This window comes from Enoplosus armatus, assembly GCF_043641665.1.
Source record: "Enoplosus armatus isolate fEnoArm2 chromosome 16 unlocalized genomic scaffold, fEnoArm2.hap1 SUPER_16_unloc_1, whole genome shotgun sequence".
Classification (NCBI taxonomy): Eukaryota; Metazoa; Chordata; class Actinopteri; order Centrarchiformes; family Enoplosidae; genus Enoplosus; species Enoplosus armatus.
In genome coordinates this window covers 1-135,000 of record NW_027261190.1, presented here as the reverse complement: position 1 = coordinate 135,000, position 135,000 = coordinate 1, and the positions used below count along the sequence as shown (strand labels likewise).

At 42.2% G+C, this 135,000-nt stretch overlaps 6 protein-coding genes across 6 annotated transcripts; all 6 read right to left on the bottom strand.

Moving 5' to 3' along the window:
* Window positions 1-584: 584 nt before the first annotated feature.
* On the bottom strand, window positions 585-15,304 carry LOC139307133 (interleukin-17 receptor D-like). The gene is made up of 11 exons (XM_070931016.1): window positions 15,064-15,304; window positions 8,613-8,771; window positions 7,983-8,101; window positions 5,470-5,593; window positions 5,154-5,192; window positions 4,273-4,418; window positions 4,082-4,156; window positions 3,523-3,589; window positions 2,949-3,092; window positions 2,587-2,759; window positions 585-1,130 (listed from the first exon to the last, which is right to left on the bottom strand). Exons 1-11 carry the CDS (start codon window positions 15,302-15,304, stop codon window positions 585-587), a joined length of 1,833 nt encoding a protein of 610 aa, XP_070787117.1.
* Window positions 15,305-22,383: 7,079 nt separating this feature from the next.
* On the bottom strand, window positions 22,384-37,116 carry LOC139307132 (interleukin-17 receptor D-like). The gene is made up of 11 exons (XM_070931015.1): window positions 36,876-37,116; window positions 30,412-30,570; window positions 29,782-29,900; window positions 27,269-27,392; window positions 26,953-26,991; window positions 26,072-26,217; window positions 25,881-25,955; window positions 25,322-25,388; window positions 24,748-24,891; window positions 24,386-24,558; window positions 22,384-22,929 (listed from the first exon to the last, which is right to left on the bottom strand). Exons 1-11 carry the CDS (start codon window positions 37,114-37,116, stop codon window positions 22,384-22,386), a joined length of 1,833 nt encoding a protein of 610 aa, XP_070787116.1.
* A 7,079-nt stretch (window positions 37,117-44,195) lies between these two features.
* On the bottom strand, window positions 44,196-58,924 carry LOC139307131 (interleukin-17 receptor D-like). The gene is made up of 11 exons (XM_070931014.1): window positions 58,684-58,924; window positions 52,234-52,392; window positions 51,594-51,712; window positions 49,081-49,204; window positions 48,765-48,803; window positions 47,884-48,029; window positions 47,693-47,767; window positions 47,134-47,200; window positions 46,560-46,703; window positions 46,198-46,370; window positions 44,196-44,741 (listed from the first exon to the last, which is right to left on the bottom strand). Exons 1-11 carry the CDS (start codon window positions 58,922-58,924, stop codon window positions 44,196-44,198), a joined length of 1,833 nt encoding a protein of 610 aa, XP_070787115.1.
* Window positions 58,925-66,012: 7,088 nt separating this feature from the next.
* LOC139307129 (interleukin-17 receptor D-like) lies at window positions 66,013-80,718 on the bottom strand. The gene is made up of 11 exons (XM_070931013.1): window positions 80,478-80,718; window positions 74,051-74,209; window positions 73,411-73,529; window positions 70,898-71,021; window positions 70,582-70,620; window positions 69,701-69,846; window positions 69,510-69,584; window positions 68,951-69,017; window positions 68,377-68,520; window positions 68,015-68,187; window positions 66,013-66,558 (listed from the first exon to the last, which is right to left on the bottom strand). Exons 1-11 carry the CDS (start codon window positions 80,716-80,718, stop codon window positions 66,013-66,015), a joined length of 1,833 nt encoding a protein of 610 aa, XP_070787114.1.
* A 6,752-nt stretch (window positions 80,719-87,470) lies between these two features.
* Window positions 87,471-102,510, bottom strand: LOC139307128 (interleukin-17 receptor D-like). Its single transcript, XM_070931012.1, has 11 exons — window positions 102,270-102,510; window positions 95,843-96,001; window positions 95,203-95,321; window positions 92,690-92,813; window positions 92,372-92,410; window positions 91,491-91,636; window positions 91,300-91,374; window positions 90,741-90,807; window positions 90,167-90,313; window positions 89,805-89,977; window positions 87,471-88,352 (listed from the first exon to the last, which is right to left on the bottom strand). Exons 1-11 carry the CDS (start codon window positions 102,508-102,510, stop codon window positions 87,807-87,809), a joined length of 1,836 nt encoding a protein of 611 aa, XP_070787113.1. The 3' UTR covers window positions 87,471-87,806.
* Window positions 102,511-108,685: 6,175 nt separating this feature from the next.
* On the bottom strand, window positions 108,686-124,315 carry LOC139307127 (interleukin-17 receptor D-like). The gene is made up of 11 exons (XM_070931011.1): window positions 124,075-124,315; window positions 117,648-117,806; window positions 117,008-117,126; window positions 114,495-114,618; window positions 114,177-114,215; window positions 113,296-113,441; window positions 113,105-113,179; window positions 112,546-112,612; window positions 111,972-112,118; window positions 111,610-111,782; window positions 108,686-110,153 (listed from the first exon to the last, which is right to left on the bottom strand). The coding sequence occupies exons 1-11, from the start codon at window positions 124,313-124,315 to the stop codon at window positions 109,608-109,610; spliced, it is 1,836 nt and encodes a 611-aa protein (XP_070787112.1). The 3' UTR covers window positions 108,686-109,607.
* Window positions 124,316-135,000: the final 10,685 nt, after the last annotated feature.

Here is a 135,000-nt window from a genome sequence, read left to right as displayed (position 1 = left end):
CTTCACATGACACTGCAAGAAAACAAACAGAAAATGTCTTTTGTAAGACTAAGATAGCTTTTTTGACCATTACACACATTACTGGACGTTCTTTTAACAAATCCTTCCTGTACACACACACACACACACACATATACCATGTTAACACATTTTAGAGGTCAAAGTGCACTGCTGCTGCCATTGCAGCACAACTGAGGCAGAGGTGATTAGTTGGTCAATTATTTAAGGGAACCGTTAAGTTTGTGGCCATCATCAGTGTCTATCTTCAGGTAGTCTGACTCACCGGATGTAGGCTGTTGGGATAAGACTGCCATTGGCCAACTATTTCAGTCTGCGTGTTACCGTTTTGCAAGGGCACAGTCACTGCATCCTGGGCTTAGCGCTGTCCAAGACGATTGTGATTGGTTTAAAGAAATACAAACAAGCCAGAGCGTTTTTTTCTCCTGTCCCAGAATGATAATGGGTTGAGCTAGACCTTTCTCCGAAGTGTGGAGATAGGTCTGGCTATGTAAGCCAACTATTCTCCTATACTGGGCTGAGGACCACCATTAAGTTAGGGCGTATCGGATTGCTTTTTTTAGTGTTTAGTTCCCTCCCTCCACAGAGTGATACCTTTTTGCCCTCATTGCCATCCCAGCCTCGTAGATTGCTAACTGCAGAGCTGCTCCGGCTGGTGACTTAGAAAAGCCCTCCTCTGAGATGTAGTTTATCTTCAGGTAACCCCCCGGCCTATGCAGAGCCACTCCATGGAGGTGGGAGAAGAGCAGCGGTAAGTCACTTGTCAGCGTGTAGTGAGATACCAGCCTCAGCTCAGTGGGAATGTCTGTTTCCTCAGAGTACTCAAAAATGGCCGCCATGTATTTGGACATGTCCTGGCCCCTGGCTTTGGCTCGTCCCACCTCCTCTCCGACAAGTCTGATGGCTACATCAGAGCTGAAGGCGTTGGACCCAAAGTCCAGCCCTCTGTCTGCCTCATCTTTGTTGTCACCCTCTGGCTCTGGCTTAGGTCTGCGATTGAAGCCCCAAGAACAGATCACCAAGATAAAGTCGCTCTCCCGGATCTGACGGCAGTGCCAGGCCATACTGCCCTCCTCAGCCACGCTCAGAGAGTCCCACAGGTCCAAGCACACCTGGGAAGAACAAAGGAGAACACTGTCACGACAAAGTGTTCTAATAACACATTTTACACACCCCTATTTCATATTAAAGAAAAGATTGAAACACAGAAATTGTCAATATAATAATTAGCTTTGTAAGATGACAGTTATCCTTTTTTGTATTTCCGTCCTAGCCTTGTGGACAGTGGACCCTTGGGGGCTTACTGGGGTGGGGGGTGGGGTTTCCCATCCAGTCTACATGTGTTTTGTGGACTTGGAGAAGGCTTATGACCGTGTCCCCGGGGGGTCCTGTGAGGGGTACTGTGGGAGTATGGGGTCATCGGGGCCGTTGCTACAAGCCACCTGGTCCTTATATGTATATGTGTATATATATATATATATATATATACTGTATATATATATATATATAGTGCAAGCTGTATCTGTATATTCTGCACAAAAGTCAAATACGTTTTCGATGGGTGTCCCTTGTCACAGATTCTGTTTGTGATATTCATGGACAGGATCTCAAGGCACAGCCGGGAGAGGAGAGTGTTTGGTTTGGGGACTTCAGAATTGCTTCTCTGCTCTCTGCAGATGATGTGGCTCTGTTGGCTTCATCAGATTGTGACCCACAGCATGCACTGGGGCGGTTTGCAGCCGAGTGCAAAGTGGTCGTGATGAGAGTCAGCATCTCCAAGTCCGAGGACATGGTTCTCTCCTGGAAAAAGGTGGATTGCTCCCTGCCTGAGCAATCTGAGTTACTGCCTCAAGCAGGGAGTTCAAGTATCTCGGGGTCTTGTTCACGAGTGAGAGTAAAATAGAGCGTGAGATCGACCAGCGGATTGATGCGGTGTCAGCACTAATGCAGGTGTTGTATTGAACTGTTGTGGTGAAGAGGGAGCTAAGCCGGAAGGCAAAGCTTTTGATTTACCACTCGATCTACCTTCCAACCCCTAGCTATGGTCATGAGCTTTGGGTAAGGACCGAAAGAATGAGATTGGGTATACAAGCGACCGAAATGAGTTTCCTCATCAAGGTGGCTGGGGTCAGCCTTAGAGATAGGGGGAGGACCTCAAAAGGGATCCGAAGGGAGCTCGGAGTAGAGCCGCTGCTCCTTTGCATCGAAAGGAGCCAGTTGAGGTGGTTCGGGCATCTGATCAGGATGAATCCTGAGCGCCTTCCTTTGGAGGATTTCTGGACATGTCCAACTGGTAGGAGACCCCGGGTTAGACCCAGAACACGTTGGAGGGATTACATATCTCATCTGGCCTGGGAACGCCTCGAGATCTCCCTAGAAAACATTGCTAGGGAGAGGGATGTCTGGACCACCTTGGTTAGCCTGCTGCCACCGCGTGCCCGGCCCCGGATAAGCAGTAGAAAATGAATGGATGGATGTATTCATAATTTGTTTCTGCCTGTCCGATTCCACTGAATCAGCACACCTGTAGGAAAAGGCATTAGAGCCACGACATGTCATGTCCACTACCTGAGTGGCCATGTGTTGTTGTATGAAGGCCCCTAACTGCATGACAGCTTTGACATGAGCGGGCCCATCATAACTGCTGTAGCAAATCAGAAGACGAGGAGGGGTCAGCCTGTTTCTGGGCAATGCCATCACTTCCTCCTGAGTCCCGCTTTCTTGATGCTGCTTGATAACATCTGAATGGATGAAAATAAGAAATCTGGTTGTATTTCACATCATGCCAGTAATGGAAAAGACAGAACAGAGGTACAAGAAAGGTTCTCTGTCAAATGGTGTAAAATGGATTATTATCATGACTTATTTTGATTAGCTTTCATGAAATGCAAGCAGTGATTTTACATGAAGTATTTGGTTTGTCTTCGCACCTGGTTTTATGTCAAGTTTCTTCATCTGCAGCTTGGGCCTCCTCCTGGTGAGAGCAGCCAGTAAGACTACAAGTATGGCTACCACAGCCAGGCCCAGTGGAAGCATCAAAGCCCAGGAGAGAGTGACAGAGAGTTGCAAGGCACCTTCTGAGGAGTGGGGAGTTGTGATTACATGATAATTCAGTGACAGACCTTAAAGAAGTAGTTTGACATTTTGGAAAATGCGTTACTAATTACTGCCGAGAGTTAAAATGAGATGATTGATACCACTGTCATGCCTGTGTGCTAATTATGGAGCTAGAGCTGGGAGTAGATTATTTTAGTTTAGCATAAAGACTGGAAGCATAATAAGAATATTTCCCCAAATTCCAAAGTATTACTTAAAGGGATGAAAGACTGATGGGATTGATCACACATGTATTAAATATACACAGACTGTATTCATGGTCCAACAGACACTTAAATATTATATCACTTATATCTCCACAACAAAATGAAAAGAGAGGTTTGCATAGCACCTACTATGATGCATAGTGATTGTGTGGATCAGCAGCAATAAAACAACCTCCCCCACCTTTTTGAATGTGCATGACTTGAACACTGAATGTTTTCCTCACTGCATCCACTTCGTTAGCTGCAATCTGTGAAACAAGAAATGTTGAGCATGACAGTTCATTCTTGACCTTGTAGATTGACAAAATAAACTTCTTTTGGGGGCCACTTGGGGGCAGCGCAACAAGCTGTAAACAAAACACTGACACATCACCTTATAAAGTTGATATATCGACTGTGTTGGCTAACAGCCTATTTATCCAGAAGACATGGAGCAACATTAGCATTAATTTGGGGTTGTGATGATGAATGCAAGTCCAATATTCACTCTCCTTTTATCTCTGTTTTGCTCTCCACCAGCTCTTGAGGGGAAATATCTGGCTAAATGCTAAATGCCGATGGTTGAAAATTAATGCATAAAATATATAGATAGTCCATATAATACATATTTTTTGAGACTGGTATTTCAATATAATTTATTAAACACAAAGCCCCTGAGATTAGGTTGAAAACAGTTGTAGTTTTATATATTATGCAATCAGTGTTAAGGATAGAATAGTTATAATCCACTTTTATTTTACCTCACAAGTGTAATTGGTTCCTTCTTGAAGGCCATTCAGCTGATAGCTGTGATGAGTTTTGTTGTTGGTGGAATTCTAAGGAAATTAAATACAAGTATTCAGTTCACTTAATTATCAAATAGTTCCGTAATACACATAATAGAAGCAAGGCATTGGCAAAATATAAAGCTGCAGAAGTTGAAACAACTCACAGGTGTTATGTCTGTGTATTTCATTATGCCGTTTGCGTAACACAGTGAGAAGTAGCTTCTGATGCCCAGGTTCGGGGGAGCCAGGTTAAAGGTCACTATGATGGCAGTCCCTTCATGTTGGACCTCAATATATTTGGGATACCAGTCTACAACCAGACCATAAAATATTGACATGATGTCAAGCTGATCATAAGAAGAAACGGTAACGCTTCATTTTACAGGTCCGCAAATTTCATGATAAGTAGGTGATAATTACATGCATACATACATTTCAAGGAAAGTAATACGAAGTTAACTGATATCTAGATAGTTCCTACTAGCTAAACCCTGTTCCGTTGCCATCTCATCTGTCTCCGGTTCTGGTGCCCATTCCGGCGCCACTCCCCCACTGGGTCCCCCCACCCCGGACTTGAAAACCTTCTCCTCCTGCAGGGCCAAAGCTCCTGTGCTAGCTTCCAGACCCTTGTCGGTAGCACAGGGAAGACTTTGTTTTCCTCCTGGGCAGATCGACTTCAGGGCTAACCCCCTTCACTTTTACCCAACAGCTGGGAAGCAAAACGCAGGAATTTCTTGGTTATTGAAGAGCTGCAGCATTTATTCATGGATTGATAGATTTTCAGCAAGTTTAACTTTTGTGAAAAATCGAACCGCAACTGCTTATTAGGAAAGAGCACAATATAATTCTTAAATAATTTTGCAGTAATTTTGGACACATTTAGGGGTAATTTGGGGATAATTTCAAAGAAATTTCAAATACGTAACTTGCTAATTATCACCTACTTTCCATGAAATTTGTGGACCTGTAAATTGAAGCATTACCGAAGAAGGAAAACATTTATTGTTATACCAGACTTTATTTGGGAACTATGAGAAATTCTCACCTTTTTTGCACTGCTCAAGACCGTTCTTCTCTGCACATGCTGCAAAACCAGCGCATATTACTATAAATTCACCATTGTTTTGACAATAGTCTTACTGAAAGATATATGATGAAAAGGGCAAAGTTTAGAGAGCAGAGAGCTTTCTGGGGACAGAGCAGGAGATGTCATTATATGTACAGTAAATAAGCCAAGAGAAGGAGGGATTTAGATTTTGAAGGTTACCCTGAAGCAACCACAAAGTTCACTGAAACTGTGTGTGTGTGTGTGTGTGTGCTTTATGAGATAATATCTAGTCTAGAGCTTAAAGTAGTCTTACAGCGTGTGGAAAAGATCTTGCTGTGGTAGAACCTCTCCCACTCCTCAGGCACTGGCAGAGCCATGACGGTAACAGCATACTGGGACCCAAGGGAGAGGCCGGGGAAAGGGTCTGACTTGTACACCTGCAGAATTCAGTGGCAATTATGACTTCAAACACACTGCACACTTATCTGATAAGCTGAGATAAGAGTTTTTGACATATTCTTTATTAGTGGTTAAATAGAACGGCTTTCTCATACAAAGTCTCATATATATTGCTGTTATATATTATATATATTCATCCATCTATTTGCTATACCCACTTATCCTTGAGAGTCACAGGGGGGCTACAGCCAATCCCAGCTGACATATGTTTATCAACACTTTCCCCAAAGAATTGTTGAGTCGAGTTGCCATTTTATGTGATGTGACGTTGTGTGTTTTTGATTGAATTTGAACTTTTTACTTACTTTTTTGTAGGATGATTTGATTTGAGCATATGCAGATTTGGATATGAGACTTGGACTTGGTTATGGTCAGATTTGCCTCCCAGAGTACCAGAATACTAGTACAGAGTGGTCATTGCAGCCTGTAGCTCTGGTACTAACTTGTGGTTCTTTCATGAAACATTTACCATTAAATAGATATCACGTTTTTTAAAACATGATCCCTGTCTTTCATAGGCAACAATATGGTGTTTATGCATTGCAGTTCTTAAAAGTCACTTGTTGGTTTAACACTTGCTACACTTTAACAATTTCACACTTTTCTTTATTGTATGATGACGCCTCAAGGACATGTATGGATGTGTTAATGACCTTTGGTATGGTCCAGAATACTTAAATAATCTGTTGATTTCATGAGTCTGTTCTTAAAGCTGTGTTATTATTGGTTCTGTTAGTTAAATTATAAAGCTTGTATGTAAGGTGAAGCATGCTTTAGTGAAGTAATGCTAGATTAAAGCTGCATTTCATGTGTGATTTGTGCTATTTTCCAATGCTTTATGCGAATACATATTTCATATACATATTCTATAGGTGAGTTCAAATGCTCACCTATAGGACTCCATTAGAGATTGTCATTAAGTTGAGTTAAAAGGGTTAAAAAGTGGTATTTGAGTATAAATGATAGTAATGCTAATTCATTTTCAATCTAAAGCATATAATCCAAGGAAAATTGTAAAGCTATTGTGACATATTCCATCAGGATGTTAAAGTAAATGGACTCAAATGGTCTCACATATATAGTGCTTTTCAACCTTCATGGTTCCCACAGTTTTGGAGCTACAGCACTGTGTGTCATCTATAAAGGTTTTGTGAAGAGTTAGACCATCATTCAGCCAGGGATGCTATAGGACATAGTTTTTACATGTAAAACAATTAACACAATATACGTTATATTAACGTACATCACCCCTGTCCCCACTGCGTTACATTAACGCACCCACCCCCTACTGGACACTTTATCTGGACACTTTACTTTATTCTGGTCACTGCACTGTTGTTATTTATCTTATCTTATTTTTTATTTTTATTTTTATTCTTATTCTTATTTTAGCTTTTATATTCTACTTATTTGTTATCAAAACAATAGCACCTTCAGACCACAGCAAATTCCTTGTAATGTATGTTACTTGGCAATAAACAGTTTCTGATTCTGATTCTGATTCTGATTACAGAAACCGAAATGAAGCAGGTGGATAGCAACTTGTTGCCTAGTAATGGGCAAATTGCACTAATCTGTTTCTAATATGTCAGACATAAAATGCATCGTCGTGGGACATAGTGACGCAAATATCTCTTCTTTGAAACTGGCAGATTACATATAAAATTAGACAGATGAGTTGTGTACACAGGGTTGAGCAAAAATGATTTGTTTCAAAAACAAAATCAGCCCCATACAACCTATAGTTATCAAAATAAGGGTTATTAGAAACCTCACCGTTTTCATCGTTTACCAAGTCAAACACAGTAATGTGTGTTCCTTTCATTGGATTAAGTGTTAATGTGGTTTAAATGTATGCATGTGGAGTTCCCACCGTTGTGAGCATGTCCAATGGTGTATGGTGTCATAGTCCTTCAGGACATTCTCATAACAAAAGGCTAAATAACAGACTTCCTGTGACGTTGCCTCTCGTGTGATAATTACAGCTTTTGAATGATCTTGATGAGCTTGATAAAATCATAAGGGCATATTTTCAGTTTTTCTGAAGGATGATGTCACTGTTATCCCACCCAAAATATAACATAATTTCATAAACACCAGGTCATAATGTGAGAGTATGTCCAGAAGCTAAAAGATACTGGCTGCTGGTGTGTCTTCCCAGGGGAAAGTCTTTGGTCTTTGGGGTGGGAAAGATTTAAGATCCACTCCCTGATGAAATAATCTGTAATCAAAATGTAAATGTATTTATATTCAAAGTATTGCTTAGTTGTTTGTTGTTGAGAACTGCTTTTAACAAGAATTTGCGTTAAAAGTGGCATTCTAGGCAGAAAAAGAAGCACAGACCAAAGCGAGCGGGGCCCTTCCTACCCTTTGAGCATGTGAAGCCGGGATGGAGAGGTTACGGTGGAAGAGAAAGAGCTGACAGGCAACACCAGACCCTCCCAAAGCCTGGAGGGACACCTGAAAGCCTCGCAGGAAGGCGATGCCTGCAGCAAACACAAAAGGACAGCGTGAAGTCAGTGTCACGGACTCGGCAAGCCATCATCTAAGTTGCATACAAACTCCAAAGTCAAATGCATGTGTGTGCTGCTTGTGTTACACCAGTTCAGTGCATGCTCAATTAAACTTTTAACAAGAAAGTCTGTTATACTGTCACCTGTCAAAGCCTGGAATAATTCAACGAGCTGTCTCTCATAGAAGCATTCTCATAATGCAAGGCATAATTTTCGCCTTTCAAAAATAATTCACTGTATGTCACCTGAAGTAAATCTTCTTTATGTCAAACCCTGATATGACAAATTATTTGGGGGACGTAACTCCTGCCTGACATGGTATTTTAATTTCAAAACTGGCTACAGTCTTAAAAACTGACCAAACAACTGTATGACTTTCGCCCCAATTTAAAGACATGCTATGTATCCTTATCACAACCGCATACAGAAATTGGCTTTAGAATATAGGATGAGAGTATTTCGTTGTCAATCTGTATCAACATACCATAGTAACTGGGCTTCCAGGAGACAACCATTGTGTCATATTTGGGGTTTGGCTCATGTACAAACTCAATCTTCACATCATTTGGTGCTTGGACATAGTGCTGACAGATTTTAGGGTCTCCTTCTCCTAGCAACTCAAAACATGGCCATGGAATACAACCTGAGGAGAAATAACAATGACACATAGAATATCAAAGTGTTTTGCTGCAAAAGACATTCTCAGTACATGATGATTTCTTGACAGTGCACAAGTCAGCAATCAATACATTTCTGGATATCTAATATGAAAGGAAACAGGATGTTTTAGCAAGACCGGGCTACAGTCATGCTAACGGCTATGAGGTTGTACTTGTTAGCATGCATGGATAAGCGTAAATACAGTAAGATTGTTATTCACGTCGGCGGTAATGACTCCCGGTTACGCCAATCGGAGGTCACTAAAATTAACGTGGAGTCGGTGTGTTCGTTTGCAAAAACTATGTCGGACTCCGTAGTTTTCTCTGGGCCCCTTCCCAATTTGACCAGTGATGACATGTTTAGCCGCATGTCATCATTCAACCGCTGGCTGTCGAGGTGGTGTCCAGCAAACGATGTGGGCTTCGTAGATAATTGGCGGACTTTCTGGAGGAGACCTGGTCTGATGAGGAGAGACGGCATTCATCCCACTTTGGATGGAGCGGCTCTCATATCTAGAAATCTGACCGACTTTATTAGTGAACCAAAACCGTGACAACCCAGAGTCCAGACCAGGATGCAGAGTCGCAGTCCTACACGCTTCTCTGCGCTTCCATTAGAGCAGTTACCCACCCAAAACCCCATAATGACTGTGTCTCCCCCCCGACCACTTAAATTAATTCAATCAAAATTAAACAGGAGAGCAGTCATTAATAAAAACCTAATAAAAATTAAGACCACCACTGCTATAGGACAAAACAATAGGAAAATTAAATGTGGACTGTTAAATATCAGATCTCTGTCATCTAAAGCTGTATTAGTAAACAAGCTAATATCAGATAATCATTTTGATCTACTGTGCTATTATTACAGCTATTATTACAGCTGTAACTACTATCATCAGTCATATTTCCATTATTATTATAATTATAGCTGCTATTTCTACTGCTAGTCCGTCTGTCGGTCTGTCTATCTGTGTCTTTATGTCTATCTCTCTCTCTGTCTCTTTCTGTCTGTCTGTCTGTCTCTCCCCCTCTCTCTTTCTCCCTCCCTCTCTATGTCTCTCTCTCTCTCCCTCTCTCTCTCTTTCTCAAACCCAACCGGTCAAAGCAGATGACCGCCCACCTAGAGTCTGGTTCTGCTTGAGGTTTCTGCCTCTTAAAAGGAAGTTTTTCCTTGCCATTGTCGCCAAAGTGCTTGCTCATGGTGGGAACTGTTGGGTCTCTGTAATAACATTATATTATTATTATTATCAAAGTGTTTTTACTGAATTTTCTGTTCAAACAACAAACATCCCATTCAAAAAAAAAAAAATAATAAAATAAAAAAAATAAAATAAAATAAAATAAAAAAATAAATTAAAAAAAAGACAGCAGGACTCAAAACATACATCTCAAATACAGGTCTAAACCACAGACAAAACAGTAACAAGACATACCATACTAATATCAGACATCAGACATACCCATCACCCATGTGGGAAGGGAAGGGAAGGAGGGGGGGGGGTCAAAAGCTGCCATCTATGTTGGGGCTAATTAGAACTCATGTTCAAAGTAGGAAATAAAAGGCTGCCAGACCGTAGAGTACTTCTTAGTGTTGCCCTGCAAGGTGAATCTAATATGTTCTAATTTAAGGTGTGCCATCACCTCTTCTACCCATCGTTTATGGGATGGCGGTGTCGCCTTTATCCAGTTAAGTAGGATCAATCTCCTAGCCAGCAATGAAGAGAATGCTATTGTTTTCCTTTGAGAGATTGTTAGTGGCGCTTCCCTTGGTGTCACACCAAAGATGGCTGTCAGAGGGCCGGGCTCTATATCTTTGTTATAGATTGACGAGAAAGTTCTAAAAATTCTGGCCCAGAACTCTTTCAGCTTGGGACAGGACCAGAACATATGACCTATATTGGCTGGCACCTGTTTACATCTAGGGCAAGTCGGATCAGCCCCCTGATACATTCTTGCCAGTTTGTCCCTTGAGAAATGAAGTCTGTGTAAGACCTTAAACTGTATCAATCCATGTCTAACACATACAGAAGAAGAGTGTATTAGTTCCACTGCCCGTCTCCAGTCAACATCTGATATGTCCAATTCTAACTCTTCCTCCCACTTCCTTTGTAAGATATCAAGGGATGGGGAAGCCACCTTCTGGATGCTCACATAGAGCGTGGAAACCGTCCCTTTAAGAGTTGGATTCATGTCTAGCAGCCCATCTATCCATCCACTCCGCGGCAACTCAAGGGATGAGGCGAATGTCTTTTTCACAAAATCTCGAACCTGAAAATATCTTAAGTAATTCGTCTTTGAGGGGATTCCATATTCCTTCTCCAACTGAGCAGCAGACATGAAAACACCACCTTTAAAAAGATTTTTGACGCATTCCACCCCAGCTCTATACCATTCCCTAAATGCTGTTCCCCCAAGGGCCGGGGAGAATAAGTGATTGCCATAGACGGGAGCAGACAGGAGGGCGTTTCTATTTTTAAAATGTGTTCTGAATTGGACCCAGATTTTGATAGAGTCACATACAACAGGGTTGTTTGTGTAAAGGTGTTTGCTTAAGGGCAGAGGAGCGCAGACCAGGGAGCATAGGGACACCGGGCTAGATGCATATCTTTCCATATGTACCCACACTGGAGTTTCATCGTCATCCAACTTTGAGACCCAAAACAACACCTTATGTATATTAGCAGCCCAATAATAGTGCATATAATTTGGTAGGGCCAGGCCTCCCTCTTCCCTCTGTCTCTCAAGGAACTCCCTTCTTATCCGGGGGACTTTTTTTTCCCAGATAAAGGTGGATGTACATTTATTCAGTTCTTTAAAAAATGACTTAGGTATGAAAATTGGTACCGTCTGGAATAAATAGAGGAACCGTGGCATTATGTTCATTTTAACAGAATTTATCTTCCCTGCTAATGATAGGGGGAGGGATGACCACCTTTCCATATCTAATTTTGCCGTATCCAATGTTACTTTAAAATTATGATTAAATAAATCTTTATACCTCCTCGTTACATTGATACCTAAATAGGTAAACTTATCCTTATTTGTTGTAAAGGGATAGGCCTGGAATGAAAGTTTCCTCGCCTGTTTATTAATTGGGAAAAGGACACTTTTTCCCAGGTTAATTTTATAACCCGACACCCTCCCATAGTCTTCGATAATACCAAGAGCTACCGGGATGTTCGTGACAGGATTCGACAGGAAGAGGAGGAGGTCATCAGCGTATAAAGACAACTTATGAATTTGCGTGCCCCTGTGTATTCCCCCGAGCTCAGCAGCATGCCTCAGCATTATTGCGAGGGGCTCAATTGCCACATCAAAGAGCATGGGCGACAAGGGGCAACCCTGCCTTGTCCCCCGAAACAGAGGAAAAGGTTCAGATATTATATTGTTTGTTCTTACCATAGCCTGGGGGTTCGCATAAATTATCTCAATCCACGAGCGAAATTTAGGACCGAATCCGAATCTCTCGAGGGCCGTGAACAGATAGAAATACTCTATTCTATCAAAGGCTTTGTGGGCATCCAGGGAGATCACAATCTCAGGCTCAATGTTATCTTCAGCAGTGTATATCACATTAAACAAGCGACGGAGATTACTGGAAAGTTGTCTACCAGCAACAAACCCTGTCTGGTCAGGATGAATTATTTTACTTATAACAAGCTCAATCCTAGCCGCCAATATTTTGGCCAATATCTTATAATCACAGCCAAGTAGACTCACTGGGCGGTATGATTCACATTTAAGTGGGTCTTTATTTTTCTTAAGGAGTACAGAGATCAAAGCCTGTGACATTGTTTGAGGCAAAGCTTTTTTATCAAGGACCTCCCTATATACTCCACAAAGCAGGGGTATCAGTTTAGAAGCGAATGTTTTATAAAACTCACTTGGGAACCCATCAGGGCCCGGCGCTTTGCCTGTCTTCATATTCCGAATCGCATTCTCTATCTCCCTAGCCGTCATGGGTCCCTCTAATCTATCCCTATCTGCGTCATCTAGGGATGGTATTTCCAGATTTTCAAAAAAATTTTTCACTCGTTCCTTGTCATCTGTTTCTGAAGTATACAGATCCTTATAAAAAGATTTAAATTGGTCGTTAATACCCTTCTGATCTATAATTTTGTTTCCCAGGTTATCTCCTATCTGTACTATCCTGCCAGCAGCTGCTGATTGCTTCAACTGGTAGCTCAGGAGCTTACCCGCACGCTCACCATGCTCATAGAGATCCTGTCTTGACCTAAGATATAGATCCTCCTCACATTGACTTATCAAGACATCATATTCAGTTTGGAGCAAAATCCGCTTTCTATGTAGCTCCTCAGAGGGAGTCATAGAATTTGCCAGGTCAACTTCTTTTATTGCTTTTATTAATTCCGTGGTACGTTTCATCTTTCTCTTCCTTTCACCAGCACTGTATGAAATTATTTGTCCTCGTAAATAAGCTTTTAAGGATTCCCACAGAGTGCCATTACTTATATCAGGGGTATCATTAAGTTCTAAGAAAAAGACTATTTGCGAGTTTATGAATTTTGTAAAATCATCATCTGCCAATAGCCTGCTATTAAGGCGCCACATTCTCTGAGGTGGCGTATTCTCAGGAAAGTGAAGTTTCAACATGACCGGGCTGTGATCAGATATTACTATACCAGTGTATTCTACATCTGTTACTATAGAAGTCAGTTTATTATCTAATAAGAAATAGTCAATTCTAGTATATGTTTGATGTGGTGGGGAGTAAAAGGAGTACTGTCTGGAGGTTGGGTTTATGAATCTCCATGGATCAAACACACCATATGCTTTACAAAAAGAGTTAATGCATTGTGCTGATTTACTTAATACATTGGATGTTGGGCTAGAGCGGTCCAAGGTTGAGTCTAGGACACAGTTTAGGTCTCCCCCTAGAATCAGATTATGAGCGTCCAAATTAGGCAGTAATGAGAATAAGTCCTTAAAAAATTGAACATTATCCCAATTGGGTGCGTATATGTTTGCCAACACCACTGGCATATTGAATAATTTTCCAACCACAATAACATATCGACCATGTTTATCTTTTATAGTAGTTGTTTCTACGAATTGTACATTCCTGTGTATAAGGATGGCCACTCCTCGACTCTTACTATTGAAATTTGAGTGATAAATCTGATTGAATCCCCCCCTACAAAGCTTGAGGTGGTCCTTGTTCAACAAATGCGTCTCCTGTAAGTAAACTATCTCCGCTCCCTGGTCTCTCAAATGCGAAAATATCTTACTCCGTTTAGCCGGCTTATTGATCGCCCTTACGTTCCAGCTCATCAATTTTGTGTCCATTCTGCTCGCATCCATGTTTGGTGCCATGTCAGGAGTCCGCAGCCCGGAATCACCATTGCACCCCTATGATACCCACTTTCCGGATCACACCTTGAAGATTTGGCAGCAAAAACAAAAAGGTTAAAAGGAGAGGGTCTGGGGAGGGAGGGGGGGGTGTCACACACACAGACACAGCTAACACATAACACATTACATATATGAACGCTAACACAGTGCTCTTTAACGAGCTCTCTCGTGGCCAACCGGTCCATCATCCTCCTACACACCAAGCCTACCGTGTGCGGCTCCGTGTATATCACCCCCTAACCTTAAAAGTATAACATCACCCCTTTGACTTAATCACCTCATGGGAAAAACAAACAGAGGGAGCTCTCAAGAGCAAGATCCTAAATAATGTAAAATATTAAAAATAGAAATAAAAGGCAATACCATAGGCAGTAGGCAACAATAGCCAAGGGGGAAAAATCAATTCTTAAACCTTGAATAAGACAAAACAATAATATGACAGGGCAACCGTAGCTCCTAGGATGGGATGAGAATTATATATCTATATACAAAGAAAAAAAAAAAAAAAAAAAAATATATATATATATATATATATATACATACACCCAGCAATATATGTGAGTGCATGTGCATATCCCCACTTAAATACACACTGAAACAAATATTTCTTTGTCAATATTGTCAAATCTAGTCAACAAAATCCTGCTTGCAGTAGTCATCCCATTTCAACAGTGTAAGCATGTGTACATTTCTACTTAGCCAAGCTGAAACCAGTCTATATGCTTCACCCAGGGTTCAGTTTCTTCTTGATGTAATCCACGGCGTCTTTTGGGCTCTCGAAGATTTTCGTTTGCCCTCCTTCTGGCGTAATCACCAGGGTTGCCGGGTAACGCAGCCCATATCTGATCCCCGTGCAGGCCCGCAGGAGGCTTCTTGCTTCTTTGAAGGCTGCTCTCTTACTGTTTACCTCCTGGGTGTAGTCCGGGAAGATGTGAATCTGTCCGCTCCGACCCTCCGGTGTTCTCTCCATTTCTCTCGCCTTCTTCATTATCTCCTCTTTCTCTGTAAAGTAGTGACATCTCACGACGAACGCTCTCGGCGGAACTCCGTTCCCGTCTCGTCTCGCGCCGAGTGTCCGGTGTGCTCGATCAAGCGTCGGTGTTACTGCTAGTCCCAACTTGTCTTTCAGCAAGCCCGCCATAAAGTCTGACGGCTTTTTGCCCGTCTCGGCCCCTTCTCTTACCCCCACGACACGTATGTTGTTGCGTCGTGATCGTGCCTCGAGGTCTTCACTCCGTCCCCTCAGCTTCAGTACCTCCTTCTCCATTTCTTTCAGTTTTGTCTCAATGTTGGTTATGCTGTCAGACTGACCATTCAATATTTCATCCACCTCTTTTTTCCGTTCGTCCATCCTATTAGCCAAACTGCTAGTATGATCGCTAATCAGCCTCACCTCCCCACGTAGCAACTCAAACTGAGCTTTAGCATTCTCTTCCACGCTCCTAGCCCATTTTTCCATCTCGGCCTTCGTCTCTTTCCTTCCTTTCTCTACTTCTTCTTTGCACCTCACGATCTCGGTCTTTGTCTCCTCCCTGTATTTCGTATTCTCAACGTTGCCGTTTTTAATCTCGGACATCATATCCTTAGCCCACTGAGGCATGTCGTCGGCACGTGTTAGGCTAATATCACCCTTGCTAGCCGAGGAGGTCAAGTTGCTAACCACCGGCGGCTTTTCTCCGCCCGTTCGAGTCGATCTGGAGGTCATTTTCGGTCGTAAACTGCACTGAGAACGCACTCGTTCACTCCCAAAACAGAATCTTATTCGTCCAGCCCCCCCAAAATGATACAAATATGGCGATATTAATATTTTTGACTACTTTTACACGGAGCCTCCGCACACACGTCTTCACACGGCAAAGCACATCCGGAAGTCTTCCTGTAATAACATTATAAAGAGTCGGTCTAGACCTGCTCTATTTGTAAAGTGTCATGAGATGACTTTTGTTGTGATTTGGCGCTATATAAATAAAATTGAATTGAATTGAATTGAAAAGAAATATTTCATTAAGAATATCTGTCCTAAATGATGATCTGCCAGATCTCATGCTTGTTAGTGCTGCAAAGCTGTCAGATGCAATAACAGTGTTATTTATTTCCTTCTCTTCTATCCACTGCAAGGCCAATAATATTGCCAATAGCTCTGAGGTATATACTGACAAGTGGTCTGACACTCTTTTCCTAATATATGATTCAGTCACTCGGATATAAGCTGCTGCACCTGCACACCCTGTAACAGGATCTTTGGAGCCATCTGTGAATATGAACACAGAGTCTGAAAAATGCTGATCAAACTTTGCGGCATACTGAAAGTTGCTTTGACTTGTCCTTCAATTGCTGCTGTATATTGAGGTCTATACTTGGCAAGGAGAACAACCAGGGAAGAATGGAAGAAATTGAAACTGTGGGGCTGTACTGTAATTGATGGCCTTTGCATCACCAATCCACCCAAAACTTTTGTCTCATTATGTTCCCAGCATTCTGTTAAAACACTTTTGGCAGGATGTGTCATGTCTCGTCATTTACGTTAAGTTACCGTTTTTGTCTCGTTTAGTCATGTTGTCTTGTCATTTCCTGTTTTATTTTGTAGTATTGTGTGCCCTCTCGTTTCAGAACATTTTACTTCCTGCCCTCGTGTTTCCCGCCTTTGTGATTGTCAGTCCCCCTGATTGTTTCCACCTGTGTTCACTCACCTCATGTTTAAATAGTCTGCGTCTCCCTTTGTCTTGTGGCAGTTTGTCTTGTCCTCAGTGCCATGATAACCAGCGGTAATTCCATGTCAAGATTTCCTGTTAGTCCCTGTGTGAGTTGTTTCAGTGTTCTTGTTAATTTGTTCACTTTACTGTCTTGTTTTTCCTAGTTTTGTTCCTCCACTTTTTGGGAGTGATTTTCTGTTGTTAACTTTGTAGATATCTCTTGCTTTGTCAAGCTTCATATTTTGTTATAAATAAATACTCTTTATTATATATTTGTACTTTGTTTGAGTCGTGTGTGTGGGTTCATTTTTTGCCTTGCTCAGTCGTGACAAGATGCATATCAGAATCAGAAACTGTTTATTACTAAGTAACATACATTACAAGGAATTTGCCGTGGTCTGAAGGTGCTATTGTTTTGACAACAAATATGTAGAATATAAAAGGTAAAATAAAAATAAGATAAGATAAATAACAAACAGTGTAGTGACCAAAATAAAGTGTCCAGTAGGGGGTGGGTGCGTTAATGTAACGCAGGGGGGACAGGGGTGATGTACGTTAATATAACGTATAACTTGTGTTTGTGTTCGGGGGGGGGTCAATGTAAGTTCGTCAGGTTGACTGCAGAGGGGAAGAAACTGTTTTTGTGGTGGGAGGTTTTGGTCTTGATGGACCGCAGCCTCCTGCCAGAGGGGAGGGGGTCGAACAGATGGTGTCCAGGGTGGGAGGGGTCAGCAGCGATCTTCCCTGCTCTCCTCAGGGTCCTGGAGGAGTACAGGTCCTGAAGAGATGATGTTCAGCTCCCTCAGGAGCTTGACGGAGCTTGACGGACTGGTGACTGGAGGTGCAGCTGTTGGTGTACAGGGAGAAGAGTAGAGGAGAAAGAACACAGCCTTGAGGGGAGCCGATGCTGATCGTCCGCGAGTCTGAGACGTGTTTCCCCAGCTTCACGTGCTGCTTCCTGTCAGACAGGAAATCTGTGATCCACCTGCAGGTGGGGTCAGGCACGTTCAGCTGGGAGAGCTTGTCCTGAAGAAGAGCCGGGACGATCGTGTTGAAGGCAGAGCTGAAGTCCACGAACAGGATCCTGGCATAGGATCCTGCGGAGTCCAGGTGCTGGAGGATGAAGTGTAGGGCCAAGTTGACGGCGTCGTCTACAGACCTGTTGGCTCTGTAGGCGAACTGCAGGGGGTCCAGCAGAGGGTCGGTGATGGATTTGAGGTGGGACAAAACCAGGCGTTCAAATGATTTCATGACCACAGAGGTCAGGGCGACGGGTGTGTAGTCATTTAATCCTGTGGGCCCTGGTTTTTTGGGGACGGAGATGATGGTGGAGGCCTTGAAGCAGGCTGGCACGTGGCATGTCTCCAGTGAGGTGTTGAAGAGGCTCTTGGCTTGTAGTTGGTGATCTGTCTGAGCCCCCTCCACACAGAAGCAGAGTCGTTGGAGGAGAACTGGTCTTGTAGTCTCTCTGAGTACAGTCGTTTAGCTTCCCTCACCGCCTTGCTAAACTTGTACTTGGCTTCCTTAAACTCTGCTCTGTTGCCACTCTTAAACGCCTCTTCCTTTTCCAACCTCAGCTGTCGCAGTCTTTCTGTGAACCAGGGTTTGTCGTTGTTATAACTCACCCTGGTCCGAGTTGGTACGCAGCAGTCCTCACAGAAGCTGATATATGAAGTCACAACCTCTGTGTACTCATCCAGACTGTTGGTAGCAGTCCTGAAAACATCCCAGTCAGTACAGTCCAAACACGCCTTCAGGTCCTCTGCAGCTTCACTGGTCCACTTCTTCGAAGTTCTCGCAACAGACTTAGAAAGTTTTAATTTCTGCCTGTATGCAGGAATCAGGTGGACTATGTCATGGTCAGAGTGTCCCAATGCAGCGCGGGTGACGGCGTGAAAAGCGTTAATGACTGTGGTGTAACAGTGATCCAGAGTCCAAATATACAACTGAGCGCCACAGGAAATCATTCCTGCCTGTGGCCATCAAACTGTTCAACTCCTCCCTCAGAGTGTCAGACACTCAGAAGAAACAGACTGGAAATCTGGACCTGCTTCTACATATACTACCTCACTATTACTTATTCTTAAATGTCAGTGCAATACATATATGGTCAAACACAATAGTGCAATACATACAGTGCATCCGGAAAGTATTCACAGCGCTTCACTTTTTCCACATTTTGTTATGTTGCAGCCTTATACCAAAATGGATTAAATTCATTTTTTTCCTCAAAATTCTACACACAACACCCCATAATGACAACGTGAAAAAAGTTTATTTGAGATTTTTGCAAATTTATTAAAAATAAAAAACCTGAGAAATCACATGTACATAAGTATTCACAGCCTTTGCTCAATACTTTGTTGATGCACCTTTGGCAGCAATTACAGCCTCAAGTCTTTTTGAATATGATGCCACAAGCTTGGCACACCTATCTTTGGGCAGTTTCACCCATTCCTCTTTGCAGCACCTCTCAAGCTCCATCAGGTTGGATGGGAAGCGTCGGTGCACAGCCATTTTCAGATCTCTCCAGAGATGTTCAATCGGATTCAAGTCTGGGCTCTGGCTGGGCCACTCAAGGACATTCACAGAGTTGTCCTGAAGCCACTCCTTTGATATCTTGGCTGTGTGCTTAGGGTCGTTGTCCTGCTGAAAGATAAACCGTCGCCCCAGTCTGAGGTCAAGAGCGCTCTGGAGCAGGTTTTCATCCAGGATGTCTCTGTACTTTGCTGCATTCATCTTTCCCTCTATCCTGACTAGTCTCCCAGTTCCTGCCGCTGAAAAACATCCCCACAGCATGATGCTGCCACCACCATGCTTCACTGTAGGGATGGTATTGGCCTGGTGATGAGCGGTGCCTGGTTTCCTCCAAACGTGACGCCTGGCATTCACACCAAAGAGTTCAATCTTTGTCTCATCAGACCAGAGAATTTTGTTTCTCATGGTCTGAGAGTCCTTCAGGTGCCTTTTGGCAAACTCCAGGTGGGCTGCTATGTGCCTTTTACTAAGGAGTGGCTTCCGTCTGGCCACTCTACCATACAGGCCTGATTGGTGGATTGCTGCAGAGATGGTTGTCCTTCTGGAAGGTTCTCCTCTCTCCACAGAGGAACTCTGGAGCTCTGACAGAGTGACCATCAGGTTCTTGGTCACCTCCCTGACTAAGGCCCTTCTCCCCCGATTACTCAGTTTAGATGGCCGGCCAGCTCTAGGAAGAGTCCTGGTGGTTCCGAACTTCTTCCACTTACGGATGATGGAGGCCACTGTGCTCATTGGGACCTTCAAAGCAGCAGAAATTTTTCTGTAACCTTCCCCAGATTTGTGCCTCGAGACAATCCTGTCTCGGAGGTCTACAGACAATTCCTTTGACTTCATGCTTGGTTTGTGCTCTGACATGCACTGTCAACTGTGGGACCTTATATAGACAGGTGTGTGCCTTTCCAAATCATGTCCAATCAACTGAATTTACCACAGGTGGACTCCAATTAAGCTGCAGAAACATCTCAAGGATGATCAGTGGAAACAGGATGCACCTGAGCTCAATTTTGAGCTTCATGGCAAAGGCTGTGAATACTTATGTACATGTGATTTCTTAGTTTTTTATTTTTAATAAATTTGCAAAAATTTCAAAAAAACTTTTTTCACATTGTCATTATGGGGTGTTGTGTGTAGAATTTTGAGGAAAAAAATTAATTTAATCCATTTTGGAATAAGGGTGTAACATAACAAAATGTGGAAAAAGTGAAGCGCCGTGAATACTTTCCGGATGCACTGTACATATGTATATATATATATATATATATATATATATATACACATACATACATATACATTGCTATTGCTATTATTTTTCATATTTGAAAATATTGTAAATGTGTATATTTTTATTTTCTATTTCTCATTTTTATATTTTTTACATACTTTCATTTCTAATTTATGCTGCTTTCTACTCTTGAATGGGAGCACCGGTACTGTACAATTTCCCCCTGGGGATCAATAAAGTATTTCTGATTCTGAATCTGATTCTGATATCCAATGTTATCCACATTCCTTTCAGTCCATTCTCTTTTCTGCTCCACAAGTGGCAAGTCCACATTGGGATGAAAATTACCCCACACAATATTTAGCCCATAATCTAACCCATTTAAACCATATTCGACTGCTACTGTATCAATATTCCAACCAAGTCCTTTACGTTGTTGTGAATATTCCCAACAACCACACAGCACATTTGTTGCAGGTTGTTCCTCATCAGATCCCTTTAACTTAACCCAATATGCTTTAAACAGTCTATGGCTCACAACGATGCCTCCTCCAACCGGGTTGCCAGACCTTGTTGCTCAAGTCACTAAACTGTAATTACAATTTGAATTGTTAATTATATATACACGCGAAAGGTTCATAATTAACAAACCAATCCTTCACTTAAAAACTAAAATGGCATCTAATCAACTGTATTCAGACATGGTTGATTACCAAAATTATTCTAGACAGATAGAGGTTTTTCTGCAGCCTGGCAACCTACAGCATCGACAATACCTCCCATTCAGTCATACACAAATGTCATGAATAAGCCATATATGACATATTTGATGAGCCAAAGAAAACTTGTTTTAATCTTATTTTATTAGATGATTAGATGCATAAAAGAAAATCTAAATTTCACAAAAATACAACACAAAATGCAAGACAACTCACATTTATCCACGTCACCTTACATCAGCATAACATTACAAATGATGGGACCTATTAATCCATTCTTGAATATATGAGATATGCACATGTATACATAAACTATAAGCATGACTGTAAACATACATGTATACAATGTTCAGTATGTACTTCAAGGCAAACATTCTCAAACGATAACTTCAATAACTCGCGTATGAGATTAATTGTTTATTTATGTACAATGCTTGTATTACAAGTTTTTCATTTCATAATAACTTCACATGACACTGCAAGAAAACAAACAGAAAATGTCTTTTGTAAGACTAAGATAGCTTTTTTGACCATTACACACATTACTGGACGTTCTTTTAACAAATCCTTCCTGTACACACACACACACACACACATATACCATGTTAACACATTTTAGAGGTCAAAGTGCACTGCTGCTGCCATTGCAGCACAACTGAGGCAGAGGTGATTAGTTGGTCAATTATTTAAGGGAACCGTTAAGTTTGTGGCCATCATCAGTGTCTATCTTCAGGTAGTCTGACTCACCGGATGTAGGCTGTTGGGATAAGACTGCCATTGGCCAACTATTTCAGTCTGCGTGTTACCGTTTTGCAAGGGCACAGTCACTGCATCCTGGGCTTAGCGCTGTCCAAGACGATTGTGATTGGTTTAAAGAAATACAAACAAGCCAGAGCGTTTTTTTCTCCTGTCCCAGAATGATAATGGGTTGAGCTAGACCTTTCTCCGAAGTGTGGAGATAGGTCTGGCTATGTAAGCCAACTATTCTCCTATACTGGGCTGAGGACCACCATTAAGTTAGGGCGTATCGGATTGCTTTTTTTAGTGTTTAGTTCCCTCCCTCCACAGAGTGATACCTTTTTGCCCTCATTGCCATCCCAGCCTCGTAGATTGCTAACTGCAGAGCTGCTCCGGCTGGTGACTTAGAAAAGCCCTCCTCTGAGATGTAGTTTATCTTCAGGTAACCCCCCGGCCTATGCAGAGCCACTCCATGGAGGTGGGAGAAGAGCAGCGGTAAGTCACTTGTCAGCGTGTAGTGAGATACCAGCCTCAGCTCAGTGGGAATGTCTGTTTCCTCAGAGTACTCAAAAATGGCCGCCATGTATTTGGACATGTCCTGGCCCCTGGCTTTGGCTCGTCCCACCTCCTCTCCGACAAGTCTGATGGCTACATCAGAGCTGAAGGCGTTGGACCCAAAGTCCAGCCCTCTGTCTGCCTCATCTTTGTTGTCACCCTCTGGCTCTGGCTTAGGTCTGCGATTGAAGCCCCAAGAACAGATCACCAAGATAAAGTCGCTCTCCCGGATCTGACGGCAGTGCCAGGCCATACTGCCCTCCTCAGCCACGCTCAGAGAGTCCCACAGGTCCAAGCACACCTGGGAAGAACAAAGGAGAACACTGTCACGACAAAGTGTTCTAATAACACATTTTACACACCCCTATTTCATATTAAAGAAAAGATTGAAACACAGAAATTGTCAATATAATAATTAGCTTTGTAAGATGACAGTTATCCTTTTTTGTATTTCCGTCCTAGCCTTGTGGACAGTGGACCCTTGGGGGCTTACTGGGGTGGGGGGTGGGGTTTCCCATCCAGTCTACATGTGTTTTGTGGACTTGGAGAAGGCTTATGACCGTGTCCCCGGGGGGTCCTGTGAGGGGTACTGTGGGAGTATGGGGTCATCGGGGCCGTTGCTACAAGCCACCTGGTCCTTATATGTATATGTGTATATATATATATATATATATATACTGTATATATATATATATATAGTGCAAGCTGTATCTGTATATTCTGCACAAAAGTCAAATACGTTTTCGATGGGTGTCCCTTGTCACAGATTCTGTTTGTGATATTCATGGACAGGATCTCAAGGCACAGCCGGGAGAGGAGAGTGTTTGGTTTGGGGACTTCAGAATTGCTTCTCTGCTCTCTGCAGATGATGTGGCTCTGTTGGCTTCATCAGATTGTGACCCACAGCATGCACTGGGGCGGTTTGCAGCCGAGTGCAAAGTGGTCGTGATGAGAGTCAGCATCTCCAAGTCCGAGGACATGGTTCTCTCCTGGAAAAAGGTGGATTGCTCCCTGCCTGAGCAATCTGAGTTACTGCCTCAAGCAGGGAGTTCAAGTATCTCGGGGTCTTGTTCACGAGTGAGAGTAAAATAGAGCGTGAGATCGACCAGCGGATTGATGCGGTGTCAGCACTAATGCAGGTGTTGTATTGAACTGTTGTGGTGAAGAGGGAGCTAAGCCGGAAGGCAAAGCTTTTGATTTACCACTCGATCTACCTTCCAACCCCTAGCTATGGTCATGAGCTTTGGGTAAGGACCGAAAGAATGAGATTGGGTATACAAGCGACCGAAATGAGTTTCCTCATCAAGGTGGCTGGGGTCAGCCTTAGAGATAGGGGGAGGACCTCAAAAGGGATCCGAAGGGAGCTCGGAGTAGAGCCGCTGCTCCTTTGCATCGAAAGGAGCCAGTTGAGGTGGTTCGGGCATCTGATCAGGATGAATCCTGAGCGCCTTCCTTTGGAGGATTTCTGGACATGTCCAACTGGTAGGAGACCCCGGGTTAGACCCAGAACACGTTGGAGGGATTACATATCTCATCTGGCCTGGGAACGCCTCGAGATCTCCCTAGAAAACATTGCTAGGGAGAGGGATGTCTGGACCACCTTGGTTAGCCTGCTGCCACCGCGTGCCCGGCCCCGGATAAGCAGTAGAAAATGAATGGATGGATGTATTCATAATTTGTTTCTGCCTGTCCGATTCCACTGAATCAGCACACCTGTAGGAAAAGGCATTAGAGCCACGACATGTCATGTCCACTACCTGAGTGGCCATGTGTTGTTGTATGAAGGCCCCTAACTGCATGACAGCTTTGACATGAGCGGGCCCATCATAACTGCTGTAGCAAATCAGAAGACGAGGAGGGGTCAGCCTGTTTCTGGGCAATGCCATCACTTCCTCCTGAGTCCCGCTTTCTTGATGCTGCTTGATAACATCTGAATGGATGAAAATAAGAAATCTGGTTGTATTTCACATCATGCCAGTAATGGAAAAGACAGAACAGAGGTACAAGAAAGGTTCTCTGTCAAATGGTGTAAAATGGATTATTATCATGACTTATTTTGATTAGCTTTCATGAAATGCAAGCAGTGATTTTACATGAAGTATTTGGTTTGTCTTCGCACCTGGTTTTATGTCAAGTTTCTTCATCTGCAGCTTGGGCCTCCTCCTGGTGAGAGCAGCCAGTAAGACTACAAGTATGGCTACCACAGCCAGGCCCAGTGGAAGCATCAAAGCCCAGGAGAGAGTGACAGAGAGTTGCAAGGCACCTTCTGAGGAGTGGGGAGTTGTGATTACATGATAATTCAGTGACAGACCTTAAAGAAGTAGTTTGACATTTTGGAAAATGCGTTACTAATTACTGCCGAGAGTTAAAATGAGATGATTGATACCACTGTCATGCCTGTGTGCTAATTATGGAGCTAGAGCTGGGAGTAGATTATTTTAGTTTAGCATAAAGACTGGAAGCATAATAAGAATATTTCCCCAAATTCCAAAGTATTACTTAAAGGGATGAAAGACTGATGGGATTGATCACACATGTATTAAATATACACAGACTGTATTCATGGTCCAACAGACACTTAAATATTATATCACTTATATCTCCACAACAAAATGAAAAGAGAGGTTTGCATAGCACCTACTATGATGCATAGTGATTGTGTGGATCAGCAGCAATAAAACAACCTCCCCCACCTTTTTGAATGTGCATGACTTGAACACTGAATGTTTTCCTCACTGCATCCACTTCGTTAGCTGCAATCTGTGAAACAAGAAATGTTGAGCATGACAGTTCATTCTTGACCTTGTAGATTGACAAAATAAACTTCTTTTGGGGGCCACTTGGGGGCAGCGCAACAAGCTGTAAACAAAACACTGACACATCACCTTATAAAGTTGATATATCGACTGTGTTGGCTAACAGCCTATTTATCCAGAAGACATGGAGCAACATTAGCATTAATTTGGGGTTGTGATGATGAATGCAAGTCCAATATTCACTCTCCTTTTATCTCTGTTTTGCTCTCCACCAGCTCTTGAGGGGAAATATCTGGCTAAATGCTAAATGCCGATGGTTGAAAATTAATGCATAAAATATATAGATAGTCCATATAATACATATTTTTTGAGACTGGTATTTCAATATAATTTATTAAACACAAAGCCCCTGAGATTAGGTTGAAAACAGTTGTAGTTTTATATATTATGCAATCAGTGTTAAGGATAGAATAGTTATAATCCACTTTTATTTTACCTCACAAGTGTAATTGGTTCCTTCTTGAAGGCCATTCAGCTGATAGCTGTGATGAGTTTTGTTGTTGGTGGAATTCTAAGGAAATTAAATACAAGTATTCAGTTCACTTAATTATCAAATAGTTCCGTAATACACATAATAGAAGCAAGGCATTGGCAAAATATAAAGCTGCAGAAGTTGAAACAACTCACAGGTGTTATGTCTGTGTATTTCATTATGCCGTTTGCGTAACACAGTGAGAAGTAGCTTCTGATGCCCAGGTTCGGGGGAGCCAGGTTAAAGGTCACTATGATGGCAGTCCCTTCATGTTGGACCTCAATATATTTGGGATACCAGTCTACAACCAGACCATAAAATATTGACATGATGTCAAGCTGATCATAAGAAGAAACGGTAACGCTTCATTTTACAGGTCCGCAAATTTCATGATAAGTAGGTGATAATTACATGCATACATACATTTCAAGGAAAGTAATACGAAGTTAACTGATATCTAGATAGTTCCTACTAGCTAAACCCTGTTCCGTTGCCATCTCATCTGTCTCCGGTTCTGGTGCCCATTCCGGCGCCACTCCCCCACTGGGTCCCCCCACCCCGGACTTGAAAACCTTCTCCTCCTGCAGGGCCAAAGCTCCTGTGCTAGCTTCCAGACCCTTGTCGGTAGCACAGGGAAGACTTTGTTTTCCTCCTGGGCAGATCGACTTCAGGGCTAACCCCCTTCACTTTTACCCAACAGCTGGGAAGCAAAACGCAGGAATTTCTTGGTTATTGAAGAGCTGCAGCATTTATTCATGGATTGATAGATTTTCAGCAAGTTTAACTTTTGTGAAAAATCGAACCGCAACTGCTTATTAGGAAAGAGCACAATATAATTCTTAAATAATTTTGCAGTAATTTTGGACACATTTAGGGGTAATTTGGGGATAATTTCAAAGAAATTTCAAATACGTAACTTGCTAATTATCACCTACTTTCCATGAAATTTGTGGACCTGTAAATTGAAGCATTACCGAAGAAGGAAAACATTTATTGTTATACCAGACTTTATTTGGGAACTATGAGAAATTCTCACCTTTTTTGCACTGCTCAAGACCGTTCTTCTCTGCACATGCTGCAAAACCAGCGCATATTACTATAAATTCACCATTGTTTTGACAATAGTCTTACTGAAAGATATATGATGAAAAGGGCAAAGTTTAGAGAGCAGAGAGCTTTCTGGGGACAGAGCAGGAGATGTCATTATATGTACAGTAAATAAGCCAAGAGAAGGAGGGATTTAGATTTTGAAGGTTACCCTGAAGCAACCACAAAGTTCACTGAAACTGTGTGTGTGTGTGTGTGTGTGCTTTATGAGATAATATCTAGTCTAGAGCTTAAAGTAGTCTTACAGCGTGTGGAAAAGATCTTGCTGTGGTAGAACCTCTCCCACTCCTCAGGCACTGGCAGAGCCATGACGGTAACAGCATACTGGGACCCAAGGGAGAGGCCGGGGAAAGGGTCTGACTTGTACACCTGCAGAATTCAGTGGCAATTATGACTTCAAACACACTGCACACTTATCTGATAAGCTGAGATAAGAGTTTTTGACATATTCTTTATTAGTGGTTAAATAGAACGGCTTTCTCATACAAAGTCTCATATATATTGCTGTTATATATTATATATATTCATCCATCTATTTGCTATACCCACTTATCCTTGAGAGTCACAGGGGGGCTACAGCCAATCCCAGCTGACATATGTTTATCAACACTTTCCCCAAAGAATTGTTGAGTCGAGTTGCCATTTTATGTGATGTGACGTTGTGTGTTTTTGATTGAATTTGAACTTTTTACTTACTTTTTTGTAGGATGATTTGATTTGAGCATATGCAGATTTGGATATGAGACTTGGACTTGGTTATGGTCAGATTTGCCTCCCAGAGTACCAGAATACTAGTACAGAGTGGTCATTGCAGCCTGTAGCTCTGGTACTAACTTGTGGTTCTTTCATGAAACATTTACCATTAAATAGATATCACGTTTTTTAAAACATGATCCCTGTCTTTCATAGGCAACAATATGGTGTTTATGCATTGCAGTTCTTAAAAGTCACTTGTTGGTTTAACACTTGCTACACTTTAACAATTTCACACTTTTCTTTATTGTATGATGACGCCTCAAGGACATGTATGGATGTGTTAATGACCTTTGGTATGGTCCAGAATACTTAAATAATCTGTTGATTTCATGAGTCTGTTCTTAAAGCTGTGTTATTATTGGTTCTGTTAGTTAAATTATAAAGCTTGTATGTAAGGTGAAGCATGCTTTAGTGAAGTAATGCTAGATTAAAGCTGCATTTCATGTGTGATTTGTGCTATTTTCCAATGCTTTATGCGAATACATATTTCATATACATATTCTATAGGTGAGTTCAAATGCTCACCTATAGGACTCCATTAGAGATTGTCATTAAGTTGAGTTAAAAGGGTTAAAAAGTGGTATTTGAGTATAAATGATAGTAATGCTAATTCATTTTCAATCTAAAGCATATAATCCAAGGAAAATTGTAAAGCTATTGTGACATATTCCATCAGGATGTTAAAGTAAATGGACTCAAATGGTCTCACATATATAGTGCTTTTCAACCTTCATGGTTCCCACAGTTTTGGAGCTACAGCACTGTGTGTCATCTATAAAGGTTTTGTGAAGAGTTAGACCATCATTCAGCCAGGGATGCTATAGGACATAGTTTTTACATGTAAAACAATTAACACAATATACGTTATATTAACGTACATCACCCCTGTCCCCACTGCGTTACATTAACGCACCCACCCCCTACTGGACACTTTATCTGGACACTTTACTTTATTCTGGTCACTGCACTGTTGTTATTTATCTTATCTTATTTTTTATTTTTATTTTTATTCTTATTCTTATTTTAGCTTTTATATTCTACTTATTTGTTATCAAAACAATAGCACCTTCAGACCACAGCAAATTCCTTGTAATGTATGTTACTTGGCAATAAACAGTTTCTGATTCTGATTCTGATTCTGATTACAGAAACCGAAATGAAGCAGGTGGATAGCAACTTGTTGCCTAGTAATGGGCAAATTGCACTAATCTGTTTCTAATATGTCAGACATAAAATGCATCGTCGTGGGACATAGTGACGCAAATATCTCTTCTTTGAAACTGGCAGATTACATATAAAATTAGACAGATGAGTTGTGTACACAGGGTTGAGCAAAAATGATTTGTTTCAAAAACAAAATCAGCCCCATACAACCTATAGTTATCAAAATAAGGGTTATTAGAAACCTCACCGTTTTCATCGTTTACCAAGTCAAACACAGTAATGTGTGTTCCTTTCATTGGATTAAGTGTTAATGTGGTTTAAATGTATGCATGTGGAGTTCCCACCGTTGTGAGCATGTCCAATGGTGTATGGTGTCATAGTCCTTCAGGACATTCTCATAACAAAAGGCTAAATAACAGACTTCCTGTGACGTTGCCTCTCGTGTGATAATTACAGCTTTTGAATGATCTTGATGAGCTTGATAAAATCATAAGGGCATATTTTCAGTTTTTCTGAAGGATGATGTCACTGTTATCCCACCCAAAATATAACATAATTTCATAAACACCAGGTCATAATGTGAGAGTATGTCCAGAAGCTAAAAGATACTGGCTGCTGGTGTGTCTTCCCAGGGGAAAGTCTTTGGTCTTTGGGGTGGGAAAGATTTAAGATCCACTCCCTGATGAAATAATCTGTAATCAAAATGTAAATGTATTTATATTCAAAGTATTGCTTAGTTGTTTGTTGTTGAGAACTGCTTTTAACAAGAATTTGCGTTAAAAGTGGCATTCTAGGCAGAAAAAGAAGCACAGACCAAAGCGAGCGGGGCCCTTCCTACCCTTTGAGCATGTGAAGCCGGGATGGAGAGGTTACGGTGGAAGAGAAAGAGCTGACAGGCAACACCAGACCCTCCCAAAGCCTGGAGGGACACCTGAAAGCCTCGCAGGAAGGCGATGCCTGCAGCAAACACAAAAGGACAGCGTGAAGTCAGTGTCACGGACTCGGCAAGCCATCATCTAAGTTGCATACAAACTCCAAAGTCAAATGCATGTGTGTGCTGCTTGTGTTACACCAGTTCAGTGCATGCTCAATTAAACTTTTAACAAGAAAGTCTGTTATACTGTCACCTGTCAAAGCCTGGAATAATTCAACGAGCTGTCTCTCATAGAAGCATTCTCATAATGCAAGGCATAATTTTCGCCTTTCAAAAATAATTCACTGTATGTCACCTGAAGTAAATCTTCTTTATGTCAAACCCTGATATGACAAATTATTTGGGGGACGTAACTCCTGCCTGACATGGTATTTTAATTTCAAAACTGGCTACAGTCTTAAAAACTGACCAAACAACTGTATGACTTTCGCCCCAATTTAAAGACATGCTATGTATCCTTATCACAACCGCATACAGAAATTGGCTTTAGAATATAGGATGAGAGTATTTCGTTGTCAATCTGTATCAACATACCATAGTAACTGGGCTTCCAGGAGACAACCATTGTGTCATATTTGGGGTTTGGCTCATGTACAAACTCAATCTTCACATCATTTGGTGCTTGGACATAGTGCTGACAGATTTTAGGGTCTCCTTCTCCTAGCAACTCAAAACATGGCCATGGAATACAACCTGAGGAGAAATAACAATGACACATAGAATATCAAAGTGTTTTGCTGCAAAAGACATTCTCAGTACATGATGATTTCTTGACAGTGCACAAGTCAGCAATCAATACATTTCTGGATATCTAATATGAAAGGAAACAGGATGTTTTAGCAAGACCGGGCTACAGTCATGCTAACGGCTATGAGGTTGTACTTGTTAGCATGCATGGATAAGCGTAAATACAGTAAGATTGTTATTCACGTCGGCGGTAATGACTCCCGGTTACGCCAATCGGAGGTCACTAAAATTAACGTGGAGTCGGTGTGTTCGTTTGCAAAAACTATGTCGGACTCCGTAGTTTTCTCTGGGCCCCTTCCCAATTTGACCAGTGATGACATGTTTAGCCGCATGTCATCATTCAACCGCTGGCTGTCGAGGTGGTGTCCAGCAAACGATGTGGGCTTCGTAGATAATTGGCGGACTTTCTGGAGGAGACCTGGTCTGATGAGGAGAGACGGCATTCATCCCACTTTGGATGGAGCGGCTCTCATATCTAGAAATCTGACCGACTTTATTAGTGAACCAAAACCGTGACAACCCAGAGTCCAGACCAGGATGCAGAGTCGCAGTCCTACACGCTTCTCTGCGCTTCCATTAGAGCAGTTACCCACCCAAAACCCCATAATGACTGTGTCTCCCCCCCGACCACTTAAATTAATTCAATCAAAATTAAACAGGAGAGCAGTCATTAATAAAAACCTAATAAAAATTAAGACCACCACTGCTATAGGACAAAACAATAGGAAAATTAAGTGTGGACTGTTAAATATCAGATCTCTGTCATCTAAAGCTGTATTAGTAAACAAGCTAATATCAGATAATCATTTTGATCTACTGTGCTATTATTACAGCTATTATTACAGCTGTAACTACTATCATCAGTCATATTTCCATTATTATTATAATTATAGCTGCTATTTCTACTGCTAGTCCGTCTGTCGGTCTGTCTATCTGTGTCTTTATGTCTATCTCTCTCTCTGTCTCTTTCTGTCTGTCTGTCTGTCTCTCCCCCTCTCTCTTTCTCCCTCCCTCTCTATGTCTCTCTCTCTCTCCCTCTCTCTCTCTTTCTCAAACCCAACCGGTCAAAGCAGATGACCGCCCACCTAGAGTCTGGTTCTGCTTGAGGTTTCTGCCTCTTAAAAGGAAGTTTTTCCTTGCCATTGTCGCCAAAGTGCTTGCTCATGGTGGGAACTGTTGGGTCTCTGTAATAACATTATATTATTATTATTATCAAAGTGTTTTTATTGAATTTTCTGTTCAAACAACAAACATCCCATTCAAAAAAAAAAAATAAATAAAATAAAAAAAATAAAATAAAATAAAATAAAAAAATAAATTAAAAAAAAGACAGCAGGACTCAAAACATACATCTCAAATACAGGTCTAAACCACAGACAAAACAGTAACAAGACATACCATACTAATATCAGACATCAGACATACCCATCACCCATGTGGGAAGGGAAGGGAAGGAGGGGGGGGGGTCAAAAGCTGCCATCTATGTTGGGGCTAATTAGAACTCATGTTCAAAGTAGGAAATAAAAGGCTGCCAGACCGTAGAGTACTTCTTAGTGTTGCCCTGCAAGGTGAATCTAATATGTTCTAATTTAAGGTGTGCCATCACCTCTTCTACCCATCGTTTATGGGATGGCGGTGTCGCCTTTATCCAGTTAAGTAGGATCAATCTCCTAGCCAGCAATGAAGAGAATGCTATTGTTTTCCTTTGAGAGATTGTTAGTGGCGCTTCCCTTGGTGTCACACCAAAGATGGCTGTCAGAGGGCCGGGCTCTATATCTTTGTTATAGATTGACGAGAAAGTTCTAAAAATTCTGGCCCAGAACTCTTTCAGCTTGGGACAGGACCAGAACATATGACCTATATTGGCTGGCACCTGTTTACATCTAGGGCAAGTCGGATCAGCCCCCTGATACATTCTTGCCAGTTTGTCCCTTGAGAAATGAAGTCTGTGTAAGACCTTAAACTGTATCAATCCATGTCTAACACATACAGAAGAAGAGTGTATTAGTTCCACTGCCCGTCTCCAGTCAACATCTGATATGTCCAATTCTAACTCTTCCTCCCACTTCCTTTGTAAGATATCAAGGGATGGGGAAGCCACCTTCTGGATGCTCACATAGAGCGTGGAAACCGTCCCTTTAAGAGTTGGATTCATGTCTAGCAGCCCATCTATCCATCCACTCCGCGGCAACTCAAGGGATGAGGCGAATGTCTTTTTCACAAAATCTCGAACCTGAAAATATCTTAAGTAATTCGTCTTTGAGGGGATTCCATATTCCTTCTCCAACTGAGCAGCAGACATGAAAACACCACCTTTAAAAAGATTTTTGACGCATTCCACCCCAGCTCTATACCATTCCCTAAATGCTGTTCCCCCAAGGGCCGGGGAGAATAAGTGATTGCCATAGACGGGAGCAGACAGGAGGGCGTTTCTATTTTTAAAATGTGTTCTGAATTGGACCCAGATTTTGATAGAGTCACATACAACAGGGTTGTTTGTGTAAAGGTGTTTGCTTAAGGGCAGAGGAGCGCAGACCAGGGAGCATAGGGACACCGGGCTAGATGCATATCTTTCCATATGTACCCACACTGGAGTTTCATCGTCATCCAACTTTGAGACCCAAAACAACACCTTATGTATATTAGCAGCCCAATAATAGTGCATATAATTTGGTAGGGCCAGGCCTCCCTCTTCCCTCTGTCTCTCAAGGAACTCCCTTCTTATCCGGGGGACTTTTTTTTCCCAGATAAAGGTGGATGTACATTTATTCAGTTCTTTAAAAAATGACTTCGGTATGAAAATTGGTACCGTCTGGAATAAATAGAGGAACCGTGGCATTATGTTCATTTTAACAGAATTTATCTTCCCTGCTAATGATAGGGGGAGGGATGACCACCTTTCCATATCTAATTTTGCCGTATCCAATGTTACTTTAAAATTATGATTAAATAAATCTTTATACCTCCTCGTTACATTGATACCTAAATAGGTAAACTTATCCTTATTTGTTGTAAAGGGATAGGCCTGGAATGAAAGTTTCCTCGCCTGTTTATTAATTGGGAAAAGGACACTTTTTCCCAGGTTAATTTTATAACCCGACACCCTCCCATAGTCTTCGATAATACCAAGAGCTACCGGGATGTTCGTGACAGGATTCGACAGGAAGAGGAGGAGGTCATCAGCGTATAAAGACAACTTATGAATTTGCGTGCCCCCGTGTATTCCCCCGAGCTCAGCAGCATGCCTCAGCATTATTGCGAGGGGCTCAATTGCCACATCAAAGAGCATGGGCGACAAGGGGCAACCCTGCCTTGTCCCCCGAAACAGAGGAAAAGGTTCAGATATTATATTGTTTGTTCTTACCATAGCCTGGGGGTTCGCATAAATTATCTCAATCCACGAGCGAAATTTAGGACCGAATCCGAATCTCTCGAGGGCCGTGAACAGATAGAAATACTCTATTCTATCAAAGGCTTTGTGGGCATCCAGGGAGATCACAATCTCAGGCTCAATGTTATCTTCAGCAGTGTATATCACATTAAACAAGCGACGGAGATTACTGGAAAGTTGTCTACCAGCAACAAACCCTGTCTGGTCAGGATGAATTATTTTACTTATAACAAGCTCAATCCTAGCCGCCAATATTTTGGCCAATATCTTATAATCACAGCCAAGTAGACTCACTGGGCGGTATGATTCACATTTAAGTGGGTCTTTATTTTTCTTAAGGAGTACAGAGATCAAAGCCTGTGACATTGTTTGAGGCAAAGCTTTTTTATCAAGGACCTCCCTATATACTCCACAAAGCAGGGGTATCAGTTTAGAAGCGAATGTTTTATAAAACTCACTTGGGAACCCATCAGGGCCCGGCGCTTTGCCTGTCTTCATATTCCGAATCGCATTCTCTATCTCCCTAGCCGTCATGGGTCCCTCTAATCTATCCCTATCTGCGTCATCTAGGGATGGTATTTCCAGATTTTCAAAAAAATTTTTCACTCGTTCCTTGTCATCTGTTTCTGAAGTATACAGATCCTTATAAAAAGATTTAAATTGGTCGTTAATACCCTTCTGATCTATAATTTTGTTTCCCAGGTTATCTCCTATCTGTACTATCCTGCCAGCAGCTGCTGATTGCTTCAACTGGTAGCTCAGGAGCTTACCCGCACGCTCACCATGCTCATAGAGATCCTGTCTTGACCTAAGATATAGATCCTCCTCACATTGACTTATCAAGACATCATATTCAGTTTGGAGCAAAATCCGCTTTCTATGTAGCTCCTCAGAGGGAGTCATAGAATTTGCCAGGTCAACTTCTTTTATTGCTTTTATTAATTCCGTGGTACGTTTCATCTTTCTCTTCCTTTCACCAGCACTGTATGAAATTATTTGTCCTCGTAAATAAGCTTTTAAGGATTCCCACAGAGTGCCATTACTTATATCAGGGGTATCATTAAGTTCTAAGAAAAAGACTATTTGCGAGTTTATGAATTTTGTAAAATCATCATCTGCCAATAGCCTGCTATTAAGGCGCCACATTCTCTGAGGTGGCGTATTCTCAGGAAAGTGAAGTTTCAACATGACCGGGCTGTGATCAGATATTACTATACCAGTGTATTCTACATCTGTTACTATAGAAGTCAGTTTATTATCTAATAAGAAATAGTCAATTCTAGTATATGTTTGATGTGGTGGGGAGTAAAAGGAGTACTGTCTGGAGGTTGGGTTTATGAATCTCCATGGATCAAACACACCATATGCTTTACAAAAAGAGTTAATGCATTGTGCTGATTTACTTAATACATTGGATGTTGGGCTAGAGCGGTCCAAGGTTGAGTCTAGGACACAGTTTAGGTCTCCCCCTAGAATCAGATTATGAGCGTCCAAATTAGGCAGTAATGAGAATAAGTCCTTAAAAAATTGAACATTATCCCAATTGGGTGCGTATATGTTTGCCAACACCACTGGCATATTGAATAATTTTCCAACCACAATAACATATCGACCATGTTTATCTTTTATAGTAGTTGTTTCTACGAATTGTACATTCCTGTGTATAAGGATGGCCACTCCTCAACTCTTACTATTGAAATTTGAGTGATAAATCTGATTGAATCCCCCCCTACAAAGCTTGAGGTGGTCCTTGTTCAACAAATGCGTCTCCTGTAAGTAAACTATCTCCGCTCCCTGGTCTCTCAAATGCGAAAATATCTTACTCCGTTTAGCCGGCTTATTGATCGCCCTTACGTTCCAGCTCATCAATTTTGTGTCCATTCTGCTCGCATCCATGTTTGGTGCCATGTCAGGAGTCCGCAGCCCGGAATCACCATTGCACCCCTATGATACCCACTTTCCGGATCACACCTTGAAGATTTGGCAGCAAAAACAAAAAGGTTAAAAGGAGAGGGTCTGGGGAGGGAGGGGGGGGTGTCACACACACAGACACAGCTAACACATAACACATTACATATATGAACGCTAACACAGTGCTCTTTAACGAGCTCTCTCGTGGCCAACCGGTCCATCATCCTCCTACACACCAAGCCTACCGTGTGCGGCTCCGTGTATATCACCCCCTAACCTTAAAAGTATAACATCACCCCTTTGACTTAATCACCTCATGGGAAAAACAAACAGAGGGAGCTCTCAAGAGCAAGATCCTAAATAATGTAAAATATTAAAAATAGAAATAAAAGGCAATACCATAGGCAGTAGGCAACAATAGCCAAGGGGGAAAAATCAATTCTTAAACCTTGAATAAGACAAAACAATAATATGACAGGGCAACCGTAGCTCCTAGGATGGGATGAGAATTATATATCTATATACAAAGAAAAAAAAAAAAAAAAAATATATATATATATATATATATATATATATATATATATATACATACACCCAGCAATATATGTGAGTGCATGTGCATATCCCCACTTAAATACACACTGAAACAAATATTTCTTTGTCAATATTGTCAAATCTAGTCAACAAAATCCTGCTTGCAGTAGTCATCCCATTTCAACAGTGTAAGCATGTGTACATTTCTACTTAGCCAAGCTGAAACCAGTCTATATGCTTCACCCAGGGTTCAGTTTCTTCTTGATGTAATCCACGGCGTCTTTTGGGCTCTCGAAGATTTTCGTTTGCCCTCCTTCTGGCGTAATCACCAGGGTTGCCGGGTAACGCAGCCCATATCTGATCCCCGTGCAGGCCCGCAGGAGGCTTCTTGCTTCTTTGAAGGCTGCTCTCTTACTGTTTACCTCCTGGGTGTAGTCCGGGAAGATGTGAATCTGTCCGCTCCGACCCTCCGGTGTTCTCTCCATTTCTCTCGCCTTCTTCATTATCTCCTCTTTCTCTGTAAAGTAGTGACATCTCACGACGAACGCTCTCGGCGGAACTCCGTTCCCGTCTCGTCTCGCGCCGAGTGTCCGGTGTGCTCGATCAAGCGTCGGTGTTACTGCTAGTCCCAACTTGTCTTTCAGCAAGCCCGCCATAAAGTCTGACGGCTTTTTGCCCGTCTCGGCCCCTTCTCTTACCCCCACGACACGTATGTTGTTGCGTCGTGATCGTGCCTCGAGGTCTTCACTCCGTCCCCTCAGCTTCAGTACCTCCTTCTCCATTTCTTTCAGTTTTGTCTCAATGTTGGTTATGCTGTCAGACTGACCATTCAATATTTCATCCACCTCTTTTTTCCGTTCGTCCATCCTATTAGCCAAACTGCTAGTATGATCGCTAATCAGCCTCACCTCCCCACGTAGCAACTCAAACTGAGCTTTAGCATTCTCTTCCACGCTCCTAGCCCATTTTTCCATCTCGGCCTTCGTCTCTTTCCTTCCTTTCTCTACTTCTTCTTTGCACCTCACGATCTCGGTCTTTGTCTCCTCCCTGTATTTCGTATTCTCAACGTTGCCGTTTTTAATCTCGGACATCATATCCTTAGCCCACTGAGGCATGTCGTCGGCACGTGTTAGGCTAATATCACCCTTGCTAGCCGAGGAGGTCAAGTTGCTAACCACCGGCGGCTTTTCTCCGCCCGTTCGAGTCGATCTGGAGGTCATTTTCGGTCGTAAACTGCACTGAGAACGCACTCGTTCACTCCCAAAACAGAATCTTATTCGTCCAGCCCCCCCAAAATGATACAAATATGGCGATATTAATATTTTTGACTACTTTTACACGGAGCCTCCGCACACACGTCTTCACACGGCAAAGCACATCCGGAAGTCTTCCTGTAATAACATTATAAAGAGTCGGTCTAGACCTGCTCTATTTGTAAAGTGTCATGAGATGACTTTTGTTGTGATTTGGCGCTATATAAATAAAATTGAATTGAATTGAATTGAAAAGAAATATTTCATTAAGAATATCTGTCCTAAATGATGATCTGCCAGATCTCATGCTTGTTAGTGCTGCAAAGCTGTCAGATGCAATAACAGTGTTATTTATTTCCTTCTCTTCTATCCACTGCAAGGCCAATAATATTGCCAATAGCTCTGAGGTATATACTGACAAGTGGTCTGACACTCTTTTCCTAATATATGATTCAGTCACTCGGATATAAGCTGCTGCACCTGCACACCCTGTAACAGGATCTTTGGAGCCATCTGTGAATATGAACACAGAGTCTGAAAAATGCTGATCAAACTTTGCGGCATACTGAAAGTTGCTTTGACTTGTCCTTCAATTGCTGCTGTATATTGAGGTCTATACTTGGCAAGGAGAACAACCAGGGAAGAATGGAAGAAATTGAAACTGTGGGGCTGTACTGTAATTGATGGCCTTTGCATCACCAATCCACCCAAAACTTTTGTCTCATTATGTTCCCAGCATTCTGTTAAAACACTTTTGGCAGGATGTGTCATGTCTCGTCATTTACGTTAAGTTACCGTTTTTGTCTCGTTTAGTCATGTTGTCTTGTCATTTCCTGTTTTATTTTGTAGTATTGTGTGCCCTCTCGTTTCAGAACATTTTACTTCCTGCCCTCGTGTTTCCCGCCTTTGTGATTGTCAGTCCCCCTGATTGTTTCCACCTGTGTTCACTCACCTCATGTTTAAATAGTCTGCGTCTCCCTTTGTCTTGTGGCAGTTTGTCTTGTCCTCAGTGCCATGATAACCAGCGGTAATTCCATGTCAAGATTTCCTGTTAGTCCCTGTGTGAGTTGTTTCAGTGTTCTTGTTAATTTGTTCACTTTACTGTCTTGTTTTTCCTAGTTTTGTTCCTCCACTTTTTGGGAGTGATTTTCTGTTGTTAACTTTGTAGATATCTCTTGCTTTGTCAAGCTTCATATTTTGTTATAAATAAATACTCTTTATTATATATTTGTACTTTGTTTGAGTCGTGTGTGTGGGTTCATTTTTTGCCTTGCTCAGTCGTGACAAGATGCATATCAGAATCAGAAACTGTTTATTACTAAGTAACATACATTACAAGGAATTTGCCGTGGTCTGAAGGTGCTATTGTTTTGACAACAAATATGTAGAATATAAAAGGTAAAATAAAAATAAGATAAGATAAATAACAAACAGTGTAGTGACCAAAATAAAGTGTCCAGTAGGGGGTGGGTGCGTTAATGTAACGCAGGGGGGACAGGGGTGATGTACGTTAATATAACGTATAACTTGTGTTTGTGTTCGGGGGGGGGTCAATGTAAGTTCGTCAGGTTGACTGCAGAGGGGAAGAAACTGTTTTTGTGGTGGGAGGTTTTGGTCTTGATGGACCGCAGCCTCCTGCCAGAGGGGAGGGGGTCGAACAGATGGTGTCCAGGGTGGGAGGGGTCAGCAGCGATCTTCCCTGCTCTCCTCAGGGTCCTGGAGGAGTACAGGTCCTGAAGAGATGATGTTCAGCTCCCTCAGGAGCTTGACGGAGCTTGACGGACTGGTGACTGGAGGTGCAGCTGTTGGTGTACAGGGAGAAGAGTAGAGGAGAAAGAACACAGCCTTGAGGGGAGCCGATGCTGATCGTCCGCGAGTCTGAGACGTGTTTCCCCAGCTTCACGTGCTGCTTCCTGTCAGACAGGAAATCTGTGATCCACCTGCAGGTGGGGTCAGGCACGTTCAGCTGGGAGAGCTTGTCCTGAAGAAGAGCCGGGACGATCGTGTTGAAGGCAGAGCTGAAGTCCACGAACAGGATCCTGGCATAGGATCCTGCGGAGTCCAGGTGCTGGAGGATGAAGTGTAGGGCCAAGTTGACGGCGTCGTCTACAGACCTGTTGGCTCTGTAGGCGAACTGCAGGGGGTCCAGCAGAGGGTCGGTGATGGATTTGAGGTGGGACAAAACCAGGCGTTCAAATGATTTCATGACCACAGAGGTCAGGGCGACGGGTGTGTAGTCATTTAATCCTGTGGGCCCTGGTTTTTTGGGGACGGAGATGATGGTGGAGGCCTTGAAGCAGGCTGGCACGTGGCATGTCTCCAGTGAGGTGTTGAAGAGGCTCTTGGCTTGTAGTTGGTGATCTGTCTGAGCCCCCTCCACACAGAAGCAGAGTCGTTGGAGGAGAACTGGTCTTGTAGTCTCTCTGAGTACAGTCGTTTAGCTTCCCTCACCGCCTTGCTAAACTTGTACTTGGCTTCCTTAAACTCTGCTCTGTTGCCACTCTTAAACGCCTCTTCCTTTTCCAACCTCAGCTGTCGCAGTCTTTCTGTGAACCAGGGTTTGTCGTTGTTATAACTCACCCTGGTCCGAGTTGGTACGCAGCAGTCCTCACAGAAGCTGATATATGAAGTCACAACCTCTGTGTACTCATCCAGACTGTTGGTAGCAGTCCTGAAAACATCCCAGTCAGTACAGTCCAAACACGCCTTCAGGTCCTCTGCAGCTTCACTGGTCCACTTCTTCGAAGTTCTCGCAACAGACTTAGAAAGTTTTAATTTCTGCCTGTATGCAGGAATCAGGTGGACTATGTCATGGTCAGAGTGTCCCAATGCAGCGCGGGTGACGGCGTGAAAAGCGTTAATGACTGTGGTGTAACAGTGATCCAGAGTCCAAATATACAACTGAGCGCCACAGGAAATCATTCCTGCCTGTGGCCATCAAACTGTTCAACTCCTCCCTCAGAGTGTCAGACACTCAGAAGAAACAGACTGGAAATCTGGACCTGCTTCTACATATACTACCTCACTATTACTTATTCTTAAATGTCAGTGCAATACATATATGGTCAAACACAATAGTGCAATACATACAGTGCATCCGGAAAGTATTCACAGCGCTTCACTTTTTCCACATTTTGTTATGTTGCAGCCTTATACCAAAATGGATTAAATTCATTTTTTTCCTCAAAATTCTACACACAACACCCCATAATGACAACGTGAAAAAAGTTTATTTGAGATTTTTGCAAATTTATTAAAAATAAAAAACCTGAGAAATCACATGTACATAAGTATTCACAGCCTTTGCTCAATACTTTGTTGATGCACCTTTGGCAGCAATTACAGCCTCAAGTCTTTTTGAATATGATGCCACAAGCTTGGCACACCTATCTTTGGGCAGTTTCACCCATTCCTCTTTGCAGCACCTCTCAAGCTCCATCAGGTTGGATGGGAAGCGTCGGTGCACAGCCATTTTCAGATCTCTCCAGAGATGTTCAATCGGATTCAAGTCTGGGCTCTGGCTGGGCCACTCAAGGACATTCACAGAGTTGTCCTGAAGCCACTCCTTTGATATCTTGGCTGTGTGCTTAGGGTCGTTGTCCTGCTGAAAGATAAACCGTCGCCCCAGTCTGAGGTCAAGAGCGCTCTGGAGCAGGTTTTCATCCAGGATGTCTCTGTACTTTGCTGCATTCATCTTTCCCTCTATCCTGACTAGTCTCCCAGTTCCTGCCGCTGAAAAACATCCCCACAGCATGATGCTGCCACCACCATGCTTCACTGTAGGGATGGTATTGGCCTGGTGATGAGCGGTGCCTGGTTTCCTCCAAACGTGACGCCTGGCATTCACACCAAAGAGTTCAATCTTTGTCTCATCAGACCAGAGAATTTTGTTTCTCATGGTCTGAGAGTCCTTCAGGTGCCTTTTGGCAAACTCCAGGTGGGCTGCTATGTGCCTTTTACTAAGGAGTGGCTTCCGTCTGGCCACTCTACCATACAGGCCTGATTGGTGGATTGCTGCAGAGATGGTTGTCCTTCTGGAAGGTTCTCCTCTCTCCACAGAGGAACTCTGGAGCTCTGACAGAGTGACCATCAGGTTCTTGGTCACCTCCCTGACTAAGGCCCTTCTCCCCCGATTACTCAGTTTAGATGGCCGGCCAGCTCTAGGAAGAGTCCTGGTGGTTCCGAACTTCTTCCACTTACGGATGATGGAGGCCACTGTGCTCATTGGGACCTTCAAAGCAGCAGAAATTTTTCTGTAACCTTCCCCAGATTTGTGCCTCGAGACAATCCTGTCTCGGAGGTCTACAGACAATTCCTTTGACTTCATGCTTGGTTTGTGCTCTGACATGCACTGTCAACTGTGGGACCTTATATAGACAGGTGTGTGCCTTTCCAAATCATGTCCAATCAACTGAATTTACCACAGGTGGACTCCAATTAAGCTGCAGAAACATCTCAAGGATGATCAGTGGAAACAGGATGCACCTGAGCTCAATTTTGAGCTTCATGGCAAAGGCTGTGAATACTTATGTACATGTGATTTCTTAGTTTTTTATTTTTAATAAATTTGCAAAAATTTCAAAAAAACTTTTTTCACATTGTCATTATGGGGTGTTGTGTGTAGAATTTTGAGGAAAAAAATTAATTTAATCCATTTTGGAATAAGGGTGTAACATAACAAAATGTGGAAAAAGTGAAGCGCCGTGAATACTTTCCGGATGCACTGTACATATGTATATATATATATATATATATATATATATATACACATACATACATATACATTGCTATTGCTATTATTTTTCATATTTGAAAATATTGTAAATGTGTATATTTTTATTTTCTATTTCTCATTTTTATATTTTTTACATACTTTCATTTCTAATTTATGCTGCTTTCTACTCTTGAATGGGAGCACCGGTACTGTACAATTTCCCCCTGGGGATCAATAAAGTATTTCTGATTCTGAATCTGATTCTGATATCCAATGTTATCCACATTCCTTTCAGTCCATTCTCTTTTCTGCTCCACAAGTGGCAAGTCCACATTGGGATGAAAATTACCCCACACAATATTTAGCCCATAATCTAACCCATTTAAACCATATTCGACTGCTACTGTATCAATATTCCAACCAAGTCCTTTACGTTGTTGTGAATATTCCCAACAACCACACAGCACATTTGTTGCAGGTTGTTCCTCATCAGATCCCTTTAACTTAACCCAATATGCTTTAAACAGTCTATGGCTCACAACGATGCCTCCTCCAACCGGGTTGCCAGACCTTGTTGCTCAAGTCACTAAACTGTAATTACAATTTGAATTGTTAATTATATATACACGCGAAAGGTTCATAATTAACAAACCAATCCTTCACTTAAAAACTAAAATGGCATCTAATCAACTGTATTCAGACATGGTTGATTACCAAAATTATTCTAGACAGATAGAGGTTTTTCTGCAGCCTGGCAACCTACAGCATCGACAATACCTCCCATTCAGTCATACACAAATGTCATGAATAAGCCATATATGACATATTTGATGAGCCAAAGAAAACTTGTTTTAATCTTATTTTATTAGATGATTAGATGCATAAAAGAAAATCTAAATTTCACAAAAATACAACACAAAATGCAAGACAACTCACATTTATCCACGTCACCTTACATCAGCATAACATTACAAATGATGGGACCTATTAATCCATTCTTGAATATATGAGATATGCACATGTATACATAAACTATAAGCATGACTGTAAACATACATGTATACAATGTTCAGTATGTACTTCAAGGCAAACATTCTCAAACGATAACTTCAATAACTCGCGTATGAGATTAATTGTTTATTTATGTACAATGCTTGTATTACAAGTTTTTCATTTCATAATAACTTCACATGACACTGCAAGAAAACAAACAGAAAATGTCTTTTGTAAGACTAAGATAGCTTTTTTGACCATTACACACATTACTGGACGTTCTTTTAACAAATCCTTCCTGTACACACACACACACACACACATATACCATGTTAACACATTTTAGAGGTCAAAGTGCACTGCTGCTGCCATTGCAGCACAACTGAGGCAGAGGTGATTAGTTGGTCAATTATTTAAGGGAACCGTTAAGTTTGTGGCCATCATCAGTGTCTATCTTCAGGTAGTCTGACTCACCGGATGTAGGCTGTTGGGATAAGACTGCCATTGGCCAACTATTTCAGTCTGCGTGTTACCGTTTTGCAAGGGCACAGTCACTGCATCCTGGGCTTAGCGCTGTCCAAGACGATTGTGATTGGTTTAAAGAAATACAAACAAGCCAGAGCGTTTTTTTCTCCTGTCCCAGAATGATAATGGGTTGAGCTAGACCTTTCTCCGAAGTGTGGAGATAGGTCTGGCTATGTAAGCCAACTATTCTCCTATACTGGGCTGAGGACCACCATTAAGTTAGGGCGTATCGGATTGCTTTTTTTAGTGTTTAGTTCCCTCCCTCCACAGAGTGATACCTTTTTGCCCTCATTGCCATCCCAGCCTCGTAGATTGCTAACTGCAGAGCTGCTCCGGCTGGTGACTTAGAAAAGCCCTCCTCTGAGATGTAGTTTATCTTCAGGTAACCCCCCGGCCTATGCAGAGCCACTCCATGGAGGTGGGAGAAGAGCAGCGGTAAGTCACTTGTCAGCGTGTAGTGAGATACCAGCCTCAGCTCAGTGGGAATGTCTGTTTCCTCAGAGTACTCAAAAATGGCCGCCATGTATTTGGACATGTCCTGGCCCCTGGCTTTGGCTCGTCCCACCTCCTCTCCGACAAGTCTGATGGCTACATCAGAGCTGAAGGCGTTGGACCCAAAGTCCAGCCCTCTGTCTGCCTCATCTTTGTTGTCACCCTCTGGCTCTGGCTTAGGTCTGCGATTGAAGCCCCAAGAACAGATCACCAAGATAAAGTCGCTCTCCCGGATCTGACGGCAGTGCCAGGCCATACTGCCCTCCTCAGCCACGCTCAGAGAGTCCCACAGGTCCAAGCACACCTGGGAAGAACAAAGGAGAACACTGTCACGACAAAGTGTTCTAATAACACATTTTACACACCCCTATTTCATATTAAAGAAAAGATTGAAACACAGAAATTGTCAATATAATAATTAGCTTTGTAAGATGACAGTTATCCTTTTTTGTATTTCCGTCCTAGCCTTGTGGACAGTGGACCCTTGGGGGCTTACTGGGGTGGGGGGTGGGGTTTCCCATCCAGTCTACATGTGTTTTGTGGACTTGGAGAAGGCTTATGACCGTGTCCCCGGGGGGTCCTGTGAGGGGTACTGTGGGAGTATGGGGTCATCGGGGCCGTTGCTACAAGCCACCTGGTCCTTATATGTATATGTGTATATATATATATATATATATATACTGTATATATATATATATATAGTGCAAGCTGTATCTGTATATTCTGCACAAAAGTCAAATACGTTTTCGATGGGTGTCCCTTGTCACAGATTCTGTTTGTGATATTCATGGACAGGATCTCAAGGCACAGCCGGGAGAGGAGAGTGTTTGGTTTGGGGACTTCAGAATTGCTTCTCTGCTCTCTGCAGATGATGTGGCTCTGTTGGCTTCATCAGATTGTGACCCACAGCATGCACTGGGGCGGTTTGCAGCCGAGTGCAAAGTGGTCGTGATGAGAGTCAGCATCTCCAAGTCCGAGGACATGGTTCTCTCCTGGAAAAAGGTGGATTGCTCCCTGCCTGAGCAATCTGAGTTACTGCCTCAAGCAGGGAGTTCAAGTATCTCGGGGTCTTGTTCACGAGTGAGAGTAAAATAGAGCGTGAGATCGACCAGCGGATTGATGCGGTGTCAGCACTAATGCAGGTGTTGTATTGAACTGTTGTGGTGAAGAGGGAGCTAAGCCGGAAGGCAAAGCTTTTGATTTACCACTCGATCTACCTTCCAACCCCTAGCTATGGTCATGAGCTTTGGGTAAGGACCGAAAGAATGAGATTGGGTATACAAGCGACCGAAATGAGTTTCCTCATCAAGGTGGCTGGGGTCAGCCTTAGAGATAGGGGGAGGACCTCAAAAGGGATCCGAAGGGAGCTCGGAGTAGAGCCGCTGCTCCTTTGCATCGAAAGGAGCCAGTTGAGGTGGTTCGGGCATCTGATCAGGATGAATCCTGAGCGCCTTCCTTTGGAGGATTTCTGGACATGTCCAACTGGTAGGAGACCCCGGGTTAGACCCAGAACACGTTGGAGGGATTACATATCTCATCTGGCCTGGGAACGCCTCGAGATCTCCCTAGAAAACATTGCTAGGGAGAGGGATGTCTGGACCACCTTGGTTAGCCTGCTGCCACCGCGTGCCCGGCCCCGGATAAGCAGTAGAAAATGAATGGATGGATGTATTCATAATTTGTTTCTGCCTGTCCGATTCCACTGAATCAGCACACCTGTAGGAAAAGGCATTAGAGCCACGACATGTCATGTCCACTACCTGAGTGGCCATGTGTTGTTGTATGAAGGCCCCTAACTGCATGACAGCTTTGACATGAGCGGGCCCATCATAACTGCTGTAGCAAATCAGAAGACGAGGAGGGGTCAGCCTGTTTCTGGGCAATGCCATCACTTCCTCCTGAGTCCCGCTTTCTTGATGCTGCTTGATAACATCTGAATGGATGAAAATAAGAAATCTGGTTGTATTTCACATCATGCCAGTAATGGAAAAGACAGAACAGAGGTACAAGAAAGGTTCTCTGTCAAATGGTGTAAAATGGATTATTATCATGACTTATTTTGATTAGCTTTCATGAAATGCAAGCAGTGATTTTACATGAAGTATTTGGTTTGTCTTCGCACCTGGTTTTATGTCAAGTTTCTTCATCTGCAGCTTGGGCCTCCTCCTGGTGAGAGCAGCCAGTAAGACTACAAGTATGGCTACCACAGCCAGGCCCAGTGGAAGCATCAAAGCCCAGGAGAGAGTGACAGAGAGTTGCAAGGCACCTTCTGAGGAGTGGGGAGTTGTGATTACATGATAATTCAGTGACAGACCTTAAAGAAGTAGTTTGACATTTTGGAAAATGCGTTACTAATTACTGCCGAGAGTTAAAATGAGATGATTGATACCACTGTCATGCCTGTGTGCTAATTATGGAGCTAGAGCTGGGAGTAGATTATTTTAGTTTAGCATAAAGACTGGAAGCATAATAAGAATATTTCCCCAAATTCCAAAGTATTACTTAAAGGGATGAAAGACTGATGGGATTGATCACACATGTATTAAATATACACAGACTGTATTCATGGTCCAACAGACACTTAAATATTATATCACTTATATCTCCACAACAAAATGAAAAGAGAGGTTTGCATAGCACCTACTATGATGCATAGTGATTGTGTGGATCAGCAGCAATAAAACAACCTCCCCCACCTTTTTGAATGTGCATGACTTGAACACTGAATGTTTTCCTCACTGCATCCACTTCGTTAGCTGCAATCTGTGAAACAAGAAATGTTGAGCATGACAGTTCATTCTTGACCTTGTAGATTGACAAAATAAACTTCTTTTGGGGGCCACTTGGGGGCAGCGCAACAAGCTGTAAACAAAACACTGACACATCACCTTATAAAGTTGATATATCGACTGTGTTGGCTAACAGCCTATTTATCCAGAAGACATGGAGCAACATTAGCATTAATTTGGGGTTGTGATGATGAATGCAAGTCCAATATTCACTCTCCTTTTATCTCTGTTTTGCTCTCCACCAGCTCTTGAGGGGAAATATCTGGCTAAATGCTAAATGCCGATGGTTGAAAATTAATGCATAAAATATATAGATAGTCCATATAATACATATTTTTTGAGACTGGTATTTCAATATAATTTATTAAACACAAAGCCCCTGAGATTAGGTTGAAAACAGTTGTAGTTTTATATATTATGCAATCAGTGTTAAGGATAGAATAGTTATAATCCACTTTTATTTTACCTCACAAGTGTAATTGGTTCCTTCTTGAAGGCCATTCAGCTGATAGCTGTGATGAGTTTTGTTGTTGGTGGAATTCTAAGGAAATTAAATACAAGTATTCAGTTCACTTAATTATCAAATAGTTCCGTAATACACATAATAGAAGCAAGGCATTGGCAAAATATAAAGCTGCAGAAGTTGAAACAACTCACAGGTGTTATGTCTGTGTATTTCATTATGCCGTTTGCGTAACACAGTGAGAAGTAGCTTCTGATGCCCAGGTTCGGGGGAGCCAGGTTAAAGGTCACTATGATGGCAGTCCCTTCATGTTGGACCTCAATATATTTGGGATACCAGTCTACAACCAGACCATAAAATATTGACATGATGTCAAGCTGATCATAAGAAGAAACGGTAACGCTTCATTTTACAGGTCCGCAAATTTCATGATAAGTAGGTGATAATTACATGCATACATACATTTCAAGGAAAGTAATACGAAGTTAACTGATATCTAGATAGTTCCTACTAGCTAAACCCTGTTCCGTTGCCATCTCATCTGTCTCCGGTTCTGGTGCCCATTCCGGCGCCACTCCCCCACTGGGTCCCCCCACCCCGGACTTGAAAACCTTCTCCTCCTGCAGGGCCAAAGCTCCTGTGCTAGCTTCCAGACCCTTGTCGGTAGCACAGGGAAGACTTTGTTTTCCTCCTGGGCAGATCGACTTCAGGGCTAACCCCCTTCACTTTTACCCAACAGCTGGGAAGCAAAACGCAGGAATTTCTTGGTTATTGAAGAGCTGCAGCATTTATTCATGGATTGATAGATTTTCAGCAAGTTTAACTTTTGTGAAAAATCGAACCGCAACTGCTTATTAGGAAAGAGCACAATATAATTCTTAAATAATTTTGCAGTAATTTTGGACACATTTAGGGGTAATTTGGGGATAATTTCAAAGAAATTTCAAATACGTAACTTGCTAATTATCACCTACTTTCCATGAAATTTGTGGACCTGTAAATTGAAGCATTACCGAAGAAGGAAAACATTTATTGTTATACCAGACTTTATTTGGGAACTATGAGAAATTCTCACCTTTTTTGCACTGCTCAAGACCGTTCTTCTCTGCACATGCTGCAAAACCAGCGCATATTACTATAAATTCACCATTGTTTTGACAATAGTCTTACTGAAAGATATATGATGAAAAGGGCAAAGTTTAGAGAGCAGAGAGCTTTCTGGGGACAGAGCAGGAGATGTCATTATATGTACAGTAAATAAGCCAAGAGAAGGAGGGATTTAGATTTTGAAGGTTACCCTGAAGCAACCACAAAGTTCACTGAAACTGTGTGTGTGTGTGTGTGTGTGCTTTATGAGATAATATCTAGTCTAGAGCTTAAAGTAGTCTTACAGCGTGTGGAAAAGATCTTGCTGTGGTAGAACCTCTCCCACTCCTCAGGCACTGGCAGAGCCATGACGGTAACAGCATACTGGGACCCAAGGGAGAGGCCGGGGAAAGGGTCTGACTTGTACACCTGCAGAATTCAGTGGCAATTATGACTTCAAACACACTGCACACTTATCTGATAAGCTGAGATAAGAGTTTTTGACATATTCTTTATTAGTGGTTAAATAGAACGGCTTTCTCATACAAAGTCTCATATATATTGCTGTTATATATTATATATATTCATCCATCTATTTGCTATACCCACTTATCCTTGAGAGTCACAGGGGGGCTACAGCCAATCCCAGCTGACATATGTTTATCAACACTTTCCCCAAAGAATTGTTGAGTCGAGTTGCCATTTTATGTGATGTGACGTTGTGTGTTTTTGATTGAATTTGAACTTTTTACTTACTTTTTTGTAGGATGATTTGATTTGAGCATATGCAGATTTGGATATGAGACTTGGACTTGGTTATGGTCAGATTTGCCTCCCAGAGTACCAGAATACTAGTACAGAGTGGTCATTGCAGCCTGTAGCTCTGGTACTAACTTGTGGTTCTTTCATGAAACATTTACCATTAAATAGATATCACGTTTTTTAAAACATGATCCCTGTCTTTCATAGGCAACAATATGGTGTTTATGCATTGCAGTTCTTAAAAGTCACTTGTTGGTTTAACACTTGCTACACTTTAACAATTTCACACTTTTCTTTATTGTATGATGACGCCTCAAGGACATGTATGGATGTGTTAATGACCTTTGGTATGGTCCAGAATACTTAAATAATCTGTTGATTTCATGAGTCTGTTCTTAAAGCTGTGTTATTATTGGTTCTGTTAGTTAAATTATAAAGCTTGTATGTAAGGTGAAGCATGCTTTAGTGAAGTAATGCTAGATTAAAGCTGCATTTCATGTGTGATTTGTGCTATTTTCCAATGCTTTATGCGAATACATATTTCATATACATATTCTATAGGTGAGTTCAAATGCTCACCTATAGGACTCCATTAGAGATTGTCATTAAGTTGAGTTAAAAGGGTTAAAAAGTGGTATTTGAGTATAAATGATAGTAATGCTAATTCATTTTCAATCTAAAGCATATAATCCAAGGAAAATTGTAAAGCTATTGTGACATATTCCATCAGGATGTTAAAGTAAATGGACTCAAATGGTCTCACATATATAGTGCTTTTCAACCTTCATGGTTCCCACAGTTTTGGAGCTACAGCACTGTGTGTCATCTATAAAGGTTTTGTGAAGAGTTAGACCATCATTCAGCCAGGGATGCTATAGGACATAGTTTTTACATGTAAAACAATTAACACAATATACGTTATATTAACGTACATCACCCCTGTCCCCACTGCGTTACATTAACGCACCCACCCCCTACTGGACACTTTATCTGGACACTTTACTTTATTCTGGTCACTGCACTGTTGTTATTTATCTTATCTTATTTTTTATTTTTATTTTTATTCTTATTCTTATTTTAGCTTTTATATTCTACTTATTTGTTATCAAAACAATAGCACCTTCAGACCACAGCAAATTCCTTGTAATGTATGTTACTTGGCAATAAACAGTTTCTGATTCTGATTCTGATTCTGATTACAGAAACCGAAATGAAGCAGGTGGATAGCAACTTGTTGCCTAGTAATGGGCAAATTGCACTAATCTGTTTCTAATATGTCAGACATAAAATGCATCGTCGTGGGACATAGTGACGCAAATATCTCTTCTTTGAAACTGGCAGATTACATATAAAATTAGACAGATGAGTTGTGTACACAGGGTTGAGCAAAAATGATTTGTTTCAAAAACAAAATCAGCCCCATACAACCTATAGTTATCAAAATAAGGGTTATTAGAAACCTCACCGTTTTCATCGTTTACCAAGTCAAACACAGTAATGTGTGTTCCTTTCATTGGATTAAGTGTTAATGTGGTTTAAATGTATGCATGTGGAGTTCCCACCGTTGTGAGCATGTCCAATGGTGTATGGTGTCATAGTCCTTCAGGACATTCTCATAACAAAAGGCTAAATAACAGACTTCCTGTGACGTTGCCTCTCGTGTGATAATTACAGCTTTTGAATGATCTTGATGAGCTTGATAAAATCATAAGGGCATATTTTCAGTTTTTCTGAAGGATGATGTCACTGTTATCCCACCCAAAATATAACATAATTTCATAAACACCAGGTCATAATGTGAGAGTATGTCCAGAAGCTAAAAGATACTGGCTGCTGGTGTGTCTTCCCAGGGGAAAGTCTTTGGTCTTTGGGGTGGGAAAGATTTAAGATCCACTCCCTGATGAAATAATCTGTAATCAAAATGTAAATGTATTTATATTCAAAGTATTGCTTAGTTGTTTGTTGTTGAGAACTGCTTTTAACAAGAATTTGCGTTAAAAGTGGCATTCTAGGCAGAAAAAGAAGCACAGACCAAAGCGAGCGGGGCCCTTCCTACCCTTTGAGCATGTGAAGCCGGGATGGAGAGGTTACGGTGGAAGAGAAAGAGCTGACAGGCAACACCAGACCCTCCCAAAGCCTGGAGGGACACCTGAAAGCCTCGCAGGAAGGCGATGCCTGCAGCAAACACAAAAGGACAGCGTGAAGTCAGTGTCACGGACTCGGCAAGCCATCATCTAAGTTGCATACAAACTCCAAAGTCAAATGCATGTGTGTGCTGCTTGTGTTACACCAGTTCAGTGCATGCTCAATTAAACTTTTAACAAGAAAGTCTGTTATACTGTCACCTGTCAAAGCCTGGAATAATTCAACGAGCTGTCTCTCATACCTGTACTTAGAAGCATTCTCATAATGCAAGGCATAATTTTCGCCTTTCAAAAATAATTCACTGTATGTCACCTGAAGTAAATCTTCTTTATGTCAAACCCTGATATGACAAATTATTTGGGGGACGTAACTCCTGCCTGACATGGTATTTTAATTTCAAAACTGGCTACAGTCTTAAAAACTGACCAAACAACTGTATGACTTTCGCCCCAATTTAAAGACATGCTATGTATCCTTATCACAACCGCATACAGAAATTGGCTTTAGAATATAGGATGAGAGTATTTCGTTGTCAATCTGTATCAACATACCATAGTAACTGGGCTTCCAGGAGACAACCATTGTGTCATATTTGGGGTTTGGCTCATGTACAAACTCAATCTTCACATCATTTGGTGCTTGGACATAGTGCTGACAGATTTTAGGGTCTCCTTCTCCTAGCAACTCAAAACATGGCCATGGAATACAACCTGAGGAGAAATAACAATGACACATAGAATATCAAAGTGTTTTGCTGCAAAAGACATTCTCAGTACATGATGATTTCTTGACAGTGCACAAGTCAGCAATCAATACATTTCTGGATATCTAATATGAAAGGAAACAGGATGTTTTAGCAAGACCGGGCTACAGTCATGCTAACGGCTATGAGGTTGTACTTGTTAGCATGCATGGATAAGCGTAAATACAGTAAGATTGTTATTCACGTCGGCGGTAATGACTCCCGGTTACGCCAATCGGAGGTCACTAAAATTAACGTGGAGTCGGTGTGTTCGTTTGCAAAAACTATGTCGGACTCCGTAGTTTTCTCTGGGCCCCTTCCCAATTTGACCAGTGATGACATGTTTAGCCGCATGTCATCATTCAACCGCTGGCTGTCGAGGTGGTGTCCAGCAAACGATGTGGGCTTCGTAGATAATTGGCGGACTTTCTGGAGGAGACCTGGTCTGATGAGGAGAGACGGCATTCATCCCACTTTGGATGGAGCGGCTCTCATATCTAGAAATCTGACCGACTTTATTAGTGAACCAAAACCGTGACAACCCAGAGTCCAGACCAGGATGCAGAGTCGCAGTCCTACACGCTTCTCTGCGCTTCCATTAGAGCAGTTACCCACCCAAAACCCCATAATGACTGTGTCTCCCCCCCGACCACTTAAATTAATTCAATCAAAATTAAACAGGAGAGCAGTCATTAATAAAAACCTAATAAAAATTAAGACCACCACTGCTATAGGACAAAACAATAGGAAAATTAAGTGTGGACTGTTAAATATCAGATCTCTGTCATCTAAAGCTGTATTAGTAAACAAGCTAATATCAGATAATCATTTTGATCTACTGTGCTATTATTACAGCTATTATTACAGCTGTAACTACTATCATCAGTCATATTTCCATTATTATTATAATTATAGCTGCTATTTCTACTGCTAGTCCGTCTGTCGGTCTGTCTATCTGTGTCTTTATGTCTATCTCTCTCTCTGTCTCTTTCTGTCTGTCTGTCTGTCTCTCCCCCTCTCTCTTTCTCCCTCCCTCTCTATGTCTCTCTCTCTCTCCCTCTCTCTCTCTTTCTCAAACCCAACCGGTCAAAGCAGATGACCGCCCACCTAGAGTCTGGTTCTGCTTGAGGTTTCTGCCTCTTAAAAGGAAGTTTTTCCTTGCCATTGTCGCCAAAGTGCTTGCTCATGGTGGGAACTGTTGGGTCTCTGTAATAACATTATATTATTATTATTATCAAAGTGTTTTTATTGAATTTTCTGTTCAAACAACAAACATCCCATTCAAAAAAAAAAAATAAATAAAATAAAAAAAATAAAATAAAATAAAATAAAAAAATAAATTAAAAAAAAGACAGCAGGACTCAAAACATACATCTCAAATACAGGTCTAAACCACAGACAAAACAGTAACAAGACATACCATACTAATATCAGACATCAGACATACCCATCACCCATGTGGGAAGGGAAGGGAAGGAGGGGGGGGGGGTCAAAAGCTGCCATCTATGTTGGGGCTAATTAGAACTCATGTTCAAAGTAGGAAATAAAAGGCTGCCAGACCGTAGAGTACTTCTTAGTGTTGCCCTGCAAGGTGAATCTAATATGTTCTAATTTAAGGTGTGCCATCACCTCTTCTACCCATCGTTTATGGGATGGCGGTGTCGCCTTTATCCAGTTAAGTAGGATCAATCTCCTAGCCAGCAATGAAGAGAATGCTATTGTTTTCCTTTGAGAGATTGTTAGTGGCGCTTCCCTTGGTGTCACACCAAAGATGGCTGTCAGAGGGCCGGGCTCTATATCTTTGTTATAGATTGACGAGAAAGTTCTAAAAATTCTGGCCCAGAACTCTTTCAGCTTGGGACAGGACCAGAACATATGACCTATATTGGCTGGCACCTGTTTACATCTAGGGCAAGTCGGATCAGCCCCCTGATACATTCTTGCCAGTTTGTCCCTTGAGAAATGAAGTCTGTGTAAGACCTTAAACTGTATCAATCCATGTCTAACACATACAGAAGAAGAGTGTATTAGTTCCACTGCCCGTCTCCAGTCAACATCTGATATGTCCAATTCTAACTCTTCCTCCCACTTCCTTTGTAAGATATCAAGGGATGGGGAAGCCACCTTCTGGATGCTCACATAGAGCGTGGAAACCGTCCCTTTAAGAGTTGGATTCATGTCTAGCAGCCCATCTATCCATCCACTCCGCGGCAACTCAAGGGATGAGGCGAATGTCTTTTTCACAAAATCTCGAACCTGAAAATATCTTAAGTAATTCGTCTTTGAGGGGATTCCATATTCCTTCTCCAACTGAGCAGCAGACATGAAAACACCACCTTTAAAAAGATTTTTGACGCATTCCACCCCAGCTCTATACCATTCCCTAAATGCTGTTCCCCCAAGGGCCGGGGAGAATAAGTGATTGCCATAGACGGGAGCAGACAGGAGGGCGTTTCTATTTTTAAAATGTGTTCTGAATTGGACCCAGATTTTGATAGAGTCACATACAACAGGGTTGTTTGTGTAAAGGTGTTTGCTTAAGGGCAGAGGAGCGCAGACCAGGGAGCATAGGGACACCGGGCTAGATGCATATCTTTCCATATGTACCCACACTGGAGTTTCATCGTCATCCAACTTTGAGACCCAAAACAACACCTTATGTATATTAGCAGCCCAATAATAGTGCATATAATTTGGTAGGGCCAGGCCTCCCTCTTCCCTCTGTCTCTCAAGGAACTCCCTTCTTATCCGGGGGACTTTTTTTTCCCAGATAAAGGTGGATGTACATTTATTCAGTTCTTTAAAAAATGACTTCGGTATGAAAATTGGTACCGTCTGGAATAAATAGAGGAACCGTGGCATTATGTTCATTTTAACAGAATTTATCTTCCCTGCTAATGATAGGGGGAGGGATGACCACCTTTCCATATCTAATTTTGCCGTATCCAATGTTACTTTAAAATTATGATTAAATAAATCTTTATACCTCCTTGTTACATTGATACCTAAATAGGTAAACTTATCCTTATTTGTTGTAAAGGGATAGGCCTGGAATGAAAGTTTCCTCGCCTGTTTATTAATTGGGAAAAGGACACTTTTTCCCAGGTTAATTTTATAACCCGACACCCTCCCATAGTCTTCGATAATACCAAGAGCTACCGGGATGTTCGTGACAGGATTCGACAGGAAGAGGAGGAGGTCATCAGCGTATAAAGACAACTTATGAATTTGCGTGCCCCTGTGTATTCCCCCGAGCTCAGCAGCATGCCTCAGCATTATTGCGAGGGGCTCAATTGCCACATCAAAGAGCATGGGCGACAAGGGGCAACCCTGCCTTGTCCCCCGAAACAGAGGAAAAGGTTCAGATATTATATTGTTTGTTCTTACCATAGCCTGGGGGTTCGCATAAATTATCTCAATCCACGAGCGAAATTTAGGACCGAATCCGAATCTCTCGAGGGCCGTGAACAGATAGAAATACTCTATTCTATCAAAGGCTTTGTGGGCATCCAGGGAGATCACAATCTCAGGCTCAATGTTATCTTCAGCAGTGTATATCACATTAAACAAGCGACGGAGATTACTGGAAAGTTGTCTACCAGCAACAAACCCTGTCTGGTCAGGATGAATTATTTTACTTATAACAAGCTCAATCCTAGCCGCCAATATTTTGGCCAATATCTTATAATCACAGCCAAGTAGACTCACTGGGCGGTATGATTCACATTTAAGTGGGTCTTTATTTTTCTTAAGGAGTACAGAGATCAAAGCCTGTGACATTGTTTGAGGCAAAGCTTTTTTATCAAGGACCTCCCTATATACTCCACAAAGCAGGGGTATCAGTTTAGAAGCGAATGTTTTATAAAACTCACTTGGGAACCCATCAGGGCCCGGCGCTTTGCCTGTCTTCATATTCCGAATCGCATTCTCTATCTCCCTAGCCGTCATGGGTCCCTCTAATCTATCCCTATCTGCGTCATCTAGGGATGGTATTTCCAGATTTTCAAAAAAATTTTTCACTCGTTCCTTGTCATCTGTTTCTGAAGTATACAGATCCTTATAAAAAGATTTAAATTGGTCGTTAATACCCTTCTGATCTATAATTTTGTTTCCCAGGTTATCTCCTATCTGTACTATCCTGCCAGCAGCTGCTGATTGCTTCAACTGGTAGCTCAGGAGCTTACCCGCACGCTCACCATGCTCATAGAGATCCTGTCTTGACCTAAGATATAGATCCTCCTCACATTGACTTATCAAGACATCATATTCAGTTTGGAGCAAAATCCGCTTTCTATGTAGCTCCTCAGAGGGAGTCATAGAATTTGCCAGGTCAACTTCTTTTATTGCTTTTATTAATTCCGTGGTACGTTTCATCTTTCTCTTCCTTTCACCAGCACTGTATGAAATTATTTGTCCTCGTAAATAAGCTTTTAAGGATTCCCACAGAGTGCCATTACTTATATCAGGGGTATCATTAAGTTCTAAGAAAAAGACTATTTGCGAGTTTATGAATTTTGTAAAATCATCATCTGCCAATAGCCTGCTATTAAGGCGCCACATTCTCTGAGGTGGCGTATTCTCAGGAAAGTGAAGTTTCAACATGACCGGGCTGTGATCAGATATTACTATACCAGTGTATTCTACATCTGTTACTATAGAAGTCAGTTTATTATCTAATAAGAAATAGTCAATTCTAGTATATGTTTGATGTGGTGGGGAGTAAAAGGAGTACTGTCTGGAGGTTGGGTTTATGAATCTCCATGGATCAAACACACCATATGCTTTACAAAAAGAGTTAATGCATTGTGCTGATTTACTTAATACATTGGATGTTGGGCTAGAGCGGTCCAAGGTTGAGTCTAGGACACAGTTTAGGTCTCCCCCTAGAATCAGATTATGAGCGTCCAAATTAGGCAGTAATGAGAATAAGTCCTTAAAAAATTGAACATTATCCCAATTGGGTGCGTATATGTTTGCCAACACCACTGGCATATTGAATAATTTTCCAACCACAATAACATATCGACCATGTTTATCTTTTATAGTAGTTGTTTCTACGAATTGTACATTCCTGTGTATAAGGATGGCCACTCCTCGACTCTTACTATTGAAATTTGAGTGATAAATCTGATTGAATCCCCCCCTACAAAGCTTGAGGTGGTCCTTGTTCAACAAATGCGTCTCCTGTAAGTAAACTATCTCCGCTCCCTGGTCTCTCAAATGCGAAAATATCTTACTCCGTTTAGCCGGCTTATTGATCGCCCTTACGTTCCAGCTCATCAATTTTGTGTCCATTCTGCTCGCATCCATGTTTGGTGCCATGTCAGGAGTCCGCAGCCCGGAATCACCATTGCACCCCTATGATACCCACTTTCCGGATCACACCTTGAAGATTTGGCAGCAAAAACAAAAAGGTTAAAAGGAGAGGGTCTGGGGAGGGAGGGGGGGGTGTCACACACACAGACACAGCTAACACATAACACATTACATATATGAACGCTAACACAGTGCTCTTTAACGAGCTCTCTCGTGGCCAACCGGTCCATCATCCTCCTACACACCAAGCCTACCGTGTGCGGCTCCGTGTATATCACCCCCTAACCTTAAAAGTATAACATCACCCCTTTGACTTAATCACCTCATGGGAAAAACAAACAGAGGGAGCTCTCAAGAGCAAGATCCTAAATAATGTAAAATATTAAAAATAGAAATAAAAGGCAATACCATAGGCAGTAGGCAACAATAGCCAAGGGGGAAAAATCAATTCTTAAACCTTGAATAAGACAAAACAATAATATGACAGGGCAACCGTAGCTCCTAGGATGGGATGAGAATTATATATCTATATACAAAGAAAAAAAAAAAAAAATATATATATATATATATATATATATATACATACACCCAGCAATATATGTGAGTGCATGTGCATATCCCCACTTAAATACACACTGAAACAAATATTTCTTTGTCAATATTGTCAAATCTAGTCAACAAAATCCTGCTTGCAGTAGTCATCCCATTTCAACAGTGTAAGCATGTGTACATTTCTACTTAGCCAAGCTGAAACCAGTCTATATGCTTCACCCAGGGTTCAGTTTCTTCTTGATGTAATCCACGGCGTCTTTTGGGCTCTCGAAGATTTTCGTTTGCCCTCCTTCTGGCGTAATCACCAGGGTTGCCGGGTAACGCAGCCCATATCTGATCCCCGTGCAGGCCCGCAGGAGGCTTCTTGCTTCTTTGAAGGCTGCTCTCTTACTGTTTACCTCCTGGGTGTAGTCCGGGAAGATGTGAATCTGTCCGCTCCGACCCTCCGGTGTTCTCTCCATTTCTCTCGCCTTCTTCATTATCTCCTCTTTCTCTGTAAAGTAGTGACATCTCACGACGAACGCTCTCGGCGGAACTCCGTTCCCGTCTCGTCTCGCGCCGAGTGTCCGGTGTGCTCGATCAAGCGTCGGTGTTACTGCTAGTCCCAACTTGTCTTTCAGCAAGCCCGCCATAAAGTCTGACGGCTTTTTGCCCGTCTCGGCCCCTTCTCTTACCCCCACGACACGTATGTTGTTGCGTCGTGATCGTGCCTCGAGGTCTTCACTCCGTCCCCTCAGCTTCAGTACCTCCTTCTCCATTTCTTTCAGTTTTGTCTCAATGTTGGTTATGCTGTCAGACTGACCATTCAATATTTCATCCACCTCTTTTTTCCGTTCGTCCATCCTATTAGCCAAACTGCTAGTATGATCGCTAATCAGCCTCACCTCCCCACGTAGCAACTCAAACTGAGCTTTAGCATTCTCTTCCACGCTCCTAGCCCATTTTTCCATCTCGGCCTTCGTCTCTTTCCTTCCTTTCTCTACTTCTTCTTTGCACCTCACGATCTCGGTCTTTGTCTCCTCCCTGTATTTCGTATTCTCAACGTTGCCGTTTTTAATCTCGGACATCATATCCTTAGCCCACTGAGGCATGTCGTCGGCACGTGTTAGGCTAATATCACCCTTGCTAGCCGAGGAGGTCAAGTTGCTAACCACCGGCGGCTTTTCTCCGCCCGTTCGAGTCGATCTGGAGGTCATTTTCGGTCGTAAACTGCACTGAGAACGCACTCGTTCACTCCCAAAACAGAATCTTATTCGTCCAGCCCCCCCAAAATGATACAAATATGGCGATATTAATATTTTTGACTACTTTTACACGGAGCCTCCGCACACACGTCTTCACACGGCAAAGCACATCCGGAAGTCTTCCTGTAATAACATTATAAAGAGTCGGTCTAGACCTGCTCTATTTGTAAAGTGTCATGAGATGACTTTTGTTGTGATTTGGCGCTATATAAATAAAATTGAATTGAATTGAATTGAAAAGAAATATTTCATTAAGAATATCTGTCCTAAATGATGATCTGCCAGATCTCATGCTTGTTAGTGCTGCAAAGCTGTCAGATGCAATAACAGTGTTATTTATTTCCTTCTCTTCTATCCACTGCAAGGCCAATAATATTGCCAATAGCTCTGAGGTATATACTGACAAGTGGTCTGACACTCTTTTCCTAATATATGATTCAGTCACTCGGATATAAGCTGCTGCACCTGCACACCCTGTAACAGGATCTTTGGAGCCATCTGTGAATATGAACACAGAGTCTGAAAAATGCTGATCAAACTTTGCGGCATACTGAAAGTTGCTTTGACTTGTCCTTCAATTGCTGCTGTATATTGAGGTCTATACTTGGCAAGGAGAACAACCAGGGAAGAATGGAAGAAATTGAAACTGTGGGGCTGTACTGTAATTGATGGCCTTTGCATCACCAATCCACCCAAAACTTTTGTCTCATTATGTTCCCAGCATTCTGTTAAAACACTTTTGGCAGGATGTGTCATGTCTCGTCATTTACGTTAAGTTACCGTTTTTGTCTCGTTTAGTCATGTTGTCTTGTCATTTCCTGTTTTATTTTGTAGTATTGTGTGCCCTCTCGTTTCAGAACATTTTACTTCCTGCCCTCGTGTTTCCCGCCTTTGTGATTGTCAGTCCCCCTGATTGTTTCCACCTGTGTTCACTCACCTCATGTTTAAATAGTCTGCGTCTCCCTTTGTCTTGTGGCAGTTTGTCTTGTCCTCAGTGCCATGATAACCAGCGGTAATTCCATGTCAAGATTTCCTGTTAGTCCCTGTGTGAGTTGTTTCAGTGTTCTTGTTAATTTGTTCACTTTACTGTCTTGTTTTTCCTAGTTTTGTTCCTCCACTTTTTGGGAGTGATTTTCTGTTGTTAACTTTGTAGATATCTCTTGCTTTGTCAAGCTTCATATTTTGTTATAAATAAATACTCTTTATTATATATTTGTACTTTGTTTGAGTCGTGTGTGTGGGTTCATTTTTTGCCTTGCTCAGTCGTGACAAGATGCATATCAGAATCAGAAACTGTTTATTACTAAGTAACATACATTACAAGGAATTTGCCGTGGTCTGAAGGTGCTATTGTTTTGACAACAAATATGTAGAATATAAAAGGTAAAATAAAAATAAGATAAGATAAATAACAAACAGTGTAGTGACCAAAATAAAGTGTCCAGTAGGGGGTGGGTGCGTTAATGTAACGCAGGGGGGACAGGGGTGATGTACGTTAATATAACGTATAACTTGTGTTTGTGTTCGGGGGGGGGTCAATGTAAGTTCGTCAGGTTGACTGCAGAGGGGAAGAAACTGTTTTTGTGGTGGGAGGTTTTGGTCCTGATGGACCGCAGCCTCCTGCCAGAGGGGAGGGGGTCGAACAGATGGTGTCCAGGGTGGGAGGGGTCAGCAGCGATCTTCCCTGCTCTCCTCAGGGTCCTGGAGGAGTACAGGTCCTGAAGAGATGATGTTCAGCTCCCTCAGGAGCTTGACGGAGCTTGACGGACTGGTGACTGGAGGTGCAGCTGTTGGTGTACAGGGAGAAGAGTAGAGGAGAAAGAACACAGCCTTGAGGGGAGCCGATGCTGATCGTCCGCGAGTCTGAGACGTGTTTCCCCAGCTTCACGTGCTGCTTCCTGTCAGACAGGAAATCTGTGATCCACCTGCAGGTGGGGTCAGGCACGTTCAGCTGGGAGAGCTTGTCCTGAAGAAGAGCCGGGACGATCGTGTTGAAGGCAGAGCTGAAGTCCACGAACAGGATCCTGGCATAGGATCCTGCGGAGTCCAGGTGCTGGAGGATGAAGTGTAGGGCCAAGTTGACGGCGTCGTCTACAGACCTGTTGGCTCTGTAGGCGAACTGCAGGGGGTCCAGCAGAGGGTCGGTGATGGATTTGAGGTGGGACAAAACCAGGCGTTCAAATGATTTCATGACCACAGAGGTCAGGGCGACGGGTGTGTAGTCATTTAATCCTGTGGGCCCTGGTTTTTTGGGGACGGAGATGATGGTGGAGGCCTTGAAGCAGGCTGGCACGTGGCATGTCTCCAGTGAGGTGTTGAAGAGGCTCTTGGCTTGTAGTTGGTGATCTGTCTGAGCCCCCTCCACACAGAAGCAGAGTCGTTGGAGGAGAACTGGTCTTGTAGTCTCTCTGAGTACAGTCGTTTAGCTTCCCTCACCGCCTTGCTAAACTTGTACTTGGCTTCCTTAAACTCTGCTCTGTTGCCACTCTTAAACGCCTCTTCCTTTTCCAACCTCAGCTGTCGCAGTCTTTCTGTGAACCAGGGTTTGTCGTTGTTATAACTCACCCTGGTCCGAGTTGGTACGCAGCAGTCCTCACAGAAGCTGATATATGAAGTCACAACCTCTGTGTACTCATCCAGACTGTTGGTAGCAGTCCTGAAAACATCCCAGTCAGTACAGTCCAAACACGCCTTCAGGTCCTCTGCAGCTTCACTGGTCCACTTCTTCGAAGTTCTCGCAACAGACTTAGAAAGTTTTAATTTCTGCCTGTATGCAGGAATCAGGTGGACTATGTCATGGTCAGAGTGTCCCAATGCAGCGCGGGTGACGGCGTGAAAAGCGTTAATGACTGTGGTGTAACAGTGATCCAGAGTCCAAATATACAACTGAGCGCCACAGGAAATCATTCCTGCCTGTGGCCATCAAACTGTTCAACTCCTCCCTCAGAGTGTCAGACACTCAGAAGAAACAGACTGGAAATCTGGACCTGCTTCTACATATACTACCTCACTATTACTTATTCTTAAATGTCAGTGCAATACATATATGGTCAAACACAATAGTGCAATACATACAGTGCATCCGGAAAGTATTCACAGCGCTTCACTTTTTCCACATTTTGTTATGTTGCAGCCTTATACCAAAATGGATTAAATTCATTTTTTTCCTCAAAATTCTACACACAACACCCCATAATGACAACGTGAAAAAAGTTTATTTGAGATTTTTGCAAATTTATTAAAAATAAAAAACCTGAGAAATCACATGTACATAAGTATTCACAGCCTTTGCTCAATACTTTGTTGATGCACCTTTGGCAGCAATTACAGCCTCAAGTCTTTTTGAATATGATGCCACAAGCTTGGCACACCTATCTTTGGGCAGTTTCACCCATTCCTCTTTGCAGCACCTCTCAAGCTCCATCAGGTTGGATGGGAAGCGTCGGTGCACAGCCATTTTCAGATCTCTCCAGAGATGTTCAATCGGATTCAAGTCTGGGCTCTGGCTGGGCCACTCAAGGACATTCACAGAGTTGTCCTGAAGCCACTCCTTTGATATCTTGGCTGTGTGCTTAGGGTCGTTGTCCTGCTGAAAGATAAACCGTCGCCCCAGTCTGAGGTCAAGAGCGCTCTGGAGCAGGTTTTCATCCAGGATGTCTCTGTACTTTGCTGCATTCATCTTTCCCTCTATCCTGACTAGTCTCCCAGTTCCTGCCGCTGAAAAACATCCCCACAGCATGATGCTGCCACCACCATGCTTCACTGTAGGGATGGTATTGGCCTGGTGATGAGCGGTGCCTGGTTTCCTCCAAACGTGACGCCTGGCATTCACACCAAAGAGTTCAATCTTTGTCTCATCAGACCAGAGAATTTTGTTTCTCATGGTCTGAGAGTCCTTCAGGTGCCTTTTGGCAAACTCCAGGTGGGCTGCTATGTGCCTTTTACTAAGGAGTGGCTTCCGTCTGGCCACTCTACCATACAGGCCTGATTGGTGGATTGCTGCAGAGATGGTTGTCCTTCTGGAAGGTTCTCCTCTCTCCACAGAGGAACTCTGGAGCTCTGACAGAGTGACCATCAGGTTCTTGGTCACCTCCCTGACTAAGGCCCTTCTCCCCCGATTACTCAGTTTAGATGGCCGGCCAGCTCTAGGAAGAGTCCTGGTGGTTCCGAACTTCTTCCACTTACGGATGATGGAGGCCACTGTGCTCATTGGGACCTTCAAAGCAGCAGAAATTTTTCTGTAACCTTCCCCAGATTTGTGCCTCGAGACAATCCTGTCTCGGAGGTCTACAGACAATTCCTTTGACTTCATGCTTGGTTTGTGCTCTGACATGCACTGTCAACTGTGGGACCTTATATAGACAGGTGTGTGCCTTTCCAAATCATGTCCAATCAACTGAATTTACCACAGGTGGACTCCAATTAAGCTGCAGAAACATCTCAAGGATGATCAGTGGAAACAGGATGCACCTGAGCTCAATTTTGAGCTTCATGGCAAAGGCTGTGAATACTTATGTACATGTGATTTCTTAGTTTTTTATTTTTAATAAATTTGCAAAAATTTCAAAAAAACTTTTTTCACATTGTCATTATGGGGTGTTGTGTGTAGAATTTTGAGGAAAAAAATTAATTTAATCCATTTTGGAATAAGGGTGTAACATAACAAAATGTGGAAAAAGTGAAGCGCCGTGAATACTTTCCGGATGCACTGTACATATGTATATATATATATATATATATATATATACACATACATACATATACATTGCTATTGTATATATTTTTTACTTTTATTTTTCATATTTGAAAATATTGTAAATGTGTATATTTTTATTTTCTATTTCTCATTTTTATATTTTTTACATACTTTCATTTCTAATTTATGCTGCTTTCTACTCTTGAATGGGAGCACCGGTACTGTACAATTTCCCCCTGGGGATCAATAAAGTATTTCTGATTCTGAATCTGATTCTGATATCCAATGTTATCCACATTCCTTTCAGTCCATTCTCTTTTCTGCTCCACAAGTGGCAAGTCCACATTGGGATGAAAATTACCCCACACAATATTTAGCCCATAATCTAACCCATTTAAACCATATTCGACTGCTACTGTATCAATATTCCAACCAAGTCCTTTACGTTGTTGTGAATATTCCCAACAACCACACAGCACATTTGTTGCAGGTTGTTCCTCATCAGATCCCTTTAACTTAACCCAATATGCTTTAAACAGTCTATGGCTCACAACGATGCCTCCTCCAACCGGGTTGCCAGACCTTGTTGCTCAAGTCACTAAACTGTAATTACAATTTGAATTGTTAATTATATATACACGCGAAAGGTTCATAATTAACAAACCAATCCTTCACTTAAAAACTAAAATGGCATCTCATCAACTGTATTCAGACATGGTTGATTACCAAAATTATTCTAGACAGATAGAGGTTTTTCTGCAGCCTGGCAACCTACAGCATCGACAATACCTCCCATTCAGTCATACACAAATGTCATGAATAAGCCATATATGACATATTTGATGAGCCAAAGAAAACTTGTTTTAATCTTATTTTATTAGATGATTAGATGCATAAAAGAAAATCTAAATTTCACAAAAATACAACACAAAATGCAAGACAACTCACATTTATCCACGTCACCTTACATCAGCATAACATTACAAATGATGGGACCTATTAATCCATTCTTGAATATATGAGATATGCACATGTATACATAAACTATAAGCATGACTGTAAACATACATGTATACAATGTTCAGTATGTACTTCAAGGCAAACATTCTCAAACGATAACTTCAATAACTCGCGTATGAGATTAATTGTTTATTTATGTACAATGCTTGTATTACAAGTTTTTCATTTCATAATAACTTCACATGACACTGCAAGAAAACAAACAGAAAATGTCTTTTGTAAGACTAAGATAGCTTTTTTGACCATTACACACATTACTGGACGTTCTTTTAACAAATCCTTCCTGTACACACACACACACACACACATATACCATGTTAACACATTTTAGAGGTCAAAGTGCACTGCTGCTGCCATTGCAGCACAACTGAGGCAGAGGTGATTAGTTGGTCAATTATTTAAGGGAACCGTTAAGTTTGTGGCCATCATCAGTGTCTATCTTCAGGTAGTCTGACTCACCGGATGTAGGCTGTTGGGATAAGACTGCCATTGGCCAACTATTTCAGTCTGCGTGTTACCGTTTTGCAAGGGCACAGTCACTGCATCCTGGGCTTAGCGCTGTCCAAGACGATTGTGATTGGTTTAAAGAAATACAAACAAGCCAGAGCGTTTTTTTCTCCTGTCCCAGAATGATAATGGGTTGAGCTAGACCTTTCTCCGAAGTGTGGAGATAGGTCTGGCTATGTAAGCCAACTATTCTCCTATACTGGGCTGAGGACCACCATTAAGTTAGGGCGTATCGGATTGCTTTTTTTAGTGTTTAGTTCCCTCCCTCCACAGAGTGATACCTTTTTGCCCTCATTGCCATCCCAGCCTCGTAGATTGCTAACTGCAGAGCTGCTCCGGCTGGTGACTTAGAAAAGCCCTCCTCTGAGATGTAGTTTATCTTCAGGTAACCCCCCGGCCTATGCAGAGCCACTCCATGGAGGTGGGAGAAGAGCAGCGGTAAGTCACTTGTCAGCGTGTAGTGAGATACCAGCCTCAGCTCAGTGGGAATGTCTGTTTCCTCAGAGTACTCAAAAATGGCCGCCATGTATTTGGACATGTCCTGGCCCCTGGCTTTGGCTCGTCCCACCTCCTCTCCGACAAGTCTGATGGCTACATCAGAGCTGAAGGCGTTGGACCCAAAGTCCAGCCCTCTGTCTGCCTCATCTTTGTTGTCACCCTCTGGCTCTGGCTTAGGTCTGCGATTGAAGCCCCAAGAACAGATCACCAAGATAAAGTCGCTCTCCCGGATCTGACGGCAGTGCCAGGCCATACTGCCCTCCTCAGCCACGCTCAGAGAGTCCCACAGGTCCAAGCACACCTGGGAAGAACAAAGGAGAACACTGTCACGACAAAGTGTTCTAATAACACATTTTACACACCCCTATTTCATATTAAAGAAAAGATTGAAACACAGAAATTGTCAATATAATAATTAGCTTTGTAAGATGACAGTTATCCTTTTTTGTATTTCCGTCCTAGCCTTGTGGACAGTGGACCCTTGGGGGCTTACTGGGGTGGGGGGTGGGGTTTCCCATCCAGTCTACATGTGTTTTGTGGACTTGGAGAAGGCTTATGACCGTGTCCCCGGGGGGTCCTGTGAGGGGTACTGTGGGAGTATGGGGTCATCGGGGCCGTTGCTACAAGCCACCTGGTCCTTATATGTATATGTGTATATATATATATATATATATATACTGTATATATATATATATATAGTGCAAGCTGTATCTGTATATTCTGCACAAAAGTCAAATACGTTTTCGATGGGTGTCCCTTGTCACAGATTCTGTTTGTGATATTCATGGACAGGATCTCAAGGCACAGCCGGGAGAGGAGAGTGTTTGGTTTGGGGACTTCAGAATTGCTTCTCTGCTCTCTGCAGATGATGTGGCTCTGTTGGCTTCATCAGATTGTGACCCACAGCATGCACTGGGGCGGTTTGCAGCCGAGTGCAAAGTGGTCGTGATGAGAGTCAGCATCTCCAAGTCCGAGGACATGGTTCTCTCCTGGAAAAAGGTGGATTGCTCCCTGCCTGAGCAATCTGAGTTACTGCCTCAAGCAGGGAGTTCAAGTATCTCGGGGTCTTGTTCACGAGTGAGAGTAAAATAGAGCGTGAGATCGACCAGCGGATTGATGCGGTGTCAGCACTAATGCAGGTGTTGTATTGAACTGTTGTGGTGAAGAGGGAGCTAAGCCGGAAGGCAAAGCTTTTGATTTACCACTCGATCTACCTTCCAACCCCTAGCTATGGTCATGAGCTTTGGGTAAGGACCGAAAGAATGAGATTGGGTATACAAGCGACCGAAATGAGTTTCCTCATCAAGGTGGCTGGGGTCAGCCTTAGAGATAGGGGGAGGACCTCAAAAGGGATCCGAAGGGAGCTCGGAGTAGAGCCGCTGCTCCTTTGCATCGAAAGGAGCCAGTTGAGGTGGTTCGGGCATCTGATCAGGATGAATCCTGAGCGCCTTCCTTTGGAGGATTTCTGGACATGTCCAACTGGTAGGAGACCCCGGGTTAGACCCAGAACACGTTGGAGGGATTACATATCTCATCTGGCCTGGGAACGCCTCGAGATCTCCCTAGAAAACATTGCTAGGGAGAGGGATGTCTGGACCACCTTGGTTAGCCTGCTGCCACCGCGTGCCCGGCCCCGGATAAGCAGTAGAAAATGAATGGATGGATGTATTCATAATTTGTTTCTGCCTGTCCGATTCCACTGAATCAGCACACCTGTAGGAAAAGGCATTAGAGCCACGACATGTCATGTCCACTACCTGAGTGGCCATGTGTTGTTGTATGAAGGCCCCTAACTGCATGACAGCTTTGACATGAGCGGGCCCATCATAACTGCTGTAGCAAATCAGAAGACGAGGAGGGGTCAGCCTGTTTCTGGGCAATGCCATCACTTCCTCCTGAGTCCCGCTTTCTTGATGCTGCTTGATAACATCTGAATGGATGAAAATAAGAAATCTGGTTGTATTTCACATCATGCCAGTAATGGAAAAGACAGAACAGAGGTACAAGAAAGGTTCTCTGTCAAATGGTGTAAAATGGATTATTATCATGACTTATTTTGATTAGCTTTCATGAAATGCAAGCAGTGATTTTACATGAAGTATTTGGTTTGTCTTCGCACCTGGTTTTATGTCAAGTTTCTTCATCTGCAGCTTGGGCCTCCTCCTGGTGAGAGCAGCCAGTAAGACTACAAGTATGGCTACCACAGCCAGGCCCAGTGGAAGCATCAAAGCCCAGGAGAGAGTGACAGAGAGTTGCAAGGCACCTTCTGAGGAGTGGGGAGTTGTGATTACATGATAATTCAGTGACAGACCTTAAAGAAGTAGTTTGACATTTTGGAAAATGCGTTACTAATTACTGCCGAGAGTTAAAATGAGATGATTGATACCACTGTCATGCCTGTGTGCTAATTATGGAGCTAGAGCTGGGAGTAGATTATTTTAGTTTAGCATAAAGACTGGAAGCATAATAAGAATATTTCCCCAAATTCCAAAGTATTACTTAAAGGGATGAAAGACTGATGGGATTGATCACACATGTATTAAATATACACAGACTGTATTCATGGTCCAACAGACACTTAAATATTATATCACTTATATCTCCACAACAAAATGAAAAGAGAGGTTTGCATAGCACCTACTATGATGCATAGTGATTGTGTGGATCAGCAGCAATAAAACAACCTCCCCCACCTTTTTGAATGTGCATGACTTGAACACTGAATGTTTTCCTCACTGCATCCACTTCGTTAGCTGCAATCTGTGAAACAAGAAATGTTGAGCATGACAGTTCATTCTTGACCTTGTAGATTGACAAAATAAACTTCTTTTGGGGGCCACTTGGGGGCAGCGCAACAAGCTGTAAACAAAACACTGACACATCACCTTATAAAGTTGATATATCGACTGTGTTGGCTAACAGCCTATTTATCCAGAAGACATGGAGCAACATTAGCATTAATTTGGGGTTGTGATGATGAATGCAAGTCCAATATTCACTCTCCTTTTATCTCTGTTTTGCTCTCCACCAGCTCTTGAGGGGAAATATCTGGCTAAATGCTAAATGCCGATGGTTGAAAATTAATGCATAAAATATATAGATAGTCCATATAATACATATTTTTTGAGACTGGTATTTCAATATAATTTATTAAACACAAAGCCCCTGAGATTAGGTTGAAAACAGTTGTAGTTTTATATATTATGCAATCAGTGTTAAGGATAGAATAGTTATAATCCACTTTTATTTTACCTCACAAGTGTAATTGGTTCCTTCTTGAAGGCCATTCAGCTGATAGCTGTGATGAGTTTTGTTGTTGGTGGAATTCTAAGGAAATTAAATACAAGTATTCAGTTCACTTAATTATCAAATAGTTCCGTAATACACATAATAGAAGCAAGGCATTGGCAAAATATAAAGCTGCAGAAGTTGAAACAACTCACAGGTGTTATGTCTGTGTATTTCATTATGCCGTTTGCGTAACACAGTGAGAAGTAGCTTCTGATGCCCAGGTTCGGGGGAGCCAGGTTAAAGGTCACTATGATGGCAGTCCCTTCATGTTGGACCTCAATATATTTGGGATACCAGTCTACAACCAGACCATAAAATATTGACATGATGTCAAGCTGATCATAAGAAGAAACGGTAACGCTTCATTTTACAGGTCCGCAAATTTCATGATAAGTAGGTGATAATTACATGCATACATACATTTCAAGGAAAGTAATACGAAGTTAACTGATATCTAGATAGTTCCTACTAGCTAAACCCTGTTCCGTTGCCATCTCATCTGTCTCCGGTTCTGGTGCCCATTCCGGCGCCACTCCCCCACTGGGTCCCCCCACCCCGGACTTGAAAACCTTCTCCTCCTGCAGGGCCAAAGCTCCTGTGCTAGCTTCCAGACCCTTGTCGGTAGCACAGGGAAGACTTTGTTTTCCTCCTGGGCAGATCGACTTCAGGGCTAACCCCCTTCACTTTTACCCAACAGCTGGGAAGCAAAACGCAGGAATTTCTTGGTTATTGAAGAGCTGCAGCATTTATTCATGGATTGATAGATTTTCAGCAAGTTTAACTTTTGTGAAAAATCGAACCGCAACTGCTTATTAGGAAAGAGCACAATATAATTCTTAAATAATTTTGCAGTAATTTTGGACACATTTAGGGGTAATTTGGGGATAATTTCAAAGAAATTTCAAATACGTAACTTGCTAATTATCACCTACTTTCCATGAAATTTGTGGACCTGTAAATTGAAGCATTACCGAAGAAGGAAAACATTTATTGTTATACCAGACTTTATTTGGGAACTATGAGAAATTCTCACCTTTTTTGCACTGCTCAAGACCGTTCTTCTCTGCACATGCTGCAAAACCAGCGCATATTACTATAAATTCACCATTGTTTTGACAATAGTCTTACTGAAAGATATATGATGAAAAGGGCAAAGTTTAGAGAGCAGAGAGCTTTCTGGGGACAGAGCAGGAGATGTCATTATATGTACAGTAAATAAGCCAAGAGAAGGAGGGATTTAGATTTTGAAGGTTACCCTGAAGCAACCACAAAGTTCACTGAAACTGTGTGTGTGTGTGTGTGTGTGCTTTATGAGATAATATCTAGTCTAGAGCTTAAAGTAGTCTTACAGCGTGTGGAAAAGATCTTGCTGTGGTAGAACCTCTCCCACTCCTCAGGCACTGGCAGAGCCATGACGGTAACAGCATACTGGGACCCAAGGGAGAGGCCGGGGAAAGGGTCTGACTTGTACACCTGCAGAATTCAGTGGCAATTATGACTTCAAACACACTGCACACTTATCTGATAAGCTGAGATAAGAGTTTTTGACATATTCTTTATTAGTGGTTAAATAGAACGGCTTTCTCATACAAAGTCTCATATATATTGCTGTTATATATTATATATATTCATCCATCTATTTGCTATACCCACTTATCCTTGAGAGTCACAGGGGGGCTACAGCCAATCCCAGCTGACATATGTTTATCAACACTTTCCCCAAAGAATTGTTGAGTCGAGTTGCCATTTTATGTGATGTGACGTTGTGTGTTTTTGATTGAATTTGAACTTTTTACTTACTTTTTTGTAGGATGATTTGATTTGAGCATATGCAGATTTGGATATGAGACTTGGACTTGGTTATGGTCAGATTTGCCTCCCAGAGTACCAGAATACTAGTACAGAGTGGTCATTGCAGCCTGTAGCTCTGGTACTAACTTGTGGTTCTTTCATGAAACATTTACCATTAAATAGATATCACGTTTTTTAAAACATGATCCCTGTCTTTCATAGGCAACAATATGGTGTTTATGCATTGCAGTTCTTAAAAGTCACTTGTTGGTTTAACACTTGCTACACTTTAACAATTTCACACTTTTCTTTATTGTATGATGACGCCTCAAGGACATGTATGGATGTGTTAATGACCTTTGGTATGGTCCAGAATACTTAAATAATCTGTTGATTTCATGAGTCTGTTCTTAAAGCTGTGTTATTATTGGTTCTGTTAGTTAAATTATAAAGCTTGTATGTAAGGTGAAGCATGCTTTAGTGAAGTAATGCTAGATTAAAGCTGCATTTCATGTGTGATTTGTGCTATTTTCCAATGCTTTATGCGAATACATATTTCATATACATATTCTATAGGTGAGTTCAAATGCTCACCTATAGGACTCCATTAGAGATTGTCATTAAGTTGAGTTAAAAGGGTTAAAAAGTGGTATTTGAGTATAAATGATAGTAATGCTAATTCATTTTCAATCTAAAGCATATAATCCAAGGAAAATTGTAAAGCTATTGTGACATATTCCATCAGGATGTTAAAGTAAATGGACTCAAATGGTCTCACATATATAGTGCTTTTCAACCTTCATGGTTCCCACAGTTTTGGAGCTACAGCACTGTGTGTCATCTATAAAGGTTTTGTGAAGAGTTAGACCATCATTCAGCCAGGGATGCTATAGGACATAGTTTTTACATGTAAAACAATTAACACAATATACGTTATATTAACGTACATCACCCCTGTCCCCACTGCGTTACATTAACGCACCCACCCCCTACTGGACACTTTATCTGGACACTTTACTTTATTCTGGTCACTGCACTGTTGTTATTTATCTTATCTTATTTTTTATTTTTATTTTTATTCTTATTCTTATTTTAGCTTTTATATTCTACTTATTTGTTATCAAAACAATAGCACCTTCAGACCACAGCAAATTCCTTGTAATGTATGTTACTTGGCAATAAACAGTTTCTGATTCTGATTCTGATTCTGATTACAGAAACCGAAATGAAGCAGGTGGATAGCAACTTGTTGCCTAGTAATGGGCAAATTGCACTAATCTGTTTCTAATATGTCAGACATAAAATGCATCGTCGTGGGACATAGTGACGCAAATATCTCTTCTTTGAAACTGGCAGATTACATATAAAATTAGACAGATGAGTTGTGTACACAGGGTTGAGCAAAAATGATTTGTTTCAAAAACAAAATCAGCCCCATACAACCTATAGTTATCAAAATAAGGGTTATTAGAAACCTCACCGTTTTCATCGTTTACCAAGTCAAACACAGTAATGTGTGTTCCTTTCATTGGATTAAGTGTTAATGTGGTTTAAATGTATGCATGTGGAGTTCCCACCGTTGTGAGCATGTCCAATGGTGTATGGTGTCATAGTCCTTCAGGACATTCTCATAACAAAAGGCTAAATAACAGACTTCCTGTGACGTTGCCTCTCGTGTGATAATTACAGCTTTTGAATGATCTTGATGAGCTTGATAAAATCATAAGGGCATATTTTCAGTTTTTCTGAAGGATGATGTCACTGTTATCCCACCCAAAATATAACATAATTTCATAAACACCAGGTCATAATGTGAGAGTATGTCCAGAAGCTAAAAGATACTGGCTGCTGGTGTGTCTTCCCAGGGGAAAGTCTTTGGTCTTTGGGGTGGGAAAGATTTAAGATCCACTCCCTGATGAAATAATCTGTAATCAAAATGTAAATGTATTTATATTCAAAGTATTGCTTAGTTGTTTGTTGTTGAGAACTGCTTTTAACAAGAATTTGCGTTAAAAGTGGCATTCTAGGCAGAAAAAGAAGCACAGACCAAAGCGAGCGGGGCCCTTCCTACCCTTTGAGCATGTGAAGCCGGGATGGAGAGGTTACGGTGGAAGAGAAAGAGCTGACAGGCAACACCAGACCCTCCCAAAGCCTGGAGGGACACCTGAAAGCCTCGCAGGAAGGCGATGCCTGCAGCAAACACAAAAGGACAGCGTGAAGTCAGTGTCACGGACTCGGCAAGCCATCATCTAAGTTGCATACAAACTCCAAAGTCAAATGCATGTGTGTGCTGCTTGTGTTACACCAGTTCAGTGCATGCTCAATTAAACTTTTAACAAGAAAGTCTGTTATACTGTCACCTGTCAAAGCCTGGAATAATTCAACGAGCTGTCTCTCATACCTGTACTTAGAAGCATTCTCATAATGCAAGGCATAATTTTCGCCTTTCAAAAATAATTCACTGTATGTCACCTGAAGTAAATCTTCTTTATGTCAAACCCTGATATGACAAATTATTTGGGGGACGTAACTCCTGCCTGACATGGTATTTTAATTTCAAAACTGGCTACAGTCTTAAAAACTGACCAAACAACTGTATGACTTTCGCCCCAATTTAAAGACATGCTATGTATCCTTATCACAACCGCATACAGAAATTGGCTTTAGAATATAGGATGAGAGTATTTCGTTGTCAATCTGTATCAACATACCATAGTAACTGGGCTTCCAGGAGACAACCATTGTGTCATATTTGGGGTTTGGCTCATGTACAAACTCAATCTTCACATCATTTGGTGCTTGGACATAGTGCTGACAGATTTTAGGGTCTCCTTCTCCTAGCAACTCAAAACATGGCCATGGAATACAACCTGAGGAGAAATAACAATGACACATAGAATATCAAAGTGTTTTGCTGCAAAAGACATTCTCAGTACATGATGATTTCTTGACAGTGCACAAGTCAGCAATCAATACATTTCTGGATATCTAATATGAAAGGAAACAGGATGTTTTAGCAAGACCGGGCTACAGTCATGCTAACGGCTATGAGGTTGTACTTGTTAGCATGCATGGATAAGCGTAAATACAGTAAGATTGTTATTCACGTCGGCGGTAATGACTCCCGGTTACGCCAATCGGAGGTCACTAAAATTAACGTGGAGTCGGTGTGTTCGTTTGCAAAAACTATGTCGGACTCCGTAGTTTTCTCTGGGCCCCTTCCCAATTTGACCAGTGATGACATGTTTAGCCGCATGTCATCATTCAACCGCTGGCTGTCGAGGTGGTGTCCAGCAAACGATGTGGGCTTCGTAGATAATTGGCGGACTTTCTGGAGGAGACCTGGTCTGATGAGGAGAGACGGCATTCATCCCACTTTGGATGGAGCGGCTCTCATATCTAGAAATCTGACCGACTTTATTAGTGAACCAAAACCGTGACAACCCAGAGTCCAGACCAGGATGCAGAGTCGCAGTCCTACACGCTTCTCTGCGCTTCCATTAGAGCAGTTACCCACCCAAAACCCCATAATGACTGTGTCTCCCCCCCGACCACTTAAATTAATTCAATCAAAATTAAACAGGAGAGCAGTCATTAATAAAAACCTAATAAAAATTAAGACCACCACTGCTATAGGACAAAACAATAGGAAAATTAAGTGTGGACTGTTAAATATCAGATCTCTGTCATCTAAAGCTGTATTAGTAAACAAGCTAATATCAGATAATCATTTTGATCTACTGTGCTATTATTACAGCTATTATTACAGCTGTAACTACTATCATCAGTCATATTTCCATTATTATTATAATTATAGCTGCTATTTCTACTGCTAGTCCGTCTGTCGGTCTGTCTATCTGTGTCTTTATGTCTATCTCTCTCTCTGTCTCTTTCTGTCTGTCTGTCTGTCTCTCCCCCTCTCTCTTTCTCCCTCCCTCTCTATGTCTCTCTCTCTCTCCCTCTCTCTCTCTTTCTCAAACCCAACCGGTCAAAGCAGATGACCGCCCACCTAGAGTCTGGTTCTGCTTGAGGTTTCTGCCTCTTAAAAGGAAGTTTTTCCTTGCCATTGTCGCCAAAGTGCTTGCTCATGGTGGGAACTGTTGGGTCTCTGTAATAACATTATATTATTATTATTATCAAAGTGTTTTTATTGAATTTTCTGTTCAAACAACAAACATCCCATTCAAAAAAAAAAAATAAATAAAATAAAAAAAATAAAATAAAATAAAATAAAAAAATAAATTAAAAAAAAGACAGCAGGACTCAAAACATACATCTCAAATACAGGTCTAAACCACAGACAAAACAGTAACAAGACATACCATACTAATATCAGACATCAGACATACCCATCACCCATGTGGGAAGGGAAGGGAAGGAGGGGGGGGGGGTCAAAAGCTGCCATCTATGTTGGGGCTAATTAGAACTCATGTTCAAAGTAGGAAATAAAAGGCTGCCAGACCGTAGAGTACTTCTTAGTGTTGCCCTGCAAGGTGAATCTAATATGTTCTAATTTAAGGTGTGCCATCACCTCTTCTACCCATCGTTTATGGGATGGCGGTGTCGCCTTTATCCAGTTAAGTAGGATCAATCTCCTAGCCAGCAATGAAGAGAATGCTATTGTTTTCCTTTGAGAGATTGTTAGTGGCGCTTCCCTTGGTGTCACACCAAAGATGGCTGTCAGAGGGCCGGGCTCTATATCTTTGTTATAGATTGACGAGAAAGTTCTAAAAATTCTGGCCCAGAACTCTTTCAGCTTGGGACAGGACCAGAACATATGACCTATATTGGCTGGCACCTGTTTACATCTAGGGCAAGTCGGATCAGCCCCCTGATACATTCTTGCCAGTTTGTCCCTTGAGAAATGAAGTCTGTGTAAGACCTTAAACTGTATCAATCCATGTCTAACACATACAGAAGAAGAGTGTATTAGTTCCACTGCCCGTCTCCAGTCAACATCTGATATGTCCAATTCTAACTCTTCCTCCCACTTCCTTTGTAAGATATCAAGGGATGGGGAAGCCACCTTCTGGATGCTCACATAGAGCGTGGAAACCGTCCCTTTAAGAGTTGGATTCATGTCTAGCAGCCCATCTATCCATCCACTCCGCGGCAACTCAAGGGATGAGGCGAATGTCTTTTTCACAAAATCTCGAACCTGAAAATATCTTAAGTAATTCGTCTTTGAGGGGATTCCATATTCCTTCTCCAACTGAGCAGCAGACATGAAAACACCACCTTTAAAAAGATTTTTGACGCATTCCACCCCAGCTCTATACCATTCCCTAAATGCTGTTCCCCCAAGGGCCGGGGAGAATAAGTGATTGCCATAGACGGGAGCAGACAGGAGGGCGTTTCTATTTTTAAAATGTGTTCTGAATTGGACCCAGATTTTGATAGAGTCACATACAACAGGGTTGTTTGTGTAAAGGTGTTTGCTTAAGGGCAGAGGAGCGCAGACCAGGGAGCATAGGGACACCGGGCTAGATGCATATCTTTCCATATGTACCCACACTGGAGTTTCATCGTCATCCAACTTTGAGACCCAAAACAACACCTTATGTATATTAGCAGCCCAATAATAGTGCATATAATTTGGTAGGGCCAGGCCTCCCTCTTCCCTCTGTCTCTCAAGGAACTCCCTTCTTATCCGGGGGACTTTTTTTTCCCAGATAAAGGTGGATGTACATTTATTCAGTTCTTTAAAAAATGACTTCGGTATGAAAATTGGTACCGTCTGGAATAAATAGAGGAACCGTGGCATTATGTTCATTTTAACAGAATTTATCTTCCCTGCTAATGATAGGGGGAGGGATGACCACCTTTCCATATCTAATTTTGCCGTATCCAATGTTACTTTAAAATTATGATTAAATAAATCTTTATACCTCCTTGTTACATTGATACCTAAATAGGTAAACTTATCCTTATTTGTTGTAAAGGGATAGGCCTGGAATGAAAGTTTCCTCGCCTGTTTATTAATTGGGAAAAGGACACTTTTTCCCAGGTTAATTTTATAACCCGACACCCTCCCATAGTCTTCGATAATACCAAGAGCTACCGGGATGTTCGTGACAGGATTCGACAGGAAGAGGAGGAGGTCATCAGCGTATAAAGACAACTTATGAATTTGCGTGCCCCTGTGTATTCCCCCGAGCTCAGCAGCATGCCTCAGCATTATTGCGAGGGGCTCAATTGCCACATCAAAGAGCATGGGCGACAAGGGGCAACCCTGCCTTGTCCCCCGAAACAGAGGAAAAGGTTCAGATATTATATTGTTTGTTCTTACCATAGCCTGGGGGTTCGCATAAATTATCTCAATCCACGAGCGAAATTTAGGACCGAATCCGAATCTCTCGAGGGCCGTGAACAGATAGAAATACTCTATTCTATCAAAGGCTTTGTGGGCATCCAGGGAGATCACAATCTCAGGCTCAATGTTATCTTCAGCAGTGTATATCACATTAAACAAGCGACGGAGATTACTGGAAAGTTGTCTACCAGCAACAAACCCTGTCTGGTCAGGATGAATTATTTTACTTATAACAAGCTCAATCCTAGCCGCCAATATTTTGGCCAATATCTTATAATCACAGCCAAGTAGACTCACTGGGCGGTATGATTCACATTTAAGTGGGTCTTTATTTTTCTTAAGGAGTACAGAGATCAAAGCCTGTGACATTGTTTGAGGCAAAGCTTTTTTATCAAGGACCTCCCTATATACTCCACAAAGCAGGGGTATCAGTTTAGAAGCGAATGTTTTATAAAACTCACTTGGGAACCCATCAGGGCCCGGCGCTTTGCCTGTCTTCATATTCCGAATCGCATTCTCTATCTCCCTAGCCGTCATGGGTCCCTCTAATCTATCCCTATCTGCGTCATCTAGGGATGGTATTTCCAGATTTTCAAAAAAATTTTTCATTCGTTCCTTGTCATCTGTTTCTGAAGTATACAGATCCTTATAAAAAGATTTAAATTGGTCGTTAATACCCTTCTGATCTATAATTTTGTTTCCCAGGTTATCTCCTATCTGTACTATCCTGCCAGCAGCTGCTGATTGCTTCAACTGGTAGCTCAGGAGCTTACCCGCACGCTCACCATGCTCATAGAGATCCTGTCTTGACCTAAGATATAGATCCTCCTCACATTGACTTATCAAGACATCATATTCAGTTTGGAGCAAAATCCGCTTTCTATGTAGCTCCTCAGAGGGAGTCATAGAATTTGCCAGGTCAACTTCTTTTATTGCTTTTATTAATTCCGTGGTACGTTTCATCTTTCTCTTCCTTTCACCAGCACTGTATGAAATTATTTGTCCTCGTAAATAAGCTTTTAAGGATTCCCACAGAGTGCCATTACTTATATCAGGGGTATCATTAAGTTCTAAGAAAAAGACTATTTGCGAGTTTATGAATTTTGTAAAATCATCATCTGCCAATAGCCTGCTATTAAGGCGCCACATTCTCTGAGGTGGCGTATTCTCAGGAAAGTGAAGTTTCAACATGACCGGGCTGTGATCAGATATTACTATACCAGTGTATTCTACATCTGTTACTATAGAAGTCAGTTTATTATCTAATAAGAAATAGTCAATTCTAGTATATGTTTGATGTGGTGGGGAGTAAAAGGAGTACTGTCTGGAGGTTGGGTTTATGAATCTCCATGGATCAAACACACCATATGCTTTACAAAAAGAGTTAATGCATTGTGCTGATTTACTTAATACATTGGATGTTGGGCTAGAGCGGTCCAAGGTTGAGTCTAGGACACAGTTTAGGTCTCCCCCTAGAATCAGATTATGAGCGTCCAAATTAGGCAGTAATGAGAATAAGTCCTTAAAAAATTGAACATTATCCCAATTGGGTGCGTATATGTTTGCCAACACCACTGGCATATTGAATAATTTTCCAACCACAATAACATATCGACCATGTTTATCTTTTATAGTAGTTGTTTCTACGAATTGTACATTCCTGTGTATAAGGATGGCCACTCCTCGACTCTTACTATTGAAATTTGAGTGATAAATCTGATTGAATCCCCCCCTACAAAGCTTGAGGTGGTCCTTGTTCAACAAATGCGTCTCCTGTAAGTAAACTATCTCCGCTCCCTGGTCTCTCAAATGCGAAAATATCTTACTCCGTTTAGCCGGCTTATTGATCGCCCTTACGTTCCAGCTCATCAATTTTGTGTCCATTCTGCTCGCATCCATGTTTGGTGCCATGTCAGGAGTCCGCAGCCCGGAATCACCATTGCACCCCTATGATACCCACTTTCCGGATCACACCTTGAAGATTTGGCAGCAAAAACAAAAAGGTTAAAAGGAGAGGGTCTGGGGAGGGAGGGGGGGGTGTCACACACACAGACACAGCTAACACATAACACATTACATATATGAACGCTAACACAGTGCTCTTTAACGAGCTCTCTCGTGGCCAACCGGTCCATCATCCTCCTACACACCAAGCCTACCGTGTGCGGCTCCGTGTATATCACCCCCTAACCTTAAAAGTATAACATCACCCCTTTGACTTAATCACCTCATGGGAAAAACAAACAGAGGGAGCTCTCAAGAGCAAGATCCTAAATAATGTAAAATATTAAAAATAGAAATAAAAGGCAATACCATAGGCAGTAGGCAACAATAGCCAAGGGGGAAAAATCAATTCTTAAACCTTGAATAAGACAAAACAATAATATGACAGGGCAACCGTAGCTCCTAGGATGGGATGAGAATTATATATCTATATACAAAGAAAAAAAAAAAATATATATACATACACCCAGCAATATATGTGAGTGCATGTGCATATCCCCACTTAAATACACACTGAAACAAATATTTCTTTGTCAATATTGTCAAATCTAGTCAACAAAATCCTGCTTGCAGTAGTCATCCCATTTCAACAGTGTAAGCATGTGTACATTTCTACTTAGCCAAGCTGAAACCAGTCTATATGCTTCACCCAGGGTTCAGTTTCTTCTTGATGTAATCCACGGCGTCTTTTGGGCTCTCGAAGATTTTCGTTTGCCCTCCTTCTGGCGTAATCACCAGGGTTGCCGGGTAACGCAGCCCATATCTGATCCCCGTGCAGGCCCGCAGGAGGCTTCTTGCTTCTTTGAAGGCTGCTCTCTTACTGTTTACCTCCTGGGTGTAGTCCGGGAAGATGTGAATCTGTCCGCTCCGACCCTCCGGTGTTCTCTCCATTTCTCTCGCCTTCTTCATTATCTCCTCTTTCTCTGTAAAGTAGTGACATCTCACGACGAACGCTCTCGGCGGAACTCCGTTCCCGTCTCGTCTCGCGCCGAGTGTCCGGTGTGCTCGATCAAGCGTCGGTGTTACTGCTAGTCCCAACTTGTCTTTCAGCAAGCCCGCCATAAAGTCTGACGGCTTTTTGCCCGTCTCGGCCCCTTCTCTTACCCCCACGACACGTATGTTGTTGCGTCGTGATCGTGCCTCGAGGTCTTCACTCCGTCCCCTCAGCTTCAGTACCTCCTTCTCCATTTCTTTCAGTTTTGTCTCAATGTTGGTTATGCTGTCAGACTGACCATTCAATATTTCATCCACCTCTTTTTTCCGTTCGTCCATCCTATTAGCCAAACTGCTAGTATGATCGCTAATCAGCCTCACCTCCCCACGTAGCAACTCAAACTGAGCTTTAGCATTCTCTTCCACGCTCCTAGCCCATTTTTCCATCTCGGCCTTCGTCTCTTTCCTTCCTTTCTCTACTTCTTCTTTGCACCTCACGATCTCGGTCTTTGTCTCCTCCCTGTATTTCGTATTCTCAACGTTGCCGTTTTTAATCTCGGACATCATATCCTTAGCCCACTGAGGCATGTCGTCGGCACGTGTTAGGCTAATATCACCCTTGCTAGCCGAGGAGGTCAAGTTGCTAACCACCGGCGGCTTTTCTCCGCCCGTTCGAGTCGATCTGGAGGTCATTTTCGGTCGTAAACTGCACTGAGAACGCACTCGTTCACTCCCAAAACAGAATCTTATTCGTCCAGCCCCCCCAAAATGATACAAATATGGCGATATTAATATTTTTGACTACTTTTACACGGAGCCTCCGCACACACGTCTTCACACGGCAAAGCACATCCGGAAGTCTTCCTGTAATAACATTATAAAGAGTCGGTCTAGACCTGCTCTATTTGTAAAGTGTCATGAGATGACTTTTGTTGTGATTTGGCGCTATATAAATAAAATTGAATTGAATTGAATTGAAAAGAAATATTTCATTAAGAATATCTGTCCTAAATGATGATCTGCCAGATCTCATGCTTGTTAGTGCTGCAAAGCTGTCAGATGCAATAACAGTGTTATTTATTTCCTTCTCTTCTATCCACTGCAAGGCCAATAATATTGCCAATAGCTCTGAGGTATACTGACAAGTGGTCTGACACTCTTTTCCTAATATATGATTCAGTCACTCGGATATAAGCTGCTGCACCTGCACACCCTGTAACAGGATCTTTGGAGCCATCTGTGAATATGAACACAGAGTCTGAAAAATGCTGATCAAACTTTGCGGCATACTGAAAGTTGCTTTGACTTGTCCTTCAATTGCTGCTGTATATTGAGGTCTATACTTGGCAAGGAGAACAACCAGGGAAGAATGGAAGAAATTGAAACTGTGGGGCTGTACTGTAATTGATGGCCTTTGCATCACCAATCCACCCAAAACTTTTGTCTCATTATGTTCCCAGCATTCTGTTAAAACACTTTTGGCAGGATGTGTCATGTCTCGTCATTTACGTTAAGTTACCGTTTTTGTCTCATTTAGTCATGTTGTCTTGTCATTTCCTGTTTTATTTTGTAGTATTGTGTGCCCTCTCGTTTCAGAACATTTTACTTCCTGCCCTCGTGTTTCCCGCCTTTGTGATTGTCAGTCCCCCTGATTGTTTCCACCTGTGTTCACTCACCTCATGTTTAAATAGTCTGCGTCTCCCTTTGTCTTGTGGCAGTTTGTCTTGTCCTCAGTGCCATGATAACCAGCGGTAATTCCATGTCAAGATTTCCTGTTAGTCCCTGTGTGAGTTGTTTCAGTGTTCTTGTTAATTTGTTCACTTTACTGTCTTGTTTTTCCTAGTTTTGTTCCTCCACTTTTTGGGAGTGATTTTCTGTTGTTAACTTTGTAGATATCTCTTGCTTTGTCAAGCTTCATATTTTGTTATAAATAAATACTCTTTATTATATATTTGTACTTTGTTTGAGTCGTGTGTGTGGGTTCATTTTTTGCCTTGCTCAGTCGTGACAAGATGCATATCAGAATCAGAAACTGTTTATTACTAAGTAACATACATTACAAGGAATTTGCCGTGGTCTGAAGGTGCTATTGTTTTGACAACAAATATGTAGAATATAAAAGGTAAAATAAAAATAAGATAAGATAAATAACAAACAGTGTAGTGACCAAAATAAAGTGTCCAGTAGGGGGTGGGTGCGTTAATGTAACGCAGGGGGGACAGGGGTGATGTACGTTAATATAACGTATAACTTGTGTTTGTGTTCGGGGGGGGGTCAATGTAAGTTCGTCAGGTTGACTGCAGAGGGGAAGAAACTGTTTTTGTGGTGGGAGGTTTTGGTCTTGATGGACCGCAGCCTCCTGCCAGAGGGGAGGGGGTCGAACAGATGGTGTCCAGGGTGGGAGGGGTCAGCAGCGATCTTCCCTGCTCTCCTCAGGGTCCTGGAGGAGTACAGGTCCTGAAGAGATGATGTTCAGCTCCCTCAGGAGCTTGACGGAGCTTGACGGACTGGTGACTGGAGGTGCAGCTGTTGGTGTACAGGGAGAAGAGTAGAGGAGAAAGAACACAGCCTTGAGGGGAGCCGATGCTGATCGTCCGCGAGTCTGAGACGTGTTTCCCCAGCTTCACGTGCTGCTTCCTGTCAGACAGGAAATCTGTGATCCACCTGCAGGTGGGGTCAGGCACGTTCAGCTGGGAGAGCTTGTCCTGAAGAAGAGCCGGGACGATCGTGTTGAAGGCAGAGCTGAAGTCCACGAACAGGATCCTGGCATAGGATCCTGCGGAGTCCAGGTGCTGGAGGATGAAGTGTAGGGCCAAGTTGACGGCGTCGTCTACAGACCTGTTGGCTCTGTAGGCGAACTGCAGGGGGTCCAGCAGAGGGTCGGTGATGGATTTGAGGTGGGACAAAACCAGGCGTTCAAATGATTTCATGACCACAGAGGTCAGGGCGACGGGTGTGTAGTCATTTAATCCTGTGGGCCCTGGTTTTTTGGGGACGGAGATGATGGTGGAGGCCTTGAAGCAGGCTGGCACGTGGCATGTCTCCAGTGAGGTGTTGAAGAGGCTCTTGGCTTGTAGTTGGTGATCTGTCTGAGCCCCCTCCACACAGAAGCAGAGTCGTTGGAGGAGAACTGGTCTTGTAGTCTCTCTGAGTACAGTCGTTTAGCTTCCCTCACCGCCTTGCTAAACTTGTACTTGGCTTCCTTAAACTCTGCTCTGTTGCCACTCTTAAACGCCTCTTCCTTTTCCAACCTCAGCTGTCGCAGTCTTTCTGTGAACCAGGGTTTGTCGTTGTTATAACTCACCCTGGTCCGAGTTGGTACGCAGCAGTCCTCACAGAAGCTGATATATGAAGTCACAACCTCTGTGTACTCATCCAGACTGTTGGTAGCAGTCCTGAAAACATCCCAGTCAGTACAGTCCAAACACGCCTTCAGGTCCTCTGCAGCTTCACTGGTCCACTTCTTCGAAGTTCTCGCAACAGACTTAGAAAGTTTTAATTTCTGCCTGTATGCAGGAATCAGGTGGACTATGTCATGGTCAGAGTGTCCCAATGCAGCGCGGGTGACGGCGTGAAAAGCGTTAATGACTGTGGTGTAACAGTGATCCAGAGTCCAAATATACAACTGAGCGCCACAGGAAATCATTCCTGCCTGTGGCCATCAAACTGTTCAACTCCTCCCTCAGAGTGTCAGACACTCAGAAGAAACAGACTGGAAATCTGGACCTGCTTCTACATATACTACCTCACTATTACTTATTCTTAAATGTCAGTGCAATACATATATGGTCAAACACAATAGTGCAATACATACAGTGCATCCGGAAAGTATTCACAGCGCTTCACTTTTTCCACATTTTGTTATGTTGCAGCCTTATACCAAAATGGATTAAATTCATTTTTTTCCTCAAAATTCTACACACAACACCCCATAATGACAACGTGAAAAAAGTTTATTTGAGATTTTTGCAAATTTATTAAAAATAAAAAACCTGAGAAATCACATGTACATAAGTATTCACAGCCTTTGCTCAATACTTTGTTGATGCACCTTTGGCAGCAATTACAGCCTCAAGTCTTTTTGAATATGATGCCACAAGCTTGGCACACCTATCTTTGGGCAGTTTCACCCATTCCTCTTTGCAGCACCTCTCAAGCTCCATCAGGTTGGATGGGAAGCGTCGGTGCACAGCCATTTTCAGATCTCTCCAGAGATGTTCAATCGGATTCAAGTCTGGGCTCTGGCTGGGCCACTCAAGGACATTCACAGAGTTGTCCTGAAGCCACTCCTTTGATATCTTGGCTGTGTGCTTAGGGTCGTTGTCCTGCTGAAAGATAAACCGTCGCCCCAGTCTGAGGTCAAGAGCGCTCTGGAGCAGGTTTTCATCCAGGATGTCTCTGTACTTTGCTGCATTCATCTTTCCCTCTATCCTGACTAGTCTCCCAGTTCCTGCCGCTGAAAAACATCCCCACAGCATGATGCTGCCACCACCATGCTTCACTGTAGGGATGGTATTGGCCTGGTGATGAGCGGTGCCTGGTTTCCTCCAAACGTGACGCCTGGCATTCACACCAAAGAGTTCAATCTTTGTCTCATCAGACCAGAGAATTTTGTTTCTCATGGTCTGAGAGTCCTTCAGGTGCCTTTTGGCAAACTCCAGGTGGGCTGCTATGTGCCTTTTACTAAGGAGTGGCTTCCGTCTGGCCACTCTACCATACAGGCCTGATTGGTGGATTGCTGCAGAGATGGTTGTCCTTCTGGAAGGTTCTCCTCTCTCCACAGAGGAACTCTGGAGCTCTGACAGAGTGACCATCAGGTTCTTGGTCACCTCCCTGACTAAGGCCCTTCTCCCCCGATTACTCAGTTTAGATGGCCGGCCAGCTCTAGGAAGAGTCCTGGTGGTTCCGAACTTCTTCCACTTACGGATGATGGAGGCCACTGTGCTCATTGGGACCTTCAAAGCAGCAGAAATTTTTCTGTAACCTTCCCCAGATTTGTGCCTCGAGACAATCCTGTCTCGGAGGTCTACAGACAATTCCTTTGACTTCATGCTTGGTTTGTGCTCTGACATGCACTGTCAACTGTGGGACCTTATATAGACAGGTGTGTGCCTTTCCAAATCATGTCCAATCAACTGAATTTACCACAGGTGGACTCCAATTAAGCTGCAGAAACATCTCAAGGATGATCAGTGGAAACAGGATGCACCTGAGCTCAATTTTGAGCTTCATGGCAAAGGCTGTGAATACTTATGTACATGTGATTTCTTAGTTTTTTATTTTTAATAAATTTGCAAAAATTTCAAAAAAACTTTTTTCACATTGTCATTATGGGGTGTTGTGTGTAGAATTTTGAGGAAAAAAATTAATTTAATCCATTTTGGAATAAGGGTGTAACATAACAAAATGTGGAAAAAGTGAAGCGCCGTGAATACTTTCCGGATGCACTGTACATATGTATATATATATATATATATATATATATATATATATACACATACATACATATACATTGCTATTGTATATATTTTTTACTTTTATTTTTCATATTTGAAAATATTGTAAATGTGTATATTTTTATTTTCTATTTCTCATTTTTATATTTTTTACATACTTTCATTTCTAATTTATGCTGCTTTCTACTCTTGAATGGGAGCACCGGTACTGTACAATTTCCCCCTGGGGATCAATAAAGTATTTCTGATTCTGAATCTGATTCTGATATCCAATGTTATCCACATTCCTTTCAGTCCATTCTCTTTTCTGCTCCACAAGTGGCAAGTCCACATTGGGATGAAAATTACCCCACACAATATTTAGCCCATAATCTAACCCATTTAAACCATATTCGACTGCTACTGTATCAATATTCCAACCAAGTCCTTTACGTTGTTGTGAATATTCCCAACAACCACACAGCACATTTGTTGCAGGTTGTTCCTCATCAGATCCCTTTAACTTAACCCAATATGCTTTAAACAGTCTATGGCTCACAACGATGCCTCCTCCAACCGGGTTGCCAGACCTTGTTGCTCAAGTCACTAAACTGTAATTACAATTTGAATTGTTAATTATATATACACGCGAAAGGTTCATAATTAACAAACCAATCCTTCACTTAAAAACTAAAATGGCATCTAATCAACTGTATTCAGACATGGTTGATTACCAAAATTATTCTAGACAGATAGAGGTTTTTCTGCAGCCTGGCAACCTACAGCATCGACAATACCTCCCATTCAGTCATACACAAATGTCATGAATAAGCCATATATGACATATTTGATGAGCCAAAGAAAACTTGTTTTAATCTTATTTTATTAGATGATTAGATGCCTAAAAGAAAATCTAAATTTCACAAAAATACAACACAAAATGCAAGACAACTCACATTTATCCACGTCACCTTACATCAGCATAACATTACAAATGATGGGACCTATTAATCCATTCTTGAATATATGAGATATGCACATGTATACATAAACTATAAGCATGACTGTAAACATACATGTATACAATGTTCAGTATGTACTTCAAGGCAAACATTCTCAAACGATAACTTCAATAACTCGCGTATGAGATTAATTGTTTATTTATGTACAATGCTTGTATTACAAGTTTTTCATTTCATAATAACTTCACATGACACTGCAAGAAAACAAACAGAAAATGTCTTTTGTAAGACTAAGATAGCTTTTTTGACCATTACACACATTACTGGACGTTCTTTTAACAAATCCTTCCTGTACACACACACACACATATACCATGTTAACACATTTTAGAGGTCAAAGTGCACTGCTGCTGCCATTGCAGCACAACTGAGGCAGAGGTGATTAGTTGGTCAATTATTTAAGGGAACCGTTAAGTTTGTGGCCATCATCAGTGTCTATCTTCAGGTAGTCTGACTCACCGGATGTAGGCTGTTGGGATAAGACTGCCATTGGCCAACTATTTCAGTCTGCGTGTTACCGTTTTGCAAGGGCACAGTCACTGCATCCTGGGCTTAGCGCTGTCCAAGACGATTGTGATTGGTTTAAAGAAATACAAACAAGCCAGAGCGTTTTTTTCTCCTGTCCCAGAATGATAATGGGTTGAGCTAGACCTTTCTCCGAAGTGTGGAGATAGGTCTGGCTATGTAAGCCAACTATTCTCCTATACTGGGCTGAGGACCACCATTAAGTTAGGGCGTATTGGATTGCTTTTTTTAGTGTTTAGTTCCCTCCCTCCACAGAGTGATACCTTTTTGCCCTCATTGCCATCCCAGCCTCGTAGATTGCTAACTGCAGAGCTGCTCCGGCTGGTGACTTAGAAAAGCCCTCCTCTGAGATGTAGTTTATCTTCAGGTAACCCCCCGGCCTATGCAGAGCCACTCCATGGAGGTGGGAGAAGAGCAGCGGTAAGTCACTTGTCAGCGTGTAGTGAGATACCAGCCTCAGCTCAGTGGGAATGTCTGTTTCCTCAGAGTACTCAAAAATGGCCGCCATGTATTTGGACATGTCCTGGCCCCTGGCTTTGGCTCGTCCCACCTCCTCTCCGACAAGTCTGATGGCTACATCAGAGCTGAAGGCGTTGGACCCAAAGTCCAGCCCTCTGTCTGCCTCATCTTTGTTGTCACCCTCTGGCTCTGGCTTAGGTCTGCGATTGAAGCCCCAAGAACAGATCACCAAGATAAAGTCGCTCTCCCGGATCTGACGGCAGTGCCAGGCCATACTGCCCTCCTCAGCCACGCTCAGAGAGTCCCACAGGTCCAAGCACACCTGGGAAGAACAAAGGAGAACACTGTCACGACAAAGTGTTCTAATAACACATTTTACACACCCCTATTTCATATTAAAGAAAAGATTGAAACACAGAAATTGTCAATATAATAATTAGCTTTGTAAGATGACAGTTATCCTTTTTTGTATTTCCGTCCTAGCCTTGTGGACAGTGGACCCTTGGGGGCTTACTGGGGTGGGGGGTGGGGTTTCCCATCCAGTCTACATGTGTTTTGTGGACTTGGAGAAGGCTTATGACCGTGTCCCCGGGGGGTCCTGTGAGGGGTACTGTGGGAGTATGGGGTCATCGGGGCCGTTGCTACAAGCCACCTGGTCCTTATATGTATATGTGTATATATATATATATATATACTGTATATATATATATATATAGTGCAAGCTGTATCTGTATATTCTGCACAAAAGTCAAATACGTTTTCGATGGGTGTCCCTTGTCACAGATTCTGTTTGTGATATTCATGGACAGGATCTCAAGGCACAGCCGGGAGAGGAGAGTGTTTGGTTTGGGGACTTCAGAATTGCTTCTCTGCTCTCTGCAGATGATGTGGCTCTGTTGGCTTCATCAGATTGTGACCCACAGCATGCACTGGGGCGGTTTGCAGCCGAGTGCAAAGTGGTCGTGATGAGAGTCAGCATCTCCAAGTCCGAGGACATGGTTCTCTCCTGGAAAAAGGTGGATTGCTCCCTGCCTGAGCAATCTGAGTTACTGCCTCAAGCAGGGAGTTCAAGTATCTCGGGGTCTTGTTCACAAGTGAGAGTAAAATAGAGCGTGAGATCGACCAGCGGATTGATGCGGTGTCAGCACTAATGCAGGTGTTGTATTGAACTGTTGTGGTGAAGAGGGAGCTAAGCCGGAAGGCAAAGCTTTTGATTTACCACTCGATCTACCTTCCAACCCCTAGCTATGGTCATGAGCTTTGGGTAAGGACCGAAAGAATGAGATTGGGTATACAAGCGACCGAAATGAGTTTCCTCATCAAGGTGGCTGGGGTCAGCCTTAGAGATAGGGGGAGGACCTCAAAAGGGATCCGAAGGGAGCTCGGAGTAGAGCCGCTGCTCCTTTGCATCGAAAGGAGCCAGTTGAGGTGGTTCGGGCATCTGATCAGGATGAATCCTGAGCGCCTTCCTTTGGAGGATTTCTGGACATGTCCAACTGGTAGGAGACCCCGGGTTAGACCCAGAACACGTTGGAGGGATTACATATCTCATCTGGCCTGGGAACGCCTCGAGATCTCCCTAGAAAACATTGCTAGGGAGAGGGATGTCTGGACCACCTTGGTTAGCCTGCTGCCACCGCGTGCCCGGCCCCGGATAAGCAGTAGAAAATGAATGGATGGATGTATTCATAATTTGTTTCTGCCTGTCCGATTCCACTGAATCAGCACACCTGTAGGAAAAGGCATTAGAGCCACGACATGTCATGTCCACTACCTGAGTGGCCATGTGTTGTTGTATGAAGGCCCCTAACTGCATGACAGCTTTGACATGAGCGGGCCCATCATAACTGCTGTAGCAAATCAGAAGACGAGGAGGGGTCAGCCTGTTTCTGGGCAATGCCATCACTTCCTCCTGAGTCCCGCTTTCTTGATGCTGCTTGATAACATCTGAATGGATGAAAATAAGAAATCTGGTTGTATTTCACATCATGCCAGTAATGGAAAAGACAGAACAGAGGTACAAGAAAGGTTCTCTGTCAAATGGTGTAAAATGGATTATTATCATGACTTATTTTGATTAGCTTTCATGAAATGCAAGCAGTGATTTTACATGAAGTATTTGGTTTGTCTTCGCACCTGGTTTTATGTCAAGTTTCTTCATCTGCAGCTTGGGCCTCCTCCTGGTGAGAGCAGCCAGTAAGACTACAAGTATGGCTACCACAGCCAGGCCCAGTGGAAGCATCAAAGCCCAGGAGAGAGTGACAGAGAGTTGCAAGGCACCTTCTGAGGAGTGGGGAGTTGTGATTACATGATAATTCAGTGACAGACCTTAAAGAAGTAGTTTGACATTTTGGAAAATGCGTTACTAATTACTGCCGAGAGTTAAAATGAGATGATTGATACCACTGTCATGCCTGTGTGCTAATTATGGAGCTAGAGCTGGGAGTAGATTATTTTAGTTTAGCATAAAGACTGGAAGCATAATAAGAATATTTCCCCAAATTCCAAAGTATTACTTAAAGGGATGAAAGACTGATGGGATTGATCACACATGTATTAAATATACACAGACTGTATTCATGGTCCAACAGACACTTAAATATTATATCACTTATATCTCCACAACAAAATGAAAAGAGAGGTTTGCATAGCACCTACTATGATGCATAGTGATTGTGTGGATCAGCAGCAATAAAACAACCTCCCCCACCTTTTTGAATGTGCATGACTTGAACACTGAATGTTTTCCTCACTGCATCCACTTCGTTAGCTGCAATCTGTGAAACAAGAAATGTTGAGCATGACAGTTCATTCTTGACCTTGTAGATTGACAAAATAAACTTCTTTTGGGGGCCACTTGGGGGCAGCGCAACAAGCTGTAAACAAAACACTGACACATCACCTTATAAAGTTGATATATCGACTGTGTTGGCTAACAGCCTATTTATCCAGAAGACATGGAGCAACATTAGCATTAATTTGGGGTTGTGATGATGAATGCAAGTCCAATATTCACTCTCCTTTTATCTCTGTTTTGCTCTCCACCAGCTCTTGAGGGGAAATATCTGGCTAAATGCTAAATGCCGATGGTTGAAAATTAATGCATAAAATATATAGATAGTCCATATAATACATATTTTTTGAGACTGGTATTTCAATATAATTTATTAAACACAAAGCCCCTGAGATTAGGTTGAAAACAGTTGTAGTTTTATATATTATGCAATCAGTGTTAAGGATAGAATAGTTATAATCCACTTTTATTTTACCTCACAAGTGTAATTGGTTCCTTCTTGAAGGCCATTCAGCTGATAGCTGTGATGAGTTTTGTTGTTGGTGGAATTCTAAGGAAATTAAATACAAGTATTCAGTTCACTTAATTATCAAATAGTTCCGTAATACACATAATAGAAGCAAGGCATTGGCAAAATATAAAGCTGCAGAAGTTGAAACAACTCACAGGTGTTATGTCTGTGTATTTCATTATGCCGTTTGCGTAACACAGTGAGAAGTAGCTTCTGATGCCCAGGTTCGGGGGAGCCAGGTTAAAGGTCACTATGATGGCAGTCCCTTCATGTTGGACCTCAATATATTTGGGATACCAGTCTACAACCAGACCATAAAATATTGACATGATGTCAAGCTGATCATAAGAAGAAACGGTAACGCTTCATTTTACAGGTCCGCAAATTTCATGATAAGTAGGTGATAATTACATGCATACATACATTTCAAGGAAAGTAATACGAAGTTAACTGATATCTAGATAGTTCCTACTAGCTAAACCCTGTTCCGTTGCCATCTCATCTGTCTCCGGTTCTGGTGCCCATTCCGGCGCCACTCCCCCACTGGGTCCCCCCACCCCGGACTTGAAAACCTTCTCCTCCTGCAGGGCCAAAGCTCCTGTGCTAGCTTCCAGACCCTTGTCGGTAGCACAGGGAAGACTTTGTTTTCCTCCTGGGCAGATCGACTTCAGGGCTAACCCCCTTCACTTTTACCCAACAGCTGGGAAGCAAAACGCAGGAATTTCTTGGTTATTGAAGAGCTGCAGCATTTATTCATGGATTGATAGATTTTCAGCAAGTTTAACTTTTGTGAAAAATCGAACCGCAACTGCTTATTAGGAAAGAGCACAATATAATTCTTAAATAATTTTGCAGTAATTTTGGACACATTTAGGGGTAATTTGGGGATAATTTCAAAGAAATTTCAAATACGTAACTTGCTAATTATCACCTACTTTCCATGAAATTTGTGGACCTGTAAATTGAAGCATTACCGAAGAAGGAAAACATTTATTGTTATACCAGACTTTATTTGGGAACTATGAGAAATTCTCACCTTTTTTGCACTGCTCAAGACCGTTCTTCTCTGCACATGCTGCAAAACCAGCGCATATTACTATAAATTCACCATTGTTTTGACAATAGTCTTACTGAAAGATATATGATGAAAAGGGCAAAGTTTAGAGAGCAGAGAGCTTTCTGGGGACAGAGCAGGAGATGTCATTATATGTACAGTAAATAAGCCAAGAGAAGGAGGGATTTAGATTTTGAAGGTTACCCTGAAGCAACCACAAAGTTCACTGAAACTGTGTGTGTGTGTGTGTGTGTGTGCTTTATGAGATAATATCTAGTCTAGAGCTTAAAGTAGTCTTACAGCGTGTGGAAAAGATCTTGCTGTGGTAGAACCTCTCCCACTCCTCAGGCACTGGCAGAGCCATGACGGTAACAGCATACTGGGACCCAAGGGAGAGGCCGGGGAAAGGGTCTGACTTGTACACCTGCAGAATTCAGTGGCAATTATGACTTCAAACACACTGCACACTTATCTGATAAGCTGAGATAAGAGTTTTTGACATATTCTTTATTAGTGGTTAAATAGAACGGCTTTCTCATACAAAGTCTCATATATATTGCTGTTATATATTATATATATTCATCCATCTATTTGCTATACCCACTTATCCTTGAGAGTCACAGGGGGGCTACAGCCAATCCCAGCTGACATATGTTTATCAACACTTTCCCCAAAGAATTGTTGAGTCGAGTTGCCATTTTATGTGATGTGACGTTGTGTGTTTTTGATTGAATTTGAACTTTTTACTTACTTTTTTGTAGGATGATTTGATTTGAGCATATGCAGATTTGGATATGAGACTTGGACTTGGTTATGGTCAGATTTGCCTCCCAGAGTACCAGAATACTAGTACAGAGTGGTCATTGCAGCCTGTAGCTCTGGTACTAACTTGTGGTTCTTTCATGAAACATTTACCATTAAATAGATATCACGTTTTTTAAAACATGATCCCTGTCTTTCATAGGCAACAATATGGTGTTTATGCATTGCAGTTCTTAAAAGTCACTTGTTGGTTTAACACTTGCTACACTTTAACAATTTCACACTTTTCTTTATTGTATGATGACGCCTCAAGGACATGTATGGATGTGTTAATGACCTTTGGTATGGTCCAGAATACTTAAATAATCTGTTGATTTCATGAGTCTGTTCTTAAAGCTGTGTTATTATTGGTTCTGTTAGTTAAATTATAAAGCTTGTATGTAAGGTGAAGCATGCTTTAGTGAAGTAATGCTAGATTAAAGCTGCATTTCATGTGTGATTTGTGCTATTTTCCAATGCTTTATGCGAATACATATTTCATATACATATTCTATAGGTGAGTTCAAATGCTCACCTATAGGACTCCATTAGAGATTGTCATTAAGTTGAGTTAAAAGGGTTAAAAAGTGGTATTTGAGTATAAATGATAGTAATGCTAATTCATTTTCAATCTAAAGCATATAATCCAAGGAAAATTGTAAAGCTATTGTGACATATTCCATCAGGATGTTAAAGTAAATGGACTCAAATGGTCTCACATATATAGTGCTTTTCAACCTTCATGGTTCCCACAGTTTTGGAGCTACAGCACTGTGTGTCATCTATAAAGGTTTTGTGAAGAGTTAGACCATCATTCAGCCAGGGATGCTATAGGACATAGTTTTTACATGTAAAACAATTAACACAATATACGTTATATTAACGTACATCACCCCTGTCCCCACTGCGTTACATTAACGCACCCACCCCCTACTGGACACTTTATCTGGACACTTTACTTTATTCTGGTCACTGCACTGTTGTTATTTATCTTATCTTATTTTTTATTTTTATTTTTATTCTTATTCTTATTTTAGCTTTTATATTCTACTTATTTGTTATCAAAACAATAGCACCTTCAGACCACAGCAAATTCCTTGTAATGTATGTTACTTGGCAATAAACAGTTTCTGATTCTGATTCTGATTCTGATTACAGAAACCGAAATGAAGCAGGTGGATAGCAACTTGTTGCCTAGTAATGGGCAAATTGCACTAATCTGTTTCTAATATGTCAGACATAAAATGCATCGTCGTGGGACATAGTGACGCAAATATCTCTTCTTTGAAACTGGCAGATTACATATAAAATTAGACAGATGAGTTGTGTACACAGGGTTGAGCAAAAATGATTTGTTTCAAAAACAAAATCAGCCCCATACAACCTATAGTTATCAAAATAAGGGTTATTAGAAACCTCACCGTTTTCATCGTTTACCAAGTCAAACACAGTAATGTGTGTTCCTTTCATTGGATTAAGTGTTAATGTGGTTTAAATGTATGCATGTGGAGTTCCCACCGTTGTGAGCATGTCCAATGGTGTATGGTGTCATAGTCCTTCAGGACATTCTCATAACAAAAGGCTAAATAACAGACTTCCTGTGACGTTGCCTCTCGTGTGATAATTACAGCTTTTGAATGATCTTGATGAGCTTGATAAAATCATAAGGGCATATTTTCAGTTTTTCTGAAGGATGATGTCACTGTTATCCCACCCAAAATATAACATAATTTCATAAACACCAGGTCATAATGTGAGAGTATGTCCAGAAGCTAAAAGATACTGGCTGCTGGTGTGTCTTCCCAGGGGAAAGTCTTTGGTCTTTGGGGTGGGAAAGATTTAAGATCCACTCCCTGATGAAATAATCTGTAATCAAAATGTAAATGTATTTATATTCAAAGTATTGCTTAGTTGTTTGTTGTTGAGAACTGCTTTTAACAAGAATTTGCGTTAAAAGTGGCATTCTAGGCAGAAAAAGAAGCACAGACCAAAGCGAGCGGGGCCCTTCCTACCCTTTGAGCATGTGAAGCCGGGATGGAGAGGTTACGGTGGAAGAGAAAGAGCTGACAGGCAACACCAGACCCTCCCAAAGCCTGGAGGGACACCTGAAAGCCTCGCAGGAAGGCGATGCCTGCAGCAAACACAAAAGGACAGCGTGAAGTCAGTGTCACGGACTCGGCAAGCCATCATCTAAGTTGCATACAAACTCCAAAGTCAAATGCATGTGTGTGCTGCTTGTGTTACACCAGTTCAGTGCATGCTCAATTAAACTTTTAACAAGAAAGTCTGTTATACTGTCACCTGTCAAAGCCTGGAATAATTCAACGAGCTGTCTCTCATACCTGTACTTAGAAGCATTCTCATAATGCAAGGCATAATTTTCGCCTTTCAAAAATAATTCACTGTATGTCACCTGAAGTAAATCTTCTTTATGTCAAACCCTGATATGACAAATTATTTGGGGGACGTAACTCCTGCCTGACATGGTATTTTAATTTCAAAACTGGCTACAGTCTTAAAAACTGACCAAACAACTGTATGACTTTCGCCCCAATTTAAAGACATGCTATGTATCCTTATCACAACCGCATACAGAAATTGGCTTTAGAATATAGGATGAGAGTATTTCGTTGTCAATCTGTATCAACATACCATAGTAACTGGGCTTCCAGGAGACAACCATTGTGTCATATTTGGGGTTTGGCTCATGTACAAACTCAATCTTCACATCATTTGGTGCTTGGACATAGTGCTGACAGATTTTAGGGTCTCCTTCTCCTAGCAACTCAAAACATGGCCATGGAATACAACCTGAGGAGAAATAACAATGACACATAGAATATCAAAGTGTTTTGCTGCAAAAGACATTCTCAGTACATGATGATTTCTTGACAGTGCACAAGTCAGCAATCAATACATTTCTGGATATCTAATATGAAAGGAAACAGGATGTTTTAGCAAGACCGGGCTACAGTCATGCTAACGGCTATGAGGTTGTACTTGTTAGCATGCATGGATAAGCGTAAATACAGTAAGATTGTTATTCACGTCGGCGGTAATGACTCCCGGTTACGCCAATCGGAGGTCACTAAAATTAACGTGGAGTCGGTGTGTTCGTTTGCAAAAACTATGTCGGACTCCGTAGTTTTCTCTGGGCCCCTTCCCAATTTGACCAGTGATGACATGTTTAGCCGCATGTCATCATTCAACCGCTGGCTGTCGAGGTGGTGTCCAGCAAACGATGTGGGCTTCGTAGATAATTGGCGGACTTTCTGGAGGAGACCTGGTCTGATGAGGAGAGACGGCATTCATCCCACTTTGGATGGAGCGGCTCTCATATCTAGAAATCTGACCGACTTTATTAGTGAACCAAAACCGTGACAACCCAGAGTCCAGACCAGGATGCAGAGTCGCAGTCCTACACGCTTCTCTGCGCTTCCATTAGAGCAGTTACCCACCCAAAACCCCATAATGACTGTGTCTCCCCCCCGACCACTTAAATTAATTCAATCAAAATTAAACAGGAGAGCAGTCATTAATAAAAACCTAATAAAAATTAAGACCACCACTGCTATAGGACAAAACAATAGGAAAATTAAGTGTGGACTGTTAAATATCAGATCTCTGTCATCTAAAGCTGTATTAGTAAACAAGCTAATATCAGATAATCATTTTGATCTACTGTGCTATTATTACAGCTATTATTACAGCTGTAACTACTATCATCAGTCATATTTCCATTATTATTATAATTATAGCTGCTATTTCTACTGCTAGTCCGTCTGTCGGTCTGTCTATCTGTGTCTTTATGTCTATCTCTCTCTCTGTCTCTTTCTGTCTGTCTGTCTGTCTCTCCCCCTCTCTCTTTCTCCCTCCCTCTCTATGTCTCTCTCTCTCTCCCTCTCTCTCTCTTTCTCAAACCCAACCGGTCAAAGCAGATGACCGCCCACCTAGAGTCTGGTTCTGCTTGAGGTTTCTGCCTCTTAAAAGGAAGTTTTTCCTTGCCATTGTCGCCAAAGTGCTTGCTCATGGTGGGAACTGTTGGGTCTCTGTAATAACATTATATTATTATTATTATCAAAGTGTTTTTATTGAATTTTCTGTTCAAACAACAAACATCCCATTCAAAAAAAAAAAATAAATAAAATAAAAAAAATAAAATAAAATAAAATAAAAAAATAAATTAAAAAAAAGACAGCAGGACTCAAAACATACATCTCAAATACAGGTCTAAACCACAGACAAAACAGTAACAAGACATACCATACTAATATCAGACATCAGACATACCCATCACCCATGTGGGAAGGGAAGGGAAGGAGGGGGGGGGGGTCAAAAGCTGCCATCTATGTTGGGGCTAATTAGAACTCATGTTCAAAGTAGGAAATAAAAGGCTGCCAGACCGTAGAGTACTTCTTAGTGTTGCCCTGCAAGGTGAATCTAATATGTTCTAATTTAAGGTGTGCCATCACCTCTTCTACCCATCGTTTATGGGATGGCGGTGTCGCCTTTATCCAGTTAAGTAGGATCAATCTCCTAGCCAGCAATGAAGAGAATGCTATTGTTTTCCTTTGAGAGATTGTTAGTGGCGCTTCCCTTGGTGTCACACCAAAGATGGCTGTCAGAGGGCCGGGCTCTATATCTTTGTTATAGATTGACGAGAAAGTTCTAAAAATTCTGGCCCAGAACTCTTTCAGCTTGGGACAGGACCAGAACATATGACCTATATTGGCTGGCACCTGTTTACATCTAGGGCAAGTCGGATCAGCCCCCTGATACATTCTTGCCAGTTTGTCCCTTGAGAAATGAAGTCTGTGTAAGACCTTAAACTGTATCAATCCATGTCTAACACATACAGAAGAAGAGTGTATTAGTTCCACTGCCCGTCTCCAGTCAACATCTGATATGTCCAATTCTAACTCTTCCTCCCACTTCCTTTGTAAGATATCAAGGGATGGGGAAGCCACCTTCTGGATGCTCACATAGAGCGTGGAAACCGTCCCTTTAAGAGTTGGATTCATGTCTAGCAGCCCATCTATCCATCCACTCCGCGGCAACTCAAGGGATGAGGCGAATGTCTTTTTCACAAAATCTCGAACCTGAAAATATCTTAAGTAATTCGTCTTTGAGGGGATTCCATATTCCTTCTCCAACTGAGCAGCAGACATGAAAACACCACCTTTAAAAAGATTTTTGACGCATTCCACCCCAGCTCTATACCATTCCCTAAATGCTGTTCCCCCAAGGGCCGGGGAGAATAAGTGATTGCCATAGACGGGAGCAGACAGGAGGGCGTTTCTATTTTTAAAATGTGTTCTGAATTGGACCCAGATTTTGATAGAGTCACATACAACAGGGTTGTTTGTGTAAAGGTGTTTGCTTAAGGGCAGAGGAGCGCAGACCAGGGAGCATAGGGACACCGGGCTAGATGCATATCTTTCCATATGTACCCACACTGGAGTTTCATCGTCATCCAACTTTGAGACCCAAAACAACACCTTATGTATATTAGCAGCCCAATAATAGTGCATATAATTTGGTAGGGCCAGGCCTCCCTCTTCCCTCTGTCTCTCAAGGAACTCCCTTCTTATCCGGGGGACTTTTTTTTCCCAGATAAAGGTGGATGTACATTTATTCAGTTCTTTAAAAAATGACTTCGGTATGAAAATTGGTACCGTCTGGAATAAATAGAGGAACCGTGGCATTATGTTCATTTTAACAGAATTTATCTTCCCTGCTAATGATAGGGGGAGGGATGACCACCTTTCCATATCTAATTTTGCCGTATCCAATGTTACTTTAAAATTATGATTAAATAAATCTTTATACCTCCTTGTTACATTGATACCTAAATAGGTAAACTTATCCTTATTTGTTGTAAAGGGATAGGCCTGGAATGAAAGTTTCCTCGCCTGTTTATTAATTGGGAAAAGGACACTTTTTCCCAGGTTAATTTTATAACCCGACACCCTCCCATAGTCTTCGATAATACCAAGAGCTACCGGGATGTTCGTGACAGGATTCGACAGGAAGAGGAGGAGGTCATCAGCGTATAAAGACAACTTATGAATTTGCGTGCCCCTGTGTATTCCCCCGAGCTCAGCAGCATGCCTCAGCATTATTGCGAGGGGCTCAATTGCCACATCAAAGAGCATGGGCGACAAGGGGCAACCCTGCCTTGTCCCCCGAAACAGAGGAAAAGGTTCAGATATTATATTGTTTGTTCTTACCATAGCCTGGGGGTTCGCATAAATTATCTCAATCCACGAGCGAAATTTAGGACCGAATCCGAATCTCTCGAGGGCCGTGAACAGATAGAAATACTCTATTCTATCAAAGGCTTTGTGGGCATCCAGGGAGATCACAATCTCAGGCTCAATGTTATCTTCAGCAGTGTATATCACATTAAACAAGCGACGGAGATTACTGGAAAGTTGTCTACCAGCAACAAACCCTGTCTGGTCAGGATGAATTATTTTACTTATAACAAGCTCAATCCTAGCCGCCAATATTTTGGCCAATATCTTATAATCACAGCCAAGTAGACTCACTGGGCGGTATGATTCACATTTAAGTGGGTCTTTATTTTTCTTAAGGAGTACAGAGATCAAAGCCTGTGACATTGTTTGAGGCAAAGCTTTTTTATCAAGGACCTCCCTATATACTCCACAAAGCAGGGGTATCAGTTTAGAAGCGAATGTTTTATAAAACTCACTTGGGAACCCATCAGGGCCCGGCGCTTTGCCTGTCTTCATATTCCGAATCGCATTCTCTATCTCCCTAGCCGTCATGGGTCCCTCTAATCTATCCCTATCTGCGTCATCTAGGGATGGTATTTCCAGATTTTCAAAAAAATTTTTCATTCGTTCCTTGTCATCTGTTTCTGAAGTATACAGATCCTTATAAAAAGATTTAAATTGGTCGTTAATACCCTTCTGATCTATAATTTTGTTTCCCAGGTTATCTCCTATCTGTACTATCCTGCCAGCAGCTGCTGATTGCTTCAACTGGTAGCTCAGGAGCTTACCCGCACGCTCACCATGCTCATAGAGATCCTGTCTTGACCTAAGATATAGATCCTCCTCACATTGACTTATCAAGACATCATATTCAGTTTGGAGCAAAATCCGCTTTCTATGTAGCTCCTCAGAGGGAGTCATAGAATTTGCCAGGTCAACTTCTTTTATTGCTTTTATTAATTCCGTGGTACGTTTCATCTTTCTCTTCCTTTCACCAGCACTGTATGAAATTATTTGTCCTCGTAAATAAGCTTTTAAGGATTCCCACAGAGTGCCATTACTTATATCAGGGGTATCATTAAGTTCTAAGAAAAAGACTATTTGCGAGTTTATGAATTTTGTAAAATCATCATCTGCCAATAGCCTGCTATTAAGGCGCCACATTCTCTGAGGTGGCGTATTCTCAGGAAAGTGAAGTTTCAACATGACCGGGCTGTGATCAGATATTACTATACCAGTGTATTCTACATCTGTTACTATAGAAGTCAGTTTATTATCTAATAAGAAATAGTCAATTCTAGTATATGTTTGATGTGGTGGGGAGTAAAAGGAGTACTGTCTGGAGGTTGGGTTTATGAATCTCCATGGATCAAACACACCATATGCTTTACAAAAAGAGTTAATGCATTGTGCTGATTTACTTAATACATTGGATGTTGGGCTAGAGCGGTCCAAGGTTGAGTCTAGGACACAGTTTAGGTCTCCCCCTAGAATCAGATTATGAGCGTCCAAATTAGGCAGTAATGAGAATAAGTCCTTAAAAAATTGAACATTATCCCAATTGGGTGCGTATATGTTTGCCAACACCACTGGCATATTGAATAATTTTCCAACCACAATAACATATCGACCATGTTTATCTTTTATAGTAGTTGTTTCTACGAATTGTACATTCCTGTGTATAAGGATGGCCACTCCTCGACTCTTACTATTGAAATTTGAGTGATAAATCTGATTGAATCCCCCCCTACAAAGCTTGAGGTGGTCCTTGTTCAACAAATGCGTCTCCTGTAAGTAAACTATCTCCGCTCCCTGGTCTCTCAAATGCGAAAATATCTTACTCCGTTTAGCCGGCTTATTGATCGCCCTTACGTTCCAGCTCATCAATTTTGTGTCCATTCTGCTCGCATCCATGTTTGGTGCCATGTCAGGAGTCCGCAGCCCGGAATCACCATTGCACCCCTATGATACCCACTTTCCGGATCACACCTTGAAGATTTGGCAGCAAAAACAAAAAGGTTAAAAGGAGAGGGTCTGGGGAGGGAGGGGGGGGTGTCACACACACAGACACAGCTAACACATAACACATTACATATATGAACGCTAACACAGTGCTCTTTAACGAGCTCTCTCGTGGCCAACCGGTCCATCATCCTCCTACACACCAAGCCTACCGTGTGCGGCTCCGTGTATATCACCCCCTAACCTTAAAAGTATAACATCACCCCTTTGACTTAATCACCTCATGGGAAAAACAAACAGAGGGAGCTCTCAAGAGCAAGATCCTAAATAATGTAAAATATTAAAAATAGAAATAAAAGGCAATACCATAGGCAGTAGGCAACAATAGCCAAGGGGGAAAAATCAATTCTTAAACCTTGAATAAGACAAAACAATAATATGACAGGGCAACCGTAGCTCCTAGGATGGGATGAGAATTATATATCTATATACAAAGAAAAAAAAAAAATATATATACATACACCCAGCAATATATGTGAGTGCATGTGCATATCCCCACTTAAATACACACTGAAACAAATATTTCTTTGTCAATATTGTCAAATCTAGTCAACAAAATCCTGCTTGCAGTAGTCATCCCATTTCAACAGTGTAAGCATGTGTACATTTCTACTTAGCCAAGCTGAAACCAGTCTATATGCTTCACCCAGGGTTCAGTTTCTTCTTGATGTAATCCACGGCGTCTTTTGGGCTCTCGAAGATTTTCGTTTGCCCTCCTTCTGGCGTAATCACCAGGGTTGCCGGGTAACGCAGCCCATATCTGATCCCCGTGCAGGCCCGCAGGAGGCTTCTTGCTTCTTTGAAGGCTGCTCTCTTACTGTTTACCTCCTGGGTGTAGTCCGGGAAGATGTGAATCTGTCCGCTCCGACCCTCCGGTGTTCTCTCCATTTCTCTCGCCTTCTTCATTATCTCCTCTTTCTCTGTAAAGTAGTGACATCTCACGACGAACGCTCTCGGCGGAACTCCGTTCCCGTCTCGTCTCGCGCCGAGTGTCCGGTGTGCTCGATCAAGCGTCGGTGTTACTGCTAGTCCCAACTTGTCTTTCAGCAAGCCCGCCATAAAGTCTGACGGCTTTTTGCCCGTCTCGGCCCCTTCTCTTACCCCCACGACACGTATGTTGTTGCGTCGTGATCGTGCCTCGAGGTCTTCACTCCGTCCCCTCAGCTTCAGTACCTCCTTCTCCATTTCTTTCAGTTTTGTCTCAATGTTGGTTATGCTGTCAGACTGACCATTCAATATTTCATCCACCTCTTTTTTCCGTTCGTCCATCCTATTAGCCAAACTGCTAGTATGATCGCTAATCAGCCTCACCTCCCCACGTAGCAACTCAAACTGAGCTTTAGCATTCTCTTCCACGCTCCTAGCCCATTTTTCCATCTCGGCCTTCGTCTCTTTCCTTCCTTTCTCTACTTCTTCTTTGCACCTCACGATCTCGGTCTTTGTCTCCTCCCTGTATTTCGTATTCTCAACGTTGCCGTTTTTAATCTCGGACATCATATCCTTAGCCCACTGAGGCATGTCGTCGGCACGTGTTAGGCTAATATCACCCTTGCTAGCCGAGGAGGTCAAGTTGCTAACCACCGGCGGCTTTTCTCCGCCCGTTCGAGTCGATCTGGAGGTCATTTTCGGTCGTAAACTGCACTGAGAACGCACTCGTTCACTCCCAAAACAGAATCTTATTCGTCCAGCCCCCCCAAAATGATACAAATATGGCGATATTAATATTTTTGACTACTTTTACACGGAGCCTCCGCACACACGTCTTCACACGGCAAAGCACATCCGGAAGTCTTCCTGTAATAACATTATAAAGAGTCGGTCTAGACCTGCTCTATTTGTAAAGTGTCATGAGATGACTTTTGTTGTGATTTGGCGCTATATAAATAAAATTGAATTGAATTGAATTGAAAAGAAATATTTCATTAAGAATATCTGTCCTAAATGATGATCTGCCAGATCTCATGCTTGTTAGTGCTGCAAAGCTGTCAGATGCAATAACAGTGTTATTTATTTCCTTCTCTTCTATCCACTGCAAGGCCAATAATATTGCCAATAGCTCTGAGGTATACTGACAAGTGGTCTGACACTCTTTTCCTAATATATGATTCAGTCACTCGGATATAAGCTGCTGCACCTGCACACCCTGTAACAGGATCTTTGGAGCCATCTGTGAATATGAACACAGAGTCTGAAAAATGCTGATCAAACTTTGCGGCATACTGAAAGTTGCTTTGACTTGTCCTTCAATTGCTGCTGTATATTGAGGTCTATACTTGGCAAGGAGAACAACCAGGGAAGAATGGAAGAAATTGAAACTGTGGGGCTGTACTGTAATTGATGGCCTTTGCATCACCAATCCACCCAAAACTTTTGTCTCATTATGTTCCCAGCATTCTGTTAAAACACTTTTGGCAGGATGTGTCATGTCTCGTCATTTACGTTAAGTTACCGTTTTTGTCTCATTTAGTCATGTTGTCTTGTCATTTCCTGTTTTATTTTGTAGTATTGTGTGCCCTCTCGTTTCAGAACATTTTACTTCCTGCCCTCGTGTTTCCCGCCTTTGTGATTGTCAGTCCCCCTGATTGTTTCCACCTGTGTTCACTCACCTCATGTTTAAATAGTCTGCGTCTCCCTTTGTCTTGTGGCAGTTTGTCTTGTCCTCAGTGCCATGATAACCAGCGGTAATTCCATGTCAAGATTTCCTGTTAGTCCCTGTGTGAGTTGTTTCAGTGTTCTTGTTAATTTGTTCACTTTACTGTCTTGTTTTTCCTAGTTTTGTTCCTCCACTTTTTGGGAGTGATTTTCTGTTGTTAACTTTGTAGATATCTCTTGCTTTGTCAAGCTTCATATTTTGTTATAAATAAATACTCTTTATTATATATTTGTACTTTGTTTGAGTCGTGTGTGTGGGTTCATTTTTTGCCTTGCTCAGTCGTGACAAGATGCATATCAGAATCAGAAACTGTTTATTACTAAGTAACATACATTACAAGGAATTTGCCGTGGTCTGAAGGTGCTATTGTTTTGACAACAAATATGTAGAATATAAAAGGTAAAATAAAAATAAGATAAGATAAATAACAAACAGTGTAGTGACCAAAATAAAGTGTCCAGTAGGGGGTGGGTGCGTTAATGTAACGCAGGGGGGACAGGGGTGATGTACGTTAATATAACGTATAACTTGTGTTTGTGTTCGGGGGGGGGGTCAATGTAAGTTCGTCAGGTTGACTGCAGAGGGGAAGAAACTGTTTTTGTGGTGGGAGGTTTTGGTCTTGATGGACCGCAGCCTCCTGCCAGAGGGGAGGGGGTCGAACAGATGGTGTCCAGGGTGGGAGGGGTCAGCAGCGATCTTCCCTGCTCTCCTCAGGGTCCTGGAGGAGTACAGGTCCTGAAGAGATGATGTTCAGCTCCCTCAGGAGCTTGACGGAGCTTGACGGACTGGTGACTGGAGGTGCAGCTGTTGGTGTACAGGGAGAAGAGTAGAGGAGAAAGAACACAGCCTTGAGGGGAGCCGATGCTGATCGTCCGCGAGTCTGAGACGTGTTTCCCCAGCTTCACGTGCTGCTTCCTGTCAGACAGGAAATCTGTGATCCACCTGCAGGTGGGGTCAGGCACGTTCAGCTGGGAGAGCTTGTCCTGAAGAAGAGCCGGGACGATCGTGTTGAAGGCAGAGCTGAAGTCCACGAACAGGATCCTGGCATAGGATCCTGCGGAGTCCAGGTGCTGGAGGATGAAGTGTAGGGCCAAGTTGACGGCGTCGTCTACAGACCTGTTGGCTCTGTAGGCGAACTGCAGGGGGTCCAGCAGAGGGTCGGTGATGGATTTGAGGTGGGACAAAACCAGGCGTTCAAATGATTTCATGACCACAGAGGTCAGGGCGACGGGTGTGTAGTCATTTAATCCTGTGGGCCCTGGTTTTTTGGGGACGGAGATGATGGTGGAGGCCTTGAAGCAGGCTGGCACGTGGCATGTCTCCAGTGAGGTGTTGAAGAGGCTCTTGGCTTGTAGTTGGTGATCTGTCTGAGCCCCCTCCACACAGAAGCAGAGTCGTTGGAGGAGAACTGGTCTTGTAGTCTCTCTGAGTACAGTCGTTTAGCTTCCCTCACCGCCTTGCTAAACTTGTACTTGGCTTCCTTAAACTCTGCTCTGTTGCCACTCTTAAACGCCTCTTCCTTTTCCAACCTCAGCTGTCGCAGTCTTTCTGTGAACCAGGGTTTGTCGTTGTTATAACTCACCCTGGTCCGAGTTGGTACGCAGCAGTCCTCACAGAAGCTGATATATGAAGTCACAACCTCTGTGTACTCATCCAGACTGTTGGTAGCAGTCCTGAAAACATCCCAGTCAGTACAGTCCAAACACGCCTTCAGGTCCTCTGCAGCTTCACTGGTCCACTTCTTCGAAGTTCTCGCAACAGACTTAGAAAGTTTTAATTTCTGCCTGTATGCAGGAATCAGGTGGACTATGTCATGGTCAGAGTGTCCCAATGCAGCGCGGGTGACGGCGTGAAAAGCGTTAATGACTGTGGTGTAACAGTGATCCAGAGTCCAAATATACAACTGAGCGCCACAGGAAATCATTCCTGCCTGTGGCCATCAAACTGTTCAACTCCTCCCTCAGAGTGTCAGACACTCAGAAGAAACAGACTGGAAATCTGGACCTGCTTCTACATATACTACCTCACTATTACTTATTCTTAAATGTCAGTGCAATACATATATGGTCAAACACAATAGAGCAATACATACAGTGCATCCGGAAAGTATTCACAGCGCTTCACTTTTTCCACATTTTGTTATGTTGCAGCCTTATACCAAAATGGATTAAATTCATTTTTTTCCTCAAAATTCTACACACAACACCCCATAATGACAACGTGAAAAAAGTTTATTTGAGATTTTTGCAAATTTATTAAAAATAAAAAACCTGAGAAATCACATGTACATAAGTATTCACAGCCTTTGCTCAATACTTTGTTGATGCACCTTTGGCAGCAATTACAGCCTCAAGTCTTTTTGAATATGATGCCACAAGCTTGGCACACCTATCTTTGGGCAGTTTCACCCATTCCTCTTTGCAGCACCTCTCAAGCTCCATCAGGTTGGATGGGAAGCATCTCGGTGCACAGCCATTTTCAGATCTCTCCAGAGATGTTCAATCGGATTCAAGTCTGGGCTCTGGCTGGGCCACTCAAGGACATTCACAGAGTTGTCCTGAAGCCACTCCTTTGATATCTTGGCTGTGTGCTTAGGGTCGTTGTCCTGCTGAAAGATAAACCGTCGCCCCAGTCTGAGGTCAAGAGCGCTCTGGAGCAGGTTTTCATCCAGGATGTCTCTGTACTTTGCTGCATTCATCTTTCCCTCTATCCTGACTAGTCTCCCAGTTCCTGCCGCTGAAAAACATCCCCACAGCATGATGCTGCCACCACCATGCTTCACTGTAGGGATGGTATTGGCCTGGTGATGAGCGGTGCCTGGTTTCCTCCAAACGTGACGCCTGGCATTCACACCAAAGAGTTCAATCTTTGTCTCATCAGACCAGAGAATTTTGTTTCTCATGGTCTGAGAGTCCTTCAGGTGCCTTTTGGCAAACTCCAGGTGGGCTGCTATGTGCCTTTTACTAAGGAGTGGCTTCCGTCTGGCCACTCTACCATACAGGCCTGATTGGTGGATTGCTGCAGAGATGGTTGTCCTTCTGGAAGGTTCTCCTCTCTCCACAGAGGAACTCTGGAGCTCTGACAGAGTGACCATCAGGTTCTTGGTCACCTCCCTGACTAAGGCCCTTCTCCCCCGATTACTCAGTTTAGATGGCCGGCCAGCTCTAGGAAGAGTCCTGGTGGTTCCGAACTTCTTCCACTTACGGATGATGGAGGCCACTGTGCTCATTGGGACCTTCAAAGCAGCAGAAATTTTTCTGTAACCTTCCCCAGATTTGTGCCTCGAGACAATCCTGTCTCGGAGGTCTACAGACAATTCCTTTGACTTCATGCTTGGTTTGTGCTCTGACATGCACTGTCAACTGTGGGACCTTATATAGACAGGTGTGTGCCTTTCCAAATCATGTCCAATCAACTGAATTTACCACAGGTGGACTCCAATTAAGCTGCAGAAACATCTCAAGGATGATCAGTGGAAACAGGATGCACCTGAGCTCAATTTTGAGCTTCATGGCAAAGGCTGTGAATACTTATGTACATGTGATTTCTTAGTTTTTTATTTTTAATAAATTTGCAAAAATTTCAAAAAAACTTTTTTCACATTGTCATTATGGGGTGTTGTGTGTAGAATTTTGAGGAAAAAAATTAATTTAATCCATTTTGGAATAAGGGTGTAACATAACAAAATGTGGAAAAAGTGAAGCGCCGTGAATACTTTCCGGATGCACTGTACATATGTATATATATATATATATATATATATATATATATATACACATACATACATATACATTGCTATTGTATATATTTTTTACTTTTATTTTTCATATTTGAAAATATTGTAAATGTGTATATTTTTATTTTCTATTTCTCATTTTTATATTTTTTACATACTTTCATTTCTAATTTATGCTGCTTTCTACTCTTGAATGGGAGCACCGGTACTGTACAATTTCCCCCTGGGGATCAATAAAGTATTTCTGATTCTGAATCTGATTCTGATATCCAATGTTATCCACATTCCTTTCAGTCCATTCTCTTTTCTGCTCCACAAGTGGCAAGTCCACATTGGGATGAAAATTACCCCACACAATATTTAGCCCATAATCTAACCCATTTAAACCATATTCGACTGCTACTGTATCAATATTCCAACCAAGTCCTTTACGTTGTTGTGAATATTCCCAACAACCACACAGCACATTTGTTGCAGGTTGTTCCTCATCAGATCCCTTTAACTTAACCCAATATGCTTTAAACAGTCTATGGCTCACAACGATGCCTCCTCCAACCGGGTTGCCAGACCTTGTTGCTCAAGTCACTAAACTGTAATTACAATTTGAATTGTTAATTATATATACACGCGAAAGGTTCATAATTAACAAACCAATCCTTCACTTAAAAACTAAAATGGCATCTAATCAACTGTATTCAGACATGGTTGATTACCAAAATTATTCTAGACAGATAGAGGTTTTTCTGCAGCCTGGCAACCTACAGCATCGACAATACCTCCCATTCAGTCATACACAAATGTCATGAATAAGCCATATATGACATATTTGATGAGCCAAAGAAAACTTGTTTTAATCTTATTTTATTAGATGATTAGATGCATAAAAGAAAATCTAAATTTCACAAAAATACAACACAAAATGCAAGACAACTCACATTTATCCACGTCACCTTACATCAGCATAACATTACAAATGATGGGACCTATTAATCCATTCTTGAATATATGAGATATGCACATGTATACATAAACTATAAGCATGACTGTAAACATACATGTATACAATGTTCAGTATGTACTTCAAGGCAAACATTCTCAAACGATAACTTCAATAACTCGCGTATGAGATTAATTGTTTATTTATGTACAATGCTTGTATTACAAGTTTTTCATTTCATAATAACTTCACATGACACTGCAAGAAAACAAACAGAAAATGTCTTTTGTAAGACTAAGATAGCTTTTTTGACCATTACACACATTACTGGACGTTCTTTTAACAAATCCTTCCTGTACACACACACACACACACACATATACCATGTTAACACATTTTAGAGGTCAAAGTGCACTGCTGCTGCCATTGCAGCACAACTGAGGCAGAGGTGATTAGTTGGTCAATTATTTAAGGGAACCGTTAAGTTTGTGGCCATCATCAGTGTCTATCTTCAGGTAGTCTGACTCACCGGATGTAGGCTGTTGGGATAAGACTGCCATTGGCCAACTATTTCAGTCTGCGTGTTACCGTTTTGCAAGGGCACAGTCACTGCATCCTGGGCTTAGCGCTGTCCAAGACGATTGTGATTGGTTTAAAGAAATACAAACAAGCCAGAGCGTTTTTTTCTCCTGTCCCAGAATGATAATGGGTTGAGCTAGACCTTTCTCCGAAGTGTGGAGATAGGTCTGGCTATGTAAGCCAACTATTCTCCTATACTGGGCTGAGGACCACCATTAAGTTAGGGCGTATTGGATTGCTTTTTTTAGTGTTTAGTTCCCTCCCTCCACAGAGTGATACCTTTTTGCCCTCATTGCCATCCCAGCCTCGTAGATTGCTAACTGCAGAGCTGCTCCGGCTGGTGACTTAGAAAAGCCCTCCTCTGAGATGTAGTTTATCTTCAGGTAACCCCCCGGCCTATGCAGAGCCACTCCATGGAGGTGGGAGAAGAGCAGCGGTAAGTCACTTGTCAGCGTGTAGTGAGATACCAGCCTCAGCTCAGTGGGAATGTCTGTTTCCTCAGAGTACTCAAAAATGGCCGCCATGTATTTGGACATGTCCTGGCCCCTGGCTTTGGCTCGTCCCACCTCCTCTCCGACAAGTCTGATGGCTACATCAGAGCTGAAGGCGTTGGACCCAAAGTCCAGCCCTCTGTCTGCCTCATCTTTGTTGTCACCCTCTGGCTCTGGCTTAGGTCTGCGATTGAAGCCCCAAGAACAGATCACCAAGATAAAGTCGCTCTCCCGGATCTGACGGCAGTGCCAGGCCATACTGCCCTCCTCAGCCACGCTCAGAGAGTCCCACAGGTCCAAGCACACCTGGGAAGAACAAAGGAGAACACTGTCACGACAAAGTGTTCTAATAACACATTTTACACACCCCTATTTCATATTAAAGAAAAGATTGAAACACAGAAATTGTCAATATAATAATTAGCTTTGTAAGATGACAGTTATCCTTTTTTGTATTTCCGTCCTAGCCTTGTGGACAGTGGACCCTTGGGGGCTTACTGGGGTGGGGGGTGGGGTTTCCCATCCAGTCTACATGTGTTTTGTGGACTTGGAGAAGGCTTATGACCGTGTCCCCGGGGGGTCCTGTGAGGGGTACTGTGGGAGTATGGGGTCATCGGGGCCGTTGCTACAAGCCACCTGGTCCTTATATGTATATGTGTATATATATATATATATATATATACTGTATATATATATATATATAGTGCAAGCTGTATCTGTATATTCTGCACAAAAGTCAAATACGTTTTCGATGGGTGTCCCTTGTCACAGATTCTGTTTGTGATATTCATGGACAGGATCTCAAGGCACAGCCGGGAGAGGAGAGTGTTTGGTTTGGGGACTTCAGAATTGCTTCTCTGCTCTCTGCAGATGATGTGGCTCTGTTGGCTTCATCAGATTGTGACCCACAGCATGCACTGGGGCGGTTTGCAGCCGAGTGCAAAGTGGTCGTGATGAGAGTCAGCATCTCCAAGTCCGAGGACATGGTTCTCTCCTGGAAAAAGGTGGATTGCTCCCTGCCTGAGCAATCTGAGTTACTGCCTCAAGCAGGGAGTTCAAGTATCTCGGGGTCTTGTTCACAAGTGAGAGTAAAATAGAGCGTGAGATCGACCAGCGGATTGATGCGGTGTCAGCACTAATGCAGGTGTTGTATTGAACTGTTGTGGTGAAGAGGGAGCTAAGCCGGAAGGCAAAGCTTTTGATTTACCACTCGATCTACCTTCCAACCCCTAGCTATGGTCATGAGCTTTGGGTAAGGACCGAAAGAATGAGATTGGGTATACAAGCGACCGAAATGAGTTTCCTCATCAAGGTGGCTGGGGTCAGCCTTAGAGATAGGGGGAGGACCTCAAAAGGGATCCGAAGGGAGCTCGGAGTAGAGCCGCTGCTCCTTTGCATCGAAAGGAGCCAGTTGAGGTGGTTCGGGCATCTGATCAGGATGAATCCTGAGCGCCTTCCTTTGGAGGATTTCTGGACATGTCCAACTGGTAGGAGACCCCGGGTTAGACCCAGAACACGTTGGAGGGATTACATATCTCATCTGGCCTGGGAACGCCTCGAGATCTCCCTAGAAAACATTGCTAGGGAGAGGGATGTCTGGACCACCTTGGTTAGCCTGCTGCCACCGCGTGCCCGGCCCCGGATAAGCAGTAGAAAATGAATGGATGGATGTATTCATAATTTGTTTCTGCCTGTCCGATTCCACTGAATCAGCACACCTGTAGGAAAAGGCATTAGAGCCACGACATGTCATGTCCACTACCTGAGTGGCCATGTGTTGTTGTATGAAGGCCCCTAACTGCATGACAGCTTTGACATGAGCGGGCCCATCATAACTGCTGTAGCAAATCAGAAGACGAGGAGGGGTCAGCCTGTTTCTGGGCAATGCCATCACTTCCTCCTGAGTCCCGCTTTCTTGATGCTGCTTGATAACATCTGAATGGATGAAAATAAGAAATCTGGTTGTATTTCACATCATGCCAGTAATGGAAAAGACAGAACAGAGGTACAAGAAAGGTTCTCTGTCAAATGGTGTAAAATGGATTATTATCATGACTTATTTTGATTAGCTTTCATGAAATGCAAGCAGTGATTTTACATGAAGTATTTGGTTTGTCTTCGCACCTGGTTTTATGTCAAGTTTCTTCATCTGCAGCTTGGGCCTCCTCCTGGTGAGAGCAGCCAGTAAGACTACAAGTATGGCTACCACAGCCAGGCCCAGTGGAAGCATCAAAGCCCAGGAGAGAGTGACAGAGAGTTGCAAGGCACCTTCTGAGGAGTGGGGAGTTGTGATTACATGATAATTCAGTGACAGACCTTAAAGAAGTAGTTTGACATTTTGGAAAATGCGTTACTAATTACTGCCGAGAGTTAAAATGAGATGATTGATACCACTGTCATGCCTGTGTGCTAATTATGGAGCTAGAGCTGGGAGTAGATTATTTTAGTTTAGCATAAAGACTGGAAGCATAATAAGAATATTTCCCCAAATTCCAAAGTATTACTTAAAGGGATGAAAGACTGATGGGATTGATCACACATGTATTAAATATACACAGACTGTATTCATGGTCCAACAGACACTTAAATATTATATCACTTATATCTCCACAACAAAATGAAAAGAGAGGTTTGCATAGCACCTACTATGATGCATAGTGATTGTGTGGATCAGCAGCAATAAAACAACCTCCCCCACCTTTTTGAATGTGCATGACTTGAACACTGAATGTTTTCCTCACTGCATCCACTTCGTTAGCTGCAATCTGTGAAACAAGAAATGTTGAGCATGACAGTTCATTCTTGACCTTGTAGATTGACAAAATAAACTTCTTTTGGGGGCCACTTGGGGGCAGCGCAACAAGCTGTAAACAAAACACTGACACATCACCTTATAAAGTTGATATATCGACTGTGTTGGCTAACAGCCTATTTATCCAGAAGACATGGAGCAACATTAGCATTAATTTGGGGTTGTGATGATGAATGCAAGTCCAATATTCACTCTCCTTTTATCTCTGTTTTGCTCTCCACCAGCTCTTGAGGGGAAATATCTGGCTAAATGCTAAATGCCGATGGTTGAAAATTAATGCATAAAATATATAGATAGTCCATATAATACATATTTTTTGAGACTGGTATTTCAATATAATTTATTAAACACAAAGCCCCTGAGATTAGGTTGAAAACAGTTGTAGTTTTATATATTATGCAATCAGTGTTAAGGATAGAATAGTTATAATCCACTTTTATTTTACCTCACAAGTGTAATTGGTTCCTTCTTGAAGGCCATTCAGCTGATAGCTGTGATGAGTTTTGTTGTTGGTGGAATTCTAAGGAAATTAAATACAAGTATTCAGTTCACTTAATTATCAAATAGTTCCGTAATACACATAATAGAAGCAAGGCATTGGCAAAATATAAAGCTGCAGAAGTTGAAACAACTCACAGGTGTTATGTCTGTGTATTTCATTATGCCGTTTGCGTAACACAGTGAGAAGTAGCTTCTGATGCCCAGGTTCGGGGGAGCCAGGTTAAAGGTCACTATGATGGCAGTCCCTTCATGTTGGACCTCAATATATTTGGGATACCAGTCTACAACCAGACCATAAAATATTGACATGATGTCAAGCTGATCATAAGAAGAAACGGTAACGCTTCATTTTACAGGTCCGCAAATTTCATGATAAGTAGGTGATAATTACATGCATACATACATTTCAAGGAAAGTAATACGAAGTTAACTGATATCTAGATAGTTCCTACTAGCTAAACCCTGTTCCGTTGCCATCTCATCTGTCTCCGGTTCTGGTGCCCATTCCGGCGCCACTCCCCCACTGGGTCCCCCCACCCCGGACTTGAAAACCTTCTCCTCCTGCAGGGCCAAAGCTCCTGTGCTAGCTTCCAGACCCTTGTCGGTAGCACAGGGAAGACTTTGTTTTCCTCCTGGGCAGATCGACTTCAGGGCTAACCCCCTTCACTTTTACCCAACAGCTGGGAAGCAAAACGCAGGAATTTCTTGGTTATTGAAGAGCTGCAGCATTTATTCATGGATTGATAGATTTTCAGCAAGTTTAACTTTTGTGAAAAATTGAACCGCAACTGCTTATTAGGAAAGAGCACAATATAATTCTTAAATAATTTTGCAGTAATTTTGGACACATTTAGGGGTAATTTGGGGATAATTTCAAAGAAATTTCAAATACGTAACTTGCTAATTATCACCTACTTTCCATGAAATTTGTGGACCTGTAAATTGAAGCATTACCGAAGAAGGAAAACATTTATTGTTATACCAGACTTTATTTGGGAACTATGAGAAATTCTCACCTTTTTTGCACTGCTCAAGACCGTTCTTCTCTGCACATGCTGCAAAACCAGCGCATATTACTATAAATTCACCATTGTTTTGACAATAGTCTTACTGAAAGATATATGATGAAAAGGGCAAAGTTTAGAGAGCAGAGAGCTTTCTGGGGACAGAGCAGGAGATGTCATTATATGTACAGTAAATAAGCCAAGAGAAGGAGGGATTTAGATTTTGAAGGTTACCCTGAAGCAACCACAAAGTTCACTGAAACTGTGTGTGTGTGTGTGTGTGTGTGCTTTATGAGATAATATCTAGTCTAGAGCTTAAAGTAGTCTTACAGCGTGTGGAAAAGATCTTGCTGTGGTAGAACCTCTCCCACTCCTCAGGCACTGGCAGAGCCATGACGGTAACAGCATACTGGGACCCAAGGGAGAGGCCGGGGAAAGGGTCTGACTTGTACACCTGCAGAATTCAGTGGCAATTATGACTTCAAACACACTGCACACTTATCTGATAAGCTGAGATAAGAGTTTTTGACATATTCTTTATTAGTGGTTAAATAGAACGGCTTTCTCATACAAAGTCTCATATATATTGCTGTTATATATTATATATATTCATCCATCTATTTGCTATACCCACTTATCCTTGAGAGTCACAGGGGGGCTACAGCCAATCCCAGCTGACATATGTTTATCAACACTTTCCCCAAAGAATTGTTGAGTCGAGTTGCCATTTTATGTGATGTGACGTTGTGTGTTTTTGATTGAATTTGAACTTTTTACTTACTTTTTTGTAGGATGATTTGATTTGAGCATATGCAGATTTGGATATGAGACTTGGACTTGGTTATGGTCAGATTTGCCTCCCAGAGTACCAGAATACTAGTACAGAGTGGTCATTGCAGCCTGTAGCTCTGGTACTAACTTGTGGTTCTTTCATGAAACATTTACCATTAAATAGATATCACGTTTTTTAAAACATGATCCCTGTCTTTCATAGGCAACAATATGGTGTTTATGCATTGCAGTTCTTAAAAGTCACTTGTTGGTTTAACACTTGCTACACTTTAACAATTTCACACTTTTCTTTATTGTATGATGACGCCTCAAGGACATGTATGGATGTGTTAATGACCTTTGGTATGGTCCAGAATACTTAAATAATCTGTTGATTTCATGAGTCTGTTCTTAAAGCTGTGTTATTATTGGTTCTGTTAGTTAAATTATAAAGCTTGTATGTAAGGTGAAGCATGCTTTAGTGAAGTAATGCTAGATTAAAGCTGCATTTCATGTGTGATTTGTGCTATTTTCCAATGCTTTATGCGAATACATATTTCATATACATATTCTATAGGTGAGTTCAAATGCTCACCTATAGGACTCCATTAGAGATTGTCATTAAGTTGAGTTAAAAGGGTTAAAAAGTGGTATTTGAGTATAAATGATAGTAATGCTAATTCATTTTCAATCTAAAGCATATAATCCAAGGAAAATTGTAAAGCTATTGTGACATATTCCATCAGGATGTTAAAGTAAATGGACTCAAATGGTCTCACATATATAGTGCTTTTCAACCTTCATGGTTCCCACAGTTTTGGAGCTACAGCACTGTGTGTCATCTATAAAGGTTTTGTGAAGAGTTAGACCATCATTCAGCCAGGGATGCTATAGGACATAGTTTTTACATGTAAAACAATTAACACAATATACGTTATATTAACGTACATCACCCCTGTCCCCACTGCGTTACATTAACGCACCCACCCCCTACTGGACACTTTATCTGGACACTTTACTTTATTCTGGTCACTGCACTGTTGTTATTTATCTTATCTTATTTTTTATTTTTATTTTTATTCTTATTCTTATTTTAGCTTTTATATTCTACTTATTTGTTATCAAAACAATAGCACCTTCAGACCACAGCAAATTCCTTGTAATGTATGTTACTTGGCAATAAACAGTTTCTGATTCTGATTCTGATTCTGATTACAGAAACCGAAATGAAGCAGGTGGATAGCAACTTGTTGCCTAGTAATGGGCAAATTGCACTAATCTGTTTCTAATATGTCAGACATAAAATGCATCGTCGTGGGACATAGTGACGCAAATATCTCTTCTTTGAAACTGGCAGATTACATATAAAATTAGACAGATGAGTTGTGTACACAGGGTTGAGCAAAAATGATTTGTTTCAAAAACAAAATCAGCCCCATACAACCTATAGTTATCAAAATAAGGGTTATTAGAAACCTCACCGTTTTCATCGTTTACCAAGTCAAACACAGTAATGTGTGTTCCTTTCATTGGATTAAGTGTTAATGTGGTTTAAATGTATGCATGTGGAGTTCCCACCGTTGTGAGCATGTCCAATGGTGTATGGTGTCATAGTCCTTCAGGACATTCTCATAACAAAAGGCTAAATAACAGACTTCCTGTGACGTTGCCTCTCGTGTGATAATTACAGCTTTTGAATGATCTTGATGAGCTTGATAAAATCATAAGGGCATATTTTCAGTTTTTCTGAAGGATGATGTCACTGTTATCCCACCCAAAATATAACATAATTTCATAAACACCAGGTCATAATGTGAGAGTATGTCCAGAAGCTAAAAGATACTGGCTGCTGGTGTGTCTTCCCAGGGGAAAGTCTTTGGTCTTTGGGGTGGGAAAGATTTAAGATCCACTCCCTGATGAAATAATCTGTAATCAAAATGTAAATGTATTTATATTCAAAGTATTGCTTAGTTGTTTGTTGTTGAGAACTGCTTTTAACAAGAATTTGCGTTAAAAGTGGCATTCTAGGCAGAAAAAGAAGCACAGACCAAAGCGAGCGGGGCCCTTCCTACCCTTTGAGCATGTGAAGCCGGGATGGAGAGGTTACGGTGGAAGAGAAAGAGCTGACAGGCAACACCAGACCCTCCCAAAGCCTGGAGGGACACCTGAAAGCCTCGCAGGAAGGCGATGCCTGCAGCAAACACAAAAGGACAGCGTGAAGTCAGTGTCACGGACTCGGCAAGCCATCATCTAAGTTGCATACAAACTCCAAAGTCAAATGCATGTGTGTGCTGCTTGTGTTACACCAGTTCAGTGCATGCTCAATTAAACTTTTAACAAGAAAGTCTGTTATACTGTCACCTGTCAAAGCCTGGAATAATTCAACGAGCTGTCTCTCATACCTGTACTTAGAAGCATTCTCATAATGCAAGGCATAATTTTCGCCTTTCAAAAATAATTCACTGTATGTCACCTGAAGTAAATCTTCTTTATGTCAAACCCTGATATGACAAATTATTTGGGGGACGTAACTCCTGCCTGACATGGTATTTTAATTTCAAAACTGGCTACAGTCTTAAAAACTGACCAAACAACTGTATGACTTTCGCCCCAATTTAAAGACATGCTATGTATCCTTATCACAACCGCATACAGAAATTGGCTTTAGAATATAGGATGAGAGTATTTCGTTGTCAATCTGTATCAACATACCATAGTAACTGGGCTTCCAGGAGACAACCATTGTGTCATATTTGGGGTTTGGCTCATGTACAAACTCAATCTTCACATCATTTGGTGCTTGGACATAGTGCTGACAGATTTTAGGGTCTCCTTCTCCTAGCAACTCAAAACATGGCCATGGAATACAACCTGAGGAGAAATAACAATGACACATAGAATATCAAAGTGTTTTGCTGCAAAAGACATTCTCAGTACATGATGATTTCTTGACAGTGCACAAGTCAGCAATCAATACATTTCTGGATATCTAATATGAAAGGAAACAGGATGTTTTAGCAAGACCGGGCTACAGTCATGCTAACGGCTATGAGGTTGTACTTGTTAGCATGCATGGATAAGCGTAAATACAGTAAGATTGTTATTCACGTCGGCGGTAATGACTCCCGGTTACGCCAATCGGAGGTCACTAAAATTAACGTGGAGTCGGTGTGTTCGTTTGCAAAAACTATGTCGGACTCCGTAGTTTTCTCTGGGCCCCTTCCCAATTTGACCAGTGATGACATGTTTAGCCGCATGTCATCATTCAACCGCTGGCTGTCGAGGTGGTGTCCAGCAAACGATGTGGGCTTCGTAGATAATTGGCGGACTTTCTGGAGGAGACCTGGTCTGATGAGGAGAGACGGCATTCATCCCACTTTGGATGGAGCGGCTCTCATATCTAGAAATCTGACCGACTTTATTAGTGAACCAAAACCGTGACAACCCAGAGTCCAGACCAGGATGCAGAGTCGCAGTCCTACACGCTTCTCTGCGCTTCCATTAGAGCAGTTACCCACCCAAAACCCCATAATGACTGTGTCTCCCCCCCGACCACTTAAATTAATTCAATCAAAATTAAACAGGAGAGCAGTCATTAATAAAAACCTAATAAAAATTAAGACCACCACTGCTATAGGACAAAACAATAGGAAAATTAAGTGTGGACTGTTAAATATCAGATCTCTGTCATCTAAAGCTGTATTAGTAAACAAGCTAATATCAGATAATCATTTTGATCTACTGTGCTATTATTACAGCTATTATTACAGCTGTAACTACTATCATCAGTCATATTTCCATTATTATTATAATTATAGCTGCTATTTCTACTGCTAGTCCGTCTGTCGGTCTGTCTATCTGTGTCTTTATGTCTATCTCTCTCTCTGTCTCTTTCTGTCTGTCTGTCTGTCTCTCCCCCTCTCTCTTTCTCCCTCCCTCTCTATGTCTCTCTCTCTCTCCCTCTCTCTCTCTTTCTCAAACCCAACCGGTCAAAGCAGATGACCGCCCACCTAGAGTCTGGTTCTGCTTGAGGTTTCTGCCTCTTAAAAGGAAGTTTTTCCTTGCCATTGTCGCCAAAGTGCTTGCTCATGGTGGGAACTGTTGGGTCTCTGTAATAACATTATATTATTATTATTATCAAAGTGTTTTTATTGAATTTTCTGTTCAAACAACAAACATCCCATTCAAAAAAAAAAAATAAATAAAATAAAAAAAATAAAATAAAATAAAATAAAAAAATAAATTAAAAAAAAGACAGCAGGACTCAAAACATACATCTCAAATACAGGTCTAAACCACAGACAAAACAGTAACAAGACATACCATACTAATATCAGACATCAGACATACCCATCACCCATGTGGGAAGGGAAGGGAAGGAGGGGGGGGGGGTCAAAAGCTGCCATCTATGTTGGGGCTAATTAGAACTCATGTTCAAAGTAGGAAATAAAAGGCTGCCAGACCGTAGAGTACTTCTTAGTGTTGCCCTGCAAGGTGAATCTAATATGTTCTAATTTAAGGTGTGCCATCACCTCTTCTACCCATCGTTTATGGGATGGCGGTGTCGCCTTTATCCAGTTAAGTAGGATCAATCTCCTAGCCAGCAATGAAGAGAATGCTATTGTTTTCCTTTGAGAGATTGTTAGTGGCGCTTCCCTTGGTGTCACACCAAAGATGGCTGTCAGAGGGCCGGGCTCTATATCTTTGTTATAGATTGACGAGAAAGTTCTAAAAATTCTGGCCCAGAACTCTTTCAGCTTGGGACAGGACCAGAACATATGACCTATATTGGCTGGCACCTGTTTACATCTAGGGCAAGTCGGATCAGCCCCCTGATACATTCTTGCCAGTTTGTCCCTTGAGAAATGAAGTCTGTGTAAGACCTTAAACTGTATCAATCCATGTCTAACACATACAGAAGAAGAGTGTATTAGTTCCACTGCCCGTCTCCAGTCAACATCTGATATGTCCAATTCTAACTCTTCCTCCCACTTCCTTTGTAAGATATCAAGGGATGGGGAAGCCACCTTCTGGATGCTCACATAGAGCGTGGAAACCGTCCCTTTAAGAGTTGGATTCATGTCTAGCAGCCCATCTATCCATCCACTCCGCGGCAACTCAAGGGATGAGGCGAATGTCTTTTTCACAAAATCTCGAACCTGAAAATATCTTAAGTAATTCGTCTTTGAGGGGATTCCATATTCCTTCTCCAACTGAGCAGCAGACATGAAAACACCACCTTTAAAAAGATTTTTGACGCATTCCACCCCAGCTCTATACCATTCCCTAAATGCTGTTCCCCCAAGGGCCGGGGAGAATAAGTGATTGCCATAGACGGGAGCAGACAGGAGGGCGTTTCTATTTTTAAAATGTGTTCTGAATTGGACCCAGATTTTGATAGAGTCACATACAACAGGGTTGTTTGTGTAAAGGTGTTTGCTTAAGGGCAGAGGAGCGCAGACCAGGGAGCATAGGGACACCGGGCTAGATGCATATCTTTCCATATGTACCCACACTGGAGTTTCATCGTCATCCAACTTTGAGACCCAAAACAACACCTTATGTATATTAGCAGCCCAATAATAGTGCATATAATTTGGTAGGGCCAGGCCTCCCTCTTCCCTCTGTCTCTCAAGGAACTCCCTTCTTATCCGGGGGACTTTTTTTTCCCAGATAAAGGTGGATGTACATTTATTCAGTTCTTTAAAAAATGACTTCGGTATGAAAATTGGTACCGTCTGGAATAAATAGAGGAACCGTGGCATTATGTTCATTTTAACAGAATTTATCTTCCCTGCTAATGATAGGGGGAGGGATGACCACCTTTCCATATCTAATTTTGCCGTATCCAATGTTACTTTAAAATTATGATTAAATAAATCTTTATACCTCCTTGTTACATTGATACCTAAATAGGTAAACTTATCCTTATTTGTTGTAAAGGGATAGGCCTGGAATGAAAGTTTCCTCGCCTGTTTATTAATTGGGAAAAGGACACTTTTTCCCAGGTTAATTTTATAACCCGACACCCTCCCATAGTCTTCGATAATACCAAGAGCTACCGGGATGTTCGTGACAGGATTCGACAGGAAGAGGAGGAGGTCATCAGCGTATAAAGACAACTTATGAATTTGCGTGCCCCTGTGTATTCCCCCGAGCTCAGCAGCATGCCTCAGCATTATTGCGAGGGGCTCAATTGCCACATCAAAGAGCATGGGCGACAAGGGGCAACCCTGCCTTGTCCCCCGAAACAGAGGAAAAGGTTCAGATATTATATTGTTTGTTCTTACCATAGCCTGGGGGTTCGCATAAATTATCTCAATCCACGAGCGAAATTTAGGACCGAATCCGAATCTCTCGAGGGCCGTGAACAGATAGAAATACTCTATTCTATCAAAGGCTTTGTGGGCATCCAGGGAGATCACAATCTCAGGCTCAATGTTATCTTCAGCAGTGTATATCACATTAAACAAGCGACGGAGATTACTGGAAAGTTGTCTACCAGCAACAAACCCTGTCTGGTCAGGATGAATTATTTTACTTATAACAAGCTCAATCCTAGCCGCCAATATTTTGGCCAATATCTTATAATCACAGCCAAGTAGACTCACTGGGCGGTATGATTCACATTTAAGTGGGTCTTTATTTTTCTTAAGGAGTACAGAGATCAAAGCCTGTGACATTGTTTGAGGCAAAGCTTTTTTATCAAGGACCTCCCTATATACTCCACAAAGCAGGGGTATCAGTTTAGAAGCGAATGTTTTATAAAACTCACTTGGGAACCCATCAGGGCCCGGCGCTTTGCCTGTCTTCATATTCCGAATCGCATTCTCTATCTCCCTAGCCGTCATGGGTCCCTCTAATCTATCCCTATCTGCGTCATCTAGGGATGGTATTTCCAGATTTTCAAAAAAAATTTTCACTCGTTCCTTGTCATCTGTTTCTGAAGTATACAGATCCTTATAAAAAGATTTAAATTGGTCGTTAATACCCTTCTGATCTATAATTTTGTTTCCCAGGTTATCTCCTATCTGTACTATCCTGCCAGCAGCTGCTGATTGCTTCAACTGGTAGCTCAGGAGCTTACCCGCACGCTCACCATGCTCATAGAGATCCTGTCTTGACCTAAGATATAGATCCTCCTCACATTGACTTATCAAGACATCATATTCAGTTTGGAGCAAAATCCGCTTTCTATGTAGCTCCTCAGAGGGAGTCATAGAATTTGCCAGGTCAACTTCTTTTATTGCTTTTATTAATTCCGTGGTACGTTTCATCTTTCTCTTCCTTTCACCAGCACTGTATGAAATTATTTGTCCTCGTAAATAAGCTTTTAAGGATTCCCACAGAGTGCCATTACTTATATCAGGGGTATCATTAAGTTCTAAGAAAAAGACTATTTGCGAGTTTATGAATTTTGTAAAATCATCATCTGCCAATAGCCTGCTATTAAGGCGCCACATTCTCTGAGGTGGCGTATTCTCAGGAAAGTGAAGTTTCAACATGACCGGGCTGTGATCAGATATTACTATACCAGTGTATTCTACATCTGTTACTATAGAAGTCAGTTTATTATCTAATAAGAAATAGTCAATTCTAGTATATGTTTGATGTGGTGGGGAGTAAAAGGAGTACTGTCTGGAGGTTGGGTTTATGAATCTCCATGGATCAAACACACCATATGCTTTACAAAAAGAGTTAATGCATTGTGCTGATTTACTTAATACATTGGATGTTGGGCTAGAGCGGTCCAAGGTTGAGTCTAGGACACAGTTTAGGTCTCCCCCTAGAATCAGATTATGAGCGTCCAAATTAGGCAGTAATGAGAATAAGTCCTTAAAAAATTGAACATTATCCCAATTGGGTGCGTATATGTTTGCCAACACCACTGGCATATTGAATAATTTTCCAACCACAATAACATATCGACCATGTTTATCTTTTATAGTAGTTGTTTCTACGAATTGTACATTCCTGTGTATAAGGATGGCCACTCCTCGACTCTTACTATTGAAATTTGAGTGATAAATCTGATTGAATCCCCCCCTACAAAGCTTGAGGTGGTCCTTGTTCAACAAATGCGTCTCCTGTAAGTAAACTATCTCCGCTCCCTGGTCTCTCAAATGCGAAAATATCTTACTCCGTTTAGCCGGCTTATTGATCGCCCTTACGTTCCAGCTCATCAATTTTGTGTCCATTCTGCTCGCATCCATGTTTGGTGCCATGTCAGGAGTCCGCAGCCCGGAATCACCATTGCACCCCTATGATACCCACTTTCCGGATCACACCTTGAAGATTTGGCAGCAAAAACAAAAAGGTTAAAAGGAGAGGGTCTGGGGAGGGAGGGGGGGGTGTCACACACACAGACACAGCTAACACATAACACATTACATATATGAACGCTAACACAGTGCTCTTTAACGAGCTCTCTCGTGGCCAACCGGTCCATCATCCTCCTACACACCAAGCCTACCGTGTGCGGCTCCGTGTATATCACCCCCTAACCTTAAAAGTATAACATCACCCCTTTGACTTAATCACCTCATGGGAAAAACAAACAGAGGGAGCTCTCAAGAGCAAGATCCTAAATAATGTAAAATATTAAAAATAGAAATAAAAGGCAATACCATAGGCAGTAGGCAACAATAGCCAAGGGGGAAAAATCAATTCTTAAACCTTGAATAAGACAAAACAATAATATGACAGGGCAACCGTAGCTCCTAGGATGGGATGAGAATTATATATCTATATACAAAGAAAAAAAAAAAATATATATACATACACCCAGCAATATATGTGAGTGCATGTGCATATCCCCACTTAAATACACACTGAAACAAATATTTCTTTGTCAATATTGTCAAATCTAGTCAACAAAATCCTGCTTGCAGTAGTCATCCCATTTCAACAGTGTAAGCATGTGTACATTTCTACTTAGCCAAGCTGAAACCAGTCTATATGCTTCACCCAGGGTTCAGTTTCTTCTTGATGTAATCCACGGCGTCTTTTGGGCTCTCGAAGATTTTCGTTTGCCCTCCTTCTGGCGTAATCACCAGGGTTGCCGGGTAACGCAGCCCATATCTGATCCCCGTGCAGGCCCGCAGGAGGCTTCTTGCTTCTTTGAAGGCTGCTCTCTTACTGTTTACCTCCTGGGTGTAGTCCGGGAAGATGTGAATCTGTCCGCTCCGACCCTCCGGTGTTCTCTCCATTTCTCTCGCCTTCTTCATTATCTCCTCTTTCTCTGTAAAGTAGTGACATCTCACGACGAACGCTCTCGGCGGAACTCCGTTCCCGTCTCGTCTCGCGCCGAGTGTCCGGTGTGCTCGATCAAGCGTCGGTGTTACTGCTAGTCCCAACTTGTCTTTCAGCAAGCCCGCCATAAAGTCTGACGGCTTTTTGCCCGTCTCGGCCCCTTCTCTTACCCCCACGACACGTATGTTGTTGCGTCGTGATCGTGCCTCGAGGTCTTCACTCCGTCCCCTCAGCTTCAGTACCTCCTTCTCCATTTCTTTCAGTTTTGTCTCAATGTTGGTTATGCTGTCAGACTGACCATTCAATATTTCATCCACCTCTTTTTTCCGTTCGTCCATCCTATTAGCCAAACTGCTAGTATGATCGCTAATCAGCCTCACCTCCCCACGTAGCAACTCAAACTGAGCTTTAGCATTCTCTTCCACGCTCCTAGCCCATTTTTCCATCTCGGCCTTCGTCTCTTTCCTTCCTTTCTCTACTTCTTCTTTGCACCTCACGATCTCGGTCTTTGTCTCCTCCCTGTATTTCGTATTCTCAACGTTGCCGTTTTTAATCTCGGACATCATATCCTTAGCCCACTGAGGCATGTCGTCGGCACGTGTTAGGCTAATATCACCCTTGCTAGCCGAGGAGGTCAAGTTGCTAACCACCGGCGGCTTTTCTCCGCCCGTTCGAGTCGATCTGGAGGTCATTTTCGGTCGTAAACTGCACTGAGAACGCACTCGTTCACTCCCAAAACAGAATCTTATTCGTCCAGCCCCCCCAAAATGATACAAATATGGCGATATTAATATTTTTGACTACTTTTACACGGAGCCTCCGCACACACGTCTTCACACGGCAAAGCACATCCGGAAGTCTTCCTGTAATAACATTATAAAGAGTCGGTCTAGACCTGCTCTATTTGTAAAGTGTCATGAGATGACTTTTGTTGTGATTTGGCGCTATATAAATAAAATTGAATTGAATTGAATTGAAAAGAAATATTTCATTAAGAATATCTGTCCTAAATGATGATCTGCCAGATCTCATGCTTGTTAGTGCTGCAAAGCTGTCAGATGCAATAACAGTGTTATTTATTTCCTTCTCTTCTATCCACTGCAAGGCCAATAATATTGCCAATAGCTCTGAGGTATACTGACAAGTGGTCTGACACTCTTTTCCTAATATATGATTCAGTCACTCGGATATAAGCTGCTGCACCTGCACACCCTGTAACAGGATCTTTGGAGCCATCTGTGAATATGAACACAGAGTCTGAAAAATGCTGATCAAACTTTGCGGCATACTGAAAGTTGCTTTGACTTGTCCTTCAATTGCTGCTGTATATTGAGGTCTATACTTGGCAAGGAGAACAACCAGGGAAGAATGGAAGAAATTGAAACTGTGGGGCTGTACTGTAATTGATGGCCTTTGCATCACCAATCCACCCAAAACTTTTGTCTCATTATGTTCCCAGCATTCTGTTAAAACACTTTTGGCAGGATGTGTCATGTCTCGTCATTTACGTTAAGTTACCGTTTTTGTCTCATTTAGTCATGTTGTCTTGTCATTTCCTGTTTTATTTTGTAGTATTGTGTGCCCTCTCGTTTCAGAACATTTTACTTCCTGCCCTCGTGTTTCCCGCCTTTGTGATTGTCAGTCCCCCTGATTGTTTCCACCTGTGTTCACTCACCTCATGTTTAAATAGTCTGCGTCTCCCTTTGTCTTGTGGCAGTTTGTCTTGTCCTCAGTGCCATGATAACCAGCGGTAATTCCATGTCAAGATTTCCTGTTAGTCCCTGTGTGAGTTGTTTCAGTGTTCTTGTTAATTTGTTCACTTTACTGTCTTGTTTTTCCTAGTTTTGTTCCTCCACTTTTTGGGAGTGATTTTCTGTTGTTAACTTTGTAGATATCTCTTGCTTTGTCAAGCTTCATATTTTGTTATAAATAAATACTCTTTATTATATATTTGTACTTTGTTTGAGTCGTGTGTGTGGGTTCATTTTTTGCCTTGCTCAGTCGTGACAAGATGCATATCAGAATCAGAAACTGTTTATTACTAAGTAACATACATTACAAGGAATTTGCCGTGGTCTGAAGGTGCTATTGTTTTGACAACAAATATGTAGAATATAAAAGGTAAAATAAAAATAAGATAAGATAAATAACAAACAGTGTAGTGACCAAAATAAAGTGTCCAGTAGGGGGTGGGTGCGTTAATGTAACGCAGGGGGGACAGGGGTGATGTACGTTAATATAACGTATAACTTGTGTTTGTGTTCGGGGGGGGGTCAATGTAAGTTCGTCAGGTTGACTGCAGAGGGGAAGAAACTGTTTTTGTGGTGGGAGGTTTTGGTCTTGATGGACCGCAGCCTCCTGCCAGAGGGGAGGGGGTCGAACAGATGGTGTCCAGGGTGGGAGGGGTCAGCAGCGATCTTCCCTGCTCTCCTCAGGGTCCTGGAGGAGTACAGGTCCTGAAGAGATGATGTTCAGCTCCCTCAGGAGCTTGACGGAGCTTGACGGACTGGTGACTGGAGGTGCAGCTGTTGGTGTACAGGGAGAAGAGTAGAGGAGAAAGAACACAGCCTTGAGGGGAGCCGATGCTGATCGTCCGCGAGTCTGAGACGTGTTTCCCCAGCTTCACGTGCTGCTTCCTGTCAGACAGGAAATCTGTGATCCACCTGCAGGTGGGGTCAGGCACGTTCAGCTGGGAGAGCTTGTCCTGAAGAAGAGCCGGGACGATCGTGTTGAAGGCAGAGCTGAAGTCCACGAACAGGATCCTGGCATAGGATCCTGCGGAGTCCAGGTGCTGGAGGATGAAGTGTAGGGCCAAGTTGACGGCGTCGTCTACAGACCTGTTGGCTCTGTAGGCGAACTGCAGGGGGTCCAGCAGAGGGTCGGTGATGGATTTGAGGTGGGACAAAACCAGGCGTTCAAATGATTTCATGACCACAGAGGTCAGGGCGACGGGTGTGTAGTCATTTAATCCTGTGGGCCCTGGTTTTTTGGGGACGGAGATGATGGTGGAGGCCTTGAAGCAGGCTGGCACGTGGCATGTCTCCAGTGAGGTGTTGAAGAGGCTCTTGGCTTGTAGTTGGTGATCTGTCTGAGCCCCCTCCACACAGAAGCAGAGTCGTTGGAGGAGAACTGGTCTTGTAGTCTCTCTGAGTACAGTCGTTTAGCTTCCCTCACCGCCTTGCTAAACTTGTACTTGGCTTCCTTAAACTCTGCTCTGTTGCCACTCTTAAACGCCTCTTCCTTTTCCAACCTCAGCTGTCGCAGTCTTTCTGTGAACCAGGGTTTGTCGTTGTTATAACTCACCCTGGTCCGAGTTGGTACGCAGCAGTCCTCACAGAAGCTGATATATGAAGTCACAACCTCTGTGTACTCATCCAGACTGTTGGTAGCAGTCCTGAAAACATCCCAGTCAGTACAGTCCAAACACGCCTTCAGGTCCTCTGCAGCTTCACTGGTCCACTTCTTCGAAGTTCTCGCAACAGACTTAGAAAGTTTTAATTTCTGCCTGTATGCAGGAATCAGGTGGACTATGTCATGGTCAGAGTGTCCCAATGCAGCGCGGGTGACGGCGTGAAAAGCGTTAATGACTGTGGTGTAACAGTGATCCAGAGTCCAAATATACAACTGAGCGCCACAGGAAATCATTCCTGCCTGTGGCCATCAAACTGTTCAACTCCTCCCTCAGAGTGTCAGACACTCAGAAGAAACAGACTGGAAATCTGGACCTGCTTCTACATATACTACCTCACTATTACTTATTCTTAAATGTCAGTGCAATACATATATGGTCAAACACAATAGTGCAATACATACAGTGCATCCGGAAAGTATTCACAGCGCTTCACTTTTTCCACATTTTGTTATGTTGCAGCCTTATACCAAAATGGATTAAATTCATTTTTTTCCTCAAAATTCTACACACAACACCCCATAATGACAACGTGAAAAAAGTTTATTTGAGATTTTTGCAAATTTATTAAAAATAAAAAACCTGAGAAATCACATGTACATAAGTATTCACAGCCTTTGCTCAATACTTTGTTGATGCACCTTTGGCAGCAATTACAGCCTCAAGTCTTTTTGAATATGATGCCACAAGCTTGGCACACCTATCTTTGGGCAGTTTCACCCATTCCTCTTTGCAGCACCTCTCAAGCTCCATCAGGTTGGATGGGAAGCGTCGGTGCACAGCCATTTTCAGATCTCTCCAGAGATGTTCAATCGGATTCAAGTCTGGGCTCTGGCTGGGCCACTCAAGGACATTCACAGAGTTGTCCTGAAGCCACTCCTTTGATATCTTGGCTGTGTGCTTAGGGTCGTTGTCCTGCTGAAAGATAAACCGTCGCCCCAGTCTGAGGTCAAGAGCGCTCTGGAGCAGGTTTTCATCCAGGATGTCTCTGTACTTTGCTGCATTCATCTTTCCCTCTATCCTGACTAGTCTCCCAGTTCCTGCCGCTGAAAAACATCCCCACAGCATGATGCTGCCACCACCATGCTTCACTGTAGGGATGGTATTGGCCTGGTGATGAGCGGTGCCTGGTTTCCTCCAAACGTGACGCCTGGCATTCACACCAAAGAGTTCAATCTTTGTCTCATCAGACCAGAGAATTTTGTTTCTCATGGTCTGAGAGTCCTTCAGGTGCCTTTTGGCAAACTCCAGGTGGGCTGCTATGTGCCTTTTACTAAGGAGTGGCTTCCGTCTGGCCACTCTACCATACAGGCCTGATTGGTGGATTGCTGCAGAGATGGTTGTCCTTCTGGAAGGTTCTCCTCTCTCCACAGAGGAACTCTGGAGCTCTGACAGAGTGACCATCAGGTTCTTGGTCACCTCCCTGACTAAGGCCCTTCTCCCCCGATTACTCAGTTTAGATGGCCGGCCAGCTCTAGGAAGAGTCCTGGTGGTTCCGAACTTCTTCCACTTACGGATGATGGAGGCCACTGTGCTCATTGGGACCTTCAAAGCAGCAGAAATTTTTCTGTAACCTTCCCCAGATTTGTGCCTCGAGACAATCCTGTCTCGGAGGTCTACAGACAATTCCTTTGACTTCATGCTTGGTTTGTGCTCTGACATGCACTGTCAACTGTGGGACCTTATATAGACAGGTGTGTGCCTTTCCAAATCATGTCCAATCAACTGAATTTACCACAGGTGGACTCCAATTAAGCTGCAGAAACATCTCAAGGATGATCAGTGGAAACAGGATGCACCTGAGCTCAATTTTGAGCTTCATGGCAAAGGCTGTGAATACTTATGTACATGTGATTTCTTAGTTTTTTATTTTTAATAAATTTGCAAAAATTTCAAAAAAACTTTTTTCACATTGTCATTATGGGGTGTTGTGTGTAGAATTTTGAGGAAAAAAATTAATTTAATCCATTTTGGAATAAGGGTGTAACATAACAAAATGTGGAAAAAGTGAAGCGCCGTGAATACTTTCCGGATGCACTGTACATATGTATATATATATATATATATATATATATATATATATACACATACATACATATACATTGCTATTGTATATATTTTTTACTTTTATTTTTCATATTTGAAAATATTGTAAATGTGTATATTTTTATTTTCTATTTCTCATTTTTATATTTTTTACATACTTTCATTTCTAATTTATGCTGCTTTCTACTCTTGAATGGGAGCACCGGTACTGTACAATTTCCCCCTGGGGATCAATAAAGTATTTCTGATTCTGAATCTGATTCTGATATCCAATGTTATCCACATTCCTTTCAGTCCATTCTCTTTTCTGCTCCACAAGTGGCAAGTCCACATTGGGATGAAAATTACCCCACACAATATTTAGCCCATAATCTAACCCATTTAAACCATATTCGACTGCTACTGTATCAATATTCCAACCAAGTCCTTTACGTTGTTGTGAATATTCCCAACAACCACACAGCACATTTGTTGCAGGTTGTTCCTCATCAGATCCCTTTAACTTAACCCAATATGCTTTAAACAGTCTATGGCTCACAACGATGCCTCCTCCAACCGGGTTGCCAGACCTTGTTGCTCAAGTCACTAAACTGTAATTACAATTTGAATTGTTAATTATATATACACGCGAAAGGTTCATAATTAACAAACCAATCCTTCACTTAAAAACTAAAATGGCATCTAATCAACTGTATTCAGACATGGTTGATTACCAAAATTATTCTAGACAGATAGAGGTTTTTCTGCAGCCTGGCAACCTACAGCATCGACAATACCTCCCATTCAGTCATACACAAATGTCATGAATAAGCCATATATGACATATTTGATGAGCCAAAGAAAACTTGTTTTAATCTTATTTTATTAGATGATTAGATGCCTAAAAGAAAATCTAAATTTCACAAAAATACAACACAAAATGCAAGACAACTCACATTTATCCACGTCACCTTACATCAGCATAACATTACAAATGATGGGACCTATTAATCCATTCTTGAATATATGAGATATGCACATGTATACATAAACTATAAGCATGACTGTAAACATACATGTATACAATGTTCAGTATGTACTTCAAGGCAAACATTCTCAAACGATAACTTCAATAACTCGCGTATGAGATTAATTGTTTATTTATGTACAATGCTTGTATTACAAGTTTTTCATTTCATAATAACTTCACATGACACTGCAAGAAAACAAACAGAAAATGTCTTTTGTAAGACTAAGATAGCTTTTTTGACCATTACACACATTACTGGACGTTCTTTTAACAAATCCTTCCTGTACACACACACACACATATACCATGTTAACACATTTTAGAGGTCAAAGTGCACTGCTGCTGCCATTGCAGCACAACTGAGGCAGAGGTGATTAGTTGGTCAATTATTTAAGGGAACCGTTAAGTTTGTGGCCATCATCAGTGTCTATCTTCAGGTAGTCTGACTCACCGGATGTAGGCTGTTGGGATAAGACTGCCATTGGCCAACTATTTCAGTCTGCGTGTTACCGTTTTGCAAGGGCACAGTCACTGCATCCTGGGCTTAGCGCTGTCCAAGACGATTGTGATTGGTTTAAAGAAATACAAACAAGCCAGAGCGTTTTTTTCTCCTGTCCCAGAATGATAATGGGTTGAGCTAGACCTTTCTCCGAAGTGTGGAGATAGGTCTGGCTATGTAAGCCAACTATTCTCCTATACTGGGCTGAGGACCACCATTAAGTTAGGGCGTATTGGATTGCTTTTTTTAGTGTTTAGTTCCCTCCCTCCACAGAGTGATACCTTTTTGCCCTCATTGCCATCCCAGCCTCGTAGATTGCTAACTGCAGAGCTGCTCCGGCTGGTGACTTAGAAAAGCCCTCCTCTGAGATGTAGTTTATCTTCAGGTAACCCCCCGGCCTATGCAGAGCCACTCCATGGAGGTGGGAGAAGAGCAGCGGTAAGTCACTTGTCAGCGTGTAGTGAGATACCAGCCTCAGCTCAGTGGGAATGTCTGTTTCCTCAGAGTACTCAAAAATGGCCGCCATGTATTTGGACATGTCCTGGCCCCTGGCTTTGGCTCGTCCCACCTCCTCTCCGACAAGTCTGATGGCTACATCAGAGCTGAAGGCGTTGGACCCAAAGTCCAGCCCTCTGTCTGCCTCATCTTTGTTGTCACCCTCTGGCTCTGGCTTAGGTCTGCGATTGAAGCCCCAAGAACAGATCACCAAGATAAAGTCGCTCTCCCGGATCTGACGGCAGTGCCAGGCCATACTGCCCTCCTCAGCCACGCTCAGAGAGTCCCACAGGTCCAAGCACACCTGGGAAGAACAAAGGAGAACACTGTCACGACAAAGTGTTCTAATAACACATTTTACACACCCCTATTTCATATTAAAGAAAAGATTGAAACACAGAAATTGTCAATATAATAATTAGCTTTGTAAGATGACAGTTATCCTTTTTTGTATTTCCGTCCTAGCCTTGTGGACAGTGGACCCTTGGGGGCTTACTGGGGTGGGGGGTGGGGTTTCCCATCCAGTCTACATGTGTTTTGTGGACTTGGAGAAGGCTTATGACCGTGTCCCCGGGGGGTCCTGTGAGGGGTACTGTGGGAGTATGGGGTCATCGGGGCCGTTGCTACAAGCCACCTGGTCCTTATATGTATATGTGTATATATATATATATATATACTGTATATATATATATATATAGTGCAAGCTGTATCTGTATATTCTGCACAAAAGTCAAATACGTTTTCGATGGGTGTCCCTTGTCACAGATTCTGTTTGTGATATTCATGGACAGGATCTCAAGGCACAGCCGGGAGAGGAGAGTGTTTGGTTTGGGGACTTCAGAATTGCTTCTCTGCTCTCTGCAGATGATGTGGCTCTGTTGGCTTCATCAGATTGTGACCCACAGCATGCACTGGGGCGGTTTGCAGCCGAGTGCAAAGTGGTCGTGATGAGAGTCAGCATCTCCAAGTCCGAGGACATGGTTCTCTCCTGGAAAAAGGTGGATTGCTCCCTGCCTGAGCAATCTGAGTTACTGCCTCAAGCAGGGAGTTCAAGTATCTCGGGGTCTTGTTCACAAGTGAGAGTAAAATAGAGCGTGAGATCGACCAGCGGATTGATGCGGTGTCAGCACTAATGCAGGTGTTGTATTGAACTGTTGTGGTGAAGAGGGAGCTAAGCCGGAAGGCAAAGCTTTTGATTTACCACTCGATCTACCTTCCAACCCCTAGCTATGGTCATGAGCTTTGGGTAAGGACCGAAAGAATGAGATTGGGTATACAAGCGACCGAAATGAGTTTCCTCATCAAGGTGGCTGGGGTCAGCCTTAGAGATAGGGGGAGGACCTCAAAAGGGATCCGAAGGGAGCTCGGAGTAGAGCCGCTGCTCCTTTGCATCGAAAGGAGCCAGTTGAGGTGGTTCGGGCATCTGATCAGGATGAATCCTGAGCGCCTTCCTTTGGAGGATTTCTGGACATGTCCAACTGGTAGGAGACCCCGGGTTAGACCCAGAACACGTTGGAGGGATTACATATCTCATCTGGCCTGGGAACGCCTCGAGATCTCCCTAGAAAACATTGCTAGGGAGAGGGATGTCTGGACCACCTTGGTTAGCCTGCTGCCACCGCGTGCCCGGCCCCGGATAAGCAGTAGAAAATGAATGGATGGATGTATTCATAATTTGTTTCTGCCTGTCCGATTCCACTGAATCAGCACACCTGTAGGAAAAGGCATTAGTGCCACGACATGTCATGTCCACTACCTGAGTGGCCATGTGTTGTTGTATGAAGGCCCCTAACTGCATGACAGCTTTGACATGAGCGGGCCCATCATAACTGCTGTAGCAAATCAGAAGACGAGGAGGGGTCAGCCTGTTTCTGGGCAATGCCATCACTTCCTCCTGAGTCCCGCTTTCTTGATGCTGCTTGATAACATCTGAATGGATGAAAATAAGAAATCTGGTTGTATTTCACATCATGCCAGTAATGGAAAAGACAGAACAGAGGTACAAGAAAGGTTCTCTGTCAAATGGTGTAAAATGGATTATTATCATGACTTATTTTGATTAGCTTTCATGAAATGCAAGCAGTGATTTTACATGAAGTATTTGGTTTGTCTTCGCACCTGGTTTTATGTCAAGTTTCTTCATCTGCAGCTTGGGCCTCCTCCTGGTGAGAGCAGCCAGTAAGACTACAAGTATGGCTACCACAGCCAGGCCCAGTGGAAGCATCAAAGCCCAGGAGAGAGTGACAGAGAGTTGCAAGGCACCTTCTGAGGAGTGGGGAGTTGTGATTACATGATAATTCAGTGACAGACCTTAAAGAAGTAGTTTGACATTTTGGAAAATGCGTTACTAATTACTGCCGAGAGTTAAAATGAGATGATTGATACCACTGTCATGCCTGTGTGCTAATTATGGAGCTAGAGCTGGGAGTAGATTATTTTAGTTTAGCATAAAGACTGGAAGCATAATAAGAATATTTCCCCAAATTCCAAAGTATTACTTAAAGGGATGAAAGACTGATGGGATTGATCACACATGTATTAAATATACACAGACTGTATTCATGGTCCAACAGACACTTAAATATTATATCACTTATATCTCCACAACAAAATGAAAAGAGAGGTTTGCATAGCACCTACTATGATGCATAGTGATTGTGTGGATCAGCAGCAATAAAACAACCTCCCCCACCTTTTTGAATGTGCATGACTTGAACACTGAATGTTTTCCTCACTGCATCCACTTCGTTAGCTGCAATCTGTGAAACAAGAAATGTTGAGCATGACAGTTCATTCTTGACCTTGTAGATTGACAAAATAAACTTCTTTTGGGGGCCACTTGGGGGCAGCGCAACAAGCTGTAAACAAAACACTGACACATCACCTTATAAAGTTGATATATCGACTGTGTTGGCTAACAGCCTATTTATCCAGAAGACATGGAGCAACATTAGCATTAATTTGGGGTTGTGATGATGAATGCAAGTCCAATATTCACTCTCCTTTTATCTCTGTTTTGCTCTCCACCAGCTCTTGAGGGGAAATATCTGGCTAAATGCTAAATGCCGATGGTTGAAAATTAATGCATAAAATATATAGATAGTCCATATAATACATATTTTTTGAGACTGGTATTTCAATATAATTTATTAAACACAAAGCCCCTGAGATTAGGTTGAAAACAGTTGTAGTTTTATATATTATGCAATCAGTGTTAAGGATAGAATAGTTATAATCCACTTTTATTTTACCTCACAAGTGTAATTGGTTCCTTCTTGAAGGCCATTCAGCTGATAGCTGTGATGAGTTTTGTTGTTGGTGGAATTCTAAGGAAATTAAATACAAGTATTCAGTT

What these genes read in the sequence shown, in the direction of transcription:
- LOC139307133 (XM_070931016.1), bottom strand. Translation starts at nt 15,304, where the DNA reads ATGGCGGGCTTGCTGAAAGACAAGTTGGGACTAGCAGTAACACCGACG. An exon ending in CTGGAAGCCCAGTTACTATG is followed by an intron (nt 8,102 to 8,612) that starts GTATGTTGATAC and finishes TGTTTGCTGCAG; the next exon opens with GCATCGCCTTCCTGCGAGGC. An exon ending in AGTCATGCACATTCAAAAAG is followed by an intron (nt 3,093 to 3,522) that starts GTGGGGGAGGTT and finishes ACTCCTCAGAAG; the next exon opens with GTGCCTTGCAACTCTCTGTC.
- LOC139307128 (XM_070931012.1), bottom strand. Translation starts at nt 102,510, where the DNA reads ATGGCGGGCTTGCTGAAAGACAAGTTGGGACTAGCAGTAACACCGACG. An exon ending in CGGCTTCACATGCTCAAAGG is followed by an intron (nt 92,814 to 95,202) that starts GTAGGAAGGGCC and finishes TGAATTCTGCAG; the next exon opens with GTGTACAAGTCAGACCCTTT. An exon ending in AATACACAGACATAACACCT is followed by an intron (nt 91,375 to 91,490) that starts GTGAGTTGTTTC and finishes TAATTTCCTTAG; the next exon opens with AATTCCACCAACAACAAAAC.
- LOC139307132 (XM_070931015.1), bottom strand. Translation starts at nt 37,116, where the DNA reads ATGGCGGGCTTGCTGAAAGACAAGTTGGGACTAGCAGTAACACCGACG. An exon ending in CTGGAAGCCCAGTTACTATG is followed by an intron (nt 29,901 to 30,411) that starts GTATGTTGATAC and finishes TGTTTGCTGCAG; the next exon opens with GCATCGCCTTCCTGCGAGGC. An exon ending in GAAACTTGACATAAAACCAG is followed by an intron (nt 24,559 to 24,747) that starts GTGCGAAGACAA and finishes TCATCCATTCAG; the next exon opens with ATGTTATCAAGCAGCATCAA.
- LOC139307129 (XM_070931013.1), bottom strand. Translation starts at nt 80,718, where the DNA reads ATGGCGGGCTTGCTGAAAGACAAGTTGGGACTAGCAGTAACACCGACG. An exon ending in CGGCTTCACATGCTCAAAGG is followed by an intron (nt 71,022 to 73,410) that starts GTAGGAAGGGCC and finishes TGAATTCTGCAG; the next exon opens with GTGTACAAGTCAGACCCTTT. An exon ending in TCTTGAGCAGTGCAAAAAAG is followed by an intron (nt 69,847 to 70,581) that starts GTGAGAATTTCT and finishes GTCTGGTTGTAG; the next exon opens with ACTGGTATCCCAAATATATT.
- LOC139307131 (XM_070931014.1), bottom strand. Translation starts at nt 58,924, where the DNA reads ATGGCGGGCTTGCTGAAAGACAAGTTGGGACTAGCAGTAACACCGACG. An exon ending in CAAGATCTTTTCCACACGCT is followed by an intron (nt 48,804 to 49,080) that starts GTAAGACTACTT and finishes CTGGTTTTGCAG; the next exon opens with CATGTGCAGAGAAGAACGGT. An exon ending in AATACACAGACATAACACCT is followed by an intron (nt 47,768 to 47,883) that starts GTGAGTTGTTTC and finishes TAATTTCCTTAG; the next exon opens with AATTCCACCAACAACAAAAC.
- LOC139307127 (XM_070931011.1), bottom strand. Translation starts at nt 124,315, where the DNA reads ATGGCGGGCTTGCTGAAAGACAAGTTGGGACTAGCAGTAACACCGACG. An exon ending in CTGGAAGCCCAGTTACTATG is followed by an intron (nt 117,127 to 117,647) that starts GTATGTTGATAC and finishes TGTTTGCTGCAG; the next exon opens with GCATCGCCTTCCTGCGAGGC. An exon ending in GAACCAATTACACTTGTGAG is followed by an intron (nt 112,613 to 113,104) that starts GTAAAATAAAAG and finishes CTTGTTTCACAG; the next exon opens with ATTGCAGCTAACGAAGTGGA.